The 144,179-nt window shown below is 35.4% G+C and overlaps 1 protein-coding gene across 4 annotated transcripts; it reads left to right on the top strand.

The window, feature by feature from the left end:
* The first annotated feature begins 43,087 nt into the window (after window positions 1-43,087).
* ME2 (malic enzyme 2) lies at window positions 43,088-122,964 on the top strand. Of its 4 annotated transcripts, none has more exons than XM_074206987.1 (16): window positions 43,092-43,138; window positions 64,893-65,012; window positions 67,387-67,520; window positions 68,586-68,735; window positions 71,670-71,745; window positions 72,990-73,151; window positions 73,505-73,608; window positions 76,124-76,233; window positions 76,325-76,422; window positions 77,022-77,135; window positions 88,708-88,822; window positions 91,525-91,667; window positions 96,693-96,795; window positions 98,844-98,914; window positions 100,408-100,506; window positions 118,572-122,964. In XM_074206987.1, the coding sequence occupies exons 1-16, from the start codon at window positions 43,109-43,111 to the stop codon at window positions 118,737-118,739; spliced, it is 1,797 nt and encodes a 598-aa protein (XP_074063088.1). In that variant the 5' UTR covers window positions 43,092-43,108; the 3' UTR covers window positions 118,740-122,964. The 4 variants fall into 4 exon arrangements, 3 of the variants coding, with proteins under 3 accessions (XP_074063088.1, XP_074063089.1, XP_074063091.1); XM_074206988.1 differs by lacking the exon at window positions 43,092-43,138 and adding an exon at window positions 43,683-43,826; XM_074206990.1 differs by lacking the exon at window positions 43,092-43,138 and adding an exon at window positions 44,143-44,256.
* Window positions 122,965-144,179: the final 21,215 nt, after the last annotated feature.

Raw genomic sequence — 144,179 nt, 5'->3', positions numbered from 1 at the left:
ACATGTACCAAACTTGCCCAGGGAGTGCTTGTGGTCAACCACAGACCAGAGCATGAGTGGGAGAGCAGGCAGAGCCTCTCCTGAGACAGTGATTCGTCATCAAACATAGATGAGTTCAATCTAATGGATGGGAGTTTTGACAGTGATGAGTTGTATGAATTTTATGATGAATATAACTTGAGTTCAATAACTTTATGTAATACATTTTTTTCAAATTTCAGACCCCAAAATAAAGTGTGGCTTATACATGGGGAAATGCAGTAACTAGTGGCAAGGCTGGGTCAATAGTGAAAGTCTCTTCTAGTGGTCTTTCTGTTTTTTCATTTCTAGAATGAAGAATTTGAAGAAGAAAGAGATTCAGTTGTCCTTCAGTGTCCTTTGAAGAAGCTTTATTAATTGCCTATAGCTCAAAATCATCCCAGCTACCAATCAAAGCTGCCCCACAAAAATAAATAAATAAATAATTTTAATTATGGGAGAGACAACTATCTAGCAAGACTTCCAAAAATTTACGTCAAGTCCAAATATACCTCTCTAAAAATTCTATTACTCTTGGTATAGTCCTTTGATAAAAGCCATTCAGAACAATCTGTTTTTTAAAATTAATTTTTATTTATATCTGTTTTACATCACCAGAATTTCTCCCAGCATCCCTCTCCCTCTTCTTCCCAGAGATCCATTACACATATTACAATAATGTTTTAAAAAAAAAAGTTTAAAAATACACTCAATGTTCCGTACCCTTAGTCCTCTTACCTTTGCTAAGGAGTGGGGAAGTATGCTTTTTCTTCTTTGGGGACACGTAAATTCTTTGTAATTTTGCAACATTCACTTTATTTGGGTTATTATTTTCATTACACATGAATATATTCTTTATGTTGGGGTTTTTCTGGCCCTATTTCATTCTCTAACAGTTAATGTAAGTTTTTCCATGCTTACCTGTCTGTCTATCTAGCTAGCTAACTAGCTAGCTATCATACTTGTTGCTTCTTATAAAAGTGTAATACTCCATTATGTTTTGCTTAGCTATTCATCAATCAAAGGAAATCTACTTTGTTTGCAATTCTTTGCCATTACAAAAAGTATAATTATGATTTTTTTGATTTCTATGAGGACTTCTTTTTTATTTTTATTTTTTTATTTGAGTTTTGAATTTTATAATTTTTCTCCCAATCTTACTTCCCCCCACACATAGAAAGCAATCTGTCAGTCTTTATTTTGTTTCCATGTTGTACAGTGGTCCAAATTGAGTGTGATGAGAGAGAAATCACATCCTTAAGGAAGAAACAAAAAGTATATGAGATAACAAGATCAGACAATAAGATATCTGGGGGTTTTTCCTAAATTAAAGGGAATAGTCCTTGAAATCTGTTCAAACTCCACGGCTCTTTATCTGGATACAGATGGTATTCTCCATGGCAGACAGCCCAAAATTGTCCCTGGTTGTTGCACTGATGGAATGAGCGAATCCATCAAGGTTGATCATCACCCCCATGTTGCTGTTAGGGTATACAGTGTTTTTCTGGTTCTGCTCATCTCACTCAGCATCAGTCCATGCAAATCCCTCCAGGCTTCCCTGAATTCCCATCCCTCCTTGTTTCTAATAGAACAATAGTGTTCCATGACATACATATACCACAGTTTGCTAAGCTATTCCCCAATTGAAGGATATTTACTTGATTTCCAATTCTTTGCCACCACAAACAGGACTGCTATGAATATTTTGTACAAGTGATATTTTTACCCTTTTTCATCATCTCTTCAGGGTATAGACCAGTAGTGGTATTGCTGGATCAAAGAGTATGCTCTATGAGAACTTCTTAACAATGACATTGTTGGGGCATAATAATGGAATCTCTGGATCAAAAGAAATAGACATTTTGGTCTCTTTATATAATTATAAATAGCTTTCTAAAATGTTTATACTAATTCTCAGCTTCACCAAAAATGCACTAGTGTGCCTAGCTTCCCATAATCCTTCCAATATTATTTTCACCTTTTGACACCTTTACAATTTGCTGATCTGAGGTAAAACCTCAGGGTTGGTTTGATTTGGATTTATATTTTTATTAGTAATTTAAAGTAATTTAAGTAATTTAAAGTAATTTAAAGCATTAATAGTTTGCAATTATTTTATGAAAAATGCTAACAGACTTCTAGTTGCATATACATTTTGTAACTATAAATAATATATTACATATGAATTTATATATGTGTATATTTAAGTATATGTAATTTGTCTATGTAATCCCTTTCCCAAAGCCCATTGATATGGACTTTCTCCTTATTAATGGAAATGAATGCCTTACTCTGCTTGAAGAGTAGAGTAGAATTGGTGACTTGAAAAAATTCTTGACCATTCCCCTTTGGGACGCTTCAAGGCTAATCCCTTTCAAGACTCTTCAAGCTTCAAGTTTTCTTTTGAGATTTTTCACAGCAGAGTCACTTCAAATATTTCTGGCTTCCAGTTTCAAGAAGGAAGTTGGAAAGGGACAACCCCCTTTCATATTAGTGAAGGAAAAGACTAGGAAGTAGCTGGCAATCTCCATCATGTCCCTATCCCCATTTGCTACTCTAGATTTCAGGGAGTTTTTCTTTAGATAAGATGTTGAACACTCTTGGTTCAAATGAGTTAATTTGGTTCAGTGAGAAAGTTCCTTCATTATGTATTAAAGGTATATATCCTGCTATGTGTGTACATTCTCTGATTTCTATTTTGCTATCAATTTGGATAAATGATTAAGTTTCTTTATTTTGTCTTTTTTGTTTTTGCTATTTGCTGTGTGTTCATTATCAAACTGGTATTAGGTAGGAATGGAGTCAAGCTTTGGATATAAAGCCTGGGGTCCTCCTTGCCCTCAATGATGACAAAGTGATCAGATATTAGATGCAACCTGATACTACTGCCCAAATTAACAATATTTAAGAAAGTGGTCTTTTGTGTTATCCCTCTCCCTTTGAAGAGAACTGTGATGGCCACTGGTTCCAATCCCTTGTTTCTCTTCCTAGGAGGAACAAGTCTTCCTTGAAGAAGGATAAAGAAGAGGGTAAATATGTCTATTCAGTCTCTCTCTTCAAGTCACACAACATATAGAAACCATTCAGTGTTACATGTGGGGCACTTCTTTACATTTGTATATCTTGGATACCAAACTCTAATTTGAGATATTTGATACCAAGATTCCTATTTGGTTCAAGCAAAAGAATTTTAATCCCACTTCTATGTGACAGACTATAACATATTTGAATATACCTACATTATTCCTTTTGTTTTCTCTTTAGAAAAAAAAAATTCCCCTTTACTTCATTATGCCATGGTTCTTTGGGAAGGTAGTACTACAGTGAAGAGGACCTAGGTTCTAATTCTACCTGTCAGACTTATTACTTCTATGACCTTGAGCAAGTTTCTTAACTTGCCTGAATCAAATTTAAAGCATTAGACTAGATTATCTCTGCAGTCCCTTCCAGGTCTATCTAGTTATTCTACTCTGGATCCTCTCCAGGTTACCAAAGCCCACCTTAAAATGTGGTGCCCAGGGCTTAACCATATGTGATCTGAATCACAGGAGATTACTGTTAAATTGTCACTTTCCCGATTTTGAACACTCTTTTTTCATTGTGTCTAAGGGTTACACTGACTTTTTTTAGCTGCTGAGTCACATTCATTAAATATGCATTCCCCAAAACCTCCAAATATGTTTCACAAGGCATTTTCTAGAAACTACATTTCCCCAATCCTGCAACTATAAAATTGATTTTGTTCTAATTCAACTAAAGTCCTTCTAAATTTTATCTTATTCAATTTTTTCCACTGTCCTAGAATTTCTGTTTTAAGGAAAACACACAGACCAGTTTTGTCCACACTTCTGACTCTTTGGCCTTTCCCCTATTATACCACTTCTGAAACTTTTAACACTGAAAATATTCTCTGTTCTCATCCCTTACCCTCCCTCCCAGCTGGTTCCTCCCAGAATCTCCATTCAAAGGAAACCACCCTGGTTAGTCATATCTTCTTTCCAGGCTCTACTCCTCACTCTCCAGGCATTTTTCTATATACCATGCTCAGGTATACATTGAACCCCCTTTATGGTTTCCTTTAATGTAGTGTTTTTTCCCATCAGAATGTGAGCTCTTTGAAGGCAGGAAGACTTTTTCTTTCTGCTTGTGTTTGTATTCCCAGCACTTAGCACAGTTCCTAGCACAGAGAAGATATTTAATAAATGCTCCTTGACTTGTGAGTTTGTTTTAAAATATTAACTTTTTTTTTTTTTAGTTTTATTTTGGCAAGGCAGTGGGGTTAAGTGGCTTGCCCAAGGCCACACAGCTAGGTAATTATTAAGTGTCTGAGGCCAGATCTGAACTCAGATACTTCTGACTCCAGGGCTGGTGTTCTATCCACTGCACCACCTAGCCTCCCTAAAACATTAACTTTTAAAAAATTTAAGCTCCAAATTTTCTCTTTCCTCTAGTCCCTCTAACCTATAGACAAACAATGATGCCTATTATACATGTGAAATCATGCAAAACATTTTTATTTACCAATGTTTCAAAAAACTAATAAAAATAGGAAAAAATATGCTTCAATCTGTACTGAGTCATCAGTTCTGGATAGCATTTTTCATTATGAGTTCTTCGGAATTGTCGTGGATCATTGTGTTGATCAGACTAACTAAGACTTTCACAGTTGTTTATCTTTATAATAATACTGTTCTGATTTTTTTCACTTCACTTTGTGTCAGTTCACTTAAGTCTTACTAAAATTTTTCTGAAACATCCCATTTGTTATTTCACATGGCACAATAGTATTCCATAACAAATATATATACCTCAATTTGTTAATCCATTCCTCACAAGTATGCCCTCAATTTCCAATTCTTTGCCACCATAAAAAAGAGCTGCTTTTTACAAATAGGTCCTTCTTCTTTGATTTTTTGGGGATACAGACTTAATGGTGGTATCGCTTGGTCAAAGGATACTTACAGTTTTATAACCCTTTGGGCATAGTTTCAAGCTGTTCTCCAGAATGATTGGATCAATTCAAAGCTCCACCATGTTTTAGTATGCCTACTGATTTCTAACTTTTAAAGAACAATTTGTCTACCTCTTGTACTAGTTTTATGTCTTGAAAATTTAATAAGAATGACCTCATTCAATCATTTATAAAAATGCTGAACAGCACAAGATTGAAAGTGAATCTCTATGAGACTTCACTTGAGAATGTTCTCCAGATTAGTATCAGTTGATTAATATATAATCCTTTGAATTCAGTCATTCAATCAGTTCCAAATTTACCTATATTGTCATCTAAGCTAAAATTTCTTCATCTTGTTCACAAGAATGAAAGATTTTGTTAAATGATTTACCATAATACTGGCATAGTATATCCACAGTATTGCTTAATCTACCATAGGCACAAAACTGTCAAAATTGGAAATGAAGTTCATCTGGAATGAGCCCTCTATGAAGAAGTTATGCTGGATTATGGTAATTGCCACTCCTTTTTCTAAATGCTCACAAACCCTCCCTTTAATGATATGTTGTAAGATTGTATCAGAAATGTGGGTAAGCTTTCAGTTTTGATCCTAATAATTATATTTAAATATTCTGTTTACAGTTTTTTAGTTGGAAAAGAAATAACATGAAATAAAATAACAAATGAACCCAGAGTGTAAAGCTATCAAATCTCAGTCATATGCTCTCTACCCATTTGCCTAAGTTTTAACTCAATGTAATTTTAATTACTTGTAATGATTTATAAGAAATCAGGGCAGCTAGGTGGTACAGTGTATACAGTGCTGACCTTGGAGTCAAGAAGACAAGAGTTTGAATCTTGACTCAGACACTTGACTCCTACTAACTGTGTGACCTTGGGCAAGTCACTTAACCCTGATTGCCTTACATTCAGGGTCATCTCCAGTCATCCTGATTCATATCTGGCTACTAAACCTAAATGACTACAAAGGACAAAGTAAGGCTGGTGACTCAGCACAGTACACCCTCACTCAAATCCAATTCACATGCTTGACATGGCATTCATCTCTTTGATGGTGTGGTCTTCCTCAAAAATGAAGGGCAAACTAGCTTTTAATGTGAATATAGAGCTATGATATAAAATTTTCAGAGAGGTTATGACACTTTTATATAGGTCAAGCTAGACAATTAGCTTTATCAGCTTCACAGCTTTCTAGAAACAGAATAGAAAGTATGAAATGTCATATTAGATTAGAATGCTCATAAATTGTGCTATAGAATAAAAACATCATATTATAGAATCTTAGGGTGTTAAGGAAGCTTGGAAATATTCTATTATTATTCCTGCCCAAGTCTATAGATCAAATTTGTGGTGTGGATATTGTAAAATCTTCCAAAACTTGGTTCTTAGTGGGAAAAAAAAAATCTTTACAAGTATATAGGTCCCTAGGAAATAGTTCTGGCTATTTGTTTCTTATGCAACTTGATAAACCCTTCCTTACACCAGAAGTGCTAGTTCTCCCTGATACCTTATACTGGCCTTTTCAGGACTGTTCATCTATCTTGGGGGGGGGGGGGCTCTACTTTTTACCCAACTCTCTATCCACTATACCACAGCTGCCTCTGTATCATGATGTACAGCAGAGGGATCAAATTTGTAGATACCAGTTGCAAAATTTTCTAACATAGCTCAACCCAGATCAAAATGTAATTGAGAAGGCAGAGCCAAGATGGCGACAAGAGAGGATCCTGTCTTAGAAGCTCTCTCATAAATCTTCAAAACTAAGGACTCTAACTAAATTTTCAAGAGACAGAACCCACAGAGGGACCCAGTGTGGCCGTTCTCCTACTCAAGGTAACCTGGAAAAGAACAGAAAGGCTCTGCTCCCCGGGGTTGGAGGGGCGGTCTGCCAGAGGGGTGGCCTGCCAGAGTGAAAGAACTTCAGCCTCCTGGAAGCAGCCCCAGAGTGCTGGGAGCACAGGCTCACAGCAGCAGGGAAATCTCCTGATCTACACCCCAGGGAGGACCAGGCACAAATTGGGGGAACACCTGGGGGACCTCTGCCAGAGGGAGCAGCCCTCAGGGCACACAGCAAGACAGTCCAGATCCAGGAAACAGAAGCAGGCAGATCTGGTAAGCAGGATTCCCCAGGTCATGAGCCCATTGAGCCAAGGGAGGGGAGTGAAGAGAGAGACTGCAGAGCTCTGTCCTCTGTCCCTGGAACAGGATGCTGGGGTTCTGGTTCTGACCACACTCAGATCCTGATTGCAATCTAGGCCCACCAATAGAACAGCAGGGCCCCTCCCACCTCAGCCCCGTAGCAGCGGGGGGGGGGGGGGGGGGGGGGGGGGTGTATATGGTCATTCAAGGATCAGGAGGGAGGGCAGAGCCTCACACACTGAGACCCTTGTGGGAGTTTCTCAAAAGCTCAGGAAGCACCCCCCAAAACAGGCTTAGGCTGGGAAAATGAGCAAGCAGAGAAAAAAGAGGAACACCATTGAGAAATATTTTGCCTGTGAGCTCAAGAAGGATCAAAACACTTAGTCTGAAGATGAGGAAGCACAAGCTCCTGCATCTAAAGACTCCAAGAAAAAAGAGAAATTGGGCTCAGGCTATGACAGAGCTCAAAAAAGATTTTGAAAATCAAATGAGGGAGTTAGAAGGAAAAACTGGGAAAAGAAATGAGAGAGATGCAGGAAAAACATGAAAATGAAGACAGCAGCTTAGTCAAGGAAATCCAAAAAAATGCTGAAAAAATAGCATGATAAAAACAAGCTTAGGTCAAATGGTTAAAACAGTTCAAGAAGTTATTGAGGAGAAGAATGCTTTAAAAAGCAAAATTGGCCAGATGGAAAATGAGATAAGAAAACTCTCTGAGCAAAACAAATCCTTCAGACAAAGAATAGAACTCAGGGAGATTGATGAATTTACCAGAAATCAGGACTCAATATTTCAAAAGCAAAAAAATTAAAAATTAAAAGAAAATGTGAAACATCTCATTGAAAAAACAGCAGATATGGAAAACAGATTTAGGAAAGATAATTTAAAAATTATTGGAATACCTGAAAGTCATGATCAGGAAAAGAGCCTTGACATCATTTTCAAAGAATTACTACAGGAAAATTACCCTGATATCCTAGAAGCAGAGGGCAAAATAGAAATGGAGAGAATCAACCAATCCCCCGAGAAAGAGATCCCAAAAATCCAATCCCTAGGAATATTATAGCCAAGTTCCAGAGCTCCCAAGTCAAAGAGAAAATATTACAAGCTGCCAGAAGGACACAGTTCAAATATCGTGGAGCTGCAGTTAGGATCACACCGGACTTAGCAGCAACTATATTAAAAGCTCGTAGGGCTTGGAATATAATATACTGGAAGGCAAAAGAGCTTAGAATACAATAGAGAATCAACTACCCAGCAAAACTGAATGTCCTCTTCCAGGGAAAAGATGGACTTTCAATGAACCAGGGGAATTTCAAATGTTCCTGTTGGAATGGAGAGGGCTGAACAGAAGGTTTGATCTTCAAATACAGGACTTAGGTGAAGCATAGAGATTGGAGGAGAAGGGGAAAATATGAGGGACTTAATGATGATGAACTGCATGTATCCCTGTATAGAAAAATGACACTGATAATATTCATATGAACCTTCTCAATTAACAGAGCAGGTAGAAGGAGCTTTTATAGTTGGAAGCACAGGAAAAAGCTGAATTTGAAGATAAAATGTGGTGTAAAAATGGAATCAATAGAAAAAATGGAAATGTAATGGGAGAAAGAAAAAGGAGAAGGGGAATAGGCGAAGATATTTCATATAACAAGATTTTTCTTTATTACAATGAGCTATTGCAATGATATGGAAGGGGGAAAGACAAGGGGGAATGAGGGAATCTTTGCTCTCATCAGAGGTGGCTAGGAGAGGAAACAGCATATATACTCAATGAGGTATAGGCATCTGGAGTAAGAAGGGGGGGAACAGGGGGAAGGGGGGGAATGTGAGTGATGGAGGAGAGGATGGACCATGTGGGGAGAGTGGTCAGATATAACACATTTTCTTTTTTACTTCTTGCAAGGGGCTGGGATTGGATGGCCTGTCCAGGACCATAGGGCCAGGTGGATGCTGGGCCTAAGGGGTGGTAGGGGGGTTCAGGGCCTCTTGGCCCCAGGGCCAGGGATCTGTCTTCTGTACCACTCAGCTACTCTACAGCAGAGTCAGAGTGAAATGAGAGAGAAAATATAGTACATGGTAGTGGAGAAACATGAAAGGAGGGAGTTGCGATCAGCAATGGCAATGTTGGAAAAATATGGAAGTAACTTTTGCGATGGAATTATCATAAAGAATGTGATCATGTGATCCACCCACACATTTTTTATTATTATTATTGGGGGGGTGCAGGGCACATGGGGCTGGGTGGCCTGCCTGGGGCCACATAGCAGGGTGATCGTTGGGTGTCTGAGGCCGGATTTGGACCTGGGTACTCCTGGCTCAAGGGCCAATGCTCTGTCGGCCACCCAGCCACCCCTACTATTATTACTATTTTATTTTATTTTATTTTGGGTCTTTTTTTTTCTTTTTTTGGTCTTTTCAGGGCCGTGGGGTTGGGGTGGCTTGCATGTCACACGACTGGGTGATTGTTGGGTGTACAGGGCCAGATGTGGGCTCTGGTGCTCATGGCTCCAGGGCTAGTGCTCCGTCCATTGTGCCACCTGGCCATACCTACAATTATTACCATTATTTTTTTATTTTAATTTTTTCCTCTCCCCTTTACTTTATCACTCAAGCGAGTCTATATTTTTTGGGGGGAGGGGGTATTTTGTTTACTCTTAAACAAGAATATTTTATTAACGTATAAAAAATTATTTGTACAAAATGACAATAAATAAATATTAAATACAAAAAATGTAATTGAGAAATGTTCAATGAAATAAGTAAAAATAAAATGCATTGATAATGTTAGTTTGGAGTTTTCTAAGTCAATATATAGGTACAGGAATCCCTTTCTATTTGAGATTTCCACACTGACTTTACACTGGTCACAAGCCTTGCCCTTCTTTTTCATTGAGTCAGTCTTTTATTTTTTCTGTGTTGGATTTGGTAAAGTATATCTTGTTCTCCAGATTTAAGGCACTCAAAATCAGGAACCATATCTTGCTGTAAATAGAGTGTCATTTTCTATTTTATATATAGATATGGAATTTCAAAGTAAACCAAAGGTCTGTAAAATTATCTTTTTCAGTTTTTTGCACTAATAAAACTAATGCTGCCAAAACTAGAAAGAAAACAATTTTCACAGCTAGGGGTTCTGATAGAGGTCTCATTTCTAAAATATATAGAGAATTGCATCAAATTTGTAAGGTTACAAGTCATTTTCCAATTGATAAATGGTCAAAGGATTTGAACAGACAGTTTTCAAATGAAGAATTTAAAGCTATATAATCAAATGAGGAATTTGAAACTATATAATCATATGAAAAAATGCTCCAAATCATTACTGATTAGAGAAATGCAAATTAAAATAACTATGAGGTTCTACCTCACATCTTTTAGATTGGCAAAGATAAAAAAAGGGAAAATGATCAATGTTAGAGATTTGTGGCAGGATTGGGACATTAATGCATTGTTGGTGGAGTTGTGAAATGATCCAACTATTCTGGAGAACAATATGGAACTATGCCCAAGAGCAATAAAACTGATCATACTCTTTGACCCAGCAATACCAATACTAGGTCTACATCCAGAAAAAAATCATAAAAAATGGAAAAAGTCTCACATGTTCCAAAATATTCACTTTTTAAAAATTTTTATTTATTTAATGCAATGGGATTAAGTGACTTGCCCCAAATCACATAGCTAAGTAATTATTAAGTGTCTGAGACTGGATTTGAACTCATGCCCTCTTGCCTCTAGGGCAGTGCTCTATCTATTGTGCCACCTAGCTGCCCCTCCAAATTATTCATAACAGCTCCTTTTGTAGTGACAAAGAATTGGAAATTGAGAGGATGTCCATCAATTGGGGAATAGCTAAACAAGTTATACTATATGAATGTTATGGGGTACTATTGTTTTATAAGAAAACCATGAATGATTTGACTCTAGAGAAGCATGGAATGAATTACAGGAACTGTTGCTGAGCAAAGGGAGCAGAACCAAGAGCAATAATCACATATTAACATTACTTATTAAAAACTTTGTGAGTTGATCAACCATGATGGATGCAGCTCCTCTCAGCAGTTCAGAGAGCTGGGACAACCCTAGGAGACCTACCGTAGACAATGCTATACATATCCAAAAGAAGAAAAACACAAACAAAAACCCTACAGAATCTGAATGAACACTGCATTCACTTTTTTGTTTTGTTTTGTTTTTGCAAGGCAAAGGAATTAAATGATTTGCCCAAGGTCACACAAGTAATTATTAAGTGTCTGAGGTAAAATTTGAACTCGAGTCCTCCTGACTCCAAGGCCAGTGCTGTATCCACTGTACCATCTAGCTACCCCAGTACATTCACTTTTTTAAAAATTTTCCTTATTTTTCTTTCCTATCTCATGGTTTTCTTTCTTTTTTCTTAATCCTAATTCCTCATATGGAAAATAACTAATCTAAAAACATGTTAAACACAAATGTGTATGTACAATATTCATTAGACTGTTTGCCACTAAGGGTAGAAGGAAATTATATAACTTAAAAATATGTATATGCATGTAGACAAATATTGAAAAACTTTCATAACATCATTGGAAAAATAAAATATCAACTGGGAAAAAAGTCAAATAAAAGAAAATTATCTTTTTCAGAACAGCCTATTGCCCAAATCTTGCCCAAATATCCATGCAAAATGATTCAGTCACATGACCAACTATACCAGTGATCTGTGATATCCCCTGCAAGTCACTGACAGACAGCCTATGGAATAGATTGGTAGATTGGTGATGACCATATTTTTGTTTGACTTAAGTCAAGCAAGTCAGAATTGTTGAATAATTTCTGCCACACTCCTGGGCACATACATACATGTGTATACATATACACATGTATGTATATAAATTTATTTAATAGCATCCTAATTTATTCATAATAGAAAATTCATCATAGAAAATGATGAAGCATTTACAGCAAAACCTGCTTCCTGACTTTGATCCTGACTTAAATCTAGCAAATAAGAACTACATTATATACATCACACATAGGGAAAAAAAGACTGACATAAGAAAGACTATCTCAGATCCCTTCATTTCTAAACATCTAGTTCTGGTTCAGGAAAAGAACCAGGGGTATGGCCTAGGTTCATTCAATGAAAGGACATGGTTACTAACATAGAAAATCAATTCCCCTTGCTCCAGGTGTGTCTTTCCCAATTTATTGAGCCTCCCAGTCTCTATGGAATGCATTAGCTCCAAGACTAAGAAAATAGATTGAATATTTGTTGATCTTTGACCTGTACAAACATTCTTGATAATTCCAGTCAAACTGAATTACCATTACTTCACTATGAGTAAGTGATTATCTATGACTATCATTTGGGGCTGACCCTCATGCAGGTAGAAGGATGGGGATTTACTTCTGGATTAAGAAGTGGCCAAAAGAACCCAGAGGGGATAAGATATGGGTCTGATAAATTTAAATGTAGGATAGTTTCCCAACAAGAAGTACTGGGTGTCAGAAACTGAGTATCGTTTTTTCTTCCCTTCATTCCATAAAATATCTCCCTTCCCAGTTACCCTGTCATTGGTAAAGGTAATACAATCTTTCAGATACTTAAAGTTAAAAATCTTAGTCATTTTTGTATCATTCTCTTTCAATTCCAACTCTACATTTTCCAAGTACTCTCTATTAACTTTCTAAATACCTCTCCCATTCACTCCTTTCTTCTTCTTCTACATATCTCATCAACTCAAATTTTGATTATGGGAACAATGGTATAGTACCCTTGTACTGTACTCCCAACAAGTCTTCATTTCATAAAACATTATGGTGCAATAGAAAGGGGACTAAATTTTGAATCAAAGGACTTGATTTCACATCCTTGCTCTGTCATCTATTACTTCATGTGTAACAATTCAGGAAATTACTTCACTTTCTTCATCTTCTCTTCAAATTATTATTTCACAGTAAACTTCCTAGGAGGGAAAAAGCTGTTTAAACATGTGGCTTCCACTTCTCTCCTATTATACTTCTCTCCCTTCCCATGGGTCCAAACCTGAAGCTGCACAAAGTACCTTTAATCCCTCTTCAACTTCCTTTAATGTTATCTCCCCCACCCCCTTAGAAGACAAGATTCTTAACAGGAAGGATTGTCATGCTTTGCTTGTGTTTGTATTCCCAGCTTGTAGCATGGTGTCTAGCTTATAGCTACATCTGTCCAAGGCTTTTTCCACATGTAATAATTACAACTATGAGATTTCCTTGACTTTTCTTATTAATACAATTTATTTGTAGTAGATATGTTTGGCCATTATCCTCAGTTCACCTTGACCATAATGATGAGGACTTTATTCTAGCATTGATAACATCTCCCTGTACAAAGTATAAACATCTTAATTGCCCCACTAATATGGACTTTTGATTGGCATTGATAATATTTTCTTGATAAGATCTGAATACCTTGTTTGGCTCTGGGTTGCTGCACTGACTACCCATTGAAGATGACTATTTAATTCATGGTCAGCTCAAAATCTGGACTACCCCTTGGACTTAATCTTTATAAGAGAAATTAGGGCAAAGAGAAAAAAGAATAAGAGTTGAGGTGTTGGAGGTATGAACTTGGTTCCTTGGAGTCTGGGCATCCACATAGACCTTCCACATAGTCATGTGCATCAGAAACCTCTAGCCTTAAGTTTCTCAGTAGAGTAGTGGCCTAATGTACAGGGTGCCTGAACCAAGTTAGCAACTGAAGAGGTTTGAATCAGCATCAACAGAGCAGCAAGATATGATAGACAGGAGTAGAATGAGAACAAGGTTCACAGAGAAAAGGAGAGCTTTCTTTACTTTGTAAATTCTGATGTGATTCCTTTGTATTTTCTCTCTAGGATAAAGTAAATTTAATTCTATTCTTGATGTTTTATTACCCTGAGTATTACTATATAAGTTAAAGACCCTTTTTTTGGATAGTGACCTAAAAGTGTGCCATATTTTAATGTTTTCATTGGTCATGTGACAGAAAGAATAATAATGAATTCCAAAGTCTGAACTAGATCCACACAAACTCAGAATCTCAGGTTCTGGCCAGTAGAGTTGCATATATTACACTGTTTCCTTGGTTTTGAGCACTCCTGACATAAATCCTATTTGATCCAAATGAATTCTTTATTTCAAACCAAGAGTTCCCATTATATGTAATGGGTGGCTTTCCCACTAAGAACAGCAGTAAGGCAGAGCTATGTACTTTCAAAATCACTATTTGCCATCACTACTAAGACCTGTCCATTCTATCTTCACAACATTATTTGAATATTGCTCTCTTCTTACTCTGCCATCATCCTGATTCAAGCCCTCATCACCTCTTGCCAAGATCATTTTAAAGGCCTACTAATGGGTTTCTCTGTTTCTACATTCTCCTTTCTCATATTCATCTTCTACATACCTGTCAAAATAAGAAACTAGGACACAAGTCTAACCCTCACAGTCTTCTAATTAAAAGCTAACAGTGGTTCCTATTCCCTCTAAGAAAACAACATACCAGCCTGGCAGTTAAAGCCATCCACAGTCTATCAGCAATTTACTCTTTTCAGGTTTATTTTTGCTCTATTTTTTTTAATTCTCCTTTATTAGCTCTACTTTTCATGCTAAAATAAACCACTAGCTATTCCCAGAATCTGCCTCTGGGAATTCACTTAAGCCATTGTCCATTACTAGAATGTATTTTCTCCTAAAATCACTATCTCTTAGAATTCTTATCTTCCTTCAAGGTGGAGTTGTAGTACCACCTAATCTATGATATAAATTGTAAATGATCTCTGTCTCTCTCTACTCAAATTCACATGGATTATTTTATTTCTGTACCATTGTTTCTTCCTTAAGGGCAGGGACCTTCTCATTTTAATCTTGCAAACTAATCATCTAGCATAGTGCCTAGCTATGTCTATGCCTAATTTAGTAGCTAGTTAATAAATCCAGGTTGTGTTGAATTGAATTGATTCTCTGCTTTGGAACAGATGATATAACATTAACAGACAACAAAGAGAACATGAAAGCCTATTTCACTTATATTTTCTTTACCAATGAGGAAGGTCTTCAAAGTAGAAAGAAAAAACAACCATAGTTAAGAGGAACTCAAGTACAAAAAGGTAAATAGATTATAAGAGAGCACCAAACTATATGCATTCAGAGCTGCCCAAACCTGAATAATGAAAACATCATAAAAACTAAAATAATTTGTCCATATGATCTCTGAAATACTTCAATTATCTTTGAGAAATTAAGGGATTAACATAGAATTTTTCCAACAGGTTTCTTGTAAGGATTAAATTATAATATTTATAAAGCACTTTGCAAACCTTAAAGTGTTATATAAATATTAGTTTATTAGGAACAACAGGAAAAGTGAGCAAAACTGAAAATTAGCAAGTGTCCCAGATTTAAAATACATTTTTAAAAGTTGTTCTTCTAACTTACTATTAAATGAATCTGACATTTATCCCTAGTAAGATTCTAGATTAGGTTATTAAAGCATTGATTTGTAAATACTTAGAAAAGGAAGCAAGTAATCACTATGAACTAGCAGAGGGTTCACTTTTCAATTCGACTAATATTTACTAAGGGCTAGAAAGAAAATACAGTTTTAGGTGGCATGAGAATATAAAGATTAGAAAGGTATCTTTCATACTGTTGATAGGGTGATTAGAGTGGGGGGGGTAGAGTAATTCTGTACACATGTAATACCTTATTTCAGCAAAGTCTCTCATTATTATCCTCATGGACAATTTGAAGAAATATGAACAAGACAATAGTCCTATTAGCAGAAAACTGCAGAATGAAGTGGAAAACTCAATCAAATGAGAATAAAGAGATTTTGTTTCTCATTCCAACTCTGCCATTAATTTACTGTGTGGCATTGAGCAAGTCACAATGTCTCTAGGCTTCAATTTTGTCAACTGGAAATCAAAGAGACTCAACTAGACAATCTGTAAAATCCTTTTTAGGAAAAAAAAATTATTTATAGTTGCATCAAGGACTGAGCAATAATACCAAGAAAATATTTATTAATCCATCAAAGTCAGTTTGAAGCAAAATCACTAATATTTCCTCTCCTGGTCAACCTTTTTTTATGGACTTGGATGAAAATATCCATGATATGCTGCTAAAATTTGAGAGGACAGAGCTTATATAAGTATTCCTTCAAGTCATTCATTGAGACCATGAAAGCATGATGTTAGATGAGACTTTGTTCCCATATGAAGATTAGAAATAATCTTAGAGGAAAAATGAAGAGGAAAGAGTGGGAGAGGAGATGAGAGAGAAGAAAGAAAGGATGCCAAAGAGGAGAGGTAGGATTGAGAAAAGTGAAAGAAGAAAGAGAAAATCAGAAGGGGAATGGGGGAGAGAGGGAAAAAGGACAAAAGGGAGAGGAAGATAATGAGTTTAGTTGTATTTACAGTGATGTTGTGAAGCAGCTTTGTTGTGGCTATGCTGTGTGAGATATATACCTATGCAGCAAATATAAACAACTGAATCAGCTCAAAAACATCTTAACAAGCAAAAATGATGGGCCCAAACTTTCAGGATTCAATTCAATAGGTATAAACATGAAATACTGAACTTAGGAGAAAAAAACAGCTGAGTACACATGAGGGAAAATTGACCTAATCGCTGTTCTTATAAAAAAGATTTGGGTATTTTAGTTGACTTGTTCAGAGTGAGCTAACAGTGTTATATGAGCAATGAAAGTTAGTGATACTGGCAGGCATATGGTGTCCAGATTTAAAAAGGTAATTATCTTTAATCAATTCACTACTGGTCTGACCACATCTAGAATGTGGTAGCTAAGTTGTAGGCATTACATTTTTATGGAGAAAAACAGGAATTATCTGGAGCCATGTCATGTGAAGAAAGGTTTAGTAAGTGGGAATATTTAACCTAGAAGGGCTAAGACTGGAATGGGGGCCAAGGGGATGGAAGAGGAGGAGGAGAATGAGGAATCTTTAAATATCTGAAGAGCTACCATAGAGGAATCAGATATATACTATACCACTGCAGAGGTTAGAACTAGAATTAGGAAATGAAACTTAAAGAAGATTTTGACTCAATATAAATGTAAAGGAGTTAGATAAGGGGAGACTTATCAAATTTAGAGGTATCCAATACAATTTGTTGATATAACAAGGTGTGGGGATACTGTTAATCTAATTGAAAAAAAATCATCAGTCAATCAGATGAGAAAAAAAGTGTTGGGTACTAAATAAAGGCAAATGATGTAACAGGGATTTTCTAGTGACTGGCTAAAGGAGAATCAGTCATGTTCTTCACAAACTATAAAAACAAAACAAACTGGTCCCATTTCTCAAGCTTTCAGCTCTGGAGGATGTGCTCTTCATCTTTTCCACTGTACCCCTTCCCGAGTGCAGTAATTAGAAGCTGTCTAGCACCTGGGGCAATCCCCAACTCACAGGATCAGTCTCCCAGACGATGGTGACCTCAGGTTCAAGATATTCTTTGAGTCCCACAATTCTAAAGTTACCATTCACAAACCCCAGACAATGTTTACCTTTCACTATAGCCAGAGGATACAATTACATGTTGCTCATACGCCTTTGAATCCAGTAAAACTGGTCTCCTTGCTGTTCCATGCACAAAACACTCCCTCCTCCAGCTTCAGGCATTTCCCCTTGCTCTCCTCCAATCCTCCTTTCTCTCAATCCTCATCTCTGGTTCCTGGCTTCTCTGACTTCTTTCAAGTCCCAGCTAAAATCTTACCTTCTGCAAGAAGTCCTTGCTAATACCCCTTAATCCTAAAATCTTCCTTCTGTTAATAATCTTTCATTTATCCTGCAGATGCCTTGTTTGTTACATAGTTGGTGTATATGTTGTCTCTTCTGTTAGACTGTGAGCTTCTGTCTTCTGCCTTTCTTCTTATCCCTGGTGCTCAGCAAACACAATGCCTAGCACGGAGCAGCTACATAATAAATGCCAGTTGACTGACAATTCGTTCATAACAAAGTCATTTACTGAAATGGCTTAGTCAGAAAATGATCCACAAAACATCTCCCCCATAAATCTGGGACTTGGCATCAGCAGGGAGTGCAGATGAACCTAAATGGCACAAAGAGAGAGGTTTACTTGTAAGGAATCTATGTTACCAAGGTATATGTGAAGAAGGGCAGCTCATGAATCTGATAAGATGCATACTATTTGTGTCTTCACACAGCTCTCCTAACCTTGATCTCTAGCATCTGCCAGATGTTGCCTTCCCAGACCTATAGTTTACATTCTACTGTCTCTAGTTTTTGACTCTGTTGAACCAGAAATACAGTTAGAGCGTTGCAATACTCTTTTTTAAAAAACAAGAATGGAGTTCCATCTGGAGAGGAATACTAAACAGGTTATTTCACAGGAGCTATATGAATTGTAGTCTTCTCCAAAGAATAGGCAATGTTTTCTCTCTAAAAGAGCCAGAGCCTGGAATGCCCAAGAACTTTTGCATTTGAAGTGGCTCATGAGGTGAACCCCCCCAAAGTTGGTGCTGACCCTGAAATCTCTTTTCTCTGCTATAAGACAAGATTCTGGAATCATCCTGTCTAAGTGCTTAAGAATCCCCCATATCTAAAGAGAAAGTTAGACTTTAGGAAATAATATCATTATTTTCTCCTCTCCAAGTGAATCTAAGCAAGTCTCCTATGATCATGTGCTTCTGTCAGGAGTTGTCATTAGTATTGCTGGTTGGGGGAGGTAGGAATCTTCCTCTCCTTTGCTGTATTCTGGAAAAGGTATAAGGGGAAAAGATGAAGAACAAATTCTTAAGAGTTGAGAGCTTGAACAGAATGTGAGCAATTTGCTTTTAATCGGCTACGAGGCATATGACTGATCTCAGTCATTCAATCACTAAGAGATTTCAATAATCTATTAGTCTTTATCCAATGACCCTGTAACCTCTTGTCTGAGGAACTTTTTCAATTTGATCAAAAACTAACAATGGCCTATACCCATGTACTCCATTATCAGGTTATGGGTGGGGGCTAATTTGATCACTTTCTTTGCATGATTCACTTCTTTAATTCAAAGAAAAAAATTGCTAGCAAAGAAAACTGTCCCCCAAATATTTTATCATGAAGGGGAAAGAACAAGCACTTATTAAGTATCAACTAAGTAGCAAACACTTTATAAATATCTCATTTGATCCTCACAATATCCCTGGGAAGTAAGAGCTATTAGTACCTTTATTTTACAATTGAGGAAACTGAGGCAGATAGAAGATAAGTGACTTGTCCAGGTCACACAGGTAGTTGGTTTCTGAGACTGGAAGAATTCAGATCTTTCTAATTCCAGGACCAATACTATCTACAATTCAATTGCCTTTCTCATTGAGATTTATGTTACTAAAAATATTCAAGTACAGGCTTATTAAGGATGCTCTAAACGTTCCTTCACTGAGTAGGAAGTTAAATTAAATGGCCTCTGAATCTCTTCCAAGTTGAAGGTTTTGTTATTAGGGACCATAACAACAACTGTACAATAGCAACCTGAAATGTGTCTTTGTGGAGTCAGGTTATCTTGTTTATCATAAAAAGATTGAGGGCAATTTTTAAGGGCAATAAAGTTAATATATTTAAATATTTTGCTCTTGTGTAAATTAAAAAGTGCATGAAGGAGAGCTCAGTTCCTTGAACCTCAATTTATTCACGTTAGTAGTTCCATAAAGCATAATCTTTCATTTATACTGGTAAATTGCATAGTTCGGGCCCAGAAAAGAACAGGTTAAGAGTTTTCCTAAATTTAGTCACATAAAATATGGAATTCCAGTAAGTGCCCCATTGTGCTAAAGAATTGATCTATTAAGTCACACACACATATACACATACACACATACGCATGTACAAATACAAATAATCATCATCCACATTCCAAAAACAGAATGACAGTTATTGATCTCAAATAAGGTTCTTAATGACCATCAGCCCCAGTTTCCTCTCACATAAAATTAAAGAATTGTATTCAATGATCTTCCAGATCTCACAATCTAGGTTCTATGAAATTTTAAAAAATCAAATGATCAGGGGCGGCTAGGTGGCGCAGTGGATAGAGCACTGGCCTTGGAGTCAGGAGTACCTGAGTTCAAATCCGGCCTCAGACACTTAATAATTACCTAGCTGTGTGGCCTTGGGCAAGCCACTTAAACCCCTTGTCTTGCAAAAAAAAAAAAATCAAATGATCAAGAGATAATTATATATGTAAAGCTCTTTTCAAACTTACTCCCTTTTTTATTTTAAAACCCCCTAGAAAGATTATTGGTCAGAATGTGGACTAAAACTCAAAAGATAAGATATAGCCCTGTTTTCTTACTTATTTTTATACAATTTTATACAATTTGGGATAATATCTTAAAAGATAGAATTTTAGTGTAGTAGAAAAAAGACAGGTTTTGAGTCTTAGGAGTTGGGTTCAAATCCTGATTTTACCACTTATATCCTGTATTATCCTGAGTAAATCCCTTTATTTCTTTGGAATTTGGTTTTTCTCATTTGTAAAATAGGAATACAAGTTTAACTATTTTTTCCTCAAGGCAGGCATACTGTGAGGATTAATGAATTGCCACTAAAAAAATGTTCTTAGAACTGACTACAGAAATGGTAATAGCATTATTGTTAGATGTTAATTTTGGGACCATTACACATTTGTCAAATATGTTGCATTAAATAGCTATCTGTTAAATAGTTTCATATATGCCTAACACATTTGGAATACCCAATAAATATTAAAAACTTCTGAAGACCACAAAGGCTAGGCCCATCTCGTCTGCTTATCTGAGTGCTATCTGCAGTAGGCAAGCAAAGTTCCTGCCATGCAGAGCACATAAAGCAGGGCCTCCCTTATACAAGCTTGCACTATTCTGAAAGATAATGAGGCATTTTTTCCAACAGCATTTTTTTTTCATTTTTGGAGAAGGATAGGAAAAAAATAGCAGATGACCCTTGGAAATTGCTGTTGGTCCCCCTGATTTTCTTTTTTTCAGGCTTCATAATGATGGTTCAGAGGAAGAGTTCTTGACATTTTGAGTCATTAAACCCTTTGAATAGTCTGGTAAAGCCTGCAGACCTCTTTTCAAAACAAGTTTTTAAACACATAAAATAAAATACATAAGATTACAAAGGAAATTATATTGAAAATGCTGTTATAGGTGGTCTCCCTTTGGTAAGACAGCCTGCTCTTATGGGGGTGTGATCCCCAAAATAAATTATCTTTACCCTATATCCTTCCTTACTGCCTATATCTGGTTCTGCTCTCCCTCCTACTGCCTCTTCTTCTAATCCACTATTCTCTCTCCCTTAACTTCTGATAACCACAATAATACAGAAATCAACTTTTTTTTGTCCCTAAAAAAAAGGAAATACAGATATCATAAAAATTTTCTTTTAATTTTCAGAACCCAGATAAAGATCTCTAATCTATAATATCTATAGGAAATTACAATGAGATAAGAAATATTTGATTCAAAGTGTTTGTCTTGCTTATCACCCAACTTGAATTAAATTCAGTGTAAAGAACTTCCCTCAATAGTTTTACAATCTGTACTTCCCACCTGGAGGAGGAGCTTATGGGAGAATGTGAAGAAACAGATAATGGGAAAGAGATAAAAAGGAAAATATGATTATGAGTACAAAGATTAAACCTGAAGAACTGGGAGAAAGAAAGAGGATGACAAGAAGGTGACCCAGGGCTGGTCTCATTTATGTTGATGTTGCTTTCCTCATTGATCTCTACTTCCCTCTTGGTCCATCTCTCTAACCCTTGAATCTTTTCAGGTCAGGTTCAGTTGCTAGATTCAAATATTTATTTTACTACTCCTTTATCCCAGCACCTGTAAAAAAAATTAAGTTGGACTTAGCAATCAGAGTAAAGTATGCCCAGTAATCTGAGAACAAATCATCATTGTCTACAAGATAGCAACCAAATGCATCAATTAGAAACTTCTCCTTACTGGTAACAGACTAGTTCCTACAAAAGATTTTGTTGAGACATTAAGTCTCACCAGACCAGTTCTGCTATGAAGAAACCAATGTCATTGCTTAGAAATGTAATCTATTCCTTCCTGAAACAAAGCATAGTTATAAAGTCTGAGTCAGCAACAGTCTAAGAATAGAACAAGAATCACAATTTCACAAAATTTCAGAGTAGAAAATAACCTCAGCAGTTTTTTAATTCACCTTGTGCCAGGACAGAATACTACAGAACTATCACTTATATATTCATTTAATCTATGCTTCTCAATGCAGCATATCTGCATAAATATATGCTGGTACATATGTGTGTATATTCATATATATACTCACAAATATATAGACATAGATATATACATATTGTATTCACCAATAAAATGTAAACACCTTAAGAGCAGGGATTTTTTTCATTTTTATCTTTTTATATATGCTATATATAATAGCATATAATAAATAGGCATGTAGTAGTTTGACTGTGGTTACTAACTTGGTTAAATTAAAAACCCACTACTCCTGATTGGACTAATTACCTAGTTTGAAAGAGTTCTAGATATGGAGTCAGAAGACCTAAGTGTCAGAAATACTTCTCTGACATTTAGCTCCAAGGCAGCTCAGATAGAGCACTGTGCCTGGAGTCAAAAAAGACAAGTTAAGTATGTCCTCAAACATGTACTAGGCATGTGACCCTGGGCAAGTCACTGTTGGCTTCAGTTTTCTCATCTATAAAATTGGGTTAATAACAGATTTGCCTCAGGGTTATGGTGAGAATCAACTTAGTGCCTGGTCCCTAATAGACCTCTGGCACACACCCTAACCTTTCTTGGTTTCTATTTTCTCATCTCTAAAATGAAGAAGTTGGAATGATAATTATCTCTTAGATCCCTTCTCAGTCTAAAATCCTATGATCCTTGATGATGCTGTCTCAACTTTGATTTTTTTCTTGTTACACACTCATTTATATAATAATATACCATCTGCGTGATGGTTAAAAAATAATAATAAAGTGACTTAAGTCATCTGTTTGAATATCTTCTAGTAGTTCCTCAATCCATTTGAACATTCTGATAAGCCAGCTAATAAACATTTCTTATAACATCAGACAAATTTTGTTTTTTTCTCTCAATTCACTGTTCAATCTATATTAGGATAAATTTTTATTATTAAAATGTGCTTATTTAGCACTAATCTGGTACTTTATATATTCTATATCACTCATATTCATTCTGATACAAATAAATAGTTTCATTATTAATACTTAATAAAAGGAAATTTGAAGGGCAAAGTCAAAGTTCAAGGTCAAATCAAAGGCAAGACTGATTAGAATTGGACAGAAGTCAATGAATTGGCCTTTGCCTAGGCCACTGAGCATCATGTTCTTGGAGAATACTCTTGTTCTTAGAATTGCTGTACTGATGAAGAAACACCAAGACTTTAAAATAACTCTCAAAAGAAAAATTCTGACAAAAATTATCTTACTGACAGAATAGACATAGAAATAGTGTGGCATAGGGAAAATGCTAGTCCTGACTTTGCTACTAATTTGCCATATGAGCTTGGAAAAAATCAGCTCCCCTCTAAGGTCCTGAATTTCCTTACTTGTAAAGATTAAGAGATTGGACTAGACTGTCTTTAAAGTTCTTTCTAGTACTAACATGTTATGAGTATAAATTTAAGATAAACTGCTATCAGTTCAGATTACACTGCCACTCTATAAAATTCTGTTTATATTCTCTTTTTGCTTATTTTTATAGTCATTGATGAACTTTATTTTCACATTGCAAACATTTACAGATCTTTCCCATTCTGTGGGAGGTCTTTCATAGTATAAAAAAAAAAAAGAAAGTAGAACAAGTAGTATGTCCTCACCCTCTCTATTTTTAATAATTTTTTAAATTAAAAAAATGTTATGTTTTTCCTCTTCTGTCAAAAAAGAAAAAAAAGAAAGATGAGTCCTTTATAACAACTATGGTTAGTTGAGCAAAATCCCTCAATGACTATCTACAAAATAAATAATTTATACATATATATGTTTCATTCTGTACCCTAAATCTATTTCTTCTCTGAGAAAGTAGATAATAAGCTTTATCTTCGGTCTTTTTCACAGATGGTCATTATATGGATCAGAGTTCTTACAGTTATTAAGGATGTGTATCTTTACAGTGTTGCTATTAATGTATAAGTTATTCTCCTGGTTTTGTTCATTTCCTTCTTCATAAGTTCATGTCTTCTAAATTATTCATTTTTATAACCTTGATGCACTAGGATAAATTGTTCCTCTGGTTTTGCTCATTCCCTCTGTCTCAGTTCATATAAGTCATTCTGTATCTCTTTGAAATCACCGATTTCCTCATTTCACACTAATTGACCTCCTTTGATATTCTGCTAACTGCTTCCTGGTGTCCCTCAACATTTCTTCAATAAAAAACTAAAGTAATTAGGAAAGGTTTCAGGTAGGACACAACACCTGGGTTGTGCTTTAAAAGAGGTTATGAATTGACCATAAATTAAAACACAGATTATATTACAAATAAATGCAAAAACAGGAAACACATCCTTTAGAGATCAGAGACAATAAAAATTGTAAATTTAAGAACCACAAACAAGACAGAAACCCAAAAGGAAACTTAACAAAGAAATCCTAAATGATTATTCTAGGAATTATTCTCAAAGAATAATTCATAGAAACAGTAATTATATTGAAGAAAAGATTAAAGAAACAACACACCAAAATTTCCAGAATGTAGAATTCAAGGAGAAATGTATAATCCTAAAATATATATTTTAACAAAATAGAAGAGGATCAATGAATTGAATGTGTATTTTTTAAAACTGTAAAGCTAACAAATAAGTAAAGTCCAAAATAAGAACCAAAGAGGAAATATCAAAAATTAGAAGAGTAATAAACTGGAAACCAAAAAGACTATAGAAATTATTCACAAAACTAAAAGTTGGGTTTTTTTGAAAAGGCTAACAATGTTGACAAACTTTTAAATAGCCTAAATAAAAAGAAGACAGAAAAATCAATCAACAAAATAGCCAATGAATGAGGAAGTCAGGAATTCCAAGAGGCAGAGGGTGGGGAAGAACTTAATTAAAGGTGTGGAATTTCCTTCTTGTTCCCTTGAACCTCAGAAAGACCAAGAGGTGAGAGAGAGAGAGAATTTTGCATGCAAGAAATAACTAGTAGGGCATATCTCCTGAAGGGAAGATTGATTGAAGGAGAATAATATGAACAAAGAAATGGAAAAATAGTTGGAAGCTTCATTAGAGAGATCTTTAAAGGTCAGCAAGAAGAATTTGATTTCTCAATGACTTTCTGCATTTTAGGAATGGAAATTTGACAGTCATATGGAAGATACTTTGGAAAGAGGAGACTGACACTAACACCCAGAAGACCAATTAAGAGTATACTTCCCATGACAAAGTTGTTGGTGTTGGAACAAAGACTGAAGCACATTTTTCATTATTATTATTTAGGGGAGGGTGCAGGGCAAATAGGGCTGGGTGGCCTGCCTGGGGCCGCATAGCAGGGTGATCTTTGGGTGTCTGAGGCCGGATTTGGACCCGTGTGCTCCTGGCTCAAGGGCCAATGCTCTGTCTGCCACCCAGCCACCCCTACTATTATTACTATTTTATTTTATTTTGGGTCTTTTTTTTTTCTTCTTTTTTGGTTTTTGCAGGGCAGTGGGGATCGGGTGGCTTGCATGTCACACGGCTGGGTGATTGTTGGGTTTACAAGGCTGGATGTGGGCTCGGGTGCTCGTGGCTCCAGGGCTGGTGCTTCGTCCATTGTACCACCTGGCCATAACTACAATTATTACTATTATTTTTTTAATTTTAATTTTTTTCTCTCCTTTACTTTTTTGCCCAAGCAAGTCTATATTCATGGGGGGAAGGGGTATTTTTGTTTACTCTAAAACAAGAATATTTTATTAATGTAAAAAAAAACATTTGTACAAAATGAGAATAAAAAAATAAATAAAAACAAATGAGAAAACTGAGTCTGGAAGAAGTTAAGCGACTTACCCTGCATCACAGAGTAAGAATCTGAGATAAGATTCAAACTAAGGACTTTCTGATTCTGAGTCCCATACTCTTACCACCTAGCAGCCTCTATCTCAGCTGCAAAAAACTGAAAATTTTGTTTACTTCATTGCCTCTGTTTCTTCTTTGTTTCATTTTCATATTTTCTTACTATAACTAACATTTCTAGAAATATGTAAAATAATAGGGATGATAATAGGAGTCCTTAACTTTACTTTTAATCTTATTGGAAATGCTTTTTGTGTTTTTCTAATATGTGCTAATTCTTAGTTTTAGATAAATATTTATCATATGATTTTTAATGATTTCAACATAAATAAGAGTGGTATTTTGTCAAAAGCCTTTTCTGTACCCATTAATACAACAGTGTTGTTTTTTACTGGTTTTGCTATTAATAAGTATGGACACTGGACTTGTGTTTCATTGGCTTAAAGAACTGAGAGGTTAAGTGATTTGCCCTCACCCAGCTAATATGGATCAGAAATGGGGCTTGATTGTTTTCTTGATTATATCTTTGTAATAGTTTGCCAGGTTGTCTTGGATCCAAGACCAGCTTTCTATCCACTATGCTTGGCTGTTAAACAAAATCAAACAAACAAAAAAAGAAGAGTATACTTCAACAGTGTAGAAGAGAGAATGAGGGTTTGAACTATGATGGCTGATGTAGAATGGAGGGGAGGAAATGTATTCAAGAGATATTATGGAAATAAACCTTATAAGGCTTAGAAATTGATAGGCTATGGAAGACAAGTGAAAGGAAAGAAACACAAATGCCAAAATTGTGAACCTGGATAAAAGACCGGGGATATCCTTGGAAGAAAAATGAAATTTTGTTAAAAGGATAGGTTTTGAGGAAAACATTTGGACAAAGTTTTCAGTAATACTAGAATGAGAACAAAATCTGTTCTGGGTATTCATTTCCTCATAAGCTTGTACCATAAGGAGCAACAGTTCTAAATCTTTTATCTTCTGTTCCTCTTTCTTTCAAAATACTCCCTATGTGAGCCCTTTAAATTTTGTGTCTTTACCTCTGTAGCAACAGCAATGAGCACTTACATTTTAATTTAGGGCTTACAAAATATTTCATATGCATTATCTCAAGTGAGCCTTACAGTAATACTGGGAAGCAAGTACAAATGCTATCCAGGCTTTGCCATTAACTATTAGAATGAATAAAGAAGCAAAGCATCTCACTTCCATGGGTCTCAGATTCCTTTATAGGTCAAAGAGGAAGGTGTGTTAGAGGGCCTCTTGTGATCCCTTTTAACTCTAGAAATAAGATATTATTATCCTCATCTTAAAGATGAAGAAACTCAAAAGCTAAGAGCACTTAAGTGACTTGTCCAGAAATACACAGTGAGGCAGTATCAAAGTCAACATTCAAACCCAGGCTTCCCTGGATTCAAGTCCAGTCTCTCCAGACATATAGCTCTCAAATCTATATCTTAAACCAAATCCTTGCAGGCTTGATCTTTCATAAGAGCTAGAATCTTGTATCTTCAACTACTTTTCAGATATTTCCATATAAATATTTAACCGTCAACTCAAACTTTGCCTTCCAAAATTGAGCTCATCCTCTTTGGACCTCAAATCAATACCTTTTCCATAAACTTTGCTACCACAGAGATTTTCTAATATAATAGGAAATAAAATACAAACCACACCCTGATATTATTAGACTCATATCATTATACTAGTTTACTTACATATCCTGGTCTTGGCTTGGAACAATAGAGAGGAATTAATAAGGAAGTAAAGAGGAATAAAATGGCTTCTGATGCTAGGTTTTTTTCTCTATGATATAAGATATTAAAATTTTACTTAATGCCTTGCATTGCTGACTTTTGATAAAGAAAGTAGAAGAAACTATACAGCTATGAATTTTACCTCCATTCCTGACTTGGGCCTCATGGATATCCAGACCCTGAACAGTTTTATGTTATCATGGTAGTTGTGAATTCCCTCTAAAGAGTAGCATCATGCAGTTCCATCCTCATATGAATCAGTATATAGATACTCTTCACATGTAGCAATATCCTCAACCAGTCCAACCAGATTTGAGTTCAAAAATATTCATTATTATGCTTATAAGACTCTAATGACTGAATTTCTTCCCTTTAAAGCAGTCAGGATTTATCAGATAGTTTCATTTTATAGTAAGAACAAGAACACTTTAGAAGCAATGAGATAACAAGAAATTTTAACAGCCAGCACTCCAAATACACATGATCTCAATCAAAATACTTTACCTCCTTCAAAAATCCTAAGGACAGAGCAGCCAGGTGGCTCAGTGGATAGAGCACAGGCCCTGGACCAGGAGTACCTGAGTTCAAATACGGCCTCAGACACTTAATAATTGCCTAGCTGTGTGAACTTGGGCAAGTTACTTAACCCCATTGCCTTGCAAAAAAAAATCCTAAGGATGGACAATGATAATTCTAACTTAGTTCTGCCCTCATAGTTTAATTAAGGGAATCAGGATTAATAACTTGCTTATGGGATGCACACAAAAAGTGATGCATCTTGATGGCTTCTACTTACTATTGAAAAATTAAGAATTGGCCTCTGCTGCTTCCATCATAGGTTGTAATAATGATCTTTTCAGGGTCTAAGTAAATGCAACTGAATTGAAATCCATATTAAGCATAGAGCTAAAACTCAACACTAGATTGTGACTCCTACCTCCATTAGCAAAAGTCTATATCAAAAGAAGGAAAAATCCTGATTGCCCATGGTTCAGGAAGAAATTTCTGAGCATTAGCAGGCACCATCTATCCTAGTCCTTCGTTTCTTCTTCTATTTCTCCCTGAGAAAGTCGACGCATTTCATACTTAGAAGCTCCCTTGGTGACAGGGGCAATTTGCTTTCTGATCCCTTGTACAATATAGTTATTAGATAGTTTCATGCAAAGTATCCTAACACTGATAAGCAAAATGAATATGTTTGATTAATTCACTTCACAATTTTGATTTGGACAATAGGATTACTTTCATTTCTGCTAGAGGCATTGTCCCTCAAGTCTCTAGGGTTAGAAATTTTAAAGTCATTTTTAACTCATTTCTTTTTAATTTCCTATATTTAATCTGTCATCTGATCCTGTCATTGGTTTCTGCATCACAAAAGTTAAAAGAGGAACAAGTTTTGAGGGACAAAATAACCAATGGTTTTACATGCTTCTAAAAGATCAAAGAAAAGAATGAATCCAAAAAGGGCTTTTAGATTTCACTAAGAAGAGTAAGCCTTCCATAAAGTAGTTTCAGTCTTGAGTGTTAGAGCAAATGTCATATTGTAAGGAGTTAGAAGAATGAGTAAATCAGAAATGAAAACAAGTGGACATCCTATCTCTCTTCTCTTCTTAGTACTTCTACTTACCAGCAGTCATTGAGGAAAAGGGTTTACAAATAGGGTGATGGAGAGCCCGCTGAGCTCTTCTTTTCCTCATTGTATACACTGACAATCCATTCAAAAAATTTTCTTAGGATTGAGTAAATAATACAAAAGAGAGGCTAAATAAGTGGGGAAAAAATATCCCCATGTTCAACATAAAAATGTGACTCAGTGTTATCATAAATAACAGCTAGAGAAACAAGTATTGATCCCCAAATGCTAAGCAGTATGCTTGAAATAAATTTTATACATTCTATTTTTTAAATTTCAATATGATTTGAACTTTCTTAGGGGGATTGATGTTTATGAAGAAACATAAGGTACATTCTCTACATGCAAACATTTGTGTGTTAAATAAATAAATACAGATATATAAATGCCTTGAAAAGGAAGAGATAACATAAGTGGGCAAGTGTAACCTTGCTTGAGTCTGTCCTTTCCTGCTTTGTTCCTGTTCAAATGAATAAATAAAGGCTCTTTAATAATAAGTAAAGTAAGGGTTGAGTTCTCAGGTTCTTACTATCTGAGGCTGAAATGTAGTCCATGGATATCCATAGGTATCCACCAAAGCCCTTTATGCTTCACCTTTTTGCATTTATTCCTTCCTAGTATAGGTGAAGGAATTTGGACATGGCTATGACCTTATAAACACTAAAAGGTGAGGAGAGTAAGTCACCCGAGTCTAGGAGCTGGAATCCATGTCAGAATCTGCTGTGAGCTAGATGGTGAGGAGGGAAGTCCAGAGTTATCTGACCAAACCTATCTACCATTACTGGCTACTGATCAAGTGAATTCCATGGGTGAGTGCTACATATATACATATATATATATATATATATATATATATATATATATATATATATACATATATATAAATATATATATATACATACATATATATATAAATATATATATAAATTCATGGGTGAACTTTACACATATATATAAAATACCTAATAAATATTTGTTGAATAAAAAATTGCATCAAATCTGAACCCCCCCCCATCCCAAGAGATGAAGATTCTATAAGGCTGAGGAGGAAGAGGTGGAAATGCTTGCATTTCTGTATTTGCTTGATTTTTAAAGTAAATATCTCCTTGTAAAAACAAAATGATATTGATAGATTAAATGAAACTGGAGTGCAAATTACTAGCAGTTAATAGTAGGGTAGAACACACTAGTGAACTTGAACCTAAGCATTAGAGAATCACCCCCAATCACTGTCAAATATACCCCTACAACTCTGAGAGTCAGATATAGCTTTGCTTTGGGATCCCAGATCCATCAGCAGAAATAGGAGTTGGAATAAGGATACCTAAGAGCTTTTACATGGATTACATAAATAAGCACTTGATTAAAAAAATTTCAGAGACTAATATCATCAAGATATACACTGACATACAATAGCACTTGTGGATTTGCTAACTATAACCTGATAGTCTACCTGAGAGTGACCCTCAGGAATATCCTTTGGGAAAATACTGGAGTAGTGGTAAGGGTATTGGTAAATGTTTAACAACTGGCTTTCTAGAAAGGGGGTGGTAGCATAAATGTTTGATACATCTTTAAAGTTTAAGCTGCACAATAACATTTTCTCCATCATGTTCTTAAATCTAGACAATAAATAAATAAAAGTCTGATTTATAGCATTTGCTGATTTCCAAAGTGTAAATGTTTACTTTGAAAATTTAGTAATTGGCTCTTGAAAGCCATATCAAGCTGGTTCCAGTATGCCCTGGAGTAGAGGGCAGGAGATACTTGAAGTTTGCCACCATCCTCTGCCTATGGAAATACTAGGTTTTTTTTCCAGTCCTAAATAGGGCTGTCTCCTTTGGAAAGCTTTTTCTGATGCTCCTAGCTAGAAGATATTGATCTTTCCTTTATGACCTATGACTTGTTTATATTTTGTAAATTACATTTATCATATTCTGTTTTGTTTTATTGCATGAATAAGAGTTCCCCTGATTGACTGTAAACTCCTTAAGGGCAAAGATCATCTTGTTTATCTTTTCTCCCCCAATATATATAGCATAGTAGCTTTTACACTAAAAATTGCCTAATAAATCTCTGTTGAATTGGAAAAAAAAGACCAGGTTCTATTCAAATTCTGCAAATCAAACAAATTTTATTTAGTCTAACAAAATATAAAATTAATTTCATAAATGATATAAAACGATAGCTAAAATTGAATAACTTTTATAAACCTAGAAAGTGGTTACCAAGCCATTTTCATTTTGAAAATGAAGTAAAATATATTTTACTCCTCAAAAAAAACATATTAAAATGTTAAAAAAAAGTTGTTTATCTAATGTGTCACCTATAGGAAGTATGCCAAGGATGGAAAGGTTAATATAAAAATATTCTTGTCAATGTACTTATATTTATAAACTAGTGAGTGAAAAAAAATGTGATCATATTCTTCCAAACAATGTAGACAGAATGACTAAGAGAAATCTCCCTACAAAAGGAACCCTTGAAGGCAGAAAAGTTTGGCCTACTTTCAACTCAGAAAAATCTGCAGCACTAATTAGTTAACCTGGATTTATGTCATGATACTGATCCCGCAAAAGGAATTATAAAACCCAGGTCAGAAGTCCTAGGTAACTGCCTAGTTCCCTGCAAGAAAATAGCTTGGAGTTTACCTACTTTCACAAGTGATCTGTTGACATAAAATGCCTCAACATGACCTTGGAACTGGTGGTCTGCCAAAAGCAGTAGCAATACAAATGTGCAATTGCTACTTAAAACTGCTTTCCATTGACATAGGTTGATATGGCTGATAAAGCAGGGGCCTCAGGTAGATCCAGATAAAAGCTGTTAGAGCAATACTTTTCAAGTAAAACTTTTGGTCAAGGTGTTTCTAGGACCAGACACAGAGATGAGGGGGGGGAATCCTTCATTAATAGCATTAGATGGCCTAAATAAGATAGAATTTGTACAACTGTATGAAAAATCTGGTCAAAAGCGGTGACATTTAGAATTTAGAATGGTGCATTGCATATAGAAGACATTAATAAGTGTTTGTTACTGAATGAATTAATAATCACTGCTCTACTTCACTCCTGTTTAAGCTTCATGTAGTTTGGCTTAAACATGAATATATGCTCCCCTTCATCTTAGATCCATGGTAATCAAGCACTCTCCCAATTAACTCCCTGGGTTTAGAGCAGACCATTTAGAGGGACTGTGATTCTCTGTAGGACTCTGAACCTCCAAGGTGACACTAGGCTTCTCAGAGACTACCAAATCAGACTCAACAACCCTTTCGAAGCTGCTTTAGGAGTCTTCTATAACCTAGAAGTACTACCTACAAAGTAATTAATTATCCATTGAAATGCAATACAAGTGAATATCACAATTTAACTGGATTCAGTTCAATCCAATAAATATTTGTTGATCACCTACTATATCCATGATATAAGACTGGAAAGGTCTCTTATCTGGTGTCACTAGGTTCCCTAATACTTACCACAGTGTGAAGTAATAAATATTTGTTAAATTATTGACACTATGATATAGGCACTCAGGATACAAAGTAGAGATATCATCTCTGTCCTCATGGCCCTTACATTCTAATAGTGGGATACAGCATGTGCACAAATAAGTATGATGCATGATGGGATAATAAAGTGCTAAAGATAAATAGAAGATGAGATCTTTTAGCTGAGGAATCAGGAAGTCTTCGTGGAGGAGGTGGCACCTAAGATGAGCCCTAAGGAAAGAGAATATTATTTTTTAATTTTAATTTTACAATGGTCAAATAGATGAGAGAAACAGGAAAGAGCAGAATTATAAAAGGCAAAAAAAAAGATAAAATATCATAAGAAACAGGATAGACAATAAGTCAAATATTGATGACAAGTCAAGATGGGTGATGACTGAGAAAAAGACCTAAGAAAAGACTAGATTTGGAACTTAAGAAGGCATTGGTGAGCATTGAGATAGAAATTTGGCTTTAGTGGGAGAAGAATGAAAGTCAGCTTATAGCCTGTCTTTAGCAAAAAGCCTTTCCCACACCCCACTATGATATTACTTTCAATTTATTGCATATATAATATAGTATATATAACAATATATTGTGTATATTGCTTATACATAGTTGTTTGCATGCTGTTTCCTACATTAGACTGTGAGTTACTTTAGGGCAGGAACTGTTATAGACTTTACTTGGATCCCCAGGACTTAGCACAATGTCTGGTTCATTTAACAATATTTATTGACTGACTAAGATCGCAGAGGTTTGTGAATTACCTGATGAGGAAGGCACAAATATATATTACCAATTCCAGAAATTTCACTGCAAAGGGGAGAAGAGCCAAAATAACAGAAGGAAACCTACGTGGGAGAACTTGAGGAAGCAAGTGTTCTAGAAGTTGTCTCTTCTTTTTAAATGACAATAATTCTCTGCCCCTCTGTCAACTACCAACAGATTAACCTTCCTAATGCATAGCTCTAATAACTTGAATAACATGAAGTCTAATAACTGCATGACTCAGAAACCTTCAACAGTTCTCCACTGATCTACAAATAAATCCAAACTCCTTGGTTGGCATTCAAAGTTTTGCCCTAATCTACTTTTCAGGCATTCATTACCTCCCACTACTCCCCAACATGCATTTCTCAGGCAAATCAAATTAAACTATTTGTCAAAAACCTATTGATCCTGTAAGACCCAGTTAAAATGTCACTTTTTATTAAGTTTCTCCTGACATAATTAATAAGATTTATATTCTCTAATCTCTGATAGTGCTCAGTTTGTGCCTCTCTTATAGTATAGAATACAATCTGCTTTGTCTTATAATTGTCTTATATCTTCTGCTCGAGATCAGGAACTATATTCAATTTAATTTTTGCAGCTTTTTTGTGGCAACTATCAGCACTTTTTATAAATAGTTGATGCATAATAAATGTTTGTGGAATTGAATTGAGTTGAGTGCTTATTTATTTATTATTTTAAATTTTTTTTCATATCATTCTTTATTTTTACTTCATATTCTTAGATTGTACTAGTCATTTTTTTGCAAGGTCTTGAGTTTTACAATTTTTCTCCCTCCTCCCCCTAACAGAAGGCAATTTGATATAGGCTTTATATTTACACATTTTTGCACAGAAATGTAATACCAAAAAATGTTTCAAAAGAAGTTCTTTAAGAAGAAGCTTTACCAAAATTAAGTTTTTTTTACTCAAAGGAAGCTGAGTATTTTCCCATAACCTCCACATATTAGTCACTTTTCAGGAAAAATTGTTTATTTCTTCATTGAAAGTCATCCAAAACTACAAATGAGTCAAAAAGCTCTAAAGCAAACATAAACTTGTCCTCACAAAAAGAATAGTCTTAGACCTTCCAAATTAAGGTATTATTTGTTCTAAAAAGGAATAAAACTGTAGCTTTCCAAACACAGATATTTGCCTCATAATTCTAAACCAAAATCTTGAGGGCTACTCTTAAAATCTCCACTTAAGGGGCGACCTAGGTGGAGCAATGGCTAGAGCACCAGCACAGGAGTCAGGAGTACATTTAGAGGGTTTTCCTTGATTATGAAACATTGCAGTTTCAGGATTAAAGATTCTTTATCTTTTTCATAACAGAACAACGCAAAAACAATTCTCTGAAAGCAAATTTAAGGACACTTTAAAGTTTGCAAAACATTTTACAAATATTATCTCATCAAGACTTTGTATCAGACTTTGCTAAGAAGGCCTCATTCTTACTATCAAATACATACTAGTTTTGTTTTTAAATGGACAATCTTAATGTGTGTGAACTTATTAACTTGGGGTACATTTAGAGGGTTTTCCTTGATTATGAAACATTGAAGTTTCTGGATTAAAGATTTTGTATCTTTTTCATAACACAGAACAATGTAAAAACCAATTCTCTAAAGGCAAATTTTGTGAGGTAAGGTTTGCAAAACACAACGAATATTGTCTCATTTGATGTTCAAACAATCCTGGAAGACAGGTGTTTTTATTTTTTCCATTTTAGAGGTTGATTGAAGCTGTCAGAGGTTACATGACTTTCCCCAAATCACACAGTCAATATGTGTCTGAGAGTAGATTTGAACCTGTCTTCCTGGCTCCAGGACTCCAACACCTAGCTGCCCAAGATACAAGAGATGTGGCAAGACTTGGCAACTGGTTATTTATGAAGGATGAATATGGGAGTTAAGAGTCAAGGATGACTCTTGAGAGACTGGAAGGACAGAAATAAGGAATATAGGAAAATGATGTCTTGTAGAAAAGATATTGAATTCCATTTTGGATATGTTGAGTTTGGGATGCCTCCAGGAAATAAAGTTAGAAAAGCCCAAAAGGCTGGTCTTCATTCAATATGAACTCAAGAAGTTCAAAGTTGGATCTAGAAATCCAGGAATTATTTGTATAAAGATAATTGAACCAAGGCAGCTACTACAGGGGACAGAGCACAGGTCCTGGAGTCAGGAGGATCAAAATTCAAATCCAGTCTCAGGTACTTACTAGCTGGGTGACTTTGGGCAAGTCATTTAACCTTTCCTCTACCCCTCCACCACAAAAACATTAATTGAACTTAAGAGAGCTAATGAGATCACATAGAAAGGAAGTGAAGAGAGAGAAAATAAGAGATCCCAGGACACAGCCTTGGGCAACACCTGAAAGTGGTAGATTGGATAAGCACAATAATATAACAAAGGAGACTGAGCTAGACATATTATAGAACCAAAAGAGTTGTATCCTCAAAACATGGAGAGGAGAGAGTATCCAGAAATTGGGATAGTTGATTCAATGCTTCAGAAAGGTCCAAAAGAATTGAGAAAGGGTCATAGGATTTGAAGATCCAATAGATCATTGTTGACCTTGGAATGAGCAGTTTTACCTGAATAATGAAGATGGAAATGAGATTTCAAAGGTTCAAGTGGCACCTTTGTTAATATGTGCCTGAACTTGAATGAAATCTCTGAGATTGTTTCCTCATCAGAAAATGAGAAATTTGAACTAGCTAGCTTCTAAGTCTCTTCCAACTCTAGACGTTTGTTATTTTGAAGTGAAGAGAGGAGAGGGAGTGGAGACAATTACCTCACAAAATTTTTTTAGGAGGTTGACTTTGAAAAGGGTTTATTAAAGGCAATAGCTTGAAATAGTAGTGATTTTGAGGGAAAGCTATTTTCTTTTTGTCCAGGAAAGGTTTTTATGTGTGTTTACTTTATATTCTACAACTTTGCTGAAGCTGTTCTTTGCATCAATTTTTAGTTGATTTTTCTATGGTTCTTTAAGTAAAATATATCATCTGCAAGAAAGGGAAAATTTCATTTCCACTGCCTGTTTATTTTTTAAGTTTCTTATTTCTTATTGTTATTACTATAATAGTAAGATGATTTGTCTTATTGCTCTTTCTAGCATTTCAAGCACTACAGTGAATTTTAATGGTGATATTGGACATCCCTGCTTTACCCCCAATCTTATAAGAAAGACCCCATTACAGATAAAGCTGGTTCTCAGTTTCAGATAGATTCTTAGTTTTAGATAATAAAATGATAACATTTGTGCAATCTTTTGAGTCTTTTTTTTTTATTTAAGGCAATGGTCCAAGGTCACACAGCTAGGCAATTATTAAGTGTCTGAGGCCAGATTTGAACTCTGGTCCTCCTGACTCTAGGGCTGGTGCTCTATCCACTTTGCCACTTCACTGCCCCCAGTCTAATATTTGTAACAGGAATGGAAATTTTAATCTTGTTAAAATATTTTTCTGTTCTGATTGTTATGTTCATGATGTTTTATTGTTTTTGTTATTAAAATGGTCAATTATATTTATATTTTTCCTAATATTGAATCAGTCCTGGATTCCTGGTATAAATTTAACCCAGTCATAATTGTACAATATTTGTGATATGTTACTGCAGTCTCCTTGCTAATATGTAATTTAAACTTTTGCATTAACATTCAATAGGGAAATTGGCCTATCATTTTTTTTGTTTTGATTTCCCTGAAAAAAGATATGAAATCTATATTTGTGTGAGAGAAGGAATTTGAAAAGACCTCTTCTTTTCCTATTTTTTCAGAGTTTCTATAGTATTAGAACTAAATGTTCTTTAAATATTTGGTAGAATTTGCAAGTCTGTCTGTTCCTGAGATTGTTTTCTATGGGAATTTATTTATGGCTTTTTAAATTTACTTTTCTAGGTTAGGGTTAAGAACTCTATTTTCTAGTCTACTAATCTGGATAATTTATAGTTTTGTGAATTTTCATTCACATTGCTTAAGATTGTTAATTTTAGTGGCATATAGTAATTTCTACTAATAATGTTTTCATTTAATCATTAGTTGTAAATTTACCTTTTTCATTCTTGATACTGGCAATTTTGCTTTCTTCTTTTTAGAAAATCATTAATGTATTATTTTATTAGGTTTTTAAAAAATAACTCCTAGTTTTATTTATCAATTCAATGTTATTTTTGCTTTCAATTTTGTCAATCTTTCTTGATTTTCAAAATTTCAATTTTAACATTTAATTAAAAATTTTGTGTTTTTCTAGTTGCATGTTTAGTTTGTTGATATAAAATTTTCCTTATTGTTTTGGCTATATTCCCCAAATTTTGGTATCTTGTCTCATGGTCATTGTCTTTAATTATTGATAGTTTTTATGATTTGTTTTACAATCTACTGAATCATTCGATTTATTTTGTTTCAAATGAATATTTAATCTTTTCTTCAAAGATCCTTTATTTAATATAATTTTATTGCATTATGGTTGATAAAGCTGCATTAACCTTTCCAATTTGCTACATGTTTTATAAAATTTTTAAGTCCTAATACATGATCAGTTTTATGAAGTCTCATTCAACATTCTCCAGAGATCTATATCTAATTTTTCTAAAATTCTATTCAGATCTTTCATTTTTTTTTTTAGGTTTTTGCAAGGCAATGGGGTTAAGTGGCTTGCCCAAGGCCACACAGCTAGGTAATTATTAAGTGTCTGAGGCCAGATTTGAACCCAGGCACTCCTGACTCTAGGGCTGGTACTCTACCCACTTTGCCACCTAGTTGCCCCCTTTCATTTCTTGTTAAAAAATTTTTTTCTTAGATTTATCTAGGTCTGAGAGCAGTAAATTGAAGTCTCTTATCATTAATGTTTTACTGTCTATTGCTCCCTATAATTTATCTAACTTTTTCTGTAAGTATTTTTAAAAGTTATACAATTGGTGAACATGTGTTTAATATTAACTTATTGTATATTATACCTTTCAGCAAAATCTAAAGAGATAAACTAGTTCATGATCTAGATTGAGAGACAAGACAAAGCTATATTAAAAAAAAGAACTAGCTAAAGTGATAAATAATAAATGACAAATGAGTCATTTGTTTTATAGTTGAGTTATTAAATGATATCAAAGTTCAAAGGAAAAGGAGATCACTTCAAACTAAGGTAGTAAAGAAAGAGGTAATAATGACCCTGAGCATGTCCATTCCCCCAACATGACTTTCATTTCCTCATTTGTAATAGGAATGGGGTTGGATTAAATCAGTGATCATTCCAATGTGGATTAACACTGACAGGTGAGGATAGCAATGCTACTATACAACTCAGTCTCTCAGAGGTCTAGGAATAATCCTGGTTATTTCTCAGAACTAAAACTCCTGAATCCCCCACGCATGTGTTTCTTAAATTAGTCAAGGTCACTCTATTAACTCTTAATTATCAAATTTTTAATTAAATAGAATACAAAACAAGAATAATCATTACATAATACTCCATCCTTAAAAACTTGGGTTTTACTTTTCCAACAATATACATATACGGTGTCTGTGGGGAAGAATGGACAGAAACTCAGGAGGGAAGTACATGAGTGGGAAACCATGTATTTGTGTCTGTAGGAATTCATGTCTCAAGAGTATGTTTGTGGTGTACTTGGGGAACAGTTTGCACCAAACATCACTTGCTGGGGAAGGCAGCTTCTCAATTGTTTTTTTTTTAGGATTTTTACAAGGCAATGGGGTTAAGTGGCTTGCCCAAGGCCACACAGCTAGATAATTATTAAGTGTCTGGAGGCCAGGTACTCCTGACTCTAGGGCCAGTGCTCTATCCACTGCACCACCTAGCCACCCGGGCAGCTTCTCAATTGGCTGCTCTATTCAAAACCATTCCTTGACTGGGCTAGAACGCAATGCTATACTCAAAGCAAAATAAGTTTGCTAGTTCTTTTAAAACCATAAAAATGTAGCTCATCTAGGCTAGGTAACTTTTTGAGGGCAACATGCTTCCTTATCTCTTCAATGATCCTTGTTGTTCTACTCCTTCTGGTTCAAGAGGTGATATAAAAAACAGTGAATGAGGGCTGGATATGGAGTTAGAAGGCCTGGGCTTAAAACCCAGTTCTGTCACTTCTTTAACATTAGCAAAGTTAATTAACTTCTCTAGGTCTCAGTTTCCTTAGCTGTAAAAATTAGTGTGACCAAATTACTTTTTGAATCCCTTCTGGCTTTAAATCTATCATCCTATAATCATTCTCCTTGGAAAGAAAAACAAGCAAAGAATTGAATAATTCATCCTTCTTATCCTTGTCATCATTCCATTCACCCTAAGCAACAGTTCCAACTTTTCTTTCTCCCACCACACCCTTATTGTCCTCAAATCTCATTTTGCTGTATTGTGGATTATCAGCCTTAACTCAATCTAAGTTTTAACAATTTTAAAAAAGGACAATGCTAGCCTTCATATTCATCCTTAGATATCTATCCTTGTTTACATTTTCTATGCATACCATAGCATTAGTTTCTCATACTTTAGGTACTGCCCATTTTCCTCTCTAATGGAATTGTCTGTCTTCAATTTCATCTTTAGGATTTTCTCATGGAAGACTACCCTGCAGAATATTAAGCCAGCCATCAATTCTATGAACCCTAAGAAATTTACTCACTTCAAACCTAGAAAATGTCAAATTATCCCAAGCTTTCACTTTATCTTTCACAAATTCACTTGCTCCCAAAGTTCCTGTTATTCCTACTTCTGTAACCAAGTTCACATTTATTTACTTTGGGTGTAAATTGACTGATTCTTGTCCCATGATTATAGGTGAAAAAAATCTTCCTATCAAAAATGGTATTCAGTGAAGTTTTTATATTGTCATTGGTGATTGCTAAATTCCACTGATTCAGTTTGCCTTAGGCTAGCAAGTAGGGTTTTTTTATAGTCACTTTTATTGTAGTGGTTACTATAGCAGGCATTTGATTACAAAGTCTTCTCTCATATGCTCCACCCAACATTGAATGTTTAGAGGAAATCAGTTACTCGGTAACTTACATCTCTTCCATAAACCTCAACCAGTTTCAGAACATACATTTACTTTTTTCTTCTTAATTTTCCCCTTCTAGTCTACCAGTTTCATTATTACAATCTAACCACTTTGAGTTCGTGTTTACTTTTATTTTAAAATGTGACCCTTTTTTCCCTTTGCCTTTGAAAATCTTACATTACTAATGGAATTTTATAACTCCTGAGAAAATGTAAAGTTCCTTGTAACTCTTAAGTGTCATATCAATGTCACAAATAGTGTTATTACACTAAACAGAAATCCAAGCAATCAGGGATGCAAAAATATCAGAGACCTTTCTGCCCTTTGAATGCTATTGTATACCAGGCTCATTTTAGAGGGTAAATAAGTTTGTAGGGTTGCTTTAAAAAGCTGGTTTGAGTAAGCCCTAAAATATTAAACCCTGGGATTTGCAGTTAGAAGTCACTTTTAAGAACTTGGGAGATCCTCTCTCCAGCTATTTTGTACTTTTTTTTTTGCAAGGTAATGGGGTTAAGTGGCTTGCCCAAGGCCACACAGCTAGGTAATTATTAAGTGTCTGAGGCTGGATTTCAACTCAGGTACTCCTGACTCCAGGGCCAGTGCTCTATTCACTGTGCCACCTAGATGCCCTATTTTGTACTTCTAATGTTCTAAAGCCCAAACTATATTTTAAATCTTGAGGGGACTTCTACTTTTATTTCCTTGTACTTCAATTCATCCTTCAATAAAGCTTCATTTGATACATTTAACAAATGCTAAATCTATCTTAGCTGAACCCACCAAGTTTGAAGTAATCTATCTTTCGTCATGACTATCTTTGTACTTCTCACTTTTTTTATATTGCTGTTATTTGCTCATGAGTTTTATCTTTCCAATTAGATTGTAAACTGCGTAGGCATGCAGTATCTTTGCCATCTTACTGATCTTTGCACTTGCCTCCATGACTAACCTGGACATTCTGCACTTAAGTTCTGAATGCTTATTTTTGATAATTCATTCAAAAAGTTTCAGATTTGTGTCCTTTTATGGGCAGTTTATGATGATATCAAAATAATTGATAATTTTGATTTAAAATATAGTAAAGGGAATAAAACACAACCCATGCTGAGAAATGGTGGCAGCATTAAAAGATAGAGTCCAAGAGGATCTCCAGGTTTTAGAGAAGAAAATATTGGTTTTAGGAAAGGCATTGTAAGGAATAAGGAGGAATAAGTTGACAGGTACATGATATTAAAGCGTTTATAATGTATCGTTGGTGTTTGACACAATGATATGCACACAAGGCACTACTAAATGGCAGCGCTCAGATATTGCATCTATTACTAATTGATTTTAAAACATTGTGAACACTGAAACAAAGCAGAAATTAGGCTTAGACTAGCATTTTATACTGTGTGGCTAAACCATCTTGTTTGTTGGCCTGAAGATTATTAGCAAGTTCATAATCTAGCTCCCATCTTTCTGGGATTCTTCCACTTCACTCCGTTACTCTTTATATTCCTCCATCCAGCCACACTAGCCTCCTGGCTATTCTAAACAAGATTGATTACTACCCTGCCTGGAAATTATCCCCTTCTCACTTCCATTTCCTGCCTTTTGCTTCCTTTTCCACCTTTTATAGGAAGCCTTCCTTAACTCGATTCCAATGCTATCCTTTTCATTATTTCTTATTTATCATATATATATGTATATATATATATAAAATCTGAATGTTGTATCCCCCATAAGATTGTAAGCTCCACGAGGGACTGTATTTTGCTTCTTTTTGTAGGACCTTAATAATTTTTTTTTTGCAAGGCAATGGGGTTAAGTGGCTTGCCCAAGGCCACACAGCTAGGTAATGATTAAGTGTCTGAGGCCGGATTTGAACTCAGGTACTCCTGACTCCAAGGCCGGTGCTTTATCCAGTACGCCACCTAGCCGCCCTGACCTTAATAATTTTAATTGAATTGATGAGGAATTAGAGATCAACAAGAAGAGAAAAAATGAGGGGATAAACACTGGCAAAGAACCAAAACTATTTTTTCAGATGATACAACTCTTGAGAGTAACCTGAAAAAATTTAGACAACAACTTCACCAAAGTAGTAATATATAAAATTAAAAGCCAAATAAATCATCAGGCTTTTTTTTACTTACTAACAAACCTAATAGAATTGGAATACAATTCCACTCAAAGTAACAGTAGCGTAAACTCTGACGTTTCCCATTGAATTAGAGCTACTTATGTAACTTTTCCCCCTCTGCGGGAGTAGGCGCTGAGAGGCGCGGGCCATTTCTGCCTTTCCATCCCAGATGACCCAGAACCTCGGGTGCAGTAGGCAGGTACACGTTTGAATCGAAATACTGTTAGAAGTGCAACACGCCCCGTGCCCCTCACTGGACCTCTCCACTGGGGGGCTGTGCGGGGGGAGTCGGGGGGGCTTAATCGGGTTCCTTTCCGGCCCAGCTTCAGGTCTAGGATGGCCGTGAACTTGGAGCCAATCCCCTCCCCCCCACGAAGGCAGCGGCGCACAAAGGGCCCGCCCTCCTCCTCCCGGGCCCGGGCCCCCCATCCTCCTCGCGCTTCCTCTTCCTCTTCCATCCTCCTCCTCCTCGCCCTCCACCGGGGCCTCCTTCCCGCCCCGCCCCGCCCCTCGGGGCTCCCGGGGGCATGGGGGGGGCGAGCAGCGCGGCAGCCCGAGGGGCAAGAAGGAAGCTGTGGGAGGAGCCGGCGCGAGGCCCCGCCCCCGGCCCCCGCTCCCGGGCGCCATGCCGCCCCCTCATTGGCCGCCGCGCGCCGTCAGTCGCTCCCCCGCGCGGAGACGAGGCCGCGCCCTCCCATCCCCCGGGCCGCGGGCCGCCCCTCCGCCGGATCTCGCCAGTGTCCGCCGGGCCGCCTCCTGCAGCCGTGTGCGCCCGGGCCCGGCAGCCGCGCGGAGAAGGGGCGGGAGGCGCGGCGGCGGCAGGCCGGGTGGAGGGGGCACGCCGCCCCGCCGGCAGCAGCACCACCTGTCGCCCGGCGAGGAGCCCGGTAAGGCGGGAACAGCCAGCCTGGGGAGGCGGCGCAGGCCTGCCCCGGCCTCGGGCCCTCCGCGGCTGCCGGGGGCGCCTCCTCGCGGGGGCGGGGGGCGGCCGCGCGGGGAGGGCCCCCTCCCGCCTGACCTCGGGCGGGGCTGCGGCGCGGGTGCTCCGCGATGGAGAGCATCCGTGCGGCCGCGGCCGGCGCGTCCGCAGAGGGGGCCGCGTTGCGGGAGCGCCCCCGGCCGAGCCCCAGCAGGTGGGCTTAGTGGAGGCCGGACCTGGTCCTTCAGGGGCACCCCTCTGCCCGGGTGGCCCGAAGGGCGAGCTGGGTGAGGAAAAGGCCCCACGCCGAATGCCCGCGGGAGGCTTCCCGGGGCTTCCTCCGAGGATCGCCGCTCAGCGGAGCAGAGAGCCCAGTGACTGCAGCCCCTGGCACCTTGGTACTGAGCATCTCCGGCATTGAGTCATTCTGACCCTCTTAAATGACAGCTGTAGGGCTCTTCTTGTCTCTCTCGGGGCATTGCCAAAGTTGAACAGAAATAAAGCATGCCTCTTCAGAAAATATTTTACTGCCCTTTTCCTTTAAACTAGACAGATCCGGGTGCGCTAAATCTACCAAATTCTTTACTCCTTATTTTGATAGCGCTTAGTTAAATAATTGCATCAAATGAGGAAGAAAAATAGGTAAATTAGAAATCATTGTAAATTAGACATTTTAAAGGATCAAATTTATTTTTAATTTGTTACTTTGTTAGCTGATAACCTCCAGGTTAGTTTTTTTTGGGGGGGGCGGGGTGGAAGTTTGTTAGGCAATGGGGTTAAGTGGCTTGCCCAAGGTCACACAGCTAGGTAATTAGTAAGTGTCTGGGGTCGAATTTGAATTCAAACCCTCCCAACCTAGCTGCCCCAGGGCAGGCTTTTTTTTTTTGAATGATAGTTATAAAGAAAGGTAGATAAGCAAAATGAAACCGCTGACATGATTTTAATATAAAATGATTAGGGAATGTTGGGCAATGTATTTTTAGAGTACAGTTGTAAGGGGCGGCTAGGTGGCACAGTGATAAAGCAGTACCTGGGTTCAAATCCAGTCTCAGACACTTGATAATTACCTAACTGTGCGGCCTTGGGCAAGCCACTTAACCCCATTTGCCTTTCAAATAAAAAAAACCTAAAAAAAAAAAGACTAGAGTACAGTTGTACACTACTTTTAGAATTAGGACAAACTTTTCTATGTCATATATTTGAAAAATCATCCTTTCTTTTAATGCTTATCCTTCATTTTTCCTTGGATTGTATAGAGCAGCATAGAACAATCCAAATTCCAGTCCAACTTTCATCCCTTTTTCTGGAATTTTTTTCCCCAGTGACCTTCCCAGTATTCTTCATAAAGGAAATTTTTTTTTTTAGGTTTTTGCAAGGCAAATGGGGTTAAGTGGCTTGCCCTAGGCCACACAGCTAGGTAATTATTAAGTGTCTGAGACCGGATTTGAACCCAGGTACTCCTGACCCCAGGGCCAGTGCTTTATCCACTACACCACCTAGCCTCCCCATAAAGGAAATTTAACAAATTTAAAATATATATCATAGATTATAAAAAAATATATCTTATGCCTTAATAAATAGTATACCAATTAAAATATTTATGATTTATTTTTATCATTTATTTAAAATAACAAAAGCATTTATGTAAACTTTATTTTATTTGATCTATAGCAGCTCTATAAAGCAGGTGACAAAAATAGCATCTATATCCTCACATTACACATGAAGAAATCAAGGCTCATATAAAGAGATTTGTCTTAAGGTCAGATAGCTAAAAGAGATTAGAGGTGGGGCTTGAGCACAAGTCATAAGACTTCAACTATAGTGCTTTTGTCACTACACCAGCTTGTCAAACTAAAAATTTTCCTAAGGAATTCATGTTTTGAGTGTTTACTGTTGTAATTTCCTTAACTTTAAAGGAAAACTGATGTTTCCTTCCATGTATTCACATATAATTTTAGCTTAAAACTCTTTACAAGCTTGTGTAACTTTAAAATTAAAAGATTGTTTTATATCCGTAAATTGATGTAATGGTAGAGGGCCTAAATGGATATACTATGTTAAAATACAGTTGTCCCCGAAATCCATGGTGTTGTCCTTTGAAAAGAGTGGATAATTGAGTAAAAATAATTAGTTGGGAAAATATGTTTGATTGTATTATATAAAAAAATAGTAAAGTTTTATTTAAAAGTGACCATTTTAGTTTGCTGAATGTTTTGATAAGTGCTACATATTTCTATTTAAACTATAATAATGAAATTAATATTTATAAATATGTATTTTTAGTTTGGTGGAAAGTTCTTTGCTGATTTTGCTGAAAATACATTAGTCACAGAGAAGTAAAAGTATTTTATGGTACAGTAGAGTTCTTGTATTTCATTATGCCATAGTCAAGGGAAGTGATAGTTCTTTATTAAGTTCAATACAGTCACTCTGCTGCTCTTCAGTGTTAAACCTATTTTGATTGGTATTTTGGACAAAGATCATATCTTAAAAATATCTGCAATAAATTGCCATGAGTTTACAGGACTGAAATAGAGATGGATCTTGTTTAATGCAATAAAAGTTTTAATCCTATATGAAATTGGAATTTTTATAGAATTATGTTTCAAATTCTTTAGTACATTAGCCTTCAGACTTTTGATCACAGCCGCCTCTCAGTAAAACATTTTTAATCATACACATCCACAAACATATATTTGCCTATTTGTAAATTTATATACATGTACAATTGTACTACTTATGAATATAATAAGACACAAAAAATGAAATAAAAGAATAAGCTAAAAATGACATGAGTCAATAGAGAGCTCCTAGAGTTTATAGTAGGTAGGGTCTTGATATGATTAGACCTGCACTTTAGGAAAATTCCTTCTATCTTGAAGGCTAGCTAGAGAAAAGGAAATGAGACAAGGAATCCTAATGAGAGATGAGGGAATGAATTAGGATGTTAGTTGTGTGAGCAGATAGAAGTGGGCAGATATGAAAAATATGGAAGGAGAAACAACATGATTTGTCATTATTAACTCTATATGAGGTGAGTAAAGTGAGGAATTGAGGATGGCACTGAAGGTGGAAACCTGTGAGAGTAGAAAGATAAAAGTATCCACAGCTGTAATAGGGAAGTTTGGAAGTTGGGTGGGTTTAGAAAAAAGAGAATGGAATGAAATTTGCATTGCAGAACACAACCTATCTATGCCTATTCATTTTCTGTAATTCATTGTCCCATTGATGTTGGAAATAAATCTGAAATTCTTATCTGCCCTGGTTTTAGGACCCGATGTTGTAACCAAATGTTAGGGTATTAGACCCACTGGAAAGAAGAGGATTTTTCCCCTGCCCCTCAGAGCACAATTACTGCCAAAATGGGGAACAGACTGAGAATTTACATTGCTAGAGGAGTGTAGTTTTGTGTTGGAGACAAAATTCTATAATTGTCCATCCCTGGGAGGGTGAGGTTTGACTGCTCACCCTGTATTAGTTGATTATGTATCCTTTAAAGTCACCCCATGACTTCAGTTTGTAGATTATCACACAAGATAATAAAAGACAAATTCCTACCCCTCTTGACTCTCTCTCTCTCTCTCTCTCTCTCTCTCTCTCTCTCTCTCTCTCTCTCTCTCTCTCATACACACACACACACACACACACATACATACATACATACCACACTTTCACACTCACCCAGTTGCCTACACATATAAATCTGGTTATTCTATACTGGGTTTACTTTTTAAAGTACCTATACTTCTTACAACAATGATATTTGGTCATATTTCCTTAGTGGTTTTTTGGTTTTTTATTTGTTGGGTTTTTTTGGCAAGGCAGTGGGGTTAAGTGGTTCGCCCAAGGCCACACAGCTAGGTAATTAAGTGTCTGAGGCCAAATTTGAACTCAGGTACTCCTGACTCCAGGGCCGGTGCTTTATCCACTATGCCACCTAGCTGCCCCTCCTTCCTTAGTGTTTTTAAAGGTTTTTTCCCTCCATAACAATCCTGTGAGTGGGTAGCATCTAGCTTTTTGCTCCATTTTACTAATGAAACTGACTCAGAAGTTAAATGACTTTTCTGTTGTTGCCTAGCTTGTATGAATTTGAACTCTAGACTATACTACATTATCTCTAAACAAATTGAACAGATGATTTTGAAATTTGGTTGAGCTACTAAAGGGAATTCATTGTTAAAGACATTTTTGTTTATTGATATATGTGTTTATAAATAACATAAAACACTCCCCCCCAGTACTGCTACTTACTGATGTTAAAAAGAAATGTCAGATTTAACATGTCCCTGAACCCTTCAGACTTTTCTTTTTCTGTTGACAGTGCCACTGTCTTCCCTTTCACTCAGGTTTAAAGTCCCCTACTCATTAACTATTTTGATTTTTTTCCCAGTCTATACCTACAACTAATCGTATGCCAGATGTTCATTATACCTTCACATCCATCACCTCTCCATTCACACTGAGATGACTTTTTTAAAAAAAATTTTGCAAGGCAATGGGGTTAAGTGGCTTGCCCAAGGCCACACAGCTAAGTAATTAAATGTATGAGGTCACATTTGAACTCAGGTACTCCTGACCCCAGGGCATGTGGCTCTATCCACTGTACACCTAGCTGCCTCTGAGATGACCCTATTTTTATTAACCCCATTTTTATTAACCCTTTAGCACTAAAAATTATATGAACCTATTACAGTTTGACTCCAACCTACCTTCTCAGCTTTATTCCATTTTAATTTCTTGTTCCATTTTAATTCCATATTAATTTCTTATTCCAAGCAAGCCAGTTTTCCCTCCAAGACTTCTTAAGAAAACTTATCTTTCTTTTAGGTCTTATAACCTAGGGCAGGAGGACTTGAATTCAAATTTGGTCTCAGACTTTTATTATCTTGCAAAAAACAAAAGAAAGATCTTTCAGCCTTCTGTAATTTTTATGTACAGATTTTAAGCAGATTCATAGAGTTGGAACTCAAAGGGACTTTAGAGGCTAAATCCAGTCTTCTCACTTTACAGATGAGACTGGGGATCTGAGAGATTGTGATTTATACACAGACAATAAATGCTAAAGCCAGGATTCCAACTGAGCCTTCCTGATACCCAAATCCTGTCCTTTATGCCCTAAATCATGCTGCCTCTTTTTTTTCCTTACAAACAATTCTCTTAAGATGCTCTGTGAAGTTCTGGGAAACTATTCCTCAAAGGAGATTTTAAAAAATGCATTACTTATAATTCCAGGAGCCTAGTTCTGGAGTTAGGAGATACCTCAAAGACCTTTTAGTCCAACACCCTCATTTTGTGGTTGAGGAAATTTGAGGCCTAATGGTGGTTCAAATTACTTTTTTAAGTTACAGAATTAGTAAGCAGCAGAATCAGAATTTGAATTCAGATCCTCTGATACCATCTGGAATACATTGTGAAAATAACTTTAATTTATGCTTTTTTGAAAGATTTCAAATTTTGTTCTTTGAGTTCTAATAATGGTATTTAAGTCTCACAATTTTATTCATTTTTTAAAATTGGATTGTATTATGATACTCTGCATTTGTGGATAATATAAAAGTTCACATAAACTTTGTTTGCTATGTAAGTTGTGTATATATACCTGTGAACCCATTTTAATGAGTAAGATCTTTTTAGCATTACCAAAGTACTTTTTAGCCCAAACCCTGATGTTGCTCACAATCTTTGCTATGTTCAAAAACAAGTCACATTCTATAAGTGAATGTCTGGAACAAATACCTCAGATCTCCTCTGCATCAAAAACAAGCTTCATAATGGATCTTCATTAATAATTACTTCAGTGTTGTAGAGTGGTATATTTTTAAACATCCTGCAGAGTTGTAAAGTGAAAACCTTTTGTTTCACATGAGTCCAAAAAGCATAGATTACAAGGTTTTAGATTTTGTTTACCTGGAAAAGTATTTTTGTTATTATGATAACTAAATGATTAGCTGTAATTTATGATTTAGGAAGTTATATTACTATCTTCTGCCTCTCCAATTCCTGATAATGGTTATCACAAAGCTATGGAGGGGAGAAAAACCTAGAATCACTGCAAGCAGTTTTACTTCCCTTAGAGAATTGCTTATCTCTTGATCTAAACATATCTGACTGAAAAACAGTTATGCACAAGCATTTCTGCATAGACCAACTCTGAAAATCTAGTATATCTAGCATAAGGGAGGAAGAGGGCTTTTGGTAATCTTATTAAGTAACAGAATCACTATATTTATACATTTCTGACTTTACCTTATTTGATCCTGGATCATGATCATGCCTGTAATAAATCTCTGTGTCCTGGGAGATAGGGAGCAAATAGAGGTTAACTCTTTTTGGGTATAGAAGGAAGGGAACATTTTCTCCTTATCTGCTTAAATCCCAATAGGAAAACTAATTACTAAAATGATAAGAAAAGCAAATTTATCATTTTAGTAATTAGTTTTTAAAATTATGATAATGGTGGATAGATTATGGCTAAACAATGCCATAACAATTAGATGAAAAGTAAAAAAGTGCAAATATTTGAATATTTGGTAATTTATTAGGTAGTTAAAGCAGTTTTAGATTTTATTCAGATACTCTAATTCTTTAAATAGTTTTATGATGATTATGATTTCTATTAAATTATGTTTCACATGTAACCAAGGATAAAAAATGTACATTGTTCAGACTATGATGATATGGACACAGAATTGTACAGGGCAAAAAAGAAATTAAATTATCTTTGGAAAATTATGCAATGCTTTTTATTTTTGAATGTTTTGTTGATGCCTTTAACAGTAGTACACAGCTATCCACATACCATTCCTTAGAGGTTTGGAATTCTAATACCTTAGAGGTCATCTAACCCATTTTAGGGACAGCTAGTTGGACAGAGGATGGTTTGATTCAGTTCCTCATCATGAGCTGGAGAGAGAAGTAGCAAACCACTCCAATATCTTTTTTTTTTGCAAGGCAGTGGGATTAAGTGACTTGCCCAAGGTCACATAACTAGGTAATTAGTAAGTGTGTGAGGCCAGTTTTGAACTCCAGGCCAGCGTTCTATCCATTGCACTGCCTAGCTGCCACTCCAATATCTTTTCCTAAAAAACACTAAATAGGGTTATGAAGAGTCAGACACAACTGAACAAGAACAAGGCTGTTCTTCCCTCAGCATCACTTCATTCACTTCTTTCCCCCACATACCTGACAGAGCTTTACAGACATTAAGGACCTAATATATGCAGAACAGAGGAGATAATCAAACAAGCAACAAACATTTAAGTGCCTGCTCATACTAGACCATATGCTAGGTACTAGGGATCTAAAGACAAAATGAAGCAGTCCCCTCCATTACATAGCTTACATTCTGTCTTGAGAAAACGCATCAACAAGAATATTCAGAATTATAGAGAGTTGAGTGAGGGTGGGAGACCAAAGTCTTCTTGTCAAACAAGAGGGGAGAGGTAAGGAAGGATTAAATTCCAGGCAGCATACAAAGATAGACAAAAAATGGAATTCCAGCTGGGAAGGCTAGTTTGTCAAAAGTGTAGGTTGCAAGAAGGGAAATAATGTAGACTGGTTTGCCAAAGAGAAAAGTTTTATATTTGATCCTAGAGGTAATGGGGAATTACTGAAGTTAATTGAATAGGAGTTTGATCTGTAATTTAAGAAAATCACTGTCATCTCTGTGAAGTATGGTTTGGAGTGGGGGAGAGAGAGACAGAGACAGAGACAGAGACCAATGAAGAGGTTAGGTATCTCTTAGCAAAATTAATTGATCAAGTCATTTGACTATATGAAAAATACAAACAAAAAAGGAGCCTACATAGCACAATTTAAGAAATTATTACCAAAAACCAATGAACCAAACAACAAAAAATCTGCCTAAATATAGTAGATCCAGAGGGCAAAGTAGAAACAGGAAAAAAAATGCACCATTTACTTCCTGGGGGGTAGGGGGAACAACACAAAATAAAACTTCCCCAAAAAAGCCAAAACCTAGAGCTTTCAGATGAAAGAAAAAATATTGCAAAGAGCCTGAAAGAAAGTATTTCTCAAATACTGAGAAACCAAAGGATCTCTCAAGATCTCATTATTGGGATCAGAGAGCTTGAATTATTTCAAAAGAAAGGAAGAAAATAGACATAAAACCTAGAATAATTTACCCAACAAAACTGTTTATAATCTTATGGGAAGGAATTTTTAATGAACTTTTAATGAATTTAGAGGATTTCCAGGCATTCCTAATGAAATGAGCTACACAGAAACTTTGAAATTTAGATATGGGGTAAAGAGATACATAAAATTGAGTTTGTGAGCAAATATAATGGACCAAAGACAAATCGTTTGGAAGATGAATAAAGTGTCCTTTTAGAACTCTCATATCAGGCAGCTAGGTGGCATAGTGGATAAAGCACCAGCCCCGGAGTCAGGAGTACCTGGGTTCAAATCCAGTGTCAAACACTTAATAATTACCTAGCTGTGTGGCCTTGGGCAAGCCACTTAACCCCATTTGCATTGCAAAAACCTAAAAAAAAAAAACCAACTCTCATATCAGAGGTCATAAAGAGGTCATAAGACGAGAAGACCAGGGAGTGATTTATTTAAATTAAAATGAAATATTCTGGTCCTTTCATTTCCCCTTCTCCACTTGTCACTAAGTAAATTTACAAAAATGAAAAGCAAAGTTGTCAGGACATAGCTTGACAAAGCAAATTCCCATGTTGGCCAGGTCAGAAAATAGGTCTCTTTCCTCATTTTAAATTCATCTCTTCATTCTTTTGGACTTGTGGTTTATCATTGCATTGATCACAGTCCTAAGTCTTTAAAATGAACCCAAATGAGGTCATAAAAACTCAAGACATAACTGAAAATGACTGAATAGCAACAAAGTAATCAGCATCTCAGGAAAAGCAATTGCAAAGACAGATTATTAAGAGATAAACAAGAAAACTATTTTGCTGAAAGACATAGCTATAGATTAATATCAGTATTAAACATATGTGTACAAATGCCGTAGCATCTAAATATTTCTATATATAAATACTTATATAAAAAATAGATGAATTAGAAGAAACAGATGAAACCAGAATAGTTGAGAATCTCAATTTATCCCTCTCCAACTTAGATAAATCTAATAAAAAAATATTCTCCCATAAGAATGACTAATTACAGTTTTTAGAAAAGTTAGATATGATTGACTCTTGTGGATTATTGAGTGGAACTAGAAAGGAACAGCTGTATGTGTTACCTTCACAAAAATTGACCTTGTATTAGGGCATAAAAACCTCACATATGCAAAAAAATAAGCAGGAATATTCAGCAATAAAAAGTTTGTTTAATAAAGGTCAACTGGTAAAACAATCAAAATTAATTGGAGGCTACACTTCAACAATCAATAATTTCATCAAAGATGAGGCAGTGAAGCAATATGCCAACATTTTTTGAGATGGCAACTAGAGGTGCCATAGGAGAAATTTTATACACAAATTCATCTATAAAAGAGAACAGATAAATGAATGAGCAAGAGAACTAAAATGAAAACAAAACATCTAGAAAACTAACACATTAAATATTTCCAGTTAAACACCAAAATAGAAATTCTGAAAATCAAAGCAGAGATTAGCCAAATTGAAAACAAAAATACCAAAACAAAAACCCATTAAATTAAGAAATAAAACAAGGGCTTTTTTTTAGGGGAGGATATCAAATAAACCATTAATAGTAATAGTGATATGTGCTAGATATTGTGCTAAGTACTTTACAGTTATTTTCTCCTTCCATCCTCATAACAACTCTGGAAGATAGGTGCTATTATTATTATTTTCAGTTTATAGAAAAGGAAAATAGAGGTTAAGTGACTTGACCAGAATCTTGCAGCTAGTAAGCATCTGAGACAGAATCAAGTCTTCCTGATTCTAGGCCCAGCACTCTATACTATACACTGTGCCACCTAGTTGTCCTCTGACTAGAATGTAGAGAATATGGAAAAAGATACAAAGTAAACCAGAAAGTGTAGAAAAGAACCAATTTGCATAGGGTTTTTGTGGGGGTTTTTTAGGTTTTTGCAAGGCAATGGGGTTAAGTGGCTTGCCTAAGGCCACACGGCTAGGTAATTAAGTGTCTGAGACCAGATTTGAACCCAGGTCCTCCTGACTCCAGGGCAGATGCTCTATCCACTGCGCCACCTAGCCGCCCCTTGTATAGGGTTTTTAAGTGTCAATGCAAAAGTTTGTTTTATCCTAGTTGCAATAGGAGCCATAAAAAATTCTTTATGAGAACAGCAACATGGTTAGATATATGCTTTAAAAAAATTAATTTAAGGTGGCTAGGTGGTGCAGTGGATAGAGTACTGGCCCTGGAGTCAGGAGGACCTGAGTTCAAATCCGGCCTCAGACACTTAAGCAAGCCACTTAATACCATTGCCTAGCAAAAAACTAAAAAAAAAAAATAATAATAATTTAGCATTTCCATGGAAGATGGACTGGAAAGGGGAATAACTGGAAACTAAATGTCCAATAAGAATGCTTATTACCAAATGAGAGGTGATATGGACCCAAACCAAGGTGGTAGTCATATGTGTGTAAAGAAGGGGAAAGCAGCAAAAAATATGTGATAGTAGAATTTTATGAGAGTGAGATAGAAATCTAGGCATTCATTCAATCCTAGTCAACCTGAAATTGCCAGCTATTCAAAGGCAAGTAGTATAACAGAATACTAGATTGGGAATGAATTCTATTTTTTGACATTTGCTAACTGAAACCATGGGCAAGTCATATAGCCTCTCTGTGCCTCAGTTTCTTCAGCTATCATTGAAAACAGAAATGAGGGGCGGCTAGGTGGCGCAGTGGATAAAGCACCAGCGCTGGAGTCAGGAGTACCTGGGTTCAAATCCGGTCTCAGACACTTAATAATTACCCAGCTGTGTGGCCTTGGGCAAGCCACTTAAACCCCATTTGCCTTTGCAAAACCTTTAAAAAAATAGAAATGATAAGAAAACCTATAAAACCTCATAGGATTGTTTTGTGACATGAGGATAATACAGAGACTTTTATACATCTCAGAGTACTTACATAAATACCAATATTATTTACTCACAAGATTGTCTTGGAAAAATATTGTATAAATATGCAATATAATTTATTATGAAATATAGACATCCTTAGTCACATCTAGTAAGATCAAAAGGGGGGGCAGCATGGTATTAGTGCATTGGTGTTGGATTCATGAAAATGTAGCTCTAAAGATTCCCCTTTAGACATTACCTCTCCCTGTCAATTGATTACTTCCCTATTATCTTCAAAACTTGCCCAAGTTTCCAGCCTTAAAAAAAAAATCTTCACCAGACCCCTTCTATCCTTCAAACTAGCATCTGTGTCTTTTTTCCCTTCCTCTGCTAAACTCTTTGGAAAAAGTTATCTACCATTTCCAAAGAACTCATAATGGAAAAGGCTAACCACATCCAGAGAAAAAACTGGTGAACTCCAAACTCAGATCAAAACATATTACTTTCACTTTATTTTTTTGTAGTTCTTTTCCTTTTGTTCTGTTTCTTTCCCAATGTGAGTAATGTAGAAACATGTTTCACATTATTGCAAATATGTAACTATATCAAATGGCTTACTGTCTTAAAGGTGGGCATGATGAGGGAGGGAAGGAGATAATTTGAAACTCAAAAGAAATTTTAAGTGAATGTCTTTACATGTAATTGGAAAAAATTACTATTTTTTTGTATCCATATCCTTTGCACCTCACACAATAATACTTATTGATTGATTTTGCCTAAATGTTTTTCCCAATCGTGGGGTCAGAGTTTGACAAGAAAGTAGGCCTGTATCCAGAAATGGCTGTGGTAATTGCTGTGATTAATCAAAATTGTGTTAATGATACCTTCACCTGCTTAGGCAGGAGACAGCTTAAATTCAGTATTTTCAAATTAGAAATTTATCTTTTCCCCTAAATTTTCCTTCCCCATTCCTCATCCCCCTAATTCCCCACTCCTCCTTCTCTATTACTATAGAGGTCGACACCATCCTCCCAGTCCCTCTGGTTGACAAGCTGGGAGTCATTCCAGACTCATTACTGCCTCTCATTCCACCCCCACCCCTCATCACAGCTGTTGCCAAAACTTTTCAGTTTTGCATTTGCAACATTTCTTTTCTCCTCTTACATTCTTAACCTTCTGGTGGAGTCCCTCATGACCTTACCCTGATTATTATAATCAGGGGGTCTAGTGGGCCTGCCTGACTCAGGTCTTTCCCCCACTTCTCCAATACTTTCTTCATTAAGCCACTGAAGTGACTTTCCTAAAACATCACAAACACACACACACACACACACACACACACACACCATAAACTCCAGTGACTTCCTAATACTTCCAGGAGCAAATGACCAATGCACTCTTTAGCACTCAAAGCCTTTCACATAGGCCCTTCCTGCCTTTCCAGTCTTCTTACCAGTTATTTCCTAACATATAATCTTTGATCAATGACTCTGGTCTCTTGACTTGTTCCACCAATAAACATACTATTTCTCAGCTCTGAACATTTTCTCTGATGGTCCCTCACACCTGAAAAGCCCTCCACTCCTATTATGAAACTCCATGGCTTCCCTTAAGTGCCAAATAAAATTTCTACCTTTTAGAGGAAATTGGTTGGCAGTCTGTTGAGAACACTGTCTTTGTTCAGCCCTTTGCTTTAGGATCACATTCTTATCATTAATCAAGATGACTCCATCACCACTGAGTTGTTTAGGGGACTTTGACCCCCTGAATATCCTCAGGGAATCATAAAAAGTACTTTGGTTTGTTAGTATCAGTGTAAGATTGAATTTCATTTGCTTCTTATTGAGCCAAGAATCTCATGTATCTAAACTTTTCTTGCACTTTATTTTTGATGGAGTTAAGTGTTGCCTTCTTAGAGAGAGAAGAATTTTCTTGCTGGTAAACCTTGTGGAGTTCTTGTTTCTTGCTCAGAAGCTTCTGAATTTCCTATTATTTTCATCAGACCAATCTTGACATCCCAGATAAGTAAATTCAGTGCTGTACCCCAATTCTCATAAAGGTTCCCATTCCTTTTCTTCTTCACTATTGCCAGCCATATGTTGGTTCAGCTTTCCCTTTTAAAGTTAGTAACAAACTGTTCACCAAGAAGTACTCTAATCTGTTGATAAAAAGTCCTCTGGTATTCATCTTGCCTCAGGACTTCCACTTTTCTTGAATGTGAATGTTTATTGTGGACAGGTGATTTGTCCAATACCCTGCACCACACATCTCCTTAGTCAACCTCACATCCATCCCTGTAACCACTCCAGAAAAACATGTCCTCAGCTTTGACTTTGGTCAGCTGGCCTACATTTGCCAGTCATGTTTCACTCAGGGCTGCTATTTGCATGTAATATCTGCTAAGTACACACTTTAAATACAAAAATACATATACACATTCAAACTAGATATGAGAAGGAACTGCATTTTAGTTTTTAAGTGGTTACTTATTTGCCTTTTGATAAGTCATTTGACTCTTTTCCTCCCTATTTTAAGGGAGTTTTCAGGTCAACTTTGTTCACTTCTACCTTCCTCTTCCAGCTTTATCCCTAAAACTCTAGACTTTTTCTCCACTATGCCTCCATATCAATATGTTCTATTCCCCAATTTCTCAGCTTTCTTTTATCAAGTGTTGTCCTGCTTTGAAGGCAGGAACTTTCTTTTTCCTTGTTTTTGTATAACCAGAATCCAGCAATGAATGTTTATTGATTTCTCTGTGCCTCAGTTTCCTTATTGTAAAATAGATGTAAATTATATTTATATAATGCTTTAAAGAATAGTAAGTACATTATCTCTATTATCTCTTTTGATCCTCACATCTTTATAATATTGTGAACAGTATAATTGAAAAGACTTTAATTTTGCTGTTATCAGACTGATAGGTAAAAATACATTAGCATAAAAATTCCCAGTTTAAACAAGATTCCAGTTTTGTTTTGTTTTTTTGCAAGGTAATGGGGTTAAGTGGCTTGCCCAAGGCCACACAGCTAGGTAATTATGAAGTGTCTGAGGTCAGATTTGAACTCAGGTACTCCTGACTCCAGGGTCAGTGCTCTATCCACTGCACCACCTAGCTACCCCAAGATTCCAGTTTTAAAATTATCATCATTTAATATTTGTATGATTACATAGTGTCCAGGCAAAACTTTAACAAAAACTATGTAGCACTTTATGGAAGAGTGTAGCATTCTTGTCACTGTTGCTAGAGATTCAATTTTTAATGATATTATATAAAAATCAGAATTCTCATTTGAGATAAAGTCAGGATTTCAATATCAGTATTTTCATTTTGTAGTCTGTAGTCTAACTCATTTTCCTACACAGAAGGTAGAGATATTATTGGATTTTGGGGGGGGGTTCTTTTTGTTGTTGTTGTTTTGTTTTTTTCAAGGCTATGGGTTTTTTGGGGGGGTTTTTGTTGTTTTGGTTTTTGCAAGGCAATGGGTCTTCAAGGAACTTGCCCAAGGTCACACAGCTAGGTATTTTTATTAAGTGTCTGAGGTCGAATTTGATCGGGTCCTCCTTACTCTGTAGCCAGTGCTGTCTATCCACTGCACCCATCTAACTGCCCTGAGATACTATTGTTAATAGAATTTTACTGAGCTGGTCTCTAACCTGAAAATGGAGCAGGCCAGGGACAGAGTGCCAGTAATCAAGTAGTAGTTTAACTAATTTCAGAGTGAAGGATGCCGGATTCTCCTGATAAGAACTCCCCAGAATTCCTGTCTTGCTTCAATAAAGGTAGAGGTTATATACATAAATCACAAGTGGGAAGATGGGAACACAGCACAGTCATTTCTAAGGCTTGAGCTGTTTCTCACACAAGCCAAGAATTCCCGACAATACAACACAACAATACAGCTGTAACATCCATGGAGAATAATTCTTCTCAAGTGTTGGGAGTCATTATTTTGCTTGGGTACAGGAAAAGGTTATACAGTTTTCAATTCACTTCACTTAACACATGCAGGTACAGTATAGTGCAGAAATGAGCCCCTGTGAAGCTGTTGTAGGTTTCATAATTCAAATTGGCAAATCACTTACTCTCTGACTCCCAAGTCAGAGTCTGTGAAAATGGATTTCTACAAACTAAATTATTAGCAAATTCATTACGTAAATCATATTGATTATATGAAAATCATAATCTCCTTTCATACTATAAAACTAGATAATCCAAAAATTGTTCTGGATTAGAAATCTATTACCAAGTTACTTTTTTTAAATTTTGTTTGCCTTGAGCTAACATTTGAAATTAATTTCTGTATTTTGAGCATACAATAAAGGGTAGTATTCCAGGAGTATCCTAGAAATAGGGAGGAGTAGCCAGTGTGAGATTAAAATCTTAGCATAAAAATATTCCTAAAGTTAGCTACACTAATCTATAAAGGAGACAAGAATTAACATTAAAGCAAGAATATATAAACTTCAGAGTTATTATAATTTATGTAAATAGTGCAATTTTTATAGTACAGAGATTTTTAAATTCCTTAATTAAACATTATACTATACATACTATACTGTAGTGCATGCTTCATTTATTTTTTTAAATAAACTTTGCCCCTGAAATTAAAGCTAGGGAATGGGCCTGTGATTTCATTGATATGAGGAGCTCCCCAAAAAGGAAATTCCCTCTACTAATGAAAACAAGCTCCTTCTCTTTCCATAATCAGGTTTTCTAAAGTGGGATGAACTGACCTAAGTCAGGAATGAGCAGTTTAAAACTTCTCTGCCAATCAGTTATGAGATTAGGTCAGTGAGCCTCAGAGAGCTGGGGAAATCTGGTTTAAGAAAAAAAAAAGCTTTTCATAGGTAATGTTTAGGTCTTTTAAAAAAAAGGCATAGTTAATAAACATAGTAGGAACATGAAAATTGATAAATATGATAGAATTTAAATGTGTGATTTTGAATTATTTTAAATAATAGGTTAAATAATAGGTTTAGATTGACTCAGGATAGAAATAGTAAAACCATTTATGTCAATATTTAATTATCTTTTTTTAAAAATTAGTTTATAAAGATAATGATCATTGTTGGAAGGGTTGTAGGAAATCAGGGACACTATTACATTGTTGGTGGAGCTGGGAACTCATCTGACCTTTCTGGAGAGCAATTTGGAACTATGCCCAAAGGGCAACAAAACTGTGCATACCCTTTGATCAACAATACCACTGGGTCTATACCCTGAAGAGATGATGAATAAAAATATCACTTGTACAAAAATATTCATAGCAGCCCTGTTTGTGGTGGCAAAGAATTGGAAGTCAAGTAAATGTCCTTCAATTGGGGAATTGCTTAGCAAACTTTGGTATATGTAATTCATGGAACACTATTGTTCTATTAGGAACCAGGAGGGATGGGAATTTAGGGGAGCCTGGAGGGATTTGCATGAACTGATGCTGAGTGAGATGAGCAGAACCAGAAAAACACTGTACACCCTAACAGCAACATGGGGGCTATGATCAACCTTGATTAACTTGCTCATTGCATCAGTGCAACAGTCAGGGACAATTTGGAGCTGTCTGCGATGGAGAATACCATCTGTATCCAGAGAAAAAACTGTGAAGTTTGAACAAAGAACAAGGATTATTAATTTTAATTTAGGGGGAAAAAACTGATATCGTATTGTCTGATCTTGCTATCTCTTATACTTTGTTTCTTCCTTAAGGATATGTTCTCTCTCTCCACACATTCAATTTGGATCAATGTATACCATGGAAACAATGTAAAGACTGGCAAATTGCCTTCTGGGGGGGGGGAGTAAGATTAAGGGAAAAATTGTAAAACTCAATGAAATATTTTTTAAAAATTAATTTATTTTTCCAACTACATGCAAAAGTAGTTTTCAACAATCATTTTTTTGGTAAGGTTTTGAGTTTCACATTTTTCTCCTTTCCTTCACCTTCCCCCTGACAGAGGCTAATCTAATAAAGGTTATATACATGTATAACTATGTTAAACATCTCTCCATATTAGTCAATAGTGAAAGAAGAATCAGAACAAAATGGGGAAAAAACCATGAGAGGGAAAAACCCCCACAAAACAATTTTTTAAAATGGAAAATAGTATTTTTGGTCTTCATTAAGACTCAATAGTTTTGGGTTTTTTTTTAATTTTTTAAAATTTATTTAAGGCACTGGGGTTAAGTGACTTGCTCAAGGTCACACAGCTAGGCAATTATTAGGTGTCTGGTGTCAGATTTGAACCCAGGTACTCCAGACTTCAGGGCCGGTGCTTTATCCACTAGGCCATCTAGCCCTGCCCCGCCCCCCCCCCCCCCCCCCCCCCCGTGCCCCCGCCGCCCCCACCACCCCCTCCATCCCCTCCATAGTTCTTATTGGAGCTTTGTATAGTATTTTACATCACAAGTCCTTTAGGTCATTGTACCGATGAGAAAATCATAATTGAGCATCACAGTGTTGCTGTTAATGTATAAAATGTTTTTCTACTTCTACTCACTTCACTCAGCTCTATGATTTCATTATTAAAAGAGTACCTGATCCCAAGGAGCTTACTTTTTAAGGGAAGGAAACAACATGTAAGATAATCTCACAGATGAAGTCACTATTTAGACAGATGTGAAAGACCTCCCACAGGAGTTGGGATTAATACTGAATCTTGAAGGAACACAAAAGAAATTAAGAGTCAGGAGTGAAGGAGCAGGACATTCTAAGTATGGGGGACAGCAGTGCAAAGTCATAGAAATGGGAAATGGAGAACCATATTTAAAGAACATCAAATAGACTGCTGTAACTGGATTGTAAGGTGCATGGAAGAGAATACACTGTAAGAAGACTGGAAATGGAGGAAGGCTTTAAATGCGAAACAGAAGACCATATTTTATCCTGGAGGTAATAGGAAAAAATGGAGCAGAAGTGGACAATCAAGTCTATAGATAAATTTTTTTTAGAAAGATTTTATTTATTGGGTTTTACAAATTTTTCCCCTATTCTTGCTTCCCTCCTCCCACCCCCCATAGAAGGCATTCTGTTAATCTTTACATTGTTTCCATGATATGCATTGATCTAAGTTGAATGTGATGAGAAAGAAATCATATCCTTAAGGAAGAAACATAAAGTATAAGAGATAGCAAGATCAGACAATAAGATATCAGTTTTTTCCCCCTAAATTAAAGGTAATAGTCCTTGGTCTTTGTTCAAACTCCACAGTTCTTTCTCTGGATACAGATGGAATTCTCCATTACAGATAGCCTAAAATTGTCCCTGATTGTTGGACTAAAGAAATGAGCAAGTCCATCAAGGTTGATCATCACCTCCATGTTGCTGTTAGGGAGTACAGTGTTTATCTGGTTCTGCTCATCTTGCTCAGCATCAGTTATAGATTAATTTTTAAATAGCTTATTATTTTCAATCTTTCAAGAAACAAATATGAGGCAGTTCTGCCTCCCTTCCCACCACTGACCAAATAAAAAAAATTTCTTAATGTATATCCACATAGTCTGGCAAAACAAATTCCCACATTAGCTATATACAAAAATGTTATGTCTCCTGCATTTTAAATTCATCACTTCTCTGTCAGGAGTGAATGACATGTTTCATCGTCGTTCTTAGAGTGTACTTATCATATTGATTGGAATTCTAAAGTCTTTCAAAGTTGTTTTTTCCTATAATGTTCTTATTGCATAAATTGTTCTGTTTCTGTTCATTTTGTTCCAAGTGAATAAAGGTCTTCCCAGTTTCCTCTAAAATTGACTTTTCATCATCTATTTTGAACATTCATATACCACTGCTGATTTAGCCATTGTCCCATAGAAGCCCCCCTTAATTTGCATTTTTGGCCACCATAAAAACAACTGCTAAAATATTTTTATACACATAGTTGCATTTCCTCTTTAATTTCTTTGGAATAAAACCATTCCCAATAGTGGTATAACTGGGTCAAAGGGCATGGCTTACATGGATTGTTAACTTTTGGGGTATAGTTTCAAGTGACTCTCCAGAAAGACTGGATCAATTAAGTTCCACCAGCTAGTGTACCTATTTTCCCACAGTTCCAAAATTTGTAACTTTTTCTTTTGCCTTGCCTATCTGATAGGTGTGGAGTAGAATATCAAAATGTTTTAGTATGTGTTTCTTCTGATTTTTTTTGATTGTTTTTTCTTATGATTGTTGATAAATGAATTTCTTCCTTTGAAAAATGTTCATATGCTCTGTTCATATGCTTTGATCAACTTTATCCCTTGAGGAATAACTCTTAGACATACAATATGAATTAGTTCCTTATATTTCTTGGAAATGAGATCCTTAATAGAAAGGCTTGTTGTAAAGACTTTTTTCCCAGCTGCTTGTTTTAGAAAAAAGCACTTTGGGCAGCTGAATAGCAGAGTAAGTATAGAGGAAGAGACTTTTTGAAGCAAGGAGATCAGTTAGAGATTCTAAATTCTGCTGGTTGGATGAGTGAAGATATACAGGAGAAATGTTATGAAGATAAAACTGACAAGATTTGTCAATATATTTTATATATATGGAGTGAGAATTAGGAATTGAGGGTGATAGATGCTGAAGTTGTGGACCATTATGAATAAGAAAGAGTTGAGTTCTCAAGAGAAGAATACTAAGTTCAGAAGAAAGGAGAATTTGAGTGAAAATAATGAGTTCAGTTTTGGAAATAGTGAGTCTGAGATTTTTTTGTTCATTTTTTGCAAGAAATTGGGGTTAAGTGACTTGCCCCAAGCCACCACAACTAAGTAAATACTATGTATCTGATTCTAGATTTGGGTCCTCCTGACTCCAGGGTTGTCCTGTACCACCTAGCTGCTCCTTGAGTTTGAAATTTCTAAATGTGATATGGCCTCTATCCACAAGTACTATGTTACCCACCTTGCTAAGTTCTAAAAATGAATTCACTTTATCTGAATGAATGTGTGTGAAACTGGGCTTTCTCAAGTCACATACTTCTGATACAGTCTTAGGATATTCCAAGTTAAATTTCCACTTGTTTATTTCAGCTCTTTAGTAGTTCCCTTTCTGTCTCTAGGTAGCTAAGTGGCACAGTGGATAGAGCACTGGCCTTGGGTTCAGGAGGACAGGAGTTCAAATTTGACCTCAGAAACTTGCCACTTACTAGCTATGTGACCTTGGACAAGTCACTTAACCCTGATTGCCTCACATCCAAGGCCATCTTCAGTCATCCTGATTCATATCTGGCCACTGGACCCAGATGGCTCTGGAGGAGAAAGGGAGGCTGGTGACTTAGCACAGCATGTACCTCACTCAGATTCAGTTCACATGCTTGACATGGCATCACTTTCATGTCATGATCTTAAAAAATGAGGGACAAGGGGCAGTTAGGTGGTGCAGTGGATAGAGCCCCAGCCCTGGAGTCAGGAGTACCTGAGTTCAGATCTGACCTCACACACTTAATAATTACCTAGCTGTGTGGCCTGGGGCAAGTCACTTAACCCCATTGCCTTGCAAAAACTAAAAAAAAAAAAAAAAAAAAAATGAAGGACAAATGTTATTATTATCTCTAAAGACCTGTTCCCCTCTCTGTACTTTTATTTTTTTTAGTGATCTTATGGAACTGATAATGGATTTGAAATCTCTCCCCTCTTTCTGATGATGCCTATCTTTACTTAAATTATGAAAATAATGAATCTCCTGAAAACACATTCAGCAGAATACCTACCCTGGCAGTTTTAAAGCGTAGACCAGCCCTAGAAGTAATATCACTTAATGCCATATATCAGGATATGCCTTTACATGAGCTTCACTGATGACCAATAAAAAAATAAAAAAATAAATCTTTTTATTTCACCTTCTATTCTTCCCTTCTCTCACTTTCTTATGTTCCTTCCCCCATTTTGTCTTCTATTCTTTTCTCAGGTGACTCACATCCTTTTTCAGAACACAAAGCCCTTTGCTAGAAATTGAAAAATGAATTTTTGTCTATGTATTAAATAGTTTTCTGAATATGATTTTGAAAACTATAACTTCACTTTTTGTGTATTTGACACCACAATAATGTTCTCATTCTGATTTTTTTTTCCAGGTGAATGAAAAGATGTTGTCCAGATTAAGAATAGTTGCCTCTCCTTGTACGCTGGCATGTCGAAGTGCTCACACCAAAGAGAAAGGAAAGCCATTAATGTTGAATCCAAGAACAAACAAAGTTAGTAACATTAATATTGCTATTCATTTTCTCTTCTCTATTAGTTTAATACAGTATTTTGCTACCATCCAATAAATGATACTGTTAAACTACTTTTCAAATAAATACCATCAAATAAACTTTTTGAGTTTTGAAAGTTATTATTCTGTTGAATTTGCTTTGAAGATTATACTGGCAACATTTTGAATGATAGTTTTCTGGCAGGAGTTCTATTTTCAATAGAAATAAGGTATTTTGAATGTACATGGGGATCAAAAGATGTTAGGTAGTAATACCCTTTACTGGGAAGACTTCATCTAAAATGCATTATTATAGGACTCTGGAAAGACATGTAACTCTCATTAAGAAAACCTAGTTTCTTAAAGTTTTCTGGATTCTGAGACATCATTTAAATATTTAATTGCAGGGGTAGCTTGAGCTTATATAGGCATCCCCACCTGTAACTTTACTTTTAGAACTTCTTTTAGAGGGCGGTAAGGGAAATGAACTTAATGAAAGGTCTCTTTAATTTATCCATTTTCAACTTGAAACAAAGCCCAACGTGGCTATTATTGCTCACTTGACAAGTAGTTAAAGCAGTATTTTTTTTTTCCTGGAGGAATAGAAAAGTATGGGTCTTTCTATCCTAAAAGCAATTACTTTGAAATTGAAAAGAACCCTATTCCCAAATGGTGTGCTTTTGTGAACCTTGCACAGTTTTTTGCCAAATAAAATTTAATTTAATTTAATCAGTGACTTTTTTTAATAAAATTTTAAATCACATTTCATAGCTGTTGAATAAAGTCCAATTAAGTTTAATCTAGCTTATATTGCAAATAATGTTCATAAATATCCATCCATGAAATTCTTAAATTAGGAAACTAACATTAAGATATTTGCAAATAGAACTCAAAAACTCAATCTAAATTGGCATTTTATCTTGGCTTAAGTAGGAGATAAAAACAAAATAATTCATGCTAGTTCTTTTTCCTGTGTCATATCTAAAAATATGTGAGTTTCTAATTAAGAGATATGTCCGTTATTTAGGGACAGCCCTTCTCATTTTATCCTGATATGAAAACCTGATTTGTTTTTTGTTACTAGCTTCATAGATACTCAGAGTTGGATGGGCTCTCAGTAGACATTTAATCTAACACATGCCTTCATACTGTCCCCTCTACAACATATTTGACAAAGGACCATCTTGTAAGCCAGGTTGTGGATGAAAGAAAAAGGGGAGAGAAGTTTTTTAAGGAGGGGGAGGGCAATGTTAAAGTTAGTGTGTTAAGTTTCTGAAACTGTCCCAACCTCTGAAGCTGATAAAATAAAGCATACTTATTTTAATGATAGAGCATGTATGAAAGACTTGTAGGACTTATTTCCTGCTCATGTTTTCTAGACTTGTTAGAAGTTTTCATGAACTTTACTTTTACTAATTAGTAATGAGTGGACATTTTTGCTAGTAGTCTACTAAAACCAAAATTTGGTATTAATCTCCATATGATATATATATATATATATATATATATATATATATATATATATATATATATATATATATATATATATATATATGACGGTTACATAAAATTATCCTTAACTATCAATTAGATTAGGTCACAAATATAAAATTTGATACTTTACTTGAATTTTTTTAAAGATTTTTTAGGATTTTTGCAAGGCAAATGAGGTTAAGTGGCTTGCCCAAGGCCAGACAGCTAGGTAATTATTAAGTGTCTGAACTCCGGTACTCCTGACACCAGGGCCTATGGTTCTTTTCACTGCACCACCTAGCCACCCCACTTGAATCTTCATTAAGTATATATATATATATATATATATATATATATATATTAATATTAAAAGCCATTAATAAGTGAAATACAGAAATAGTCCTAAAACTTTGTTTTAGCCTTTTACCAGAACCCATTAGTGCTGGGAAAGTATGACTGTGTTTAGTTTCATGTCCTTATCCATAAGGTGCTATAATGAGGAGAAAAGAAGCAAATATTAATGTCAGTAAACATTTATTAAGAGTCTGCTATGTGAGAGGTACTGCTAGGTACTGAGGATACAAAGAAAGACAAAAGTCAGTCCTAGTCCTTGATGAGCTTGCATACCAATGGAGGAGTCTATATGCAATCATATGCAATAAATTATATACAGGATAACTAGGAAATACTCAACAAAAGGACGACTCTTGAATTCAGGGTCTCAAGGAAAGGCTTCCTGTAGAAGGTGAGATTTTAGCTGGGATTTGAAACAAGCCAAGAAGTGGAGATGAATGGGGGAAAGGGTTTAGATAATTGAAAAACCACAATTAATAGTTCTGAAATTTGCTTATGAATATCGGTTACTTTTTTTATAAGAAATATTTTGCTCTTTCTTTCTTTAGGGAATGGCATTTACATTGCGAGAACGACAAATGCTTGGACTTCAAGGGCTTCTACCTCCTAAAATAGAGACACAGGATATTCAAGCTTTACGATTCCATAGAAACATAAAAAGAATAAGTGATCCTTTGGAAAAGTAAGAGTTAGTCAGAAACTTGGGTTTTGTTCATTTGGGGGAATTGAAGGGGTGTAGCTTCCAATTTTGTAAGATTTAAATTAGTTTTATTATTGTGGTATATGACCAATGCTTTTACTTTTCACTAAAACTTGTTTTCTTTCCATTATTTAAATAATCTTATTTCACTTTTACTTACCATTATAAGTTGTTTTGGGGAAAATGTTTTGAGATTCATGATAGGCTCAGTAGAATGATTGAATATTAGAATTAGAAGAGATTCTAATTCCTAGATTAACCTGAGTCTTCTAGTCTGACTTCCCAACCTAATGCAGGAATTTCTTCTGCATTATTCCTTTGTATTTAGGTGGTTATTTGAAAGTTCTTTCTTTTAATGGGTTGAAATCTTTTCTAATTCTGCCTTTTTGTCCTCTAAAGGTACAAAATAAGTCTAATCCCCCTTTCATGTGATTGCCCTAAATATGTTTGGAAATAGTTACCATGTTCTCTTCTGTCTCTTATATTTTTCTTAGATGACATGAATTTCAAGTCACTTACAAATTAGCCTTCTTATTCTGGATATATTTTATTTGTCTCAGAAAAGTAATATGGTATAAAGGAAAGAGGAATAGACTTAAGCTACGAAATACCTGTATTCAATTCCCATCTCTGGCACTTAAAAAAACTGTGGCTAGACTAAACCTACTCATAAGCTTTATTATGACAGTAATACCTTGGTTTTGTATGCTACCTTCCCTATCTATTTTTTACTGCCCAGAACTGATCAAAGGAAGTTATAGGAAGAGCCTTAATAGTACTCTATCTCCAATTCAGTATTGAATACTGTGTTTTCCTAGAACCTATAAATATTTTAGTTCTTTTTCAAAATTTGCCTTATTCTATATTTAAGTACATTCAAGTACATATATTGAAATATTTTAATTTAATATTAAAAGTAATACTTTCCATGTTAATCATGTGAGAATATGCAAAACTATATTCATGTATATTTTTGGAAGGTCACTATATTAGCATGAGCAGTAAATTATCTTTAAGCTTATTTGTTTACTGTGCTTTTTTTTTCAGATATATCTACATAATGGGAGTCCAAGAAAGAAATGAAAAGTTATTTTATAGGATTCTTCAAGATGATATTGAAAAGTTAATGCCAATAGTATATACCCCAACTGTAGGTCTAGCCTGTTCACAATATGGGCACATCTTTCGGAGACCAAGGTAAAGCTAATTCTAATTCATATTTAGAAATTATGATCATATTTTATAGAAAAGATCTTATACTTTAATCTTCAGTTCCTTCCTGTATTTTGACATACCTCTTATTCCTCCTCTTTAATCCATTTTCTAAATTACAATAAGCTTAAATGTAGCTTAAGTGAAAGTGATAGAAAAAACTCTATGCAACCTTGTTTTGAAAGATGACTATTGATATATTCCTACTGCCCATAAAATATTACATGGATTTCATATTTTGATTGCTGTTTCATAGATGAGGAAATTATGTTCAGAGAAATTTAGCTTTGGAACCAGGATAAAAACAGAGGTATTTCAGTTCTTGGTTTCTTATTCTTTTAACTATACCAAGAGGCCTCTTTGGGAACGCTTCTGAATTCTGGTAAAGAAGCATTCTACTTTTTATCAAAACTGGACAATCTAGTCATGACCCCTTCTGACTAATTTAAGAGATTTCCCTTAGTTCTTTTTGAACTTTATAATTTCTCTGCCCATTTTTTCCCCTTTTATAAAATAAATTGATAAAGCTACATTTTCTATTTACATAATGAGAGAGTGGTTTTTGTAGTTCAAAGCATCTTGAGCACATGTGCATATGCATACACACACACACAAATTCATGTAATACAAATATTTCATTATGTCCTAATGCTTTTTATTCAGCTAATAGAGCTAAACAAAAGTCTTGCCATGCTTTTTCTTTATTTTATTCATTCTCATTCTCTCTCTCTCTCTCTCTCTCTCTCAACTAAAAATAATGAAATGTAGTCTCCTGATTGCTCCTCTTCTCATTAGACTCTTCTTGTCTAGACCATCCTGCACACTGGCACTTACTGTCCTTTTGAAAAGAACTCTTGGATTATGTCCTTCCCTTTTACTGCTCCCTATAATTCATCCCAAACTCTTCTGTTTTATCTTTTCTTACATGAATTGTTTACTTTATTGACAGTGGTCACTGTATTAAATCCTATCCCTTACTCATTGTTTTCTCTCATCCCTGAAATACGATCCCAACACCTCTTTACCGGTCTCATCTCAAAGCTTCAGTGCTTAATTTAACTTACTCTTCCTGGAGACATCTCTCTCTTTTATTGATCTGTCTCTTCTCTAATAGGTGTTTGTGGAGGAGGGTGGGGGAGGGAACTAGGGCTAGAAACATGGAGGAATATGTATATTTAGGGGAGGGGGGGGTTGTGAGTCAAGGATGGGGAAAAGTATTCTAAGAACTCCTTTGTCTGACTTTCTGGCTTCAGAGGAGCCTCTGCAGAGTTGGAGATAGGATTGTGTGGGAGAGGGCAGAGGAAAGAATTTCTTTGGTGCATGAAAGTGGGTCTGAGGGGAGGGCATTCAGTTTTCTTCTGATAAAATGGAAGTCAGGGCCTCTGATACTAGAAGAAAAAAAAGGGAATGATTGGGAGTGATAATAATCCAGACACTGATGACTCTTCTATTCCTACACCTACCCTGAAAGGAGTACCCCAAGGTTTACCTGCCTTCTGATTTTTCATTTCCACTAAGGACCTAGGTCAAGCATATGTATATTTATCTGTATATATGTAGAGTCCCATATATGTAGAAATGCCTGAATCTGAGCCTATTCCAGGACTTGTCGTTTTGTTGACTCAATGATCATACTTTATTAAGAGAAATGAACATTTTCCATAATAGTCTTAAAATATCTGAAAAATGGCTCTGACAGCCCTCTTTACCAAATAAACCATCTTTACCAGTCAAAACCATACAAGCCATGCCAGATTTTACATTAAATTATATAGAAGCAAGCAACCTATTCTCAATCCCATCTAGGATACAGGGATTAGGCAGGGACAGAGGAAAGCAGGGGAAGGGGAGGGGGAGGGGGATCATGAGATCTGGGACAGAAACCTAGGAAATGGTATATCTATATGAAGGGGTGCTAGCTGGCAAAGGGAAGGAGTTAAAGAAAACTTCCAACAACCATATAGCTAGGAGAATGGGCTACCTCAGTAGGTAATTCACTTCCCCTCCCTTGTTTTGGAAGCTGTTGAGAATTTGCCCATCAGATTTGATTTGGACTAGACAAACTCAAAGTACCTTCTAACTCCAATATACCGTGACAGTTTTTGTCTATGCTACTCATGCTTTGTATTCATTATCTTCTCATGTCTTATCTCTTCAGGTAAATTTTAAACTTTTCAGGCACTACCAAGACATATATTTTTATTGTACCTAGCACAAGTCCTTTGCTATATTAGATGTTCAATAGATATTTGTTGGTCAGTAAAGGAATATTTGGTCCAGGTTAGATTCAGCCTTGGAACAACATAGAGATTAAGAGTCAGGTTGAGTTGGCACAAGATTGTAAATCATAGCAAAATTGGATTCCAGTTATTTGATTTCTGTTTGACTCTGTTCTCTGAATTCCAGTTTGGTAGTGGAGGGAGAAGTTTTTCCAAATGATTAAATCTCCTTTTACTCTAGATAATTTCATTTGATTTTGCACTTTAAACCATGATCTCTCCTATAAAAGCTATATATATTCTATAAAAGTTTTAAAATATATTTTCTTCTCTCTCTGCCTGCTCCTCTTTCAAGCTTTAATGAAGTTTTTATATTAATTTATTTCATAGTACTATAGTTTTCATACTTTCTCATATCCATGATTGACTTTTATATCACTTAGGCAGTTTTTAGCTTGAGTATGGCAGCTTGATCCTATATAAAATAATGACAGCACTTGAATATATTAATGTCCCCTGCTAGCTGTGCAGTAAGCAATTTTATCAATGTGGCATAATTAAATAAATTTAGAAATATTCGATGGTTTGACTTTTTCAGCAGATTAATACAAAATAGTCTAATTTACTAATAGTTGGGAGGGAGGGACTTCATAACAAAAAAGAAATCAAACTATCGTAAAGTGTTTTTGTTCTATTGCAGGGGATTATTTATTTCAATCTCAGACAGAGGCCATATTAGATCAATTGTGGATAACTGGCCAGAAAATGATGTTAAGGTACTAATAGCACAACTCTCCCTTTCACAATGTTGTCTTTCCCTTTAAGTTACCTATGTACATAGACATCAATGTTCTTCATTGTTGCCATAGTTTATTTTGCACTTCTCCATCATAGTGCTTTTTTAATGAGGATATCATGGTATTATACCAATGTAAGGGGTAGCATTTCTTTTTAATAACCACTAATGAAAAGATCAATTTTCTCAGAGAGAGGAGGTCAGTGGTACTGACCTTTGCTCACCTCAACTTTTTTCTTTTAATATTTTAAAATATTCGGAAATTTTATTTGAGGGTTCATGATTTTATTCTACATGTAAGGCTAATTTCTAGATTTTTCTAATTCTTTAGAAGCTCTAGGTTAGATCCATTTCCTATTTGAAAAAAGCATTTTACTTGCATTTTCCACAAATATTATAGTAAGGTGAAATACTTAGTAGTAGTAGTATAATCCCATTTGTAATATTTGAGGAAACAGGTTATAGAGGTAAAAGCAGAATTTTAAACTCAAATCTTTGGATTTCAAATCCAGTATCATTTCCACTGTACTAATAAGTTGTCTCTCCTTTTTCTTTCATCAAGTACAATTTTAGTATTTATTTATGGATGCTTTTGTTTTTATGTATTTATGTATATATATATTATATATATATATATACATCTATATCTGTAAATATGATTATATATATGGATACCTCACTAAAAGAACTAATTTGGAAAGAATTTTTTTAGTTCTGAGGGTAAAAATACTTAGAGAATGAAATTCACAATTCTATCTAAGCCTTTTTTTTATCTTTAACCAAAGAGCCATCTTTTTCCATTATAATTTAAGTATATATCTCATACATGTATTGGTTATGACAATTTCTTTTATATTTCCATAACTATAGTGATTTGACACTTTAAAAATTTTGTTCCTTTACCACATTCTTTTGTCTTTATGTTTAAATTCAAGGCTTACGAAGGAGAGGACTTGGTACATAAGTCAGAGCTTTTAGCAGAGAGAAATGGGTTTTAATTCATTAGCTTTATAGCATATATTTATCAAGGAGTGTTTCTAGAATGTCAAGTGTGCTTTTTAGGTTATTTTCTTAGAAAGTTTTTAAGATAAATAATTTGCATTACAAAGTAATGATAGAAGTACAATAAAAATTTACAATTAACAGTTACAAGTACTGTAAAAATACCATTTTAACCTCTGATATCTTGATTTAACTTTTAATGTGTATTTTTTTGTAATTAAGGCTGTTGTGGTAACTGATGGAGAGAGAATATTGGGTCTTGGAGATCTGGGTGTCTATGGAATGGGAATTCCAGTAGGAAAACTTTGTTTATATACAGCTTGTGCTGGAATACGACCAGATAAGTGCCTTCCTGTGTGTATTGACGTGGGAACTGACAATCCAGTGAGTTTAACATTTTCCACCCTCTATTTCACCCTGATTTGTTTTCTAGTTCTTTGTTAGGAAAATTATTTCAATTGTGTTTTTTTCTAATTGATGAATAAGAATGGCAGAAATTTTCCAAGCATATATATTTTTGACTCTGAATAATTTTGATTGAATTTGGTTTAGCTGCAGGTTCTTTGGCCAAAACTAAATTATATTATATGTGGTGTGATAAAGTGAAGTTGAAGGATAATTTGAAGGGGGTTTTGAGAAAAATAGCAAGAGTTTTAGTTTCTTATTCATTTAATGTTACATTTTTACATGGAAATTATGAAAATGAGATTTTTTTTATTGTTTGTTTTCTTTCATAGTTGCTTTTAAAAGATCCTTTTTATATGGGCTTATATCAGAAAAGAGATCGCTCACAACGTTATGATGACCTGATTGATGAATTTATGCAAGCCATTACTGACAGGTAATGAAATTACAAGTATATTAAGGAATTTAAAAAATTAACAGGTTGCATGAGAGGGTGTTCTAATTGCAAGTTAAATTTAAATTTCTGTATTAAAAGTAGTCATAAAACTTGTAAGATAATAATAATAGCATTTACATAGTGCTTTAAAGTTTACAGTGTGGTTTGTAAGGATTATATATCAGCTCATTTGATCCTCACAACAAACCTGTGAAGTTGGTCTCTTGTTATTCCTGTTTTGTAAAGCAGATGAGGAAACTAAGGCTGAGAGACTTGCCCAGTGTTAAATCAGCCAGAAAGTATCTGAGGTAGGATTTGAACTCAAATTTTCCTGACTCCCAAGTTCAGAGCTCTATGCATTGTATCACATAGCTGCCTCATTTGTATAGTATTATAAGATTTACAAAGCACTTTGTTCACAAGGACCCTATGAGGTGTAAATATTTGGAAGTATTATGCATTTTTTCAGAGATAAAATGGAAACTCAGAGCTATTAAGTAATTTATCAGTGTCACACAGTATGCTTAGGAGCCAAAATTTGAACACAGCCCTCTAGGTTCCAAGTCTAGTATTTTTTTCTGGAACCTGAGTGTAGATGTTTGTTTTTAAAGAAAAATTATCAGTTTCTGATCAAGAAAGGTAGCAAGAGATTACATTTTTAAAAAAGCATCTCGGTTCTTTGTTCCTTGAATAGGCCTACTGTTAAATAGGAGATGTGTAATCTTCTCTATTGAATAATAATCTTGCCTGTTGAGTTATGTTTGTGCCTTCAATTTTCAAATCTTAGAAATCTTCTTACCTGAAAAAATTATTGGAACAGATTAACAATTTACCAACTCTAAATATCAGGAGCTAGTAAACAAATTTTTATTTTCTTGAATAATGAACATGAAATGCTGTCTTTACCTTTGGCAGTTCATTCCAGTGTTTTAGCACCCTTAGAGCTGAGAATATTCTAATTGGAATTTCTTTTGTGTCCTATGTCCTATGATCGATCCTCCAGGAACAACTGCACCACATTCAATACAGTCAGTCAAGTAATTCTTGTTCTTCAGACCAAGCAGTCTCAGTTCTTTTTAACCTCTTGTTATACAGCTTTAAGTCCATCCCTTTATTTTTTTTATCTATTATTGATCTATTAGGACCCTTGATTTATTGTTTATTCATTAAGATAATCCCCATACTAAATTTCATTACTTTAGCTTATATACAGCTATAATCCATAGATCATTTTTTTGTACTTATCTCAAGCTAGTTTTTTACCTTATAATTGTGTTTTGAAATTTTGATATCAAGATCTTGCATTTTTAGTTTCAACTTTTTATTGTATTCTTTACTGCCCAGACCTTTAGACAGTTATCTACAGATAAATTTTTTTTGTGGCCCCGCCCCCTTGGTCTTATCTATGGTTTCGATAGTATAGGTAACTTTACCAGGGTAAAAATTTCCTCTATTGATTCATATTGACAACTTTTTTTCAACGAGTATTACAGTATTGTGAGGAGCTGTGAAAGGTATCAGAAAATGGACTTGAAGTAGTACCAGATGTTCCAGACTCTAGAGCCCTCTTTCTATTACAACATGCTGATTCTATAGCTTCAGATTATAAAATGTGAGACTAATTTAGGTGGAAGCAATGAAAATAATTTACAATGTTTTAATTTTACTCTTCTTAAAAAATGTGGAAATCTTTAATTAAAAGTAGATAATTCGAAGTGATTTGAAACCTGTGTTTAAAGTCTATGGAATTTGGATTAAAGTTACAAAACCAAGGTTTGGAGTGACTCCTACACCTCCTTGTGCCCTCTACAATGAATATAGAGAGTGCAACACCAAAAAATTGATCTTTAAACTCCTCTCTACCTCCGATTCAACTTATGCCTAGCCAATTAATTTTACCTGAGCATGCCTTCCTTGCTTTTCTTTGTTCTGCTTTTCTTATGTTGTACTATCTTAAAATGCTCTCATTTGTCCTTTATCAAAATTCTACCCATTCTTCAAGTTATAGTCTCATGATCTGCTTGAAACCCTTGCTAAATGCTCCAACCCATATTGAGCCCTCCATCCTTAGAACTCCTGAAATACTTAATGCAATACAATCTGTTATTTTTCAATTTTGCCTATCATGTACCACATTAGATTGTAAGTCCTTCAAAGGATTTTTGCGGACAGTGTCTTCAGTTCATCTCTTTAAGTTCTTTCAAAATGTTTCACTTAATAGATCTTTATTGAATTCTTAACACTTCTTGGCCATTATGATGCCCAGTTTTTTAAAATGAAATTGCAGGTACAGAAATTTCCAGTAAAGAATTGTTGTGATAGAGAAGGAAATGGAAAACCCTTCCAGAATCTTAGCCAGGAAAACCCCAAATGGGATTACAAATAGTCAAACAATTTAAACCACAGAGCAACAGTAAAAATAATTGATGTATGGAATATAATGTAAAATCTTGGAATATGAACTGTCTAAAGATGACCAGTTCAACCCTATATGGGTTTTTTGCTCTGATTTTAGATATGGTCAGAATACACTTATTCAATTTGAAGACTTTGGAAATCATAATGCTTTCAGGTTCCTGAGAAAATATCGAGAAAAATATTGCACCTTCAATGATGATATTCAAGGTAAAATCATTTCAAGTTTGATTTCTACTTAAAAAAAACACTTTAAAAATGTGCTCTTTCATGTTAAATTTAACATTTATGTTTCTTACAGGGACAGCCTCTGTAGCACTGTCAGGTCTTCTTTCCGTACAGAAATTTTTTGGTAAACCAATCTCAGAGCAAACCATCTTGTTCCTTGGTGCAGGAGAGGTAAGTTCTTTTATTAATTTTTTAGTTATGAAAAGAGAGGGGGGCTATTAAAATTGTTTGAGACTATACAGAAGTCAAGATTATATAATATAGATAGAGGAATTAGAAAAGGTGGTTGTGTTGAGAGAGCACTTATGACTGAAAAACTCAGCCTTCTCTGATTAAAACTATTGATGAGCCTCTCTGAACTTAGTTAGACAATAATCAAAGAAGACAGTTCATCATTTGAATCCCATTCTTAAAATCTTTCCAACAAGGCAACATTTGCCAGATCTTCTATTCTGTTGTTGTGATCTCTGTTACTTCAAGGTTACATATATCACATGGAAGTATCAAAATAGAAAATGTACTAGACTGTGTTTGTGTGTGTGTGTGCATGTGTGTACAAGACACATGTCTATTTTTAAGTCTATGTATAAATTAGCTGCTTATCTCTTGGCATCCATATATACAATGCATGAAAGTATTTATAGGTTCTTATAGAAGACTGACTTTTGTGAGATTTATGACTTTCTGCTAGCAATAATTGGTAATAGAAAGTGATCTTGATTTAAAAGAATAAAAAGTTTTTTTTTTTAAGTTCAAATTTTATTTATCAGGCTGCTCTTGGAATTGCAAATCTCATTGTTATGGCCATGATGGAAAATGGTATTTCTGAAGAAGTAGCACAAAAAAAAATCTGGATGTTTGACAAATATGGCTTATTAGTTAAGGTAAGGTTCCATTTAAAATTTGGACTTTTTTTCCACTTCTTTTCAATAGTATTTTGAGGTTTGATTTTTTTTAAAATAAAAATCTAATTTCAAGTAATATTATATCTTAATATCACAAAATTATTTTATTATTTAAAATTAATGTGGTTTTAGTAGGACTATTATAGTCTAGTGAAAAGAGCCAACAAAGGAATATAAAATATAAGTGAGATACAGATGTCATGCATTCATTGTCACTTTTTTTATTATTAAGTGCTTCTGAAAGCTTACCATTAGAGGGGAAAAAAATTTTGTTTTATACAATGGCATCTCTCTTACACAAAGAAATGGTATGAGGAAGTTTCACAGATCAACATGGAACCTCTTGAGTTTGCTGTCACCAGAGGCAGGTGCCACTTTGGGTCTGAATGAGAGCTGAGAAAGCTCCCAACACCAGAGTCTCACCTGAGAGCCAGAAAAGCCCCACCCCAGAGTTTTAATGGAACCCTAATAGACTCCCACTGTAGCTCTGGAGAGGCTTCTGAGCTGGGGTCTGCAGGGAGCAGCCTCTCGAGGATTTCAGATGGGGTGGAATGGGGTCTGGGAGGTTCACTTTGAGTTGGGGGTTGATGCAAAGATACCATCACCTGCAACAGAGGCCAAACCTTGCTCAGTCAGTGAACCACAATCATTTATTAAGAGCCTGCCATATGCTAGGCACTAGGCCAGCCTCTCAGAATAGAAAGAAAGGCAGAACCATGGCTCCAACCTCTGAAGGCACACACAATATCATGCACTGTAATCCCTGGAGAATGCCTTTAGCTGTGGAAGGTAAAAGGAAAAAAGCCTCCTCTAGATGGAAGGATTTGAGTGGAGTCTTGAAGGAAGCCAGAAGGTGGAGGAAGAATGGAGAGTCTTCCAGGCATGGGCACAGTCAGGCAAGAGGCACAGGTGAGAGATGGCATGCCCTGGGTGAAGAACAACACAAAGACTTTGTTGCTGGGTCATAGAGTGTGTAGAGAGGGAAATAAAGCATGAAAGAAAGAAACTGTGAAGGGACTGGTAGGAGAAGAGTTTTAAAAGTCAAGTAGGGTTTTCTATTTGATCCTGGAAACTCTGGGTTCATTGACTAGGAACAAGACATGGGGACCTGCCCTTTGGGAAGTGATATTGACTTTAAGTAGAGGATGAACTAGATCAGGGAGAGACTCAAAGCAGGGAGCCATCAACCAGGGAGGTGTTGAGAGCTTACACCAGGGCTATGATGTGTGAGGATGCTGGTAGCAGGACCTGGCTACAGTGCAGTGAAATTTTACAAAGATAGGAAGATGTGAGTATACTTTTAGGCACCGGGAAAGGAGGGATGAAGAAATGATGAGGACAAGAAGGAATGAGTTCAGGGATGCCTGGAAAGGTTTGCTGCATCTTCAGAAAGGGAGAAAGTAGAAATGTATGAGTGATGTGAAATAAGAAATAAAAGAGGAGTAGTCTCAGTTCTGTCAATGGAGTAAGCCAAGTTCTTTGGTGAAAAAGGCAGGGAAGGAATGCCACAAGAAGACTGAAGAGGGATGAAAAATTTTGGAATAGTTGTAATAAATAGAAGAGTGAATGTGTTAAATAGGTATCACAGGATTGCCTGCTTCACTAAGCCCCAATAAAGAGGATTTAACAGGAATTTTAGTGCACCCAGTAAGCATGATTTTGTGACTTTTTTTCACTTCCTTTCAACATTAGAATAGGAATCTTGAGGAAGATGGTGAGAGTAATCCAAGTTTGGGGGTTGTTAAATCATGATTGACAGTTGGATAAGGGGAGCAAAGGACCTGGACATGGAGATTAGTATAGAACTAAGCTAGTCCACTAAGATATCAAGACAGAAGGTAAGAAAAAGGAGCTATTGCAGGGGTAATGACCCGGGAAAGAAATCAGAAGCAGGAGGGAAGGGAGGTAACAGGATGAAGAACAAAGTTTGTGGTGATGAGGTAAAGGGAAAAATGGAATGATAGAAAGTTATGATCTAATAAAGGAAATTCAGAATTTATGAACTTTTTTTTTTTTGGTTAATGACAAAATCACAACCATTTCAGGAAGTATAAGATTAAGTCGTGGCAAGTAAGTAGTTTGAGGAATTGGGGAGTTGGGATATTTAAGGGACTATCAGAGTTGGTGGTAGTTGTTGTTTGTCCTTCATTCTGAAAGAGAACTATGACATCAGAGAGGTGATGCCTTGACATGTAAGTAAATTGAGGGGGGCTATGCAAAGTCACCAGCCTCACTCTCTCCTCCAAAACCATCTGGTTTCAGTAGCTAGGTCCAGATATAGACCAGGATGACTAGAGTTGGTCCTGGATGCAGTCAGAAATTTTGGCCTTTTTAAACTAAGTTCTTTAATAGGTCTCAGTTTGATTGAGTCAACTCCCATTCAGTGATTTAGGCTTGGTAAGAAATGAGGCAAAGAATGGCCTCTTTTGCCTAGTTAGAAAAAGAAAAAAGCAATCTGGGAGGAAAGATCTGTAGGATTTCTGGCCAAAACAAAAACAACTGCTATTTTTACATTTCCCTCAGAGCTTATCGGGGACCCAAAAAATGACCAAATGGAGCTTGGCCTGGGACCTATTGTTGACCAATCAATTAGAGCTACTTTGGGTTAAAGGCTTGGTTTGTTGTTATCCACCAAAATGACATCACTATGTTAGAGTCAAGTTACACCAGATTGCTCCATCACAGGTTGGGCACAAATAGGCCACATAAACATTTGCGATTTAGAGCTTGAGTGTTGAGAAAGAAATGAGAGCTGGTAAACCTCAGGATATTTTGTGAAGTCACCTTATCGTAAGGGTACCAGTTGGGGAGGAAAGATTCTAAACCAGAATGTTCAAGGAATTAGTAGATCAGCATATGGATTGAGTGATAAATTTGAACTGTTTGAATTGCAAAAGAAGAAAGGCTGCTAAATGTTAATGTTCGAGTGGGAGTCTTGAAGTGGTTACAGGGAGCAAGGAATCTTCACATTCCCCCTCAACATAGTGTAACCAGTAGGGTGAAGAGGTCATCAAGTATACAGGATCATCAGAAAGGAGCTGGGTGTTCAGGAGTAGAAGATAAAAGGAGTGATGGTAAAAGGTTTAAGATGAAAGCAATTTTGTTATTTATTGAATAGGCATTCCAGAGAGCTCAGTGGAAGAGGTGGGTAGATCTGGAGTGGAACATTTAGGGGATAGGGTGCAGGGGAATGAGAGAAAGGGAGCAGGTTGTCCAACTTGGGGAATGAAGTTTGTACCTCTGGGCAAGGATTTACGAATGAGTCTAGAAGTTGGTTATCCATGACTGGAGAGAGTTTAAATTATATTTATACCTTCTCTTTTATGTTATATCAAAACTAGCTTTTGCTAGGTAAAATAAACTGCTTTTTGGAGTCATGTTTGCCTATAATTCTGAACAGAGGGTTGAAAGAGAAAAATTATTTTGGTGTTGATATAAGAAAGACAAAAGTTGGTCTCTTCTTTCAAAAACATTAGGGTTTTATCTTACATAAGGACTCCAAGTTATAAATCAAAGCAAATCTTAGGACTTTGATTATTAATAATTTTTTATAAGTTCCCCAGAAGGCAAAACTAAACTAGGTCCAAGACTTTCTTCTGTTGTTCTAGGCTAAAAGCAAATCAAAGTTCTATTTTTGCTTCCTGGGACAAGGATAACCTGTCAGAATTCGTGGCCTCATTTTTTTCCTTCTCCTCTACCTATAAATGTGCCCAGAGACACAGGGATTAGGGAGTAGAAACTGCCTGGGGGAAGGAGAAAGTCTATGCAAAGTCCAGGCTAGAAATACTGCCATTATGAAGATGGGGTCATAGAAATAAGTACCTCTTCTTAGAGTACTTCTTTATCTTCAAAACAGTTTGTTCCTGGATTAGTCTTTGTTGTTTGTCCTTCATTCTTGAAGAAGACTTTGACATCAGGGATACCATGACATGCACATGAATTGGATTAAATTGAGGGAGGATTGTGCAAAGTCATCACCCTCACTTTCTTCTCTGGAGTCTTGGGGTCTCTTGGTCAAATATGAATCAGTGTGATTCGAGATGCCCTGTATGCAGGGTAATCAGATTTAAGTGACTTGCCAGGGTCACCCAGCTAGGAAGTGATGAGTGTCTGAGGTTGGATTTGAATGTCGGGGTCAGTGCTTTACTCTCTGTACCATCTAGCTGCTCCCTGGATTAGTCATAGTGTCTTGAAACCTCTATGTATATATGCTCCTTTGAGGGTATTTTGTTGTTTTATCCCCAGTGTCTAGTATAATTTCTGACACACCATAGTTACCAAATAAATGAGAAAATGGCACGCTATAGATGTGAGTCCCTGATGCTGGTGGTGATGTTTACAGTTTCTTGAGGGCTTTCCCCCTTTCCTCTTTGTTTCTTGCTATGCTTGATTCAGAATCTCTCATGCCATTGTTCAAAAGTTGGACATGGTCAGGAAGAGTGAACCCAAAGGAGCAAATGTTGGGGCTGAGGTATGTTCAGGAGTCATGGGAGCCATTTTGATGGTTTACAGTTTGAAAAAAGAGCAAGAGGGGAGAACATTTTTGCTTGTTTTCAAAATGTTTCTGTTTCTTCTGAGTATTCCTATGTTTTTGTGATTTCTTCATCTTTCAACTTAATTTTTTGTTTAAAACAGATTTTTTTTTGCTAATTACCTGTCTTTGAGTTATAAGATCACCTTCAGAAGTGGTCTTTTTTTAATACAACAATTTATAGGATGTTCATTTTCAATAGTTTAAATGAATGTACATATCTGCATTTACAATGGATTTTATTATTTTGTACATTTTTTACTTTTCGTAATATTTGCTGAGTGCATACTGTGTACAGAGTATTTGATTTTACAAAACCAAACTAATTCACATTGAATGTTTTAGGCTGTTGTCTCAGCTTGTATTAATGTTTTCTGAATAACTTTAAATATACTGTGATAAAAGAGATAACAATCCAGAAGAGACCACTCTAATGTGTACTCTCGGTTGTTTTTTAACAGTAGTTATAAAACGTAAAGGTATTTTATTAAATACTCAACACATGCCATACAATTTTAGCTAAAAATAAACCCTATTGCTTACCTATTTGTTCCATTTCAGGATCTGTGAAAAGATGAGCTTTCAAAATATATACTTAGCAAATTATTATTACAAAAGAATTCCTCTTTTGAAGAATAATTCATTATCACTTCCCACTTAGGTAAAAAAAACATGAATTATCTAAAATATGTTATATACAGTTTTTCAGGAATACATGCATTTTATTTATCAATTATGTTTATTTGTTTTTATAGCCATTATCTCTCACTCCCCTATTAATTTTTAATAAAACTTCAGTAAGGTCTTTGGGAACAACCTGAAATAGATTTTAACCTATTTCATATAATACATACATATATATATATTCCCTTACCCCCTTTTTTGTTTTTTGCTAGACTATGAACATTTATTGTGAAGGTTTTCCTTTTTTTTGTTGTTGTTGTTCAAGGAAAGGGTGAGCAGTAGAAGGGAGGAATAATAAATGGCAGTAAAAACAAACAATTCCAATAGCTAAAAACAGCATTGAGATATTTGAAAACATCCTATATACAATGAAATGTTTTTTTAAAAAAAAAATTTACGGAATCTGACACATCAAGTAAAGTAAATTCAATATATTTGCTAGGTAATTTTTGGTACAGGTCACAGAAAAAGAGGGCCTTAATGCTAGTTATTTCACAAGTTTCAGAGAAGGCACTGACTTGCAGTGATAAAAGAATTCACTCAACCAGGAGTTTCTTGTACATGAAATTAACAGGGCAATAACAAGGTGCCAGGGATCAAGAAAGGTTTCATGCAGGAAGTTATGGTCTTTGAAAGATGCCAGGGATTCCCAAAAACAAAGGTGAAGGCATAGTGAATTTCAGGCATGATGGGAGATAGGATCCTGTGAACCAGGAACAGTGGTTATAGCTGAAACAAAAAGATGCACGAAATAGAGTAACCTTCCTTAAACTAGAAATGTCACCCAGAGACAGGTTGAAAAAGGTTTACAATGCCATATGGAGTTTGTATTTGATCCTTGGGGCAATTAGGGAGCCACTGGAACTTTTTTTTAGCAGATAGTGATGTGGTTATTCTGGGGTTGTAGGAGAATCACTTTGGCATTGTGGGATGTCACATGACTGTGGAGAATAGATTGGAGAGAGAAAAATCACAAGACAAGGAACTCAGAATGATTTTGCAGTAGTCCAAGTGAAAGGTAATTAAAACCCTACACTAGATTGTTAAATATGTCAATGAGAGAAGGGGGCAAATGAGAGTGATGTTATATAGATAGAACGGGCAAGATTTGGAGAATGAGGGAGAATAAAAGGTCATGAATAATTTGGAAATTGCAAGCCCAGGTCTCCCAAGTATAGAGAAATATGCCCTCAACAAAATAGGAAGGTTAAGGAAAGAGTAGGTTAGGGACGGCTAGGTGGCGCAGTGGATCGAGCACCGGCCCTGGAGTCAGGAGTACCTGAGTTCAAATCCGGCCTCAGACACTTAATAATTACCTAGTTGTGTGGCCTTGGGCAAACCACTTAACCCCATTGCCTTGGAAAAAAAAATCTAAAAGAAAAAGGCAAGTAGGTTAGAGAGGAAAATAATGGGTTCTAGTTTGGACATTTTTAATTTGATTAGTCTATAGGAAATCATGTTGAAAATATCTACTCAGTAATTGATGATCAATATTAGAGTCCAGGGAAGAAGATAAAGGCTGGATATATATATAAGTTTAGGAATCATTTGCATTGAGATAATAATTTAAAGCATGGGAGCTAATGAGGAAGAAGAAGATAGAGAAGAAGGCCCAGGACAATAATAAACAGGACATAGATAGTGATCTATTAGTGGAAAGTAAGGAATGGCCAGCTAGATAGGAGCCAAAAGAAAAGTGTCACATAAAATAGAGAACAGTCAAAAGAAAAGAGGATAGAGAGATTGGAATGGAAGAAGATTGAAAGAATGTGATTAGGGGCAGCTAGGTGGCATAATGGATAAAGCACTGGCCCTGGAGTCAGGAGTACCTGGGTTCAAATCCTGTCTCAGACACTTAATAATTACCTAGCTGTGTGGTCTTGGGCAAGCCACTTAATCCCATTTGCCTTGCAAAAACCTAAGGGGAAAAAAAAGTGATTAGATCTGGTAATTACAAACTCAAAACTTTGGAGAGGTGATTTTCAGTCAAGCACTGAGGTACTGAGAAGAAAGTGAAAAAAAGTGAAAGCTGTGGTTTTTTAATTTTTTTTTTTATTTTTGTAAGGTAGTGGGGTTAAGTGACTCACCCAGTGTCACACAAAGTATCAAGGGTCTGAAGCAGGTTTTGAACTCGAGTCCTCCTGATTCCAGGACTGGTGCTCTATCTACTGCACTACCTAGCTGCCCCAGAAGCAGTGTTTTTAGATGGCTTTTTCAAGTAGTTCGGTTGACTAAGATATTGGTGTATGCGTGTATTTCTATTTGGGCATATACCTATATATATTTATGATACCTATGTGGGCATATACATGTATATGTATGATCTGGGTATATTTATAGGCATAAGAAAGACTTAATGGATAGAGATTGAATATTAAAGAGAGGGAGAATTTCAGGAGTTATCTATCTTAGTTCTCTGTCACTATCAAAAGCAAAGGTGAATGAAGGGTAACACCACTACCACTTTCAGTCCAGATGTTCAGTCTCTGCCACAGTTCTAATTCACTGGAATTGTATGGAAAGAGGTGTGAGTAGAATGAAGTAGCTATGAGATAACTAGGATCAAAAACCTCTTCAACACATGACCCTCCTGGTCCCAATACCACCCTATCTGATTACTATCTGATTCCCTGATTACTATAATTCACCATAGATATCTGCCAAAACAAAAAGTCCCTTTAATTTTATCTCCTATTTCTGTCCTCAACACTACTCCCTACCTTCCCCTTAAAATTTAACAAATTTCCCTTTATTCTATCTCTACTCACACACTGTTCTTTTTAAAGTGTTTTAAAGTTAGGTTTAAACCTAATTTTTTCCAGGTAATATTAACTAATGCTCCTTCCATCAACTTGCTAGTCCAAATAATTCATTAGAGATGGTTGGTGACCATCTTACTAGAAAAACAGTGATAATCACACAAAGCAACCTGCTTCATCAAGAAGGGACATGCCAAACTAATTTCATTTTCTTATTTTGACATGATTGTTCAATGAATTTATGCAGTGCTTACCTGCATTTATCTAAATCTTAGTAGTTCCTCATACTTTTCCTTGTGGAAAAATTGGAGACATGTGTATTAAATAATCATATAACCAGCAGTATACATAACTGAATGGATAGTTGGGTTCCAATAGGGTTTTTTTTATGTTTTTACAAGGCAGTGGGGTTAAGTGACTTGCCCAAGGTCACATAGCCAAGCAATTATTTAGTATCTGAGGCCAGATTTGAATTTAGATTCTCCTGACTCCTGGGCCAGTGCTCTAATTTACTGTGCCAGTTAGCTGCCCCCCAATAGTAGTCTTTAATGGTGAGTCAGTGTTAATGTGACAGGATGTCTCCTGTGAAGCACCCTAGGGACCTGTGCTTGGGTCCTTCATCAGTGAATTGGAACATGACAACTATCTTCTAGAATTTGATGGATTGTCATGTGTAAGAGGAATGAGATTTGTTTTGTTTGACCCCAGGTGGTAGAAGCATGAGCAGTAAGTGAAAGATGCAAAGAAGCAAATTGAGGCTTCAGGAAGAACATAATCTAAAGATTTGGATAAGAATCTAAATTTTATCATCTGTCAGGCATATTACAGTGGGGATTCTGTTTATGATTGGGTTAGATTAGTTACCTTATGAGGGCCCTTCCAGCTCTCAGATTCTGTGAATTAGAATCTGCCTATCTTTTCCTGATGCTACTTCTAATTTTTCTTCTCCTGCCTTCTCTCAGCAATCTCTCCTCAGATATCTACTCTATCCAGATTCTATTTACTGCCAACTAATAAATTTCACAGTGCCTTCTCTTCTTTCCCAAAGAATTCTCTCACTGGCCTGCAGTTTTTCTTACATCTTATTCCTTCCTCTCATATATGGTCACTGAAAAATTCACATTGATGTTCCCTCGAATAGTCTGACTTCTAGTTCATTGCTTCCCATGGCCTGAATCTCTACCTTACTTTATCTATCCTTTATATGTTCTTCCCCACATTCCTGTTGTTGTAATCTCACTTTCCTCCCTTCCTAGTCTTGATGTTCCAATATGCTATTTCAGAAATGTTCTCTGCTCCACCTTTGAATCTCTTAGCTCTCTCCTGCTTCCTCATACTGCCACTCTTCCACCAATCACTTCCATTATTCACCTTTTCTACTTCTGTTCTGGTGAACTCACATAATTATGCTTACTAGGTAGGTCTCTTACCAATTCATGTTATCCTTTAGGTCCTAACATACTATCTTTATCACTGGAATGTATTTCCTTATATGATTACTATTGTCTTTCCAGGATCAGTTCAGATACTACACTTCATGGTGAAACTATCCTTGATACTCTAAAATTCTTAGTACTCTCCCTCCTCAAATGACCTTATTTCTGATACAGTAGAAACTCCTTGAAGGTAGTCCCCAGTTTGTTTTTCAATATATTCCCAAGAACGTGCACAGTACTTTTTACATAATAGGCACCCAGTGTTTGTTGAATTAAATTGCTATTCAATTTATTGTACTAACTCAATTCAGAATCACCAAAAGATCATAGAATTAAAGCTGGAAGATAGCTTAGAAGTTATCTATTCCCATTTCCTGATCTTACAGATGAGGAAATTGAGACCAACCCACAGATAAAAGTTGGTTATTTTTTGAAAATTCAAGGAAATTTCTTAGTTTGCATATGCTTTTTTATTATATTTAAGTCTTTTTCTTAGTTTTACAATGCTTAGATTTGTCTTCTGCTCCTTCTTAATTTCATCTGTTTCATATTAAGTGCCTTATTTCACAATTAAGATTATTAAGGATAAGGGGGACATAATGCAATAATATAGAAATTGCCTGTTACATAGATCACTTGAGCTCAAGTCATTTATTTGAAAGAACTCATGTTATTTTTCTATAAATCTTTTGCTGCTCATTTATTATGCCAGCATTACACTAATACAGGTCAAGATTTTTATCATTAATACAAAGCATAAAATTTTAAGTGACCCCATCTCAGTTGATGAAAAAATGCTAATTTGCAGCTAGAATTCAATTGTCCATAACTACTATATGATAAAATATTTTAGTAACAATTATATCATTACCTTAAGTAACAGTCTCACTCTCATCTGTAGTCCTTGCCATCATTTTTGGGGACTTCAACATTAATTTTGATGACCCCTTTAAGACCTAAACACCTTGATCTCATAGTTTATTAACTACCAGGTCTCCTTATCTTCATCTTTAAAGAGCATTTTGGACTAGATGGCTTCTGAGGTCTCTTCTAACTCTAAAATTGCAATCTGTGATGTTATTTCCTTTTTTCTCTCCCTGGCCATATTATTAATCCTTTGCTTGGAATGTTAAAGAGGCAGAGTATAGAAAAAGAAAGGACAGTGGGAAAGAGAGAGAAGAGAATTGTTAGAGATACTTTGCAAAAACCTGTGCCTTCTCCAAAATAGAGAAGGGTAGAAATCAGTTTGAAATTCATAGTATACTTGAAAAAACCCATGATTGGTTTAAATTGAAGTAAAAGAAGTAATTGTAATATGTTGTTTTACCTTGCTTAATTTACTTAATTGTTCCAAGAGGGAGTTTTTTAAGGAATGAATGGAAGTAAACTGAGAGGGATCAACAGAAAATCATGTTAAAAGGTGGAGGTGGGGTAGGTGGGGAGAGTATCAATAAAATATTTTTTTAAGTTAGTTGGGAGCTATTGTATGTATCTAAGAGAAATGTCAATATGAAAATACTACTTTGTGAAAAAGCAAAATTGCTACTGCTAAATCTAAGTTATACTGAAGGAAGAGTAAATACACAGGTTGAAAGGCTACTGTAGTTCCAAGTTCAATTCAATAATTCAAAGCACATACCATTTGCACCCTCCCCATAAGGTGTTGGAGAATACAAAAATTGAGTGTATAGTACCTACCATTTGGGGATCTCACAGTTTCATAAGCAGTGGAAGACTAGAGCTTTGGCAGTAAAAATACATGGAAGAGGGAACTTGAGGAAATCTTATGAAGGAAAAAAATAGAAAAATGTAAAAAGAAAAAAGAAGACTGGACCCTAGAAGAAGCAGGAAGTTATTTTAATTGTCATATTCCATCAATTTTTGTGATCTTTCAGAGCTAAGAGAATTTTGTAGACTTAAGTAAATTTTGAGAAAGCACATCAATTTTAGAAATAGTAAAAGGTCCTCAGACATATGGGGAAGAATAAATAAAATGGAATACTTCATAAAAGAAAGGGAAAATAAAAAGATATATGTGACTAAAATAAAGATAACAATGCGCTTATAAAAATGATGTCTTTTTATTTTAACTTTTAAAATTTTCTATACTAACAAAAGTATTATTTTACTTGGAAATATAGGGAAGGAAAGATATGATAGATAGCCATCAAGAACCATTTGCTCACTTAGCTCCTGAAACCATACCTAAAACTTTTGAAGATGCAGTAAATATACTTAAACCTACAGCTATTATTGGTGAGTAAAGATGGTAATCCAATTTGCTGATCTGTTTGTTAAGCAAACACAATCTAATTCTGCCTCTTGGAAGTTTCAGATATAGTAATACATATTCCCATATTGAATACTTGGGTGTCAACTCTAATACTTGATTCTTCCTCATTTCCCACATGTAATTAGTCACACTGTCTGCTCTTCTACAAGACATCTCTTTATTTCTCACTATCCCAGGACAGTATCTCATAAGGCAGGAACCAATTTTCCCATCTTCATTCCCCTTGTTCCAATTCACCACTCCATTACCTAATTAATCTTCTTTACACACAAATCCATTCAAGCCTAGAACCCTGCTGAGGATATTGCATTTCATAAATACTGTTTGAATTGAATATCAGCACTCAGCTCGTCTTGTTCCTTATCCTGATACTTAAAACACCACCTCTTTTATAATCTGTTTCATAGTCTTCCTCGACTCACTTCGTTCCATTTATAATTTCCTTTATATAAAATACCTTTATTCATAGTGTTCTCTATACATGGAATATCCTGCAAGTCTCAATCACTGAAAAAAACTACCATTCCTTTAAACTCCTCCCAATTTTAATGTACTTTTAATCACTTCATTTTATTAGGGTCCTTTCTTGAGCTATTATCCAATTATCATATATCATTTGGTTGTGAACAGATCACATCCTTCAAGCTCTATGAGAAAAAAGAAATCTTAATGACTTGCCATACCTCACCCAATATGTAGTCTATATCCTTTTATATAACTTAATAAGTGCTTGTCGGGTCAGCTAGGTGGCACAGTGAATAGAGCACCAGTCCTGGAGTCAAGAGAACCTGAGTTCAAATCTGCCCTCAGACACTTAACAATTACCTAGCTGTGTGGCCTTGGGCAAGTCACTTAACCCCATTGCGTTGCAAAAAGAAAACAAAATGCTTGTCAAGGAATAAATTAATACATCCTTTTAGCATAAGATTAATGTTTATTTAGATACAATTTATGATATATGGAAAATAAAGCATTTTCTAGGAATTATTGTTTTTCTGCTCTTCAACTGTTTATTTACTAATACTTCATTTTAGAGTGCTTTGTAGAGTCAGTGAGGAATAATGAACTTACATTCTGAATAAAGCTGAGGTGAGATGCTGGGCTGTTCCCATGATACTATATATATATATATATATATATATATATATATATATATATATATATAGTCAGAAATACTGCATTCAGCTCCATAAGGGCAATGAAAGAACATTGAGCTAGAAGGATGGAGACTCTAGTTCCACTCCTGGCCTTGTGGCTAACCATCCATGTGGCTTATATATGGGTAGATCTGTGTCTCAGGTTTCTCGAATGAATGGGTTAGGTTAAATGATCTCTAAGAACTCTTCCTTTTCTGAGTCTATTCTTAATTTAACACAAAAATTATCTCTGTCTAAATACTGAATTGCTAAAAGATTAAAGAAGATTTCAGACCAACATGACATGCTGAGATGTCTCTTTTTGAACAAAGACTTCAGAGGAAAAAAGTCCAAGGACAAAAGTCCTTTGTAATAGACTGTCAAAATATTCACTGCAACAGCAAACATAACTTTATTATTTATATCCCTTTATAAAAAAATTCTACGAACAAGTCCAGATATTCAAAAATTTAGTTGCATTTGAATAGGGCTCTAAAGTGGACCACTTTTTGTTAAGCCTGAAACAACTGAACTTGTAAGTTTTATAATAATGTGATTTACAAGGGGCGGCTAGGTGGTGTAGTGGATAAAGCACCAGCCCTGGAGTCAGGAGTACCTGGGTTCAAATCTGGTCTCAGACACTTAATAATTACCTAGCCGTGTGGCCTTTGGCAAGCCACTTAACCCTGTTTGCCTTGCAAAAACCTAAAAAAAAAATGTGATTTACAAAACACTATAATTCTAAACTATCTAAAGGCTTTAGAAATAGTTTCATTTATTATAGTTTTCTAAGCCATATATATATCTTTTGCAATAATGAAATATTCAGATTATTATTATATAAAAAGTAGAATTGAGTGCTTGCCATGTTTAAGCCAACATCAATAGAACCTAAAGATAAAAATAAAACTGATAATTTTCTCAGTAGTGTATCAGCATGACCACCAAAAACTTTTCCAAAAAAGACACATGTCTAGGTCCCTCTCTCTGCTGCAAAGTCTTCTCTGATTCCTTAGTGTCTCTAGTATACTATATAAGTACCTTAAAGTCTTCCACATTCTATGACTCCTATCCTTTTCAGTTTTATTTCATTCTGTTCCCCTTCAGAAATTTGACATTCCAGTCATACTGAACTACTAATTATTCTCCAAACTCTGTACACATCTACTATTTTCATGTATTCACATATTCTCCAATCCTAGAATGCAATTCATTCCCCTCTCTACCTCCCCAAACCCTCTTCTCCACTTCAAAACCTTGGTCTCCTTCAAGGATTAACTTGAATGATGCTTTCCCTATGATTTTCCAAGCTTTTAGTAGTCTTAATATATATGTGTACATGTAGTATCCACTCTTCTCCCTCCAGAATGTAAGCTCAGTAAGATCCAGGACTTTTTCATTATTTTGTATTCTCAAATCCCAACAGTGTCTTACATGTCATTGATTATGAAAGAAGAGAGAGTTGTTCTCTATTTATCATTATCATTATTATTTATGTAGCAAAAGTTGTTTTTATTTTCTTATTACAGGTGTTGCAGGTGCTGGTCGACTTTTTACTCCTAATGTGATCAAAGACATGGCCTCAATCAATGAAAGACCAGTAATATTTGCATTAAGTAATCCTACAGCAAAGGCCGAATGCACAGCTGAAGAAGCATACACCCTTACAGAGGTAATTGATGATAAAAGAATGTATTGCATTTAGAAACATATAATTTTCTAAGATTTATTTATGAGCAACCAAAATTACTGTAATCTTTTCTGATTTGACTATATTAAATTCATTAATAGAACTTGATCCATATAGAATTTAGATTGTTGCATGGTCTGGTAAGATATTAAGAGTATTCAAATATATACTAATTATTTGAGGAAGATGAAAAATAAACTCATAGTTCACATTTTTGGCTGTATTTTGGACTTTGATTAAAAAAAACAAATGAAAGATTAGTTTTGTTGTAAAATTATTTGCTCTCAGAGTGTTATTTAACCTTAAAAAAATCAGTTATTAAAAAAAGATACTCAAAATATCACCTTACAGTTTTGGATGGTTTTAAAGATCAGTCATCTTAGAAAAGAGGAATAGACAAAAGAAGAAAAAAAAATGGAAGGGAGAGAAAGGAGCACAAACAGCATAAAAAAACTAATAGTTCTTAAATTATTTGTGTTTTTCAAAGATGACAATCAGATGTACTACCATGATATAGGAACTGTCCTCAGTCTGGTTCCCTTCAAAAATGAAGGCTATACAACAGCAACAGTGACCTTTTCTATCTTTGTAAAGTTTTTATCCAGCTGAGAAGAACTGGGAATATTACCAAGTTGTTGGTTTTAATTTATTTATGGATCCTGGATAATTTATTTTACAATATCTTGTTGTATGTGAAATCTGTTCAAATTCAGTTTGGGGAAAATATAAAACTTTAGCATCTCTTGTAGTATCTTTCCTGTGATTCTCTTATTTTTAAGGAAGACCCAATACAAGGAATATAATAATTATGAAAAGCGGAAACCTGGTATTCCAGATAGCCTTATTACTTATGACCTACTTTTAGAGTCTCTTCCTGTTTGACACAGAATTATTATTCATTAGTCTGCTAATATGATTAACTTGCTCATATTACTATGAAGATGGTTAAGAGGCTTGGATAAAAGCTTTGATTAATCAGTATGCAAGAGTCCAAAGTCTCACTGTAGTTTTAAGCTAACTTAAAAGTACACTGAGGCTTTGGGATACTCTTCACATCCAAAATAATAACTAACACTTGATAAATGATTAAAATACATTCTCATTTGATCTTTCTATAACTGTTTTCCTTGATCTATCAGGCTAATTATATCAAAAAAAGGAAATAAAGTTAACATGGCTTGATTTAGGAAATCATGTTGCCTCCTGGTCTATTCCAGAATTCTTCACAGTGATTTTTACCACTTCTTTTTTAAAAATGATGTATTTTTGTCAATTAGCGAAAATCCTCTTCTCCCCATTCTCTTCAAACCTCCTGAATTCTTTTTCTCGGATCTCAGGCACAGGGTCACATGGAAGCTTTTAGAATTGTTCATTCCACAGTAGGAAAGAGAAGTTGAGGAATTGTCCTTCTCTGTTATCTTTTAAAATTATACTATCCTCTCAAGCAGTTAGACTGTGTCTGACATGTGCTGTGGTATAATCGTAAACATCTAGGGTTTGAGTTCAGGTCCATAATCTGACATTACCTGTCATTTAACTTCTTATCTTTAGTTATAGTTCTAAATGTTAGTAATAAAATTTGTACTACTATCTGATACAATGTTTTTCAGTTTCAGAATGCTTTACAAGTATAATCACAACAGTCTTGTAAAGTCAGTGGTAAGAGAATTGATTATCCTTATTCTACAGGTGAGAAAACTGAGGCACAGAGAGGTTAAGTAAGTTAACTAAGGTCACATAGCTAGTAAGTAACAGCAATAAGATTCGAACCCTAGTCATCTCGTTTTAAATTTAATAAACTTTCTATGACAGCATATCTATTTCAGGGTTTTTTGGAAGATCAAATGAAATAATACATGTATAAAGCATTCTTTAAAGGGTAAATCACTTAGCATGTAAACTATTACTATTATTATTATTATTATTATTATTATTATGTCTTGTTTCAAATATACTTTAAACTTTGGTTTTCTTTAGCATTTGTTGAAAAACTTGAATCATTTTGGGCTTAAGCATTCCTGAAACTTTTCTGAAATTCAGTTCAATCAATCAAAAAGAGAACATTTATTGGAGCCTGTGTCAGACATTGTGCCTACTACTGTTCTGTATTTCTTGGTTTTGTCCCCTTTTACCTTTTTGAGTCATAAAGGTCCTATTGTACCTATGAAACTAGATAGATAATTTTGATTTTAAATTAAAAAGCTTTTGCACAGACAAAACCACTGTAACCAAGATCAAAAGAAATTTAGTAAATTGGGAAACAGTTTTTACAACTAGTATTTCTGACAAAGGACTCATTTCTAAAATATATAAAGAAATGAATCAAATTTATAAAAAAAAAAAGCCATTCCCCAATTGACAGATGATCAAAGGATATGCAGAGGCAATTTACAAATGAGGAAATTAAAGTGATCCATAGTCACATGAAAAATTGCTCTAAATCACTTACTAGAAATGCAAATTAAAGCATCTCTGAGGTACCACCTCACACCTCTCAGACTGGCCAATATTACTAGAGAGGACAATGATCAATGTTGGAGGGGATATGGGAAATCTGGGACATTGAGCTGTAAACTCATCCAGCCTTTCTGGAGAGCAATTTAGAATTATGCCCAAAGGGCAATAAAAATATGCATAACCTTTGATCCAGCAATACCACTACTGGGTCTATACCCTGAAGAGATCATGAAAAAGAGTAAAAACGTCACTTGTACAAAAGTATTCATAGCAACTCTATTTGTGGTGGCAAAGATTTGGAATGTCCATCAACTGGGGAATGGCTGAATAAATTGTGATATCTGTAAATTATGGAACACTATTGTTCTATTAGAAACCAGGAGGGATAGGAATTCAGAGAATTCATCATGAACTGATGCTGAGCAAGATGAGCTGAACACTAACAGCAACATGGGGTTGATGAGCAATCTTAATGGACTTGCTGATTTCATAAGTGCAACAATCAGGGACAATTCTGGGGGCGATGGAGAATACTATATGTATACAGAGAATGAATTGTGGAGTTTGAACAAAGACCAAAGACTATTACCTTTAATTAAAAAAAAATGGTATCTTATGTAATTTTGCTATCTCTTATATTTTATTTTTTTTCCTTTAAAGATATGATTTCTCAACACATTCAATTTAGATTAATTTATAACATGGAAACAATGTAAAGACTAACAGACTGCCTTCTATGGATGGGAGTGGGGGGGAAGGAAGTGAAATTGGGGAAAATTTGTAAAAATCCAAAAACAAACAAACAAATAAATAAATAAATAAATGATTTTTTGGAAGTCTTAGTTCAGGGGATCTTCACTTTGTTCCACATTTGTTAAGCACCTTCTCTTGGGCAAGGTACATACTAGGTACTAGGGATACAAAGCCAAAATAAAAACAGTCTGAGCCTTCAAGGAGTTTACATTTATAAACATAAATATTATATGTGTGTGTGTATATGTATACACATCTATATTCAGACTTATATTTTTACATAAAAAGTAGGTATACTAAATATATTAGATATATCTACATATACTTATATATAGAATGCCCATGTGTAAGCAAATATAAAATATTTTCAAGATATAGTTCTAACTATTTTAGAGAGCATTTGAATGAATATGGGATATACAGAGTATATAAAAGGAAAAAAAGGGATATACTACAATTAGAGGATATTGGTTGACTCCTGAAGTAGATTAAAATCTGACACAAAGATGACTTATTATTAATAATAGTAATTGGGGGGCAGCTAGGTGGCACAGTGGATAGAGTACCAGCCCTGGAGTCAGGAGAACCTGAGTTCAAATGTGGCCTCAGACACTTAATAATTACCTAGCTGTGTGGCCTTGGGCAAGCCACTTAACCCCATTTGCCTTGCAAAAAAAAAAAAACTAAAAAAAAACTTACTTCATGGTCATGTTTTATTTGTAATTGTAGGTTGTATTCAGGGAAAGCATATTAGAAAATTTTGGTATTCTAGTGCCCTCTGCTGTTGTATGAAAATATTTTCTTTTGAAAATCTCATTTAGCCTATCTTACAGATAGGATAGGATTCAAGGTACTAAATGAGAGGTTAAGTATGTGAATATTAATGGTATGCTGTTAAAAGAATTAAATGAACTGGGTATAATTAGATCACTAAGTATAATCTGTCATCTGCTTTATCAGAATTCATAATAGTTTGAAGTGATAATCAAGATACTGCTTAAGAGCTTGATATCATGAAAATATACTCTTAATATTTATGGAGTTAGTTGAAAATCCAATTGCAATCTATACATTTTAACATTGTTCATGACAGATAATTTCTGGATATTCAAATGAGTGATTATGTTATTCAATATTCTTTGCTTTCTGATACTGATACTTTATAGGAAAATTATTTACTTTCCAAAAAGTTATTTGTCATATCTAACAATTCTTATAAATACTGCTTAGGTCAATGGAAATTACTGAATAATTTTTGTTGCAGAGAATACAAACAAATTAGAAAGTTTAGTGCTTGCCTTCAAGGTAATCATAAAGTTTCATTTTTTTACTAAGATTAAAAAAAGGTTATGTCATAGGCTTGTTTTTCTAAAAGTATATATTGTAAAATTTTCATACTCATTTCTCCTCTTTCAATAACAAGTAATAGAATCATATGGATTGTGGTATAGATTTGCCAAGGATTTTATCCTGAGTTTTTAGGTTCAAAATTGAATATACAAATAGGATAAAGTCTTGTCTTTAGAAATTAATTTTTTCCAAAATTAGCAACATTTTGCAAAGTTGTGCTAATAATGTACATTCTTGTTCATTCAAATGTATGAATTTTGTTTTTTTAATGTTATATTATTAGCTGTTTTTTATTGCCTTAGAAATATTGACTTGGATCTCACAGGTTTTTTTGCTTCATAACTGTAGGACTTAATTTATTTGAATTCATCCTGAATTGTTGTTCTGAAAAAAGTCATATGGCTTTAACTGATAATCTTTGACTGATAATCTATTTTATTTAAACAGGGTCGATGCTTATTTGCCAGTGGTAGTCCATTTGAACCTGTGAAATTAAAAGATGGGAGATCTTTTACCCCAGCCCAAGGAAACAATGCTTATATTTTCCCAGGTAAACTCTGAAGATATTTTACAGTGTAGGATTTAATTGCTTGCACATACATACCTACACACACACACACACACACACACACACACACACACATCCTAAATGAAAAAAATTGGTGGCAAGAATGCCTCAGAAAGCATTTCTAACCTTTGTTCTTACAAAAGAGCAAACTATTTTTCGTTTTGTTTTGTTTTTTTAGGTTTTTGCAAGGCAATGGGGTTAAGTGGCTTGCCCAAGGCCACACGGCTAGGTAATTATTAAGTGTCTGAGGCCGGATTTGAACCCAGGTACTCCTGACTCCAGGGCCGGTACTTTATCCACTATACCACCTAGCTGCCCCTTATTTTTCAAATCTTAGTGATTTTATAGTCTGATAAAATTTGAGGTTTGTAATGTATGATACAGTACTGCATCAGTGGATCAATCAAAACTAAACATAATCTAATCCTGAAAATGAAGAGAATTTAGAGAAATATTCTATTATCTTTTGCTTTTTATTTACAAGAGGAATTTGTAGGACGATAGGGCATCACCAGGTTATCAGTTAGCAAAATTCACCATTTGGATGGAAGTAGATGGGGAAGCAAAAAAAACTTTCATTCTTTGTTTGGTTGGAGCCTTCATTTTACTCCATTATTTTGTCTGAAATGTTGTGAAGTCCCTAAGCATTAGATACATCCTTTTCAAATGTAAATACAAAACATAGTGTCTATTTGGGATTTGGGGGGGGGGTGGAGGTTTGTATAGGAGGAATCATAAAATTGCACTATGATAGTACCTCACAGAATTGTTGCACAGATCATTTGAGATAAGTTAAGTGAAGCACTTTGTTCTGTGTCTATATTGTGAACTGTGAAGTACTATTGTTTATTGGAAGCATTTACTATAATTATAATATCCTTCAGCAGTAACATTTAAAAGCATATTTTCATTTTTTTTTAGCTGGGACATAAGAGCTAGAAATAAATTAAAAAGGTAAAAAAACTTCAAACATTTACAAAGGGGGGAAAATTCTAAAAGCAAATTTAATTTTGGCTTATCCACATCCCTCTTCCCTTCAGTTAGCATAAATACATGATTTGACTGTATTTGAATTTCAGGTGAAAATTTTACTGGGAGGGGGGGACCAGCTAGGTGGACCTGAGTTCAAAGCCAGCCTCGGACACTTAATAATTACCTAGCTGTGTGACCTTGGGCAAGTCACTCAACCCCACCACCGCCACCAATGCCTTGCAAAAACCAAAATAAAAAAAAGGGGGCGGCTAGGTGGCGCAGTGGATAAAGCACCGGCCCTGGAGTCAGGAGTACCCGGGTTCAAATCCGATCTCAGACACTTAATAATTATCTAGTTGTGCGGCCTTGGGCAAGCCACTTAACCCCATTTGCCTTGCAAAAACCTAAAAAAAAAAAAATTAACTTCAATACTTCAAGGATCTATGATTTTATTGGTATAAGTATTCCCAACATGAACCCAAATCTTTACCCCCTCTAACTTAAATAGTCTTTGAGAAATACTTTGACAAAAAAAAATTGCTTGCTACCTGACTAGTGATAAACCTTTCCAAATTTAGTGAGGCTAACATTCTAGGTGATTCAAATCCTTTGTGACTTGTTAGGTCCTACTAGGTTGCATTTCCCTGCCATCACCTTTAAGAATGAATGAGGCAGGGGCAGCTAGATGGAACAGTGAATAGAGCCACCAGCCTTGGAGTCAGGAGGACCTGAATTCAAATCCGGCCTCAGACAAATTCCTCAAAAACTGAAAAATGTCCCAGACTGAACCCTGATGGAGAAATCAAGACAGAGTTATACTAAGAAATTTTTTCAGCTAGATTGCAGTTCTTCAGTCTGACCTATACCAGGATTTGGAGGATTAGCAAAAGGAACTAAATATTTTGTGGAGGTTTCATTTTTTTATTAAACTAAGAAATTTTCACAAAATGAAAAATAATGTTATTAGTCTCTTATTTGGACTTCTTGAAAAGCATAAAATTTCATGTGATATGGGGTGAATTCTCCAAATAATTTATTTTAACCACATTTTACCGTAGGAGTGGCTCTAGCTGTAATTCTTAGTGGTGTTCGGCATATCAGCGACCATGTCTTTCTAGAAGCTTCAAAGGTAACTGTTTTGGAAGGAAGAATATGGCAAATCTGGGGGGGGGGGTGGAAAAACTGGGATACTTATACTTTTTTGGTGGAACTGGGAACTGATCCAGGCATTTTGGAGAGCAATCTGGAATTACATCCAAAGAGTGATAAAGCTTTTATATATCCTTTGACCTAGCAGTATCACAGTATTAGTTCTGTTTCCCAAGGTGGTTAGGGAAAAATGAAAAGAAACTCTCTGTTCTAAAATATATATAGCACCTCTCTTTATGTTGCCAAAGAACTAGAAATTAAGGGGAGATGCCCATCGGTTGAGGAATGACTGAATAAGTTGTATTATAAGATCATGATGGAAAACTACTTGTGCTACAGAAATGATAAACTGGTTAATTTTAGAAAAACTTGGAAAGACTTGCATGAAATAATGAAGAGTGAAATGAGCAGAATCAAGAAAAGGTAATATTGTTCAGAGAACAACTGTAAAACAACTAAGATATTTTGACTATTAGAAATACTCAATTTAACTACAAAGGAAAATGCTAAATACCTCCAGAGAAAGAACTGATAAATAAAAGTACAGTTAGTATGGTTTTATATACTACATATACACATAGTATATACATACAAACACTCACAGAAACATATATACCAAATGATGGCCTCTTCTGGGGCACAGCCAGGAAGGGAAAGGAAAAGACAGTTTGGAACTTAAAATATAATTTAAAAAATTAAAATTAAGATTTTATAAAAAAGTTAACTTGTTTTGGAATACTGTTTGCTTTATTGATACTGAACTCAACTCCATTTCCATATCCTCACTTCCTCAGTAGAAAGATTTTAGAGCAGAAGGATTATTTCTTTTTTATCTTTATATTTGTTTCTACTTCTGTGTTTGGTATATGGTAGATGTTTAATAAATGCTTTCCTAACTTAAACATGTGATATGTTTTTTTCTTACTAATGGAATAAATTAAATCAGTTTAGCAGTCAAAGTAGTATAATAATTACTTTTCTGGCTTGCTCACAGGATGATGTGCATTTCATAGAATAATTTTCAGAATCCTATCATATTTATAATACCAAATTTTTCATTTGACCATAGAAAACTTGCTTTGAATTCATTGCTATTTTTCATGAAGTATTTGGTTTATTTGAATTCTAAAGTAGGATTTATTTTTTGGAGACAGCTACAGATGTTCATTTTGAAATAGTTGTTGGAAGTCTAATGATGATATCAAGCACTTGTGTAATGAAAAGAATAATGGATTTGGAACCAAATCCTAGGTTTAAATCTTAGTTCTGGTACTTCCTGTCTCTCTGGCCTTAAATGAATCATCTTATAGCTCTTGATCTCCACTTCCTTATTTATAAAATAAGAGGGTTAAATTAGATGGTCTTTGAGATTACTTGCAATTTCCCGATACATTCTTTGTACCCCCTTGTCAGAAACCTATGATGATTCTGTAATTTTGAAAAATGCTTATATATATATTTTTTTCTCAATAGGCACTGACAGAACAATTGACAGAACAGGACCTAGCTGAGGGAAGGCTTTACCCACGACTCTCTAATATTCAGGAAGTTTCAATTAACATTGCCATTAAAGTAAGTAATAAACAAAGTGTGCTTTATATAATCTTGGTTGTGATCGATCTGACATTGTGAAAGAGTGACCTATAAGACAAATTACTAAAAACCTGAAACTACATGCAAACTTGGTTTTCAAAGTGAGAAAAATAACAAAATTAATTCTTTTTGTTGGATATTTATACTACCAATATATAGTTAGGCCAAATAATCTTAACAATTTTGAATGGTTCTAAGAGTACATAAATAATGTACAATAAATATTATATTACATGAATTATTCTAAAAAATGTAAACGCTATTAAATAGTTTAAACATTCTAACAGTAATTTTACTTAACACTACTCATTTGCTTAATGATGATGTTTGTCCTTCATTCTCGAAGAAGATCACGGTGATGCCATGATAAGCACACAAATTAAATTTGAGTTAGGGAATGCTAAGTCACAAGCCTCGCTTTTTCCTCCAGAGTCATCTGGGTCTTGTGGCCAGATATGGATCAGGATGACTGGAGATTACCCTGGATTCAAGGTAATCAGGGTTAATTGACTTGTCCAGGGTCACATAGTACAGGTCAAATGCCTGAGGCTAGATTTGAATTCAGGTCCTCCTGACTCCATGGCCAGTTCTCTACCCTCTGTACCACCTAGCTGCCTCCATTTGCTTAATAAACCCTGCTTAGCAGAGTAGTAAACTTCAATCCAGTCAATTTGAATGAGATTATCAATTCCAAGCTAATAAAAGCAGAATCAATGAAACTTTACTATGCATTAGCTAAATAATCTCAGGTTTTCCTGGTCACTTGGAATAATTCTAGTTTATATTCAAAAAACAATTCTTTTCAGGAATTTATGATTTCGGGGCGGCTAGGTGTTGTAGTGGATAAAGCACTGGCTCTGGAGTCAGAAGTACCTGGGTTCAAATCCGGTCTCAGACACTTAATAATTACCTAGCTGTGTGGCCTTGGGCAAGCCACTTAACCCCATTTGCCTTGCAAAAACCTAAAAAAAAAATAAAATTAATGATTTCTCTGACTAACCTCTCCTCCCCCTGGAACAATTAAAAAAAAGAAAATACTCATCATAAGTTAACATAGACAATCACATTGTCCATGTTCAAAAATGTCTTATTTTACTTTGCATTTTAAATCCATCAGGTGATTTATGGTAATGATCTAACAGTAGGTGGGTAGCATATTTCCTCTTTAAGCCTTTTGATTTGTGGTTATTATTTTGATTTGTGGTTATTGTATAGATCAGAGTTCTAAAATTTTGAAAGTTGTTTTTCTTTATAATGTTGTATATAATCTGAGCAACAAGGTGTATAGAATTCCAGGCCTGAAGTTAAAAAGACTGGTCCTATATTCAAATTTAGGCTCAGATATTTAGTAGCTTTGAGACTCTGGGCAAATTACTTAAAATTTTATTTGCCTTAGTTTTCTCATCTAGAAAATGAGCTAGAGTAAGAAATAATGGCAAACCACTCCAGTGTCTTTGCCATCAAAATCCCAATTGGGGTCATGAAGAGTCAACATAATTGAAATATCTCAAGAATAATTAGAAATAGTGATGCCAAAAAACAAAATTAAGAAGACCTTTGAGACATTTTCTTTAATGTAGACAACAAAAGTTGTTGAGTAGAACACATAAAAAGGATAGTTAGGTTTATTTATTTATTTTGAATTTTATAATTTTTCCCCAATCTTGCTTCCCTCCCCTCATCCCCCCACAGAACATGCAGAATCAAATACATGCAATCTACTTTTTTATGAACTGTTTATGGAAAATACTTTTTTAGTGGAGGAGCATTTTAGTTCAGAATTTAAAAAAAAATTTAAGACTCTTGACCTTTTCTTATCATCATTCTTAATCAACCTTTCTGCAATAATTTGATACTATTAACCCTCCTCTTATAGTTTCTTCTCTCTGGATTTTCATGACACTAATACCTCTTAGCTCTCCTTTCTACTCTCATTATCTTTAGGTGATTCATCATCCATATTGTATCTTTTAAATCTAAGGGTTCCTCAGATCTGTCTTATATATCCTTTTCTTTTTCTACTCCCATTCAGCAACCTCATCAGCTCCTGTTGATTTAATCTAAAGATAACTCCAAATATTCAGCTTTAGTCGCTCTCCTAAACTCCAATTATGCATCTCCAATTTTCCTAGTCAATTTGCGTCATTAACACATACAGAAACAGCATGTTTTTATTCTGTTCAACATTAGACACTTGATTCATTAATACCTGAGTAAGATTTGCAGACTTAACCAAAATAAAGCAGGTAATGTGAATTGTTTAGAAAAGAGCTCTCTTAAAGAAGTCATAAAAATGTTTTAGTTTTCTAGGGTTTTTCCACTGTATTATGAAATACCTAACATGTTTCTTTTTATGTGCCCAAACCACTTATTGGGAAGGAAAACAATCACTTTTATCTTCTTTCTAAATTTCTTTTTTGCCTTTTCTGTTTGCATTGGGACAAATAGCATTTTCTGACACACTCATAGTCAGAAGTTTAGAAATCATGTTGTATGATGGTATGTGGGCTTTACTTGTTCCATTCCTGTAACTTATTCTTTATGCTTCCACTTATTCTTTAGTCTCCCACTTCACTACCATATTGTTCTGGTTGGTGTCCCTTCAGCATAGTATTTTGAATTCAGTGATGTTCATAGAAGCTGTTGAAATGGGTCATACATTACTAAGCACTCAGAAAAACTACAAAACCAGTAGTAAAATATGACTTAAGTGGAACCCTTTTAGGCAATTAAGGTGTTGGGGGTTGATTTTTCTTTTTGTCATTGATACTTCATTCCCTCTCTGCTTCATAATTTCTTATAGTCATCTGAATTATATGTTGCATCTAAACCCTGCTATTTCTGTTTATTGCTCTCTTCTATTTATTTTCCTTAGAATTTCACCTACTCTACCCTTGCTCCATAATATAGGTGTTATGTTTCTTGGCATTTGACCTTTCTAGCTTGATTTTTTTATATGTTATAAGAACTATATTGCTATAGGCATATCAAATGCAGCATGTACAAAATAGAATTTATCCTCTACCCCACACCTCAAAATCACTTTTCTTCTCTATCTTGGTTAAGAGCACTAATCATCCTTCCATTCATCCAGGTTTTCAACTTTATCATCATCTTCCTCTCCTCAATAACACCTGTCCTTTTCTCTCCATTAATTTTGGGACTACCTCTGTCACTATATGTCTAGACTATTGTAGTAGCCTCCCTTTTAGTTTCCCTACTTCTCCACAACTGCCCAAGTGGTATTCTTTATCATGTCACATCTTCCTCAGAAACCTTCACTGGTTCTCTCACCTCTAGGATCAAATATAGATTACCCTCTCAATATTTGTCAGAGTCTTTCACTCTGGCCCCAGCTACCATTAGAGATTTACTACCCATTATTCCCCTTCATACCCTGTACATTCTAGCCAAAATAAGATCTGATTATCCACTTTGGTGCCTTTGCAAAGGCAGAAATTCTCTCCTTTTTCTTCCCTGACAGAATCATTCAGCACTCAACTCAAGAACCATCCTATCTGGTCCCTTCCAAGCAGCCTGTGTCTGTCCATGTCCCCAGTACTTTGTATTTATTGTTTTAAATAGTATTTTATTTCTTTTCACAATAATATGTCAAGACAATTTTTTAGCATTCATATTTATCAGATTTTGAGTTTCCAATTTTTCTACCTCCTTCCTGTCTTCCTAAAATGATAGACAATTTGATATAGATTATTTATCTATATATAAATATATATGTGCTATTTTGTAAAAACATTTCCATGAGTCATTTATAAAAAAGAAACAAGGAAAAAGGTGACAAAAAAGAATTAAGTATAAAAAAAGTATATCAATCTGCATTCAGAGTCTATCACATGTTTTTTCTTTTTCTTTTCTATTGATGCTCATTAATACATGTTTGTATTCAGTAGGTTATTCTAATAACTTTTCATATACCAGATAGAGTATGCAAATTGTGATTTTTTTTTATCTATTTTTTCCAACTACATGCAAAGATAGTTTCCAGTAATCATTTTTTGTAAGGTTTTGAGTTGCACATTTTTATCACTCCTTCCCTTCCCTCCCCCTCCCCTTGACAGAGAACACTCTAATATAGGTTGTACATATATGACCATGTTTTTTTTAAAGATTTTGTTTATTTTGAGTTTTACAATTTTTCCCCATCTTACTTCCCTCCCCTAACCCCCCCACAGAAAGCAATTTGTCAATCTCTACATTGTTTCCATGTTGCACATTGATCCAAATTGAGTGTGATGAGAGAGAAATCACATCCCTAAAGAAGAAACATGAAGTATAAGAGATAATAAGATCAGAAAAAGATAGCAGGTTTTTTTTCCCTAAATTAAAGGGAATAGTCCTTGAACTTTGTTCAAACTCCACAGTTCTTTATCTGGATACAGACTGTATTCTCCATTGCAGACAGCCCCAAGTTGTCCCTGATTGTTGCACTGATGGAACAAGCATGTCCATCAAGGTTAATCATCATCACCATGTTGCTGTTAGGGTGTACAGTGTTTTTCTGGTTCTGCTCATCTCACTCAGCATCAGTTCATGCAAATCCCTCCAGGCTTCCCTGGATTCCCATTCCTCCTGGTTTCTAATAAAACAATAGTATTCCATGACATAGATATACCACAGTTTGCTAAACCATTCCCCAATTGAAGGACATTTACTTGATTTCCAATTCTTTGCCACCACAAAAAGGGCTATAAAATATTTTTGTACAAGTGTATAGGGTATAGACCCAGTAGTGGTATTGCTGGATCAAAGGGTATGCACATTTTTGTTGCCCTTTGGGCGTAGTTTCAAATTTCTCTCCAGAAAGGTTAGATGAGCCACCAACAGTGTAATAGTGTCCCAGATTTCCCACAACCCTTCCAACAATGATCATTATCCTTTCTGATCATATTGGCCAGTCTGAGAGGTGTGAGATGGTACCTCAGAGAAATTTTAATTTGCATTTCTCTAGTGAGTAATGATTTAAAGCAATTTTTCATATGGCTATGAATTTCTTTGATCTCATCTGTAAATTGCCTAGTCTGCCCATATTTTCTAATTTTCCTAGCAGTTTTTGTTAAAGAGTAAGTTCTTATCCTAGAAGTTGGAGCCATAATCATTATTACAGTTATTTACTGGGGGGTTTTTTGTCCCTAATCCATTCCACTGAACCACCTCTCTATTTCTTAGCCAATACCAAACAGTTTTGATGACTGCTATTTTATAGTATAACTTTAATCTGATAAGACCTAGCCACCTTTTTTTTTTTGCACTTTTTCCATTAATTCCCTTGATAAGATGGGATGATTCCCATCTTAACCTTTTGTTCCTTTTTATAAATTTTGTTATATTTTCTAGTTAGTAATTTTTTGATAATTTTATTGACATGGCACTGAATAAGTAATTTAATTTAATAGAATTGTCATTTTTATTATATTAGTTCAGCTTACTCATAAACAATTGACATTTGTTCATTTATTTGGATCTGATCTTGTTTGTGTGAAAAGTATTTTACAATTGTTTTTCATATAGTTTCTGAATTTTTTTGGCAAGTAGACTCAAATATTTTATGTTGTTTGCATTTACTAAAGAAATTTCTTTTAATATCTCTTGCTACTTGGGGCAGCTAGGTGGCGCAGTGAATAGAGCATCGGCCTTGGAGTCTAGGAGTACCTAGGTTCAAATCTGACCTCAGACACTTAATAATTACCTAGCCATGTGGCCTTGGGCAAACCACTTAACCCCATTGCCTTGAAAAAAAAAATATCTCTTGCTACTGTGCTTTGTTGGTAATATATAGAAAGGCTGATTTATGTGAGTTTATTGTATATACTGCAACTCTGCTAACATTGTTAATTGTTTCAAGTAGCTTTTTAGTTTATTTTCTAGGATTCTCTAAGTAATCTGCAAAGGGTGAGTTTTGTTTCTCCACTGCCTGTTCTAATTCCTTCTATTTTTTTCTTCTCTTATTGCTAAAGCTAATATTTCTTTTTTAAAAAAAAAATTATTTACTAATTTTTCCAACTATATGCAGATAGTTTTTTCAACAATCATTTTTTGTGAGGTTTTGAGTTTCACATTTTTCTCCCTCCCTCCCTCCATTACTCCCCCCTTCCCCCAACAGAAAGCAGTCTTAATATAGGTTATCTATGTATAACTGTGTTAAATAAATATATATATTAATCATGTGAAAGAAGAGTCAAATTGAAATAGGAAAAGAAATATTAGAGAAGATGAAACATAATATATTTAAAAATTGAAGGTAGTAAATTTTGTTTTTGCATTTAAACTCCATAATTCCTTCTGAATATGGATGCCATTTTCCATCACAAGTCTTTTAGAATTGTCTTTGAAATGAACAAGTCCATTATAATTGATCATTATACTGTGTTGCTGTTAGTAGGTACAATGTTCTTTTAGTTTTGTGAAGCTAATATTTCCAATACAATTTTGAATAATAGTAAGTTATAATGAGCATTGTTATTTCATCCTGATCTTATTGGGAATGCTTCTAGCTTATCTTGCTGATGGCATTAGATAACTACTGCTTATCATTTTTAAGTAAAAATCCATATTCTGTGCTTTCAATGTTCTCTAGGAATGGATGCTGTATTTTTGTCAAAAGCTTTTTCAGCATCTAGTGAAATAATCATATGATTTCTCTTAGTTTTGTTATTGATATGATCAGTTTTACTGATTGCTTTCCTAACAATGAACCTACCTTGCATTCCTGGTATAAATTTTACCTCATCATAGTGTATTATTCTGATGGTAACTTGCTGTAATCACTTTTTTTTTCCTTTCCTTTTTTCCTTTTTTTTTTTTTTGAAAGGCAATGGGATTAAGTGACTTGCCCAAGGTCACACAGCTAGATAATTATTAAATGTCTTGAGGGCGGATTTGAACTCTGGTCCTCCTGACTCCAGGGCCAGTACCCTATTCACTGTGCCACCTAGCCGCCCCTGTAATCCCTTTTCTAATATTTTATTTAAAACTTTTGTATCAATATTCATTAGGGAAATTGTTCCATGATTTTCTTTCTCTGTTTTGATTCTTAATTTACATATCACCATAGTGGTGTTATAGAAGGAATCTGGCAAGATTCCTTTTCCTATTTTTCATATAATGTATATGGATTTGAATTTAATTGTTCTTTAAATGTTTCGTAGAATTCCCTATGAAACCATTTAGCTCTGGAGAATTTTTCTTAGGAAGCTGATTGAAGGCTTGTCCAATTTCTTATACTGAAATGGGGTTTTTAAGCATTTAATTCCCTCTTCTACCAATCTAGACAATTTATATTTTTGTAAATATTCATCCATTACTTAGTTGTCAAATTTATGGGCACACAGTTGGACAAAATAGCTCTGAATTATTACTTTAATGTCCTCATTGGTGGTGAATTAAACTTTTTTATTTTTGATGCTGGTAATTTGGTTTTCTTCATACTTTTTAATCAAATTAACCAAAATTTATCTATTTCATAAAACCAGCTCTTATATTTATTTATTAGTTCGATAGTTTTCTTGCTTTCCATTTCCTTTGGTTTTCAGAATTTCTAACAGCATTTAATTGGGGATTTTTTCTTTTTTCTCACTTTTTAGTTGTCCTCCTCATGCCTAATTCATTAATCTCCTCTTTGTCTAGTTTATTCATGTAAGCATTTAGAGATATAAAATTTCCCCTAACAGTTGCTTTAGCTGTATCCCACAAGTTTTGGTATGCTGTCTCCCTATTTATTTTATTTGTTGTTTGATACACACTCACTTCTTTAAACTTAGGTTATTTAGTTTCCAATTCATTTTTATTGTATCTTTCCATGGCCCTTTATTGTATGTGATTTTTGTTGCATTATGATCTGAAAAGGATGCTTTTAATATTTCTGTCTTTATGCATTTGGTTTTTATGCCCTAATATAAGGTCATTTTTTTTGTGTTGGTGCCATGTACTGTTTTGTTTTTGTTTTTTTGGTTTGGGTTTTTTTTTGACATAGCTTAATTTATTCATTCACTTATTTATTTGCAAGTTGTTAACATAGTCTTGTTGTAAGAATAAACATGATTCCCCTCTCCCCATAAACATATAAAAACCTCAAAAAAAAGACAAAGTGAGAGAGAAAAATTTTAAAAAACAGTATTTCAGTCTGTATTTGGATTCCTTCAGCTCTGTCTCTAGAGTGGATTGCATTCTTTATCATAAGTCCTTCAGAGAAGTTGCTTCCATATTTTTTTCTACAGTTGCTATTGCTAATTTTGTTTGCTTGCATTCATTCCTCCCCGTTCCCATTTATTCTATTCTCTTTCTTCTTTCACTTTATCCGTCCTCAAAAATGTGTTATGGGACAGCCAGTGGCACTGACTGAGAACAAAGTACTGGCCCTGTGGCCAGGAGGACCCAAGCCCAAGTCCCACCCCAGACACCCAACAACCACACAGCCCTATGGTCCAGGGCAGGCCACCCAACTCCTGCTTTGCAAAAAAAGAAAAAAAGTATGTTGTATCTCACTAACTCCCTCCCATGATTTTCCCTCTCCTCTATCACTTATATCCCCTTTCTTTACACCTGTCCCCTTTCTCCCATCCCCTTCTCCTTTTTCCTCTAGGGTAAGATTGATTTCTATACCCTATTGGGTGTATTTGTTATTTCTTCTCTGATCCATTTCTAATGAGAATGAAGGCTCACTCATTTCCCTCTTCCACCTTTCCCCCCCTTCCACTCTATTGCAAAAGCTTTTTGCCTGAGTTCCTGTGCTTGGAGATCAAACTTTCTGTTAAGTTCTGGTTGTTTCAGCAGGAAAGTTTGAGATTTGAAATTTCCCTATTTCCCTGGAAGAAGATGTTCAGTTTTGCTGGGTAGTTGATTCTCAATTGTAAACCAAACTCATTTACCTTCCAGAATATCATATTCCAAGCCCTATGACCTTGGAATGTAATTATTGAGGGTTATTTTTTTGGGATTTCTTTCAAGAGGAAATAGTTGGATTCTCTCAATTTCTATTTTCCCTTCTGCTTCTAGGATATCAGGGCATTCTTTAAAAATGAAGTCAATGCTCTTTTCTTGATCATGACTTTCAGGTAGCCCAATAATTTTTAAATTATTTCTCCTGAATGTGTTTTCCAAGTCAGTTGTTTTTCCGGTCTGTGAATGGCCATGGGGGACTCCCAGACTGTGTGTGACCAGGGTCTGAATATGGACAAAGCACAAGAATCCTGTCCGAGGGCCAGGAGAGAGACCTCAACAGTCTCCCCCCACCCCCTTATCTTCCATAGGCTGAGCATTCCATAGGCTGAGCACTCTGGAAGCAGCTGCACTGAGGGCCACAGCCAGGCTTGTGGCCACAGCTGCACTGAGGGTGACACTGGCTCCCACTTACTCTGGCAGAGGATTCCCCACTGATCTTCCAAGTTGTGCTTGGTATTTCTTGGGTTGCCAGGTCAGGAAACTGTTTCTGCTACCAGGAGCCAGCACTCCCTGTGACCCAGTTGTCTAGGCCCCCAGTGGGCTGTTCCCAGAAGATCGGAGCGCCTTTGCTTTGGCATGATACTCCTGCCTTGCTGCCGACCCCTCCACCCCAGGGAACATAGCTTTACCTCACTGGATCTTTTGTAGGTTCTGTCTCAAAAATTTAGAGACATAATTTTAAAATTTGTTGAATATTTTTGAGAGAGCTCTTCCTAGGAAAGGCTGTTCTTATGCTTCTGTCTTGACTGCCCCCTCAGTTATCTTTCCAATGAAATATTTCACGTTTTCTTCTAGTTTTTCATTCTTTTAGATTTGTTTTATTGTTTTCTGATTCCTCACAAAATCATCAGCTTCCCTTAGCTCCAGTCTACGTTGAAGGAGTTGTTTTCTTCAGAAAGCTTTCTTATCTCCTTTTCCATCTAACCAATTATGCTTTATAAGGCATTTTTCTCTTCATTAACTTTTTTGGACTGCTTTTTCCTTTTGACCTAAACTAGTTTTTAACATGTTATTTTCTTTAGCATATTTTTGTATCTCCCTGCTGACTTAGTTGTCATGATTTTCCTGTATCGCTCTTATTTCTCTTTCCAATTTTTCCTCTACTTCCCTTACTTGATTTTCTTTTTTTTATTTATTTTTTATTCTCATTTTGTACAAATATTTTTTTACATTAATAAAATATTCTTGTTTATAAGTAAACAAAATACCCCTCCCCCATGAATATAGATAGACTTGCTTGGGCAAAAAAAGTAAAGGGGAGAGAAAAAAATAAAATTAAAAAAAATAATAGTAATAATTGTAGGTATGGCCAGGTGGCACAATGGACGAAGCACCAGCCCTGGAGCCACGAGTACCGGAGTCCATATCCAGCCTCATAAACCCAACAATCACCCAGCCATGTGACATGCAAGCCACCTGATCCCCGCTGCCCTGCAAAAACCAAAAAGAAGAAAAAAAAGACCAAAAATAAAATAGTAATAATAGTAGGGGTGGCTGGGTGGCAGACAGAGCATTGGCCCTTGAGCCAGGAGCACCTGGGTCCAAATCCGGCCCCAAACACCCAAAGATCACCCTGCTATGTGGCCCCAAGCAGGCCACCCAGCCCCACTTGCCCTGCACCCTCCCCCAAAATAATAATAACAAAAAATGTGCTTCAGTCTTTGTTCCAACACCAATAACTCTGTCACAGGTGGATCAAATTCTTTATGATAAGTTCATCACAGAAGTTACTTCCATATTTTCCCAACGTTGCCATTGCTGATTGCAGCTCCCTCCTTTCTTATTTCTCCACTACCATGTACTATATTTTCTCTCTCCTTTTACTTAGACTCTGCTGTAGGGTCGCTGAGTGGCGCATCAGACAGATCCCTGGTCCTGGGGCCAAGAAGCTCTGAGCCCGCATACCACCCCTTAGGCCCAGAATCCATCTGGCCCTATGGTCCTGGGCAGGCCTTCCAATCCCAGCCCCTTGCAAGAAATAAAAAAGGAAATGTGTTATATCTGACCACTCTCTCCCGCATGGTCCATCCTCTCCTCCTTTATTCACATCCCTACCCCTTCCCCCTGCTCTCCGCTCCTTCTTACTCCAAATGTCTATACCCCATTGAGTATATTTACTGTTTCCTCTCCTAGCCATCTCTGATGAGAGCAAAGGTTCCCTCATTCCCCCTTGCCTCCCCCCTTCTATATCATTGCAATAGCTCATTGTAATAAAAAAAATCTTATTATGTGAAATATCTTGGACTATTCCCCTTCTCCTTTTTCTTTCTCCCATTACATTTCCCTTTTTTTCTATTGACTCCATTTTTACACCATATTTTATCTTCAAATTCAGCTTTCTCCTGTGCTTCAACTATAAAAGCTCCCTCTACCTGCTCTATTAACTGAGATGGTTCATATGAATATTATCAGTATCATTTTTCTATACATGCAGTTCATCCTCATTAAGTCCCCTCATATTTCCCCCCTCTCCTCCAATCTCCATGCTTCACCTGAGTCCTGTATCTGAAGATCAAACCTTCTGCTCAGCTCTGGCCATTCCAAAAGGAACATTTGAAATTCCCCTGGTTCATTGAAAGTCCATCTTTTTCCCTGGAAGAGGACATTCAGCCTTGCTGGGTAGTTCATTCATGGCTGCATTCTAAGCTCTTTTGCCTTCCGGTATATTGTATTCCAAGCCCTAAGAGCTTCCATTGTAGCTGCTGCTAAGTCCTGTGTGATCCTGACTGCAGCTCCATGATATTTGAACTGTGTCCTTCTGGCTGCTTGTAATATTTTCTCTTTGACTTGGGAGTTAAGTCTGTTTTCCATATCAGTTGTTTTTTCAATGATATATTTCACATTTTCTTCTAATTTTTCATTTTTTTGGTTTTGAAGTATTGATTCCTGATTTCTGGTAAATTCATCAGTCTCCCTGAATTCTATTCTTTGTCTGAAGAATTTTCTTATTCATTCTAAATTTTGGCATGTTCCCCAGTTTCTTGTTTTGGGGATTGGACCCTGCTAACAAACTTTTTGTGTTGAAGATCTAAAGGCTTGCTTACTGAGCTGGACCTTCTGCAATAGAGGAGGATTTGTTCAAATCAGGTCTCAACACTTGACACTTACTAGCCATGTAACCTTGGGCAAGTCACTTAACCCTAACTGCCTCATATCCATGACCCTCTCCAGTCATTCTGATTCATATCTGCCTGCTGTGCCCAAATGACTCCAGAGGAGAAAATGAGGCTGATGACAGTACAGCAGCCCCTAACCCTCCCCTAATGCTATGTTGTTCTTTGAGAATGAAGAACAGACATTATCAAAATCATTATCCTCTTCTTGTCCTAGTCTGTTCTGCAAGGAATTATTTTCTTCAGTTAGCTTTTGCATTTCCTTTCCATTTAGTCAATTTTATTTATTTATTTGTTTGTTTGTTTGTTTAAGTTTTTGCCAGGTAATGACATTATATGACTTGTCCAAAGTCACACAGCTGGGTAATTGTTAAGATTTGAACTCAGGTCCTCCTGAGTCCTGGCCAATGTTCCATCCACTTTTCCACCTAGCTAACCCCTGTCACTTTTATTTTTAAAAAAAGATATTATTTTTCCCAGTTGCCAAATTGTATTTTTAAAAGATTTATTTTCTTCAGTCAATTTTTGTGCTTCCTTTTACAAGATGTTGAATTTCTCTTGCATTTCTTTTCCCAATTTTTCTACTTAATTTTTAAAATACTTTTTTGAGTTCCTCCAAGTTTTGGAATGAAGACAATTCTTATTCCCCTCCACAGCTTCACATGTAGTATTTTTCCTGCCCTTCTCTTCTGACATGGTATTTTGCTGGTCCTTATCCACAAGAACTTTCTATAGTCCTGGCTTTTTTCTGAATTTTCTTACTCATTCTGAGTTTTGGATGTTCCCCAGTTTCTTGTTTTGGGGGTTGGACTCCACTAACAAACTTTCTTGTGTTGAAGATCTAAAGGCTCTTTCACTGAGCTGGACCTTCTGCAAGTATTTCCAGTTTTTCTGAAATCTGCCTATTATCATTTTTTTATCACTCCAGTGGTACTCCATTACACTCATATACCACAGTTTGTTCAGCCATTCCCCAAATGATGAGTATCCCTTCAGTTTCCAATATTTTGCACTATGAAAAGAGTTACTATAAATATTTTTGTACATGTGATCCTTTTCCCTTTTTTATGATCTCTGAGATATAGACCTAGTAGTGGTATTGCTAGATCAACTAGTATGCATAGTCTGGTTGCCCTTTGGGCATGGTTCCAAATTGTTTTCTAGAATGGTTGGATCATAACTTCACCAAAAGGAATTAGTATACCAATTACCCCAAATCCTCTTCAACATTCATCATGTTCCTCTTTTTTTGTCATATTAGCCAATCTGATAGGTGATTTCTTCACATGCCTTTTAGATAGCTTTGATTTCTTCACCTGAAAACTGCTTGTTCATATTCTTCGACCATTTATCAATTTGGGGAATGACTTGTATTCTTCTAAATTTGACTCAGTTATCTATACATTTGAGAAATGAGACTTTTAATAGAAACATTTACCGTAAAGATTGTTTCCCAGCTTTGAGTTTTCTTTCTAATCTTGGTGCATTTGTTTTGTTTATGCAAAAACTTTTTAATGTAACATAATCAAAATTATCTATTTTCCAATTTGTAATGCTCTTCTACATATTGTCATGAATTCTTACCTTCTCCATAGATCTTACAGGTAAACTATTCCGTGCTCTTCTAATTTGCTTACAGTGTCACCCTTTTTTGTTTAAGTCACACACCTATTTTGATCTTTCCTTGGTAATAATGGTGTGGATGTTGGGCAATACCTAATTTTGTTTTCCGGTTTGTCAGCCATTTTTGTCAAATAGTGCCTTATCCTGATGACTAGAGTCTGTTGAATTTAATTGTTATCCCTTATGAGCCAAAAAAAAAATACATTTAATATTTCTGCCTTTTTTTACCTTTGATTTTAACATTGTTATGCCCTAAGTTTTCTATAGTCATTTACTACTGTGTCTTAGGTTCTAATCTGTTCCACTGATCCACCACTCTTATTTGTTAGCCAGTAGTAGATTGTTTTGATGATTACTGCTTTGTATTATAGTTTGAAAACTTGCTAGGCCACATTCCTTTGACTTTTTTTCCATTAATTTCCTGATATTCTTGATCTTTTCTTTTTTCAAATGAATTTCATTGTTATTTTTTCTAGCTTTCAAATAATTTTGGGGTAGTTTGATTGGAGATAGAATTTTTTTTTTTAGGTTTTTGCAAGGTAAATGGGGTTAAGTGGCTTGCCCAAGACCACACAACTAGGTAATTATTAAGTGTCTGAGACTGGATTTGAACCCAGGTACTCCTGACTCCAGGGCCGGTGCTTTATCCACTGTGCCACCTAGCTGCCCCTAGAATTGTTATTTTTATAATATTGGCTAGACCCACCCATAAGCAATTGATATTTTTCCAATTGCTTCAGTCAATTTCATTTGTGTGAAAAGTATTTTGTAATTATGTGCATATAGTTCCTTAGTTTGTATTGGCAGGTAGACTCTCATGTTTTTTATATGTATACCATTATATCATCTGGAAAGAGTGAGAGTTTTGTTTCTTCATTGCCTATTTGAATTCCTATGATTTCTTTTTCTTCCCTTACTGTTATAGCTAATATTTCTAATATTATATTGAATAGTAGTGGTGATAATGGCCATCCTTGCTTCACCTCTGATCTTATTGGGAAGGCTTATCCCCATTACATAAAATGCTTGCTGGTTTTGGATAAATACTACTCATCATTTTTTTTTAGGTGTTTTTATTTTTGCAAGGCAAATGGGGTTAAGTGACTTGCCCGAGGCCACATTAGCTAGGTAATTATCAAGTGTCTGAGGCTGGATTTGAACTCAGATACTCCTGACTCCAGGGCCAGTGCTCTATCCACTACGCCACCTAGCTGCCCTATTCATTTTAAGAAATGCTCTTTTTGTTCCTTTGCTCTCTAGTTTTTTTAATAGGAATGGGTGCAGTATTTTGTCAAAAGCTTTTTCAGCAACTATTGAAATGTTATATTGAGATAATCATATGATTTCTTTTGTTTTATTCTTGATATGGTAAATTATGTTAATAGTTTTCCTTTTATTGAACCAATCCTGCATTCATGGTATAAATCCCACTGGGTCATCCTGAATAATCTTTACAATATATTTCTGTAATCACCTTGCTAGTATTTTGTTCAAAATTTTTACATCAGTATTCATTAGGGGAAATGGGCTATAATCTTTCTATGTTTTAGCTCTTCCTGGTTATGTCATACTGTTGTCATCAAAGGAATATGATAGGACACCATCTTCACCTATCTTTCCAAATAGTTTATTTAGCATTGGATTAATTGGTCTTTAAATGTTTGTTAGAAATTCTGTGTGAACACATCTGACCCTGGATATTTTTTCATAGGGAATTTATTAATGTGTTGTGTGCTTTCATAATTTTGCTCAGATTGTCAGGTTTGCTGCATTATAATTGAGCAAAATACTTCCTAATTATTGTTTTTATTTCTTTATTGGTGGTGATTTTACACTTAATTTTTGATACTGGATATTAGATTTTCTTCTTTTTTAAATCAAATTAACCAATGACTTGTCCATCTTGTTGACTTTTTTCATAAAACCAATTCCTATATTTTTTACTTTCAATTTTATTAATCTCACCTTTGATTTTCAAGATTTCCTATTTGGTCCTTAGTTGGATATTTTTAATTTTTTTCTTGATCGTTTAGTTCAATTTATTTATCTGTTCTTTCTCTTTTTTCATTGATAAAAGAATTTAGAGAAATAAATTTTCCCCTAAGTCCTGATTTGGCTGTATCCAAAAATTTTTGGATGTTGTCTAATTGATCTGTTCTTTTTAATGAAATTACTGATTGTTTCTACTATTTGCTTTTTGACCCATTTATTCTTTTGGATTAGATTGCTTAGTTGCCAACTAATTTTTAATGTGTTTTCCCACTGTACATTGTTCAATTTAGTTATTATTCCTTATGATCCAAAAAAAATACATTTAATATTTCTGCCATTTACCTTTGATTTTAAGATTGTTATGCCCTAATTGCATAGTTTTTGTGAAGGTGCTATGTTCTTTCTGTTCCCATTCAGTTTTCTCCAGAAGTCTTTTATATCTAACTTTTCTAATACTCTATTCACCTACTTAAGTTTCTTTCTTGATTATTTTTGTTTGAATTTATCAAGTTATGAGAGCTAGTTAAGTACCCCCTATTAGTAGTTTTGTTCTCTGTTTCTTCCTTTAACTCACTTAACTAATGTTTTAAGAATCTAGATGCTGGGGTGGCTAGGTGGCGCAGTGGTTAAAGTACCGGCCCTGGAGTCAGGAGTACCTGGGTTCAAATCCAATCTTAGACACTTAATAATTACCTAGCTGTGTGGCCTTGGGCAGGCCACTTAACCCCATTTGCCTTGCAAAAAAAACTAAAAAAAGAAAAAAAAAGAATCCAGATGCTATATCACTTGGGGCATATATCATTACTATCAATATTACATAATTGTTTATGGTACTTTTTAATAGATGTAGTTCCCTTTCTTATCTCTTTTAATTGGATCTGTTTTTACTTTTATTTTACCTGAGATCAGGATTGTTACCCCTATTTAATAGATTCTACTCCAACACCTTACCTTTATTCCTTTATTTTGTGTGTTTGTGTGTGTGTATGCGCGTGAGTGCACAAGTGTCTCTACTTCATCTATTTTTTTTTTTGTAAAAAACATTATAGGATTTTAGTTTCTAATCCCCTCCATCCCATTTACATTCAGTTATGATTACTATGTATTCTTCAATCCTATTCTTCCAACTATTTGTTCTTTCTCTCCTTTTACCCTTTCCCCCTTGGACAGGGTTTTCCTTTTGTCTTCTGCCTTCTCTTCTGTCAGTCCCCACCCTCTTTCTTAATTTCCTTCCCTGTCAGGTAAGATTATTCCCTCTTTGAGTCAAACTGATGAGAGTAAATTCAAGTGAAGCCCATTCCTTACCCTCCTCCATTGTAATAGGTTTTTTTCCCCCTGCATCTTCATGTGAAAGAATTTACTGCATTCTTCCTCTCCCTTCTTTCTGCATCCAGTATATAACTCTTTCTCATCCCTTATGTATATTCCTTCTAGATCTAATATTAGAGGTATAAATTAATATTTATATCTTTCCATGTAGGTTTTCTTTAATCTCTTTTTAGACTTCTTGGATCTTGATATTGAAGATCATGCTTATGAAAGTTTGAAATTGAATACCTAATTTTTTTTCCTTTTGTAGTCCTTTCTTTACTTTCTAGTTTATTTACTTTTTTATGTATTTTATATTTATTTGCCCATAGACATGTTAATTCCCCACATAGAACATAAACTCCTTGAGAACAGAGACCATTTCATCTTCTGTCTTTGTACTGTTGACACCTAGCAGAGTTTCCTTTATGTCAGATGTACTTAATAAATGCTTGCTAATTTATGGGCACTGAAATGACAGACCAGCAAGTTTTATTACATTAGGTCTTCTGCTTTTCCTGAATATTTTATTGTTTCTCAGAAGTAATTCTTTATTGCAGACTGTATTTTTCCCCCCTTTGATTTTGGACATTTTATTTCTGACTTTGCTATTTTATTTAAAATCTTTAAGATTTGTGGAATGGGGCAGCTAGGTGGCTTGGTGGATAAAGTACCGGTGTTGGAGTCAGGAGTACTTGGGTTCAAATCCGGTCTCAGACACTTAGTAATTACCTAGCTGTGTGGCTTTGGGCAAGCCACTTAACCCTGTTTGCCTTGCAAAACCCTAATAAAAAAAAAAAAAGATTTGTGTAATACCAAGCTCTAGATAAGAGAAGCATCTCTAATAAACATTATTGTTTACATTTTGCATACAGTATTTTAAAATTTTCATCTCTGGAAGGAAATAAATAACAATTGAAAAATAAAAACATTCTACTTTGAACCAAAAATAACTAAAACTTAACCAACTAATTTAAATAACTAATTGGGTACTACCTTTGGTTTTTGTTAATATATGCAAGCTCCATAGTAATATTATTTATCTTTCAGATTACAGAATATCTGTATGCCAAGAAGATGGCTTTCCGTTACCCAGAACCAGAGAACAAGACCGAATATGTTAGATCAAGAATATGGCGAAGTGACTATGATTCCTTGCTGCCAGATGTATATGAATGGCCTGATTTTGCATCACAACCTCCCAAATTATCTGAATAGAGTCATTCCTTCTGAAAGAACATTTGCTAAGCTGCAGGGACCTCTTCAGATCCCCCTTTTTTCCAGACCAAGTAGAGAAAACCTTTGAGATTTGCAATTTTTTTTCCCTATTTTGTCTTACTCCATTTTGCTTGATCTGTTTCCCCAATATGTACAAATCTTATTTTTGAGAGAATACATCACTTACACTGTTCAAGAATTTTTTTAAGAAAGTTAAATGACTGTAATGTTCTAATACAAACTTAGAACACATACCACACTATATATGTTTAAAATCTATATACATATATTTTAACATGTATTTGTTTATATTCTCATTCACTGCTGACTGCCAAAGTTAAGTTACTTCTGCCATTATAAGTAATAATCTTCTCTAGCCAATTCCTTCAGGATTATTTAAAATTCACTCCTGTGGATGTGAATAACTAATGTTGAATTCTAACTCACAGCAAGAAATCCCTTTAACTAGAAAAATCTATACTTCTCCAAAGTCTAAAGGAAAACTTTTTCCTGGTATCTAAAATGTTATTCCTTTATTCAGCTGCTTTTTTTAATCAGAGACTTTGTAAATCTCTGACAGACTAGTTTATGAGATAGGAAAAGTTTATCGTTATATTTATTTTCTCTATAGGGTCTAAAATATTATATTGGTAGAGTGATATGGGATCTTGTACTAGCCTTAGAAAAACCAAGGAAATGGTCAGCCAGCCTATTAAAAATACATAAAAATTGTAATCAGATCCTTTTTTTTAATTTTACATAGGTAATATTGATATGTAATTCACAGCATACTAGTTAAATTGCTCAATCTTGAAGTTTCATTCTGAAGCAAGCATAATTTATAATACTTCCATTTTCTTGGATTTCTAATGATTCCTTTGGAAGGGGATATAATGTAATAGAGGATTTAATATAATGTACCATATATTCATAAATTATTCAATTAAATGTATTGCCCCCTTCACAATCACCACTTCGAGAATCAGTGTGTTTCTTCCAACTACCCTGCCGTTTGCACAACATTTTTAGAACTCCTTGGAGTTACTAAAAGTACTTGGGTTTTTTGCTTCTGTTTTTGTTGTTGTTTTTATTTTTACTAAAATCTTAATCTTTTGAATTTTAGAAATAGCCAAAAATTGTTCAGAGTTGTCTGATTTATAAGATAGATTATGAAGATGGATAATACCTTTTGAAGGTATTTAAGTATGACAATAAATTTTGCAGGAATTTTAAGTATGACTATAAAACAATAAGATTAATTTTCTTTTATACTGACATTTGTAGATAATTCCAAACAAAGAGTCCCAGATTTGAAAAGCAATACTTAATCAAAAGTATACATTTTAGTCAATATAGTACTTCATAATTTCATTTTAAATGTGTAAGTTACTTGATTTTTCTCCAAAATATTCATGTACTTTTTAACATTATAGAAAAATGTATGTTGGTTTTTAGAAGGAGACTCCTATTTATTTCTATCCTTTGATTCATTTCCCCAGTAGAGAGAGTTGTTGAAAGGCAGATAGACAGTAATTCTGAGTATGATTAAGTGTTTTTTGAAATTCAGAAAACTTACCTTTGATCATCCTTGTATAATGGGACTGCATGGAAGATTGGGTTTTAATAATTATAAACAGATGCCCTAATTATTCACCATATAGAAATCTGTGTTTTATAAATCAATGTCCTGTGAAATAAGTAAATTAGGTCCATAGCTGTACATTTTTCATGTTTGCAGGTAAAGCGTTTAACATTTTTTCTCATTGTTGTTCTTTTAAAATAAGCAGCCTATAGAAATGATCCTGTCCATGAAATTATAATAATTTTAGGCTCTAATGTAGTACCAAACAATAGGTATTATTATATATCTCTTCCAGTTATTATTTTTAGAAACCATGAACTATGAATTAAAAATTACTTTTATGTTTTTGGTATATTTAGAGTTAAGCATTTTAGAGGAAAATATTTATATTTAATGAATGCCCTCATATATGTGGGCAGTAAGTTTTGTGTTTTCTTATCGTGAGGGAAAATGGCTTAACATTTTGGTTATACAGTTTTTTTAAAAAATAAAATTTGGTAGTATAAATTAAAGAAATTAAAATATTAAATAACATAGTATCTTTAAAGTTGCTAGATATCAGTTGTCTCTTGTGGTGACAAAATATTAAGGAAAATCTTATTTCTTCTTAACAGTAGAAGCTTGCTAATGTCATGTAATTATGAATCCAAATTCATGCTCTGATTCTTATTAGTAGAACATGTAGAACATGTTACTCAAGAATTGGTACTTTATAAACTGACACTAATAGATGCACATTGTTTGAAAATATTAACAAGAAAAACAGATTTGTAACAAAGTTGAAATAACCTAAAACATTTTGGTTTTCTATTATGTTATTTCTGAAAAAAAAGTTTAACGAATTTGATATGGAATGAGAAAATAATTGCACCCTATAGTAGAAAAAAGAAATTTGAGGGGCGGCTAGGTGGCGAAGTGGATAAAGCACCAGCCCTGGAGTCAAGGAGTACCTGGGTTCAAATCCGGTCTCAGACACTTAATAATTACCTAGCTGTGTGGCCTTGGGCAAGCCACTTAACCCCATTTGCCTTGCAAAAAAAAAAAACCTAAAAGAAAAAAAGAAATTTGAACCGTTATTGGTTTGTCACAAACAGTTTCATAGTACAGATTGAAAGAATGTTGTAATCTGGTACCAGGAATTGTGTAGGGTAGACCAACTAGAGCACTTACATGAGAATAAAGGAAAGATTGCTTCACTGGTCTCCTTTTCCCTGGTGAAGAGGAGAATAATTTACATTATAATGGGAAAAGTACATGAGTTTGAGATTTTTGTTAAAATGCATAAAGTATGAAGTGTGGTATGAGTTTTAAGTTCTGTACTGTGAATGGTTTTCTGCAATTTAGATATTTTTTAAAATATCAACTTAAATGATGCTTTTTCATAGAATGATTTTTCATCTACTTTTGCTATGCTTAGTGTTTATAATCCCCAAATTCATTTAAGTACATTTAAGGTGTTAGTCTGAGAATAAATGTAATTCATTTGTATTGAAGATACTGCTTCAGAAGGTTTCCTGAAAATACATCTTGTTACAGTGCATTTCATTTGTCTTGGTTTATAAAAATAGATTCATCAACTATGACAAACCATTTTTTACTTTGCAAAGAAGAGTAAGCTGAGAAAGCACTGGTTTTTTAAATATATTGTTGTTTATTGTCTTCTGACAATTTGCATTACCCTGTGACATTAAATTTGAAGACCTTAAGAAATAAGTCTTATTTTTCTGAACTCAGTATTACTTTTTTTCAGGATTAATGTGTAATGGTTGTTATGTGTTATCTACAACTTGGAGTCAGTAGCAGCAGTTTTAAACTAAAATGAAGTAACACTTGCCACAAAGCTTCCCCAAAGATAGATAGATATGGAGAAAACTTTTTCTTACACTCCATTCAGATATTCTTCATATTCTTGTCCTTTTTAACCCTCTGACCTTGTATTTGCCCCAGGATAATTTCTTTGTTCTGTATCACTAACAATAATGGGGCCAGTTTTATAAGAACATGGGTGAGAGCTTAAATTAAATTTCCCAAACCTGAAATTTCACTTTTAAAGGGTGGATGCAAAGTACTGCAGTTGGCAGCACTTATATTTTGTATCTGAAGTCACATTTATTCAGATACTGCTGTGTTAATAAGTTAGTCACAATGAAATATATATCTCTGGTCATGAAATAGTATTTGGTTGTTTGATCTTTTGATATACATCAAAATTATTTCCTTGTCAGTATTGACATGAGCACACTGAAGATAAACTAAATAGATATGTCTAACATTTAAATTGCATTGATTAAAATAATCCAACTATTGAAAAATTCCCAGACCTTTAATCTGGCTGAGATTTTTCAGTATTCTAATTTTACAAGCAAATTTTACCACCATTCCAATAAAGAAATTAGGTTATATGCAACATTGTTTCTTGTAAGAGTGAGCATGGAATAGGCCCATACTGTTAACAAATCAATTAAGTACAAGTGGACACAAGAAAGGTCTTTGTGAAACATTGATTTGCTTTCACTGAAAATTCAATGCAAAATGGATTTGGGAATTCTTAATCTTTTTGCTTTCTTTTAAGGAGTGAGTGGAAGAAAATGAAAATATGCTAAAAATTGTATGTTAAATAAAATGTCTTTTAAAAGCTTTGTATCTTTCTGTAATAGCTTCTTGCTAGTGAGTGTTTTTATATTCTCTACTCTTGTCTTTTCTATTTAAAAATGGACACTTTTTTCTTTCTCTCTTACATTCTCGAATATTTAGCAAAAGTTTTAATCTTTAAGGTTTGGGAGAGAAATGATTATGAGAAATTAGAATTTCCTTGAGTTTCAATATTTCCTTTGGTGTTTTTAGGTCAGTGATTTTTCTTTATGCTTTTTTAATCTAAGAAATATTTAACAAGTTATCAATTGTAACATTCTAATTACCATAAATTAGTATTAATATTTGTCCTTCATTTTTGAAGGAGACCATAACTTCAGGGGAGGTGGTGCCATGACAAGTACATGAATTGGATTTGAGTGAGGAGGTACTGTGCTAAGTCACCAGCCTCACTTTCTCCTCTAGAGCCTTTTAGTGACCAGAAATTAGTAATATCTGATATATACATGAGTGATAGGAAAAAGAATGAAGTGTTTCAGTAAGCCCTTTCATTTGGATCCTGAATGCAGATGCCTTTTTAGAAATTTGTTAACTTAAATGAAACATTCATCTACTCTTCTCTTAAAATCATACCTCTTCTTTCATGTTTACTTCTTTTGTTGCTCATTCATTTCAGTCTTATTCAACTCTTTACTCTGTGACCATTTTTGATATTGTTTTGGCAAAGATAGTGGAGTAGTTTACCATTTCCTTTTCCAGCTCATTTTTTCAGATGAGGGAACAAAGATAAGAAGGATTAAGGAACTTACCCAGGTAACATAGCTAGTAAGTGTCTGAGGCTAGCTTTGAACTCAAATCTTTCTGATTCCAGGCCCAGAATTCTTATCTAGCATACCACCTAGCTGCCATCAATAGGATTTTTAATTTCCATTTTATGTCAATATACACTTTTTGTAAAAAGTATGAGATGGGGCGGCTAGGTAGCGTAGTGGATAAAGCACCAGCCCTGGAGTCAGGAGTACCTGGGTTCAAATCTGGTCTCAGATACTTAATTACCTAGCTGTGTGTCCTTGGGCAAGCCACTTAACCCTGTTTGCCTTGCAAAACAAAAACAAAACCTAAAAAAAAGGTATGAGATAGTATCTACTGCTTATATGTGTCTAATGATGGAATTACAGGATAAAAAGTTACCTTTTTTTAAATATTATTTTATTTTTCCCAAATACAGGCAAAGATAGTTTTCAACATTTCAACAAAAGTGGTTTTTAAGATCTACATTTTTCTACCACACTCATTTCCTCCCCTCATCCCATGGCAATGAGCAATCTGAAATAGGTTATTCATGTATAATTGTGTTAACAGATTTCCATATCACTCATGTTGTGAAAGAATTGGAACTAAAAAAAACAAAACATGAGCAAGAAAGAAAAAACAAAAGAAGTTTTAAAAAGTGAACATAGTTTGCTTTGTTCTGTATTCAGATTCCATAGTTTTTTCTCCGATTGTGGATATATTTTCCTTCAGAAGTCTTTTAGGATTGTCTTTGATCGTTGAATTGCTGAGAGTAGCTGAGTCCATCTTAGCTGATTAACACACAATGTTGCTATTAATGTGTACAGTGTTCTCCTGGTTCTATTCACTTAACTCAGCATCAGTTAATGCAAATCTTTCCAGGCTTTTCTGAAGTCTGCTTACTTTTGATTTTTTTAAGGAACTATAGTGCTGCCTTCATATATAAATAATTTGTTCAGCCAATACCCACTTGATGGGCATCCTTTGCCACTAAAAAAGCTGCTGTAAATATTTTTGTATATAGAAATATTTTCAAGTTAAATATTTAACAACTCTCATTCTAAATATTTTCTTCCATTTTTCTCAATGATCTGTATAGAATTAAGTGAAGAAGGAAACAACTTTTTGACCAATTGTGTTAATATTGTTTCATGAACCATTTGATGATCACTTTACATACATTGATGATTGACATAAAGGAAATCATCATACATTGCAAAAATTATTCCCCAGTGTTTTCCTCATCAATTTTTTATTAATTTTAATAATTAATAGAAAGTGATTTTTATATTAATTACTTATGAAATATAAATTTAAAGGGGGAAATGTATGCAACATTGATTTTTTTAGATGAAGGCCTAGTGATCAATTTAAAGAAATTTGTTGATATAATTTTTTATCATTTTGTATTGAGATGTCTTTTAATCTTTTATTAGTAAAATTTTCCTATGCATAAATTATGCTTATGTGTTTGTTCCTAAGTACACTATTGTATTCATTAGATATTTTTTCAGATAAAAAAGTTTGAAAATCTCATTATTGAAAATATTACTGCTTTCAATTTATACTGTTGAATTCTGACTGTGTTCCTCATTGTTTTTTCCACTTCCTTCTTTGTCCACACCCTACAAACATAATTATCTCTGTTGTACTTTGATCCTGAACTTTGGAAAACTGCAGTATCAGACCATAAATTTATAAAGGTTATACATTTATTTATTAGGAAGAATAAAAAAAGAAAACCTTATTATAAAGTACAAAATAATTACCAGCTTGCACCATTTTAAAACTAACTCTCCTGTTCTTGTGGTATTAGCAAAAATAATAAGTAACATTTATATAGCACAGTGTGCTTTACAATTATTATCTCATTGGATCTTTACAACAATCCTGGGAGGTAGTTGCTTCTATTATCTCAATTTTACAGTTGAGAAAACAGGCAAACAAGTGACTTGCCCAGAGTCACTCAGCTATTATGTGCCTGAGGCTGGATTGAACTCAAAATTTTTCTGACTCTAGGTCCAGTTCTACTGTATTACTTGACTGTCCCTTTTAAAATAAAGGTTTCACCTTTCAGAGAGATCATGAGCAGGGAGAACAGATTGATGAAGTTTTCCTGCCCATGCTCTACAATAGTTTGTGCCTTCACTGATGTTATACCCCAGCATCCTCTGTATGCAATTTTGTTTTGGGAGAGGGAATATTCCAAAGGGTAAGAAATTTCAGGCATTCAGTCAATAAACATTTATTATAGTGTCAGGCGCCAGGATAGACCCTGGGGATAAAAAGATCAGAAGTAACAAGTCCCTGACTTTAAAAAATTTACATTTTATCAGGGTAGAGTTAAATAACAAAATTTAAGGTAATTTGTGGTGAAGAAGGACCTTAATAGGGGCAGCTAGGTGGTGTAGTGGATAAAGCACCAGCCCTGGAGTCAGGAGTACCTGGGTTCAAATCTGGTCTCAGACACTTAATAATTACCTAGCTATGTGGCCTTGGGCAAGTCACTTAACCCCGTTTGCCTTGCAAAAGCCTAAAAAATAAAAAAAAGGACCTTAACAACTAGGGGGGATTAGGAAAGGTTTCATAATGAAGAGAGCACTAGAGGTAAATTTTGAAGGAAACATTCAAAGAAATGAAAGTGAAGAGGGAGCTAATTCCAGCCATGGGGTCTGCCAAGTGCAAAGGCAAGAAGATAGAAGTGTCATGTGTGAGGACAGCAACAAAGTCACTTTGCTAGGACTGTGAAGTACAAGGAAGAATAATGTAAAATAAAGTTGGAAAGATTGGTTGGGGTGATATAAAGAATTTTGAATGCTAAACAAATTTGTAATTTGTGAAAAAAAACAAAGGGAATGGATCATATTGTAACCTATCCCACATCTTATCTGGCTACAAGAGTAACTTTGAGAGACTTGAATTTTTAGCTAAAATCTAGGTAAAGCTATGTCTATTGAATTCTGATCTATCTATCCATTAGTAATACTGTCCAAAAAAAGTGAAATTTTACATGTTTATTCTTTGTGATCACTGATTCTTTTTCAGATGTTCTCCAATTACCTCCTTAATGATATGTAATTGGGGAGAGGGTAGTTGATTTCTTCCCCTTTTCCATCTCAGCTGCTATCACAGAAAACAGTGGATAAGGAGGTGTAAATGACATACAAAGACAGGTCTAGACTTGATTACTTAAGAAGTCAAGTCAAAAAGCTTTCCTTAGGGTGGCTAGGTGGCAAAGTGGATAGAGCACCAGCCCTGGAGTCAGGAGGACCTGAGTTCAAATTTGGCCTCAGACAACTTAATTACCTAGCTATGTGACCTTGGGCAAGCCACTTAATCCATTTGCCTTGCAAAAAAAAAAAAAAAAAAAGCTTTCCTTATTTGAATTGGAAAGGAAGTTGTCCACAAGTTAGTATAATACCCCTGATGGCCTTTAAAAGTCTACCAGTCCGGCGCTAGGTGGCAAAGTGGATAAAGCACCGGCCCTGGAGTCAGGAGTACCTGGGTTCAAATCTGGTCTCAAACACTTAATAATTACCTAGCTGGGTGGTCTTGGGCAAGCCACTTAACCCCATCTGCCTTGCAAAACCCTAAAAAAAATTGATCTTTCGAGTATGAACACCAATAGCAGATAGGGAGTTGCCTTCTCTCTTCCATTGCATTAACCATGGCATCTAACAGTGAAGTTACTTGGTAGAAGATGTTGCAGTCAACATATGAGGGCCAAGATTTGTTGGATGGACTTGATGGTCAAGTAGCATGACAGCTGGCAGAAACTTGAGAGAGCTAATTGTATTTTCAAGGGAGAACTGAGTAGACCCAGGATCACTGGGGAATGATTTGACTAGGAGAGGACAAAGAGAAAAGATATGTAATATATTAAGTATAAATTGCCTAGACCACATACCTCACCACCAGTGTGTGCCACTTTTTCCTAATCATGCTGTGTGTGTTTTGGGGAAGTGTTCCAGGTGTCTGGGGAGATGTTTTATATCTACCTATCTGTTGGCTGGCTAGTGAATATGAACTCAAGCAGTAAGCACTTGGGAGCTAAGATCTTAGGAATATAGACCCCATAGAGTAGCTTTGGAAATGAAGTAGTTACATGGCCCCAAAGAAGAGATAGAAGAAGATACTCCCATTCTATTTCTTTGCAAAGGTAGAAGACTCACAGATCTAAATAGAATATTACATTTATTTTTCTATATATTGATTGATCTTTCAATATATGGATTTTTTTATTTATATAATGATAGATTCTGCTGAGTTTTTTTCACTTGCTCTTTAAAGTATATTCTTTGTAAAGTGGGATAAATCTCAGGGAGGGGATGGGAAAGATAACAATAAAAATTTATTTAAAAATAAAAACTCATTTTATTCCCCCTGTGAGTGATGAGATGTGGAAATAATAAGGAGGCTACAAAATACATACATTCTAGAATTTTGCCAGGCAATAAAATCAAGTTTTTTGGCCTATAGTTTACAAATTCAAATCTTCCCCTTTTTGATAATCATGAGAATATTTGCCTTTTTTTCCATTTAAGCCATAATTCTCATTCTCCACGGTCTTTCAAAAATCACTCACAAATGGCTCAACAGTCACATCTGTCCATCCCTAGGACATAGTTGGATAGGGTTAGGTGATGAACCTAAGCAAAGAAAGCTGGGTGCTTTCTTATTACCTTCTTATTACCTTAGATATAAACTCCCTATTGCTGTTTTTGTTCTGTCATTTACAATACAGAAATTCTCTTCCTTGGGATAGAGAATGGAAGCAATGCAAGAGATTAGTAGTTCTGCCTATTCTCCCTTCGTCTAACTATTCCTTCTTAAATCCTCCTTTTTCCTTCATAAAGCCTTTCCTTATCCCTGATCAATAACAGGGGACCTCACAAATTATTCACTTTTCTTAATGTCTCTCAGCTATATCCTTATCGTGTATTATTTTATTTTAATATAGGAAAGGTCATTGTTGGACAGTGGACTTCTAGTAAAGAATTTCCTCTTTCAATGTATCGTCTTGGAGAATTACTTAAATTCTGAGACTATCTTACTTTATTAAAAACTGAGATTATCTTTCTCATGGATACATGGCTAGAATGTTACTGGCAGAAAACAATATACTTTACTATTGTTTCTTTTCCATATGCATGTCTTATCCTCCTATTTGAACACAAATTCCATGAAGTCGAAGACTTTGTTTTATCTAAACTTCCTACAATGCCCATCTCTTGTAGTGCTCATGTAATAGATGTTTGCTCAGTTGATTTCAATTGAAGATTAAGATAGTATTGGGATGGAGCATATTTTTTTCTTGGAATGAATTCTTAAGGAGGAGAAAAATGTTGGAAGAAAACTAAATGTAAAGATATGGGGAAAACTATGGAGAGAAACTAAATATGGAGAAAAAATATATGAGAAGTAAAAGATCTGTGTAGACTAGTGGGATCAAACTCGGGTAGAAATGGGGGACCACTAATCCATGTGATTTTGAAAACTATTTTTAAAAAATCTTACAATTGCATTTTCTTGTTTTGGTTTTTGTATTTGTGAGGCAATAGAGTTAAGTGATTTGCCCACAGTCACAGCTAAAAGGTACTTCCAGATTTGTACCCTTCTGACTCCAGGGCTGGTGCTCTATCAACTAAGCCACCTCTATGCCCCTCCCAATTGCATTTTGTTTTTAGGTTTTTGCAAGGCAAATGGGGTTAAATGGCTTGCCCAAGGCCACACAGCTAATTATTAAGTGTCTGAGATCAGATTTGAACCCAGGTACTCCTGACTCCAGGGCTGGTGCTTTATCCACTGTGCCACCTAGCCGCCCCCATCCTTTACTGTTTTTTCCACCTATTTCTCTCATGTACTCTTCAGTATAGTGACATTGGCCTTCAGGTTGTTCCATGAATAAGACATTTTATCTTTTAATTCTGAGCATTTGCTCTGGCTGTCCTGCATGCCTGCAATAATACTTTCCTTCTTCATTCTGCTCATTGATGTCTCTGACTTCCTTTAAGTCCCAAACAAAAATTCCATTTTTTACAGGAAACCTTTCCCAACCCCTCTCAATTTTAGTGCCTTCCTCTTTTTAATTTTCTGTTAATTCTATGTATAGCTTTTTTGGTATACATTGATTTGTATATCATCTCCTCTATTAGATTGTGAGCTTCTTGAAAGCAAAGACTATCTGCTTTTTTTTGGTGTCCTTAGTGTTTAGCACAAGAAACCTAATAGGCACTTAATAAATGTTTATTGATTCATTTTGCTTTTAAAGATGTCTTACCCAATTCTTATACCCTATTGAACTCAGCTCTTCTGTCCTGCTTGCACTATTCATTTACAATTATTCCTAACTTTGATCAGTTAAGAATAAAGTTCATGAGATTATTTCTCCTTTACTTTCCCCTTTCATTTCCCCCATGATTCATTCTTTCCTCTTCCTCGTTAATCTTTTCCTAGTATATATCTTTTCCCCTCTCCTTTTTTTCTTAAAATCAAATCAAGTTAAAAACATAAAACACAACCAGACATTTTGTTTTTGTTCCCTCTGACTCTTGAAGATGATAAGATTATGAAGGAATAATAATCTCTTCTCTTTTTTGTAGGGTATAAGAATTCATCACTTTTTACTCTCAGTTGCTTTTTTAGATTTCTCTTATTTTCTGAACATGCATTTTACTTTTCAGCTTTTATCCCCCAATAAAAATGTTTCAAAGTCATCATTCAGCCGCCCCTACCCAATTGCATTTTAACCTGGTTTTGGTGGCCCTTGGGAGCAGCTATTTGGCTACATATGTAACATCTCTAGTGTAGATCAGTGATGAGACTGATGCAGTAGACCACACTTTTGTTGTTTGCCCTTCATTCTTGAAGAGATACATGATATTGGAAAGGTGATACCACAACTTTCAAGTGAATTGGATTTAAGCAAGGAGAGCTGTACAAAGTCACCAATCTCACTTTGTTTTCCAAAGCCATCTGGACCCAATGGCAAGGTGTGAATCAGATGACTGGAGATGGTGCAGAAATTAGACAATGCCCTTTCAGTGATTAAATCTAGGTAAGAAAGAAATGAGGCAAAGAATGGCCTCTTTTACCTGATCAAAAAAAAACTCAATAAACCATGCAGATGGTAAAGAACCTCTATAGTAGGGTGTTGGTATTAACTCCAAGTTTCACAACTTATCAGATTTGTTGAAACCTTTCCTTTTCTACTGTTTCTGTTGTTTACATTGTTTCAATTCTCATTCATATGATTTAACTTATAGTTCCCAGCACAGCTCTCCAAATCTGTATCAAGAGTTCCCTACTTGGGGTGGCGCAGTGGATAAAGTACCGCCCCTGGAGTCAGGAGTACTTGGGTTCAAATCTGGTCTCAGACACTTAATAATTACCTAGCTGTGTGGCCTTGGGCAAGCCACTTAACCCCATTTGCCTTGCAAAATACCTAAAAACAAAACAAAACAAAAAAAAGTTCCCTACTTAATATTTTTATCAAAAACTTGGTTGAGGGTATAACTTTTCACATTTATGGATGCCACAAAACCAGAAGGGATCAGAGATCGTATGAGCTGATAAAATCAGGATCTAAATAAAAAAAATCCACAACACTGGATAAAATCTAGGAAGATGAAATTTATTCATGATAAATGTTATGTCATACATTTGAATTCAAAAAGTGAACTCTAAGAAGTACAAGATGGGAATGGCATGACTATATAGAGTTTGTGAAAGATTTTAGAATTTTAGTGAATGGAAAACTCAATATGAATCAGCACAGGACTGGGTAAGTTCTACCTTAAAGGACTGAATAAAGACCTGGTGTCAGGGCTCAAACTTTAATATAAAGTTTTAGACAAAGAACTTCAGAGTAAGATAGTCCAGACCAGTGAAATAAGGATATTTTCTAAATAAGGAGTGAGGAATGAGGCAGGAATCTAGAGAACTTAACTCAATCATATCATCCCACTCTGGGCAACTATCTGATCTCAGATATTTACTAGCTGTGTGATATAAAGCAAGTCACTTAACCTTCATCTCAGTTTCCCCAACTGTAAAATAGGGATATGTAATAGCATTAACCTTTCATAATTGTGAAAATCAAATGAAATAATATTAATAAATGTTTAGCATTTAACAGTCGAAATAAAACTATACCTTTAGACAGTATTAAGACATAGTGTGAAAGACCTGAGTCCTAGTCCTATCTTGAAAACTTAATAGTTATATGGCCCTGGATAAATCGGTTAACCTCGAAGCCTCAGTTCTTTTATCTGTCAAATGAAGAGTTTGAATCTGAAAGATTCTAAAGTCTCTTCTGACTCTAATCTGTGATTTCATGACTAACAATGCCATCTTGGTATTCTCTGTGCTTGTTGAACCACATCTAAAGTATTTTGTTCAGTTTAGAAGAGAACTGGTATGCCATGTTATCCAACCCTTTTATTTTACAGATGAAAGTGACTTGGCCAAACCTACACAAAGAGCAAATACTGGACATTATACACTTGAGAGTAATAAAGATAATCTTAGAGATCATGCCACTAAGTTTTATTTCTTTCATATGCTATCAAGTCTTCACAGGATTAATGTAGGTTTCTGCACATAGGAAATACTTAGTTCATGTTATTGATGTACTCCTTTTAGCTGTCTTAAGTAGTGTCTGATCATGTAGAGTTAAGAGATCAAAGTTAGATGTCATTTCAATTCTTTTTTTAATTTCAATTTATTTTTTATTAAAGATATTATTTGAGTTTTACATTTTTCCCCCAATCTTGCTTCCCTCCCCCCTCCCCCCCCACAGAATGCACTCTGTCAGTCTTTACTTTGTTTCCATGTTGTACCTTGATCCAAATTGGGTGTGATGAGAGAGAAATCATATCCTTAAAGAGAAAAGAATTCTCAGAGGTAACAAGATCAGACAATAAGATAGCTTTTTTTTTTTTCTAAATTAAAGGAAATACTCCTTGTACTTTGTTCAAACTCCACATCTCCTTATCTGGATACTCTCCTTTGCAGACAGCCCAAAATTGTTCCCGATTGTTGCACTGATGGAATGAGCGAGTCCTTCAAGCTTGAACATCACTCCCATGTTGCTGTTAGGGTGTACAGTGTTTTTCTGGTTCTGCTCATCTCACTCAGCATCAGCTCATGCAAATCCCTCCAGGTTTCCCTGAAATCCCATCCCTCCTGGTTTCTAATAGAACAATAGTGTTCCATGACATACATATACCTCAGTTTGCTAAGCCATTCCCCAATTGAAGGACATTTACTGGATTTCCAATTCTTTGCCACCACAAACAGGGCTGCTATAAATATTTTTGTACAAGTGATGTTTTTACCCTTTTTCCTCATCTCTTCAGGGTATAGACCCAGTAGTGGTATTGCTGGGTCAAAGGGTATGTACATTTTTGTTGCCCTTTGGGCATAGTTCCAAATAGCTCTCCAGAAGGGTTGGATGAGTTCACAGCTCCACCAACAGTGTAATAGTGTCCCAGATTTCCCACATCCCTTCCAACAATGATCATTATCCTTCCTGGTCATACTGGCCAATCTGAGAGGTGTGAGGTGGTACCTCAGGGAAGCTTTAATTTGCATTTCTCTAATAATTAATGATTTAGATCATTTTTTCATATGGCTATGAATTACTTTGATCTCCTCATCTGTAAATTGCCTTTGCATATCCTTTGACCATTTGTCACATTTCAATTCTTAGACCTAAAACCCTCTTTCTCTGTTTTAATAAATAATGTCACCATCTTTCCCTCACACCTAGTCTCCAGTTCCTATGAGTTACTGACCTAGGTTAGATACCAAAGAAAGGGAAATTTTCTTCAGAAAGTTTTCTAAAATGAATGGATATGGAGACCACTCAAAATGGAAGAGCAGGGAAAAGCAGTACAGTCCAGCTCTACCTCACAACCACTCCCACAAACAACTAGGAAGTTTATCAATCTGGATCATGATAAGGAAATCTAAGGGAAAAAAGTCACTCTCCAGATCAGCACATGGAGATGGAGGGGGGTCTGTAGACTGGTGACAGGGTCTAGCCAGGAGGACACCCATGGATGCACAGATGTTTCAGCGTAGGGACTGTGACTATACCAGGGTAAGAAGTCCAAGATGGCACAGATAGGTCAAATGCAGGATATGCAAAGGCAATTTACAGATGAGGGGATCAAAGCAATTCATAGCCATATGAAAAAATGCTCTAAATCATTAATTATTAGAGAAATGTAAATTAAAGCCTCTCTGAGGTACCACCTCACACCTCTCAGACTGGCAAATATGATCAGAAAGGATAATGATCATTGTTGGAAGGGTTGTGGGAAATCTGGGACACTATTACACTGTTGGTGGAGCTGTGAACTCATCCAACCCTTCTGGAGAGCTATTTGGAACTATGCCCAAAGGGCAACAAAAATGTACATACCCTTTGACCCAGCAATACCACTACTGGGTCTATACCCTGAAGAGATGAGGAAAAAGGGTAAAAACATCACTTGTACAAAAATATTTATAGCAGCCCTGTTTGTGGTGGCAAAGAATTGGAAATCCAGTAAATGTCCTTCAATTGGGGAATGGCTTAGCAAACTGAGGTATATGTATGTCATGGAACACTATTGTTCTATTAGAAACCAGGAGGGATGGGAATTCAGGGAAGCCTGGAGGGATTTGCATGAACTGATGCTGAGTGAGATGAGCAGAACCAGAAAAACACTGTACACCCTAACAACAACATGGGAGTGATGATCAACCTTGAAGGACTCGCTCATTCCATCAGTGCAACAATCAGGAACAATTTTGGGCTGTCTGCAAAGGAGAGTGCCATCTGGGTCCAGATAAGCAGCCATGGAGTTTGAACAAAGTTCAAGGACTATTCCCTTTAATTTAGAAAAACACAGATATCTTATTGTCTGATCTTGTTACCTCTTATAGACTTCTTGTCTGTTCTCTAAGGATATGATTTCTCATCACACCCAATTTGGATCAAGGTACAACATGGAAACAAAGTAAAGACTGACAGATTTCTTTCTGTGGGGGGGGTGGAGGGAGGGAAGTAAGATTGGGGGGAAATTGTAAAACTCAAATAATATCTTTAATAAAAATTAATTTAAAAAAATAAAAGTTGATTGACTAAAAAAAAAAAAAAGATTGCATGAACAATTCTGTCACTGGTGTGACTGCCCTGAGATGGATCACATATACATAAGCAGACTAAGGACAGAAACTGTTCAGTTGTTTTGTCCGTATCCAAATCCCAATCAGAAACTTGCAAAGCACAAGTGGGCAGCAATCAGACATTGACCTGGGTCAGATTGCTTTAATCACACTGAAAACTTGCAGTTTCCCAGTCTAAGCTGCCCCTGAGACCTTGAAAAACACAGAACTTGATACTTAGAGAAAGCAGTAGCAGAACCCAAGAGAATATAAAACAACTAATTCCCTCCAGAAGGGTGAAGAGCCTGGCCCTAACAAAAAGTCTCAATTCAGTTAGTAAAACTGGAAGAACTGTTTTGCTTTGTTTTTTAAAATTACATTGTAAAGACCTATTATTTTCACGGGAATATCCAAGACAGAAAATTGCCAAAATGCCTATAAGCAAGTCCTCAAAGAAAAACATAGCTTGGATATAAGTTCAATAAGAATTCCTGAAATAAATGAAGGATGAATTTTAAAATAAAAAGAAAGGAGTTACATAAGAAAGACTTAGGAGGATTAACAGCTTAGAAAAGAACTATAAAACTTTACTCAAGCTATAAATTTTTTGAAAATTAGAATAGACTAAATAAATGAATGACTCCATGAGACAATGAGAAATACAAAAACAAAGTCAAAAAACTGGGATGGGGGAGGAGGGTGGGAAATGAATAAAATATTTGGCATATCATTTTTTAAAAAAGAAAACTGACCTCAAAAACAAATCAAGGATAAATTAGTTATTGAACTGCCTGAAAGCCATGATTTTTTTTAAAAAAGGAGTCTAGATACCATAGTTAAAGAAATCATGAAAGAAAACTGACTAAATATTGAGAACCAGAATACAAAATGAAAATAGAAATATGTTGGTCATCCTTGGAAAGAAACATCAAAATAAAAATTCCCACAACTTCCAGGTCAAAGAAAGAGTTCAAGTCCTATGGAACCACAGTCATGGTCTAACAAGATTTATCAGTCAACAGATAAAGAAGTAAAGTTTAGAACATGATTATTTCAGAAGGCAAAAGATGGGGCAGCTAGGTGGCACAGTGGATTGAGTACCTGCCCTGGAGTCAGGAGGACCTGAGTTCAAATCCGATCTCAGACACTTAATAATTACCTAGCTCTGTCACCTTGGGCAAGCCACTTAACCTCAACTGCTTTGCAAAATAAAAAAAAAAACATAAAAAAAGGCAAAGGTTATAGTCTCACAATCAATTTGCTTACTAAGTATAATCCTGCAGAGGGAAAAATAGTGTATAATGAAACAGAGGACTTCCAAGCATTCCTGATGAAAAAGCCAGAGCTGTATACATACAAACATTGAAATAACATTAGAGTCAAGAGAAATATAAGAAAGTGAATACAAATAATCAGAAGGATTAAATATGAATGTTTATGTTAGGAAGTATTTATTTTCTAATAGGAGATGATTTGTGCACCAATAGAACCCCAACTTATTAGAAGGTATCAGACAATACAGAGAGCAGGGAATGGTTTTGTTATGTTTTGATGAGCTAAAAAGAAGATAAAAGAGGTTATATCAGGGGTCCTTGAAGATATTTCTCCTGCCACAGAAGTTGTCTAGTCTAATCCCCTCATTTCAATAAAAGGAAATTATGACCTAGAGAGGTTATGTGATTTGCTTAGGGTCACATTGAGTTGCCACTCAAATCTGGTTTCAAATCCAGTCTCTTTCCCACCATATCCCTTTTGTACTTGGCTTTATGGAAGGGAGACAGATTTAAAGTGACAACTAAAATAGTTGTGATGTCAGGATCTTCATTTATTTTTCTATTACCTTATCTAAAGGAGGTGGGGAGGTGCTCTCACTGGAGAAATCCAAACCATATGAGTAACTTTCCTCCTATCATTTCACACTTACCCAACAATGGCTCTGACTTAACTCGACTAGATTTGGACATTTTTACCATCTCTATTACACTGGGCATAACTTTTATGTCTCAGATACTAAATTGGAATTTAGAATATTTTAAAAATGAAATGAAGTTAAAAAAACAACTTTTTTAATCAATGACTGGGATGAAAGCATACTTATAAAATTCAAAGATAATACAAAATTGTTTAGATTAGTTAACATGGTGGATGACAGGATGCAAAAATATCTATATAAGTACAATTCTATAGATAAATGTGAAACTTTATACTTAAATTTTAAAAGTCAGTTTCATAATTAAGATGGGGGTTGAATGGCTAGATAACATTGTATTTGAATAAGGTCTGGGAGTTTTAATGAAATGCTAATAAGACTACAGTGTTTTGCTAACTTAAAGCATGATAAAATAATAGATACTATCCATTATTATTGTTGTTGTTGTTATGCAATAAGCAAATGGGTAAGGCAATCAGAAAGATCTGAGTTTAAATATAGTCTCAGACACTTATTAGTTTTGGGACCCTGGGGAAATCACTTAACCTTGCTTGCCTCAGATTCATCATCTATAAAATGAACTGGAGAAAGAAATGGTAAATCATTCCTGTATCTTTGCTAAGAAAAGCTCAAATGAGGTCATGAAGAGTCAGACACAGATGAACAACAATAATATTATCATATAAGTTCAATAGGAATCAACCATATGATTTAGCAATTGATAAAGATAAGGTGATTTTATGTTGCATTGAGGTATCCTGTCCAGAAAAAGGATGTGCCAGGGCACTATGCTAAGCAGGGAGATATAATTTATTTATTTTTAATTTGCCTAAGGCAATGAGGTTAAGTGACTTGCCCAAGGTCACCTAACCAGGTAATTATTATGCGTCTGAAGCCCCATTTGAACTCAAGTCCTCCTAACTCCAGGGCTGGTGCTACACCACCTACCTGCCCCTATTATTTATTTATTTGCTTATTTTTAATTTACCTAGAAGAAATAATTAATAAAAAGAAAAACAGTCCCTGACCTCATTGTGCTTACAATCTAATGGAGTGAGACAAGCAACAAAAAGTGATAGGGGGAATATTAGGGTGGCACTTGACTCGGGAATAAATTGCTACATGGAGTTGAAACTAAGCTGAGTGGTAGCCGTGGAGTGGGGTGGGCTGAAAAGTCCAGTTCCTACTCCTATAAAGATAGGAGTTTGGTTAGCTTTGGTTCTTTATCCTCTAGCCCTCCAAACAGATGGGAGAGAATGCAGAGAGAAGGGATGTTAGTCAAGGCTTGAGTTGACAGCATGATGAATCAGATATGATGAGCTTAACCTGGAAAGGGCATCTTGTGGAGTTGAAACCAGGCAGAGCAACAAATGAAGTTTTCTCTGTTGCTTTATCCTAGTCAGTGTTCCTTAGTCTTTGAGGAAGTACTAGAACTTTTTTTTTTAAGATTTTATTTGTTTTGAGTTTTACAATTTTTCTCCCAGTTTTACTTCCCACCCCCACCCCCACCACGGAAAGCAATCTGTCAGTCTTTATTTTGTTTCCATGTTGTACATTGATCCAAATTGAGTGTGATGAGAGAGAAATCACATCCCTAAGGAAGAAACAAAAAGTATAAGAGGATAACAAGATCAGGCAATATCTGGGGTTTTTTTTTCTAAACTAAAGGGAATAGTCCTTGAAATTAGTTCAAACTCCACAGCTCTTTCTCTGGATACAGATGATATTCTCCATTGCAGACAGCCCAAAATTGTGCCTGATTGTTGCACTGATGGATTGAGCAAGTCCATCAAGGTTGATCATCACCCCTATGTTGCTGTTAGGGTGTATGGTGTTTTCCTGGTTCTGCTCATCTCACTCAGCATCAGTTCATGCAAATCCCTCCAGGCTTCCCTGAATTCTCATCCCTCCTGGTTTCTAATAGAACAATAGTGTTCATGAGATACATATACCACAGTTTGCTAAGCCATTCCCCAATTGAAGTACATTTACTTGATTTGCAATTCTTTGCCACCACAAACAGGGGTGCTATGAATATTTTTATACAAGTGATGTTTTTACTCTTTTTCATCATCTCTTCAGGGTATAGACCCAGTAGTGGTATTGCTGGATCAAAAGGTATGCTCATCTTTGTTGCCCTTTGGGCATAGTTCCAAATTTCTCTCCAGAAAGGTTGGATGAGTTCACAGCTCCACCAACAGTGTAATAGTGTCCCAGATTTCCCACAACCCTTCCAACAATGATCATTGTACTTTCTGGTCATATTTGCCAGTCTGAGAGGTGTGAGGTGGTACCTCAGAGAAGCTTTGATTTGCCTTTCTCTAATAATTAACGATTTAGAGCAATTTTTCAAATGGCTATGGGATTGCTTTGATCTCTTCTGTAAATTGCCTTTGTATATCCTTTGACCATTTGTCAATTGGGGAATGGCTTTTTTAAAAAAAAATATGACTCAGTTCTCTGTATATTTTAGAAATGAGTCCTTTGTCAGAATCATTAGTTGTAAAGATTGTTTCCCAATTTACTACATTTCTTTTGATCTTGGTTACAGTGGTTTTATCTGTGCAAAAGTTTTTTAATTTAATGTAATCAAAATCATCTAATTGGTTTTTAGTGATGTTCTCCATCTCTTCCTTAGTCATAAACTGCTCCCCTTTCCATAGATCTGACAGGTAAACTAGGACTAGAACTTCTGTTGTGAGGGTTTGCTAAGCCCTTTTAAGGACTGCTTATCCACCTTTGGTATTCACCTGTCCTCTACCTCTCACCTGTGGCTCCAAGAAGCTCTAATACATAAAACCATCTCAATGTACAGGCTTAACCAGGGTAACCAAAAGGCTTCAAATCCATTGTTAAGTTAGGGCTCTCTACCCCCAAGCATGTGAATACTTTCTCTGGCAGAATGGACAGATAATAATTTGTTCCAATGGCCATGAAGATGACTGCCTTCCCTGCAGTCAGGGGAGGCAGAGGTGGCAGAACCCACCTGATATTACAAAAAGTTTAAAAAAATGATAAAATAAAAGAAATGTTAATTCTTGTTCACTGTTCTGTTACATATACAATTTCTGTATGATTCCAGTCATTTTCCTAGACAGAAACAGCTGAATTTGCATGTGTTAGCCTCAAATACAGGGAAAAACTCAATGTGAGACAGAGATGTACCTCACCTCAGATTCTGCAATTCTTCACAGATTGGGTTGAGCACATAAAATAGTGCATGACAATTCCTGTTTCTCTGTATGTCACTGGTGTAATGTTTGTAGACTATTTTATCATAAATGTTCATTTTCTGTACTCTAGATTCTGCATTTTCACACATGTGTATAAGATATTTAGAATTGCTGGTCTTGATTTTAACTGCCAGAAAACCACCAGATGAGGCAGTCAGCACACCTGCCTCCCTGTAGGGCCTGCACGTGCTATCTCTATTAGGCTCATACAGTGCAAATTCTGACTCCCATATTGATCGTGCCTTCCCAGGCATGGACCCTACTACATGTCATTGCTTAAACTCTTTCAGCAAAATTAAAACTAATCTTACTTATAAGAAAGATAAAATGGAAGCTACCAAATAGCATCTTCCTGGTCACCACCTCTCCCATCTATATTTTCACTCTCCCCCGGAATGTGACTTTATCATAGTTTCTATTACCACTCCCAACTGAAATTGTCTTAAAAGCCATGGCTCTGGGGCAGCTAGGCGGCACAGCGGATAGAGCATCGACTCTGGAGTCAGGAGGACCTGAGTTCAAATTTCACCCTTGGACACTTAATAATTATCTAATTGAGTGATCTTGGGCAAATTACTTAACCCCATTGCCTTGCAAAAAAAATGACCAAAAACCCCTGTGGTTCTGTTTCTCATGGATCTTTTAACTCTGAGAGTTTGTAAACTTTTGTCTAAAATTGCTTTCACATTGAAATCTAGTAAATCAATTACATTTCTGGTTATGTTTGTCTATCAGCATATAATCGCTACAATTTTTGTGTCAGCTGTTCATACAATAGTGACAAATAGACTGTGCTTGTGATAACACTAGATGTGAGCAGAGCACATCAATATTTGCATTTGAACTTTGGTCAGAATTTTTTGTATAGCCTTAGGGTAAAATGAGTACATGAAAATAAATCTGGACTTTTGATGGCAATGTCCAATTGATGGGAAATCAGTTATCCAACTCCTATCTACCTGCTTCATAAAAACTTTGAAGTTCATAAGAGATCAAATTAGGATCAAAGGAAATCCAACTTACAATCTAATGGGGTGAGACAAGCAACAAAAAGTGATAGGGGGAATACTAGGGTGGTACCTGACTCGGGAATAAATTGCTTCAGGGAGTTCAAACTAAGCTGAGTAGTAGCTGTGGAGTGGGGTGGGCTGAAAAGTCCATTTCCCGACCCCTATAAAGATAGAAATTTGGTATCAAAAGAAATCCAACAATTATAATAAGTGACTTAGAATTGCATAAGTCAGAAGAGCCGACTTCTGGCCAATATGGTGGAGAGAAGACAGGCACAGTTCTAAAGTCTCCTGATCTCTTCCCCATCTATCACATGAAACAAACCTCTTAAAAGAAATCCAACCCACAAAACCCAGAAAGAAAATCCAGGAGAAAGAACATCTACCTCAGGATTTGTCTCCCACAGCAGCTTTGGCCCGAATTCGGGCAGGTGAGTCTGGGCTCAGAGGGAGGATCACCCCCGATCAGCCAGATTAACAGCTGAATTGGAACCAGGAGTCTGAGGGCCTGAGAGCTGGACCTGCTGGATCAGCGGTGGGGCTAGACAAAAGGGGCTTGGGTCCGTGGGGAAGCAGAGGCTCTGGTGTTGGTGCTGTCCCCCTGGAGCTCAAGGAGCAGGCTGGGAGGAGAGTCCTGGTGCAGGAGAGCCATCCTTGGGCTCCTCAGGTCTGAGAAAATCTGAGTCCAGGCCTCCATTGCACAGAGGCCTCTTCCCAAACAAATGCCAACTAATTCTGCCTCAGGCCCAGGTGTGTGAGCAGAAGAACCAGCCCAGCTGAGGAATGACCTCAGGCCAGGGTAAAGCCCACCACTGCTTGAAGGCAAAAGAATTTAATAGCTCCAATTCCCTCCCTCAAGCAAAGGGAGAAGGCCTCTCAACCAAGGTCACAGACACTCCAGAGAAAGCAACCAGCACCTCCTACTGGCCATCCAGAGAAACTGCACTCCGTGAGTAAAGCCTTTAGAGATCCCAAGCCTCAGTGAACCAGCCCCTCCCCAACTCAGGTCTTAGCAAAATGAAGAAGGGTCAGCGGAAAGGTGGATCCATGGAAAAATTCTTGGAAGACCCTAACTCAGAGAGACCTGGAACCTCTGAGGAGAATCCAATCTGGTCTTCAGCACAGAAAGACTTCCTTGAAGAAATAAGGAAGGAGCTTAAAAATTTGGGAGAGACAATTAATACCTTGCAACAAGAAAATAAAACCTTAGAAAGTACAATTGGACAAATACAAAATGAGAATAAATCTCTCAGATCTTCAAATGGGCAAATGCAAAAAAGAAATTAATTCTCTCAAAACCTCAATTGGTCAAATGGAAAGCTCTTTCAAAAGTAGAATTGACCAACTGGAAAAGGAGTTGTAAAAGGTTAATGAAGAAAACTCCTCACCAAAAAACAGAATGGAGTCTACAGAAACTAATGACTCCATGAGACAGCAAGAGTCAGTTAAACAAAATCAAAAAATAGAAAAAATAAAAGCAAATGTAAAATACCTCATCAACAAAACCACTGACTTTGAGAATAGATCGAGGAGGGGCAAACTGAAAATTATAGGACTTCCTGAAAACATTGAAGAGGAAAAAAGCCTGGACGGAATATTACAGGATCTAGTGATAGAAAACTGCCCTGATATCATGGAATCGGAGGGCAAAGTAGTTATTGAAAGAGTACATCAATCCCCACCAGAAAAAGATCCTAAACTGAAAACACCAAGGAATGTTGTTGCCAAATTCCAGAACTATTGGATAAAAGAGAAAATCCTGCAAGCAACTAGAAAGAAACAATTTAAGTATCAAGGAGCCACAGTAAGGATCACGCAGGACCTGGCTGCATCAACATTAAGGGATCGAAGGGCCTGGAATGAGATATTTTGAAGAGCAAGGGAGCTTGGAATGCAGCCAAGAATCTTCTTTCCTGCAAAGCTGAGCCTTCTCTTCCAGGGAAAAAGATGGACATTTAACGAAATGGAAGAATTCCAAAAATTTCTGATGAAAAGACCAGAGCTAAACAGAAAATTTGGACATCAAACAGGAGGTTCAAGAGACACATGAAAAGGTTAAAAACAAAAAGGGTGGCGGTAAAAGGAAAAAAAAATGCAATCCAATAAGTTGAAACTGGCTATATCCCAGCATGGGGGGGGGGGGAGATTCTCATAAATCTTGAGAATTGTAAATCTAACAGAAAGAATTCAGAAGCAAAATACTGGGGAATATGGATAAAGGGAGGGAAGGGGAAAAATATAAACAGAGGGAAGATAGCACGGAGGGCAATAAAAAATTAGTAATCATAACCTTGAATGTGAATGGGATGAACTCTCCCTTAAAACATAAGCGAATAGCAGAGTGGATTAAAAACCAGAATCCTACAATATGCTGCTTACAAGAAACTCATTTGAAGCAGAGAGATATATATAGAGTAAAGGTAAAAGATTGGAGCAAAATATATTTTGCTTCAGCTGAAGTAAAAAAAGCAGGAGTAGCAATCCTTATCTCAGACAAAGAAGCAGCAAAAATAGATAGCATTAAAAGACATAAGGAAGGAAACTTTATCCTCCTGAAAGGTACCATAGACAATAAAGTCATTTCAATATTGAATATATATATATGCATCCAGTGGGACAGCACCCAAATTCTTAGAGAAGCTGAAAGAACTACAGGAAGACATAGGCAGCAAAACTCTACTAGTGGGAGACCTCAACTTCCCGCTGTCAGATCTAGATAAATCGAATCATAAAATAAGAAAGAAGTTAAGGAGGTAAATAGATTGTTAGAAAAATTAGATATGGTAGACTTATGGAGGAAACTGAATGGGGATACAAAGGAATACACCTTCTTCTCTGCAGTACATGGAACTTATACAAAAATTGACCATGTACTAGGACATAAAAACCTAATGATCAACTGCAGAAAGGCAGAAATAGTGAATACATCTTTCTCAGATCACAATGCAATAAAAGTCATATGCAATATTGGACCAAGGAGATATAGACCCAGAACAAATTGGAAACGGAATAACCTCATTTTAAAAAATGAGTGGACCAAAAAACAAATTATAGAAAGAATTAACCATTTTATTCTAGACAATGATAATAATGAAACAACATACCAAAACCTATGGGATTCATTCAAAGCGACTCTCAGGGGAT

Source organism: Macrotis lagotis, chromosome X (assembly GCF_037893015.1).
Source record: "Macrotis lagotis isolate mMagLag1 chromosome X, bilby.v1.9.chrom.fasta, whole genome shotgun sequence".
In the NCBI taxonomy this organism is placed as follows: domain Eukaryota; kingdom Metazoa; phylum Chordata; class Mammalia; order Peramelemorphia; family Peramelidae; genus Macrotis; species Macrotis lagotis.
Note: the sequence above shows the minus strand (reverse complement) of the source record. Positions and strands in the feature narration are given on the sequence as shown.

What these genes read in the sequence shown, in the direction of transcription:
- ME2 (XM_074206987.1), top strand. Translation starts at nt 43,109, where the DNA reads ATGACCCAGAACCTCGGGTGCAGTAGGCAG. An exon ending in AATATGGCTTATTAGTTAAG is followed by an intron (nt 77,136 to 88,707) that starts GTAAGGTTCCAT and finishes TTGGAAATATAG; the next exon opens with GGAAGGAAAGATATGATAGA. An exon ending in CAATTAACATTGCCATTAAA is followed by an intron (nt 100,507 to 118,571) that starts GTAAGTAATAAA and finishes TTTATCTTTCAG; the next exon opens with ATTACAGAATATCTGTATGC.